Below are 140,417 nucleotides of genomic sequence, written 5' to 3'. Positions count from 1 at the left end.
ATATATAGACAGATGCTTTTATTCACTCATAAATTCTGTGGGTGAGTCCTGTCTTCTTGAAGTGTGACATTGTCTGTAGTGACCTGTTGGCCTCTACTTTACCCAGAGAAAAAGCATTGAGTCAAGGGAGGCACTCCGAGACAGAGACAGAGAGACAGAGAGACACAGAGACCGAGAGCCATAGAGACAGAGAGAAATAATCTGTTCAACTTTAGAAAGCCATATCAGCATGTGATGCTTTTTGAGACCATGTTATTTTGTGCTTGTGTTCTGTGAAAGAGCGGTATTCAAGATCGCCGTGAGGTTTGTTCATAAAATTTAACATGAATTTCTTTAGACCAGCAGGAACATTAAAAAAACTCGAGCATTCCTAGAGGCACAAGATACAAATTGCTCTTAAAAAAATAGGTGTGGAAAGTGTGGATGGAACCTAGAACATTTTCCCTAAACCCTAGCGGTTCCCCCGTTGTGTTAGATTAATTTAAACATAAATATAAGTGTCTGCTACAATACCCTAAAACTTAAACTTTATGGCATTGACCTCTTTAACATTAAATTAACTATTTGAATCCGAAGAATGTTGTCATTTTAAGTCATTCGTATTTGTAATTGGAAATGATCCCGTCATTACAAAAGATCCCTTACAAGGTAATCAATAATGTACAAATATGTGATACATTTCATGTGTAAAGAGCAGCTGGGCACAATATCCCGTCAGCCCCTCATCTCCACGCTGCATTATGCATTCTGTGTCAGGGATCTGAAATCCAGGATCCAGATGTTTATTATGCAGCACGGTGCAGATGGGCCAATGGGCTTTTCTCAATCCCATTAAGAAAAGCCCTGACAGAGACGTGATGCTCCGCAGCGACGAGAATCGAATGCCCAGTCAGTCAGTCAGTCAGTCAGTCAGTCAGGCAATCTCTAAAAAAAAAAAAAAAATTACTTGAATACTTAATCAAGAAAAATAATTAAGTATTTTTACTTAATTTTTACTAGAAATTTCGTTATGAGAGGGATTCAAAAGAGGCACAGCAACCAATTTGGACGAAAGTCAAGAGTCAAAAGCAAAACAATAACAGATTAATCAATGCAACGTCTCAGATCCAGAAATATTGCCAAAATGATACAAAGTTGGCCCACGCCGAAAAAGGAAAGTCAGACAGAAAACAGTCAGGCGCCAGGACAAACATACAAGCCTGGCTGAGCGTCCGACAGCATAGACGAGCCATTGTTTGTCCGTCACAGTGCATTACAACCACACACAACAACACGCAGACACCACAGGAGGGAAGGGTTCGGTTCTGCTCTTAAGGTTCATTTTGGGACAAAAGTGTTCGCATTACAGTGTCCCATTCCTGTGTATTAGCACAAGTAAGCACTGTGTAATAACTGTGTAACATGTAACAGTGTGTACTTTAGAATTTAAAAGAAAGTGCATCTACAGCTCCATGGAACCCTTAAATGATTGGGTGCCTTATGAGTTCCCGTCATTAAGCCAAACCTAGTTCTCCCTCCATGAGAGGAGGCTGATTCTGGTGTTTGTCATGATGATGATGTTAACGCCTCAGAGAACCGCTCTGTTCCCCAGTCATCTGTAAAGTATGGGTCCATCAATCATGCTATTAAGTGGATTTAACCTGCAAACAGATCAGCCCAAGCCAATTAGTTGTGTGTCAATTAGCCACAGTCAGTTAGCGTTGGGTCAAACAGCAGAGTTGGTGGAACGACCGCTGATTGCTAACCAAAGCATATTAAGAAGGGACCCCCCCCCCCACCTCCCATTTCTCTATCAGAGGGGACTTAGGGGGCAGACTATCCCAGTGAATGACGGTGAGCAGCTGTGAACGTATCTGTAATTGAGATGTCCTTGGGGTACAGTTTGTTTGAGGGTTTAATTAAGTGCATCAAAGTGACATGTGGAGACTTTGTCTGGCCTGGACAGCAAACGCAACCGGTTATAGTTTATAGTCGCAGCTTCGCAGACGTACGCAAGAAAAGGAAAAGGTTAACAGTAAAGTAGGGTGGGCGGATGACAGCCTTTCATGTTACACCTTATTACCCGTCAGGTTCTCCAGAGAGTTGACAAAGCCATTATGTCGGGGTGAGGTTAATATACCGTAAAGCCTCGGTGGAGCGAGTTTATAATAAACCGGAAAGGTACTGAGATGTTGTAAACACATGCTTCATAATTCTACCCCCTTAATGACAAGGCTAGAGTTCGGAACAAACCTCTGATGTAATTACAGTACAAAATGAGCAAGGCCCTCACGCACACACCTGGCTATGTCCATGCTGTAGGACTCTGCTACGAGGCATTTCATCTGGTGTTCGGGTCTCCATGCGTACACCGGTGGCTCAGAGGTAGCACCTCCTCAGGCTAGCCCCAAGCTAAATGTCTGCCGGCGTTGCTCCACCAGGAAATGTTAATGACCAGGCAGGTGTGACATATCCCTTCTATATATGGCTGACTTTTCCTATCCAACAACCATTGGCACTGCAAAGACAAAATTGCATTGCCCAACTAACCCTATCGGTAAATAGATTGTTTTCCTTCCGTTCCCTGCTGTGAATGCTGCAAAACACAACATCCCGGCAAAGCCGTCTGCCGCAAGGTAATTCAACTCTTGGACATCTGATAGGCGAAACAGGGCTCAGCTGAAAAGGCTTATCTCATGTGGCCACAGGTTCACGTCATCAGAACACTGGGCAAACCGAAATACAAAGAATCAAAACTAACACCAAGAAATCAATGGCTCAGATAAGAACAAAACTACAACAAATGTAACAGTCACCTTCGGGAACATAACCTTACAGTAGGGTGACCAGATTTGAGTTTGTGAAAAAGAGGACACTTCGTCGCGGGGGGGGGGGGGGGGGGGGGGCGAAAACATGGGTATTTTTTTCTTTAGTTCGTCCGTGAACTTACGTCCGGGGGGGGGGGGGGGGGGGGGGGGGGGGGGGGGGGTTTGTATCGTGAGCCTACGTACTTCAGTGGGGGTTTCATTCCGTCTATACACGGCACCTTCTCAACGAGCACGTGAGATCGGTCGCCCAATGACAGACTCTCTCTACAGTCAGCTCGCGCAAGAAGGTGGAACGTAAGGGAGATACCATTTCCAGTACTTGGAAGGCCGTAATAACCATAGACATATACAATGGTAATAACTAGTAGGTTATGTGAAAGACCCAGAAACACAAATATGCGACGAGGCAAAAAAAAATTAAAAGATAATAATAACAATAATATATATTTTTTTTTTTTTTTGCGACGAGGCAAAATACCGGACGTTTTTGGAATCCCTGCCGGACGCATTTTTTAGGTCTCGAAAAGAGGACATGTCCGGGAAAAAGAGGACGTCTGGTCACCCTACCTTACAGTGACCGTCAGCACGTCTTAGTTCTCACTTTTTCTAAATAGGGTTAGCAAGAACTGTGATTGAGCAGTTTGACTGAGCGAGAAAGCACTGAAAGCAAAAACGCACTGGAAGCCTCCTCTCTTTCCTACTCAAACTCGGTAAGAATGCACTGAAGCCTCCTCTATCTCCTACTCAAACTCTTTGTCACGTTGAATGTAACATGAAGCTCTGTTTGGCCACATCGGAGTGTCCCACCTGCTGCAATGCCATATCCCAAAGACATGTTGCGTAAGCGTACCTCCCTGAGGAGCTTGTGTTTCGTCATGCATTACACAGACTCTTGGATCTCCCCCTGGACCGGACTACAGGGGGGAAGGTAAGACAAAGGCGAAATTAATGAATCAGATATATATATATAGATATAAGGCCCAGGGCCGTTGCTACGATTCCTGGGCCCCTAGACAAGATTTACTGATGGGCCCCCGTGCGCTGAATTGTTGACGGGGGGGGGGGGGGGGTGTAAGGAGCAATTGGTAGTATATGGTAGTACTATGGGCTGGTAGTCAAATTAAAAAATTTTTTTTTTTTTTTTTTTTTGTGGGCCCCCCCTGGGCTGTGGGCCCCTAGAATCGTCATCACCTTTCACCCCTTATCGACGGCCCTGATAAGGCCTTCAAAACGAGCGTCATCAAAGCTTTAATATGGATGTATTTCTCTCCAAACCGTGTGAAGGTTGGACAGCTTCTCATTATGTATGTAAGGGACATCGTGCAGCAAGTAAAGTAGAACAGGTCTAGAATCAGCCAGAAGGGAATCATTTTGTAATGATGATCAGCCCTCCATACATGATCACGTTTATAACACTGCTTCTTACTGAAGAAGTCAATCTTTGGAGGAAAAATATAACACAAGAAAATGAAACACTGATTTAAAATTTATTGTACAGCCGCCACACAAATGTGTCATTAATTTGATTCTGCTGTTGGAAATAGCTGCATAGCACAGTCTGTTACTCAGAGTGCCCGTCTGTTATTCAGAAATAACACACTGTGCAATCCCCGTAATTCCCCAATCAGTTCGGAAGTGATTAGTGTCTGGTCAAAGAAACGGAATACATCCGATCCAGTTTTCAAACAGGAGGGGCAGAGAAATGCTGCATTATGAGTGACTCTAGCGTTTCAATTTATTCCTAAAGAAATATATGGAATTCAGTTTCTATCTAATACCGGAGGAGCAACATGGTCTTCAAGAATATCAACCAACAGAGCGGAAGACTAAAGTATCCCTTCACCAAAGTCATTTCCTGAGCTTCAAAAATAAGTTATACTGCAAGTGCAAATACACTTGAACATCATCAGACATCTGGAAATAACTGAAAATAACTGAAATCCAAGAGCATATCAGCAGGGAGTCCAACGCCCTCAATGTTGCACCATAATCGTGTCTTATTCAGACCAATGCATCCAATACATCGGCTGAGTCAAACTTTTGAAGCCTCTAGACGTAGCTAGAGTAGAAGAACAGGGGTTCTCAATCTTTTCTGACCAGCAACCTGATTTTAAGGTCTTAACCCTTTTTGGCGACTTCAAACCGAATAATTACTATGCAAATGTGTGTTCTTCTGCGAGACCCGTTTCCTTTGTTTCAAAAGTCCCCTCACCCTGGGGCCCATACAGGGGCAGGTGTCTCCATCCCGGGATCCATCCAACCCGGCCCCTGAGGTTGTTTTTGGGCTCGGAGGGACTCAGGGTACCGTCTAGAACCAAATCCTAAACATTACACAAAACCCTGATCCTAAAACCAAACCCTGATTCTACAAGGCTATACTGCAGTCCTGTAAAGCCTTGTCTAACACAGCTATAGCAGAACCTCAACCAACCAACTCCCTATAGGCGTTACGCCCACATGTGTTCATTTCTACGTCAATGGTGGAACGACCTGTTTTGTTCTTTCTCAGCTATCTCTTAAAGATCCGATTTAATCCCGTTGGGATTCTCAACGACAAACAAAGCTTGAAACTATGAAAATGGAACAAAACCATTCACCATTTTCTGACACTCTTTTCTTATATTTTATTATAGTCTCATACAACATATATATAGTCTTATATGTCAATGTGTTATTGGGGTCGTGGTTAGATGCACATACACACAGTAATATTATGGAAAAATCGAAACTCTAACATTATGTTGCAATGCTTTAGCAGCTTTAAGGCTTACATATATCTGTAGATGCCCATGGGTATCGTTACTTCTTATCCACAGCTTATGTCTCCGCAAGACTTTACCAATAATGCAAATCATAGCTGTTCAACTTCATCTGCATTCATCTTATATTGGTTGCTTTGGAACGGGTGGTCTTGAAACCATCGTGCATTAAAGTGAGTCGTATCATTTTATCTCTTGGTTTACTTTCTGGAAATACGTGGTAATGGTTCAAGGGAAACATTTTGGTGGTTAGGTAAGTGTACACTGCTTCCATCTCCTTGATTACTGGGCAAAGAAACTATCTTCTCCTTTGTGATGACCTCAGCAGGTTGAAAGGAGAGGAATCTTTGGGATTCTGAGCAGAGCTGCACGTTTGTGTCAATTCAACAAAAGAGGGCCCAGACATGTCTGGGAAATTCTCAAGGAAAGACAAAAATACTCGGCCTCGAAGCAGACATGAAGGGACTTATCGCACACCGAATTACAAATGATGTGCAAACTTCACCTGAGCTTATTTTTTGATAAAGGCTTTGCTGTATGGTTTTTTTATGCTCCCTTAAAGCTTCCAGAACATGTGATATGGTCGTAAATGCTACCCTACATAACAACATACAGGGCCAATCTCCCTATCACATACTTCAACATACATCGCTGATGACAGTTGTTCTTGACAAAATAAATATCTAAAACCGAATGAAGGAATGGTATGCTCCTCTGGACAGAAGAATAACAGACACCGGACTTAAACTCATCTTAATAGTTAGTGAAATCTAAATCTTCAGGCCAAGTCAGCGTTAGTAAAAATGAACACTCCAAATACATTTATTTTTTTCCAGGCACATGTTTTTTTCAACACCATTCAGATGAAATCAGAGAGAGGCCGAGATAGAGAGAGAAAGCGAGAGCCTAGGTAGCATATCTTCTGGCACACTGTCCTTTCTCTGGTGCCCACAGCAATATCCACCACCACCAACACCACTGGCTGAAGCTTTTTGAGTGAGCGAGTGGAAAATAAAACAAGGTGAAAGAGACACCTCAGTGCACACACACACACACACACACACACACACACACACACACACACACACACACACACACACACACACACACACACACACACACACACACACACACACACACACACACACACACACACACACACACAACTACAAAGGCCCTTCTCTCTCGACGGAGGGAGAGGGAGCAAGGAGCGTGTCCCCCTGTTAAGTGGAAATGTCTTCATTGTCTTCATTGTATGTGACACAGGAAGGTCACATTCCAACTCCATTCAGTCAACAAAAAGGTTCTGGGTTTCATTGCCAATGTCTGCAGACATCCTTGAGTGACGTGGCCAGTCCAGCCCTGCTCCCTCATGAGCTGTTTCTGAACACTGTTTCATACACTCCTAAAGGACATTGATTATGTTTGGATGAATAAAGCAGACTTGGGTTAGCATTAGGGCCCTATTTTAACGGTCTGAAACGCAAGTGAGAAGCGCCATGCGCAAGTAGCTTTGTGGGCGGTTCTATGGCGGAGTCGCTAGTTTACCTGGGCGAGAAATTACTCTTGCGCCCGGCACAAATCTAAAAAGGGTTGGTCTGAAGTAGCCTAATTACCCGTAGGTGTGGTTTGGGCGGAATGTGCAATAAACCAATAAGAGTGCCAGTTCCCATCCCATTTAAGAGCCGTGAGCACATTTTAATCTGACAAGTTGATATTTTGACAGAGCGTCTGCAGTCTCCGATGAGACAGATGCACATGAATTTCAAATTTGAAATGGCTCAGTTTATGGCCAAATAATACGGCCTAATTCCCTTTAGGAACTTCAAACTTCAAATACTGAGTCCTATTTAATGTGGTTCTATTTAATGATATTTAATTATATACGCAATACATTATATACATTGTTTCTTATCAGTATTGTATGCATTATCGTTATCGACTTGTGTTCCTAATATGCATGTGTCCCCCCGTTAATATACATTGCCATGGACTGTATTATGCGTTACCTGTTTGCGTATGTTTAAACAGATGGACGTGTGTGTTACACATACACGCACGCGCACCCGCATTCATTCATTCTTTTTAACACTCACTCGCGGTAAAACAATGTTTTCTCACGATCAAATACTCATCAATCCTAAAAGTTATGGCCATGAACACGATGTCTGTGTCAAGAAAATATGTGTTTGCTGTACGTTGTTTGCAGATGCATTGAATTAAAAGTACAACTTATTACCGCTGTATCAGCTGTTCTTTCCCAAAATAATTTACCAAGAATGTGTGGCTAGGTAGATGAGAAGCAAAGTGTATGCGCGAGGTGCAGAAGCAACATTATGCATGCGCCCTTAAAATAGCATCTGAACAACGCGCCACTGACTTTGTTCAGATGACCAGGTATTTCCTGGTTTGTGGCGCAAGTGGTTTCTGAAACGTCAAAATAGCACCAGGGAACGTTTGCGCCAGAACCCGCCTCCTCCTTTCGCCGAGCCGCCCCTAGGGGCGCAAGATCATGCCCTAATTTACCGACGCGTGGCGCAGGTGGGAAAAGAACACTCTGCGCCAGTTGCAAACTAGCAACAACACATGCGCCAGTGATTGAGTCAATTGCGTCAGATGCAAGATAGGGCCCTTAGTGTTGGCACCCTGAGGAAAGCATTCATACGCTGCTCTGTAGGAGGTCCTCCCCTCAGACAGACCCCTGGGTCTGCTACAGGGTCCCCCCCAGCTGGGGCCACTTCCAAGCTCCAAGCCAACTCCAGGCTCCAGGCAATCTCCAGGCTCCAGGCCACGCTTCCCTCGGCTCTGCCAGTTCTTATGTTGTTTTTTCCCGCTGTGAAATGCTGGGGAGTCATTTGAAACTTTGAAGAAATATGCAGAGAACCCAAACACACACGTACACGCACACACACACCTCCCTCTGCAAGCACACACACACACACACACACACACACACACACACACCTCTCTCTGCAAGCACAGACACACACACACACACAAACACACACACCTCACTCTGCACGCATACCCCCATACACACAAACCTCACCCTGGACACACACACACACACACCTCACACTCACAAACACCTCACTCTGCAGGGCCCTTTGTGATGCGGGATGGTGCGAGTGCTGTGATGTTAAAGAGGCACTCTTTCATTTTGTCTTCATTCCCCCTGATTTACGGTTGTATTTTGTAAGAGTGAGTCTGTGTTTGAAAAGTAGCCCACCACCATCTCCTGTTCCGGGGCCAAGATCAGCAAGGTCGATACTCAAGACGGGGAAGAAAAGCAAATGAAAACACGGAGTGACTGATGGAACCCGACAGCAGAGGCCTGACGTTCCCCGCTCCGTGTCTCCATCCCCCCTCTTACAGCTCTCGGTTGCGGGGACCTCATGGATCATGTGACTGCCTGGTTGAACCTCAACTGTCCGTCTCAATACGTCCCACTCTCCTCTTTTTCCTCTGTCTTTCTTTCGTTTTTAACATTTAATCCCTCTGATTGTGTGTTTGTGCGTCGGAAGGACTCGCGGTCGAGACTGCTGTCAACCCCGACAACCCCATCAGCTCCTGGCCAGGGATGGACTGGGACAAAAATTTGGCCCGGAACTTTGGGATGGAGAGGCCTTTAAAGAGACCGCGGGAAAAGCGCATGAACATTTCGCCACAGTATAATAATAAAAACTAGTCCTTACCCGTTGATATGTGCATTGCGACTACATGTCAATGGTAGGATCTGTGTATGGTTCGAATTTGTGAAGATCACAGGCAAATAATTCATAAGCAATCTTGTCCATGCATAACATATTAGAAATTGCATCTGACTAGAAAGGTAAATCAAGGGTGAAAAGGTTCCAAATAGTGCAAGATAAAAGTATTTTAGTGGAATGAAAAAAGGGAGATAGAAATAGTCATATCTAACAGCAGACAACAAAGATGTCACATTGTTTGCCCCTCAGTGCTGGACACTGCTCCACAGAAATCACAACTCAAGCTTATTTTCAGCGTTTGAAATGACCAATGAAAAAAATGGCTCTGTCAGTCTCCGGCCTGTATTTGTCCGGCCGTTCAGGAAATTGCCCGAACCTCCCGATGGCCAGTCCGCCCCTTCTCATGGCAAGTCCGCCCCAGGCCCTCCCCACGCCACGCTCCACGCCACGCCCCACACACCGGGCGACGATAGATGCTGAATAGGAAATACACTGCATGGACTTCTTTTCCTCATCGCAGTTCAGCCTGTTCAGTCAGAGACCAACAGGTCAAAGAACTCACTGAGCGGTTTTTGGATAAACAAAAAAACAAACCTGGACTGGATATGGAGGAGTGGGTTTGTCAAACTTTATGAATCCTCTCGCTCTGTGCAAATAATAAATGCTGCACGAGACTGAACAGATGTGATGTTGGATTACACATTTTAAGAATGCAGAAATAATGATACACAGAGCAGGAATGTGCAGCTGTCCGGTTTATAATTCTGGCTGTTGATTGTTGGCGTGGGGTTCAATCATTGGTTGAAATGTTGATGTCAATCAGCAGGGAGGACGTGTTATCCCCATGGTTACGACCGGCAACAACGTTGTGATTATTTTTGAGCTAATAGCGTTGTGAGTCTGTGTGTGCAGGGTTGACCATATTTAGTTTCCTTTTTAAAATGACCAAAAACTAGATCCAACGAGGCACCTGCCGTATGTGAGCTATAATGAGCAAGTTGGCATTATGATACAGAGTCCTCGAAGCTTGACCCTGTCTCAGACAGGGCCATCCACCGCTGCCCAAAGATCCACACTTTCATTGAGACATCCATTTTGTAAACATTGCAACGAGACATTTTACGAAAGCTTTTGGTTTCAGTTCAGTATTGTTTCTTTTGTATCCTGAGGGAAAGAACGGGATACAGATTATAGATTTACATCTCCAGCCTCTGTGTCTCTCTGTGTTCAAGTGTGTGTGTTTATTTTTGTAAACCAAGACGCTTAAACATGCAAGTGTGTGTGTTTGCGTGTGTGCGTGTCCTTGCCTCCCTGCTGTGTGTAAGAGCCTTAGGGGTGAATGCCAAAACGACATTGATTACTAAGAAATGAAATCGTTGTGACATCACGGATCACATCCATTTTTATGACAGGTAAACCCTTCCCATTAACTTTGATGGCTGTCCTTGAATTATTTTTCTTAGAACAGATATAAAAATGAAAACAAATAAAAACAAAGTTTCAAAAATCATCTTGGGAATGGCTATTGATCGCAGAGGGGATGTTGTCATCAGCAGACGGTAATCAGTTACGATTTATTAAGTTCGTATTTGTGATTTAATTAGTTTTGTCGATTTACACATAATGGCAAATCTTAAATAGATGCCTCGTTTTCATTGATCACACACATACACACACACACACACACACACTTTTCTTTATGGGGAACCATAGTGAGATGGGAGAGCTTTGCCTCGCTGAAGAGCACTGCAAATGTATTTGAATCGACGATCCCTCAAAACAATCATGTTGTTCATGACTGCACAATGTAGGCGGTAGCGCGCCGGACGTTTGAAACATCGGCTCGTCCTGCATGTCAGGTGAAGGGCCAGCGAATATCAAGCTCAACTTTTCACAACATTATTAAATTCCGGATTCTAGTCCGGATTCTATTTAAAAAAAAAAATTCAACCAGAGGCTTTATACCAAAGTGGTGGGAGTGTGCTGATAACAAACAAAGCAACACAATCCATTTGGGAGGCAATTAAAAAGTGTGTTCTCAGAGTTTCCAAAATAACTCTCACACATCAGTGAAGGATGGCGGTTGGCTGTTTTTTTTATTCTGTATTATTTTATATGAGGTCATGTCAATAAACAACAATCACAACAAAAGTAGCCTGTGAGAGGCAAAGGGTAAGGTTGGAGATATTGAAAGAGTTGAAGGCAGACATATACGCTAGTTTCTTTCAGTGAGAATAATCAGTGAGAAACTATTTAATTCAGAAGAATCATCGATTGTGAAATGCCCTAGACTGGGTAGCCCCGCCCATTCTTCCGGAGATTTGAGTTCGCCCTGCACAAGGTTCTGTGCCGTGTTCCGATATCCATACTTCCATGAGTACACTATCCGCACTCACTAATGGCGCGTTTCCACTGCAGGGTGCGGTACGGTTCGGTTCGCGAAGGTGCGGTACGGACTGCGTTTCCACCGCCAAAAGTGGGCGTGACCCAGACTGAGGCGTACTTGTTTTGCCCTCGTCTTCAGTACTCCTCCGTTGGGGTACTGAGACGCCTGAAGGGGTGCCGGAAAATTCGAGCTACACACCCCGTCCATTGATTGGTCGACAGAATCGTCACTTCTGGGCGACATGGGGATAGAAACAAACAAACAGTAGCCTATTATTCTTTACAATGAACATGTCGCGTAAAACGCTTGCTTGGGCGAACAAGGAGGTGGAGACGTTCCTCTGCATTCTTGGGGAGGAAGACGTTGTTTACGATGTTTACGTAGCTGCCGCGGCGATCGACATCCGGCCTACGATAAAGGGTACTGTCGGTGGTGGAAACGCAACCTCGGAACTGAGCTGGGCTATATCGCCCCCCTCCCTACCGGACTGTGGAAACGCGGCATAAGTGCGCTAATTTTCAGATGTCAATGTTGTTCCAAATCGAATACTCTGTGGTGAACTAACCGGAAATTAGGATCACGACTGCCGCCGCGGCTCCTCCCCCGCAATAAACATCCCGCTTTGAACAGTGAACTCTTTACGCCTAGCAGCTATAAAAACTACAAAATTAATGCAGGCTATGCGGAAAATGCGCCGACTTTGGCTTAGCCTGGCTCCGCCCTCTTCTGCTACGTAGCTAAGATGGCTGCTGTTGATTACGAAAAGTGTACATCGACACACACTTCGCGATTTGACCATTTTGAGTACACCATCCAGGTCCTTTCAGTACACTCAATGCCCCTTTTCCACCAACAGTACCAGCTGAACTCGCCTCGACTTAGCCCGCCTTTCTTTGCGTTTCGATCACCAAAATTAGGTAGTAGGTACCTGGTACTTTTTTAGTCTCACCTCCTTCAAGATTCCAAGATAGCTGATCTGATACTTTTGTGTGACGTAAACAGGCTTCTGGCCACTGATTGGACAGAGAGTGACGCTACTGGACGAGTCATGATGAGCGTGACACCTGACTAGCGGGATCTTTGAATACTAGCATCAGTGTTCAGACAACAATAGTTATTGAACACGGAAGGATCAGCACTCAAGAACACGCCATGGGCCGTGACAGAGGTGGCGACGCTCCTGCGTGTTGCCCTGTCTATTTATGTGTCGCGTGGATAAGTACATCACTGAAGTTTTGCGCATGCGTGCTATGACGACCCGTCCACGTTGAAAAAGTTCTTTATTCTAAATGGAAACACGACATTTTGCAGTTTCTGAGAGTCGTTCGGTCTCCCCCCCCCCCCAAATCTCTATTACTCCCTACAGCGATTCTGTTGAAAGCATTAAATGGAGTACTTCTGTTCTCCTTTGAGGAGAGAAGTCAGCTATTGCAATGAAACAGAGCTTCTTGTCTCCTGCACTAAGGTCTCTCAGCACTTTAACAGCTACTGAAAGCACTCATTAATGAAGAAATCAATAACAACTTAAAAAGCAGGTGAAGAGTTTAGTCAGCATTCATTCATTTACACAAAGGAGCGTTAGAGGGCAGTTTGAAAATGTTGTCTGGACGGAATATTCCAGAAACCTTGCTTGTTTCAAAATTGCAAAAGTACAAAATCCATCACCATTGCGGTAAATTGCGCAGACACTGTTGTCAATGTTAGTAACATGGGGAAGAATAGAGTAGGGTTGGAATCGAAGGACATATATTGGTGGGAAGTCTCCCACCAGGCTTTAGATTGATATCTGAAGTGTAACGGCAGACAATCCCCTTCTGAAGGAGTCAGCCGGCCAGGCGAATTGGTTTTCTTTGGTAGAATACCTCCGTAACCAACGAGGGAGCACTAGAGAAAGAGAGAGAAGGCTTCAAAGGGTCCAATATCAGGCAACGCAGAGGACAAATCAATACAAATATAACAGAGGAGAGAAGGACGGAGAGCGATAGGAAAAGAAAAGGAAACACGACCATTGGAGCAGCCCCTTAAAAAGCGGAAAACACAATAGACCCCCAGATAGAGGGGATACGGTGGGCAGAAACACCAAGGGAGGTGCACGTTCCCACTCACACACCCAGGCTATCTCGATGTCCCTTGGACTTCATCTCCGACCTCCAGCCCTGCAGTCCACATCAAGGCGCTCCGAGTGCGATGTTCCCACGAGGACTACCACGATAGGTCAATTATTTCCCCGGTTCCCTCGGTTCGTTAACATTTATAACGTGGAACTCTTTCCAAATTCTCTCTGCTTCCATACCAGTTCAAGGTGTTCTTCAAGGACTAGTTTGGTGCATTGACAAACACGTCACGTTGCCACTCAGACTTCTTGCAATAGGGCAGTTCCTCATTAATCCCTCTATAACAATGTTTATGGATTAAGGTCCTGGAGAATTTTCATTTCACAATGTACAATCCCACTTTAGCTGACTCTGTCACATCTCAAGTAAGGGTGACAAGTGCTTTGGGTGTGGTACATTTTTAAGGTCAGGAGGTTCACAATAACGTCAAAGCAGAGTGTTGACAGAATGAGCGGAAAACTTCCAGGATCAACACCAAGGCCGAGACAGGATACCGAAAACAACTTCCGATTGAAGGTCGAAAACCACCGGTTCTATTCAAACACAAGCACAACTTTCAAACTGTATTCAAAGCTTGTCTTAATGGATCGGCCCTGCACTGTATTTCAACCGCTTGCCTTCTCTGTGACCCCAGCCAGAGAATCCAAACCCTCTGTCGGAACAGTGAGCGTGAGACGCATGCCTGCGTTTGGAGATGGCCTACTGTTCAGATAAGTGACTTTGAAATGGCCGCCTCCAGATGAAACGGGTCGACTCCTCTAATTAAACGTTCCCTTGCTATCTGCGGTTCACAGCCGGGACCCCGTTACAGGGGCCGTTTATAGGAGCAATCAGGGCTAACGAGGGACAACTTACAGGCGCCTCTTCAAATAACCTCTCCTAGGATCATTATGGCATTAGTCAAATGACGGAAAGACCTCAGTATACCCTCTACTTTCTTTACGGCCAGTTCAACTCAACAAAAACAGGCGGGCAAATATGTTACTTCATACAAAATGGAAAATATGTATTTAAAGTCCTTATGCCACAGCTATAATATGTCGTAGCATGTATTATCGTACTACATGTAGTATTATGGACACAGAGGCTTTCGCAAATAGACACCTCGACAACTTTGGCGGCGTAGACTCCAGATGTCCAAAAATACATTCAACAAGTCACAGAGGGGTCCTATGGGCAACAATCTGTCAATTCATATATCCAATGCTCCAATGTCGCACAACTTGTCGCCGCCTGCTGCTAGTTTGAAAGGCTCTGTTTTGCAGTGGAAACAAGTTTGTCTGGCTGCTGTTACTTTTGGTTCTGATACCATACTATTTGATGGGAAAAATTCTACCTGCCATGTACTGTCGTTGAGTGCTTTTAAATAAAAACAGCTTCTGATTCACAGATCCACTAATCCCTAACATCAACAGCATTTCGTTTGGCGCTCCCACTAAACCGTCGTCCCGGCCTCTCCATTTCATCATCGCTATTTTCACGTTGATCTGGGGTAGTTTCTGTTGTATTGTGGATAGACAGCCACCAAATCAACGCAATATAAGATCCTACAACAAATGTTGCTCTTTCCCCTGGGCCCTTCAGTGGTCTGGGGCCCCTGAGCACTTGCACCGTTGCCCATATGGTTGATCCGGCACTGACCTCAGCAAGGCACCATTAAGCTACAGCCCACATCTCCTGAGCGTTCTTGCGCAGCAGAGTGCTGTGTACGTGCGCTCCTGCAGTCTCCAATCTATTCTGTCCTGCAGCTTTTGGAAGAAACCATTGGGAAAGAGGGTGTCTGACTTTTTGAGGTAGACGAAAAAAATCGAAAGAGAGGATCCAATCACAAAGAAAGTTTTCCAGATTTGCGGTTATGAAACACACACTCACACAGCTCTCGCTCTCCCTCTCTCTTACCTTCCGGTTTGCCTCTTGGCAGGCTGCTGTGGTGGACCCCATCATTACGGCTATAGGACGTCAAGCTTCTGAAACACTGCCCAGACCCCGCCCTCCTGCGCTCCTCAGTGCAGCTGTCAGCTTCAACCAACCCGTTCCTCTCTCTGTAATACCTGCCATTTTTTTCATTACGAGAGCCCGGGTGAGAGTGGGGGCACCGCAGGCGTTGAGTAATGGAGGACGGATGTAGCTGGAACAAAGTGCGCGCAGTCCACTTCTCCCTTCAGTCGGTTTCTCTGTCCTTGGCTAACCGCTTTCTGGGAAGGACAGCAACTGTTTCTTAGAAAGTGGACCGTGTTACGTGGTGTTGTGACTGCATGATGATGGAGGCTGGTAATGATAATAGGTTGGATTGTATAAGAGCACCGTTGTGTAATTTCAGACTTTTCTATTTCTGAGTGTTGGACAATGTGGATGCGCTAATACGCTCTGGACTGCACTCTAGAACGAAAAACTGGGGACAAACTCTGCAATACACACACACACACATACATCTAGTCAATTTGGGTTGGTAACTTATGTTTCAGATAAGCTGGTTGCTTATGCTTGCTTATGCTTATACTACTGGAGTCATATGAATAACACATTATTAATAATGTTAGAACAACAAAGACTGCTCCACAACCTTCTCATTAGACACCAGAAGTCAAGGTTAAGTGAATAACATCAACGACAACTCGTATTGGGATCAATGTGGGAGACGGACTACCAGCGGTGGAACAACAGACAGGATCCATGTTTACTCCAGTGAACAAAGAGCCTGTTGCCGATAAGGGAGGAAGGGCTCAACCTTCCTCCCTTATCGATGATTGGTCGCACTCTAACCCACGGAGGCCACGTGGGGGGGGGGGGGGGGGGGTCACGGGGGAGGGAAGGAGGCCATGGGGGAGGGAAAGAGGCCATTGTGGAGAGAGAGAGGCCATGGAGAGTAAAGGGGCGAATAATATCCAACAAATGATGAGGTATATTCCAGTCCATTACTACATTTATAATAGAAATACGATAACCGATTGCATTTCTTTTTCCGGACAAATGCAGACAAATGGCCCTGGTTTAACGATAAACACAGCTGTACACAGAGAGCTCGAATTGAATTATGCCACTAAGCCGCGGGTAATACCGAGAACAGCCTTCGGAGGGGTGCTGCCAAGACAGAGATTGGTAACAGGGCGATGCCAGGCCAAGGCAGTGATGGGTTGAAGGAAGGTGCCAGGGTGCGGATCGGAGCGTTTGAAAGTAAACCCTGGCTAGGAAACAAAAAGTGCCGGTTCCAAGTCGGGCCGACGTTAAATCGCACAAATGCTAACGACTCTGACAACCAGGGAGAATACACATTGTGCCACTCAGGCCTGCTAGGTCCAGCAAGAGACACCGACACACACACACACACACACACACACACACACACACACACACACACACACACACACACACACACACACACACACACACACACACACACACACACACACACACACACACACACACACACACACACACACAAACACATGGTTGTCAGCTGTTGATAGCAGACAGACCAGCTTCTTTTCAACCTAGTGGCATTCGAACAGCCTTGGAAGGAATATTTTCTTTAAGAAAGTACAAAACTTTTAAGCCAAGAGTTGCCAAATGTGTGGCCTGTACTTTCTCCATGGCTATTGCCAGCGGTGAGTATCAGAGTTAAGTCCAAGGGCCCTATTTTAACGGTCTGAAACGCAAGTGAGAAGCGCCAAGCGCAAGTAGCTTTGTGGGCGGTTCTATGGTGATGTCGCTATTTTACCGGCGCAAAAAATTACTCTTGCGCCTGGCGCAAATCTTAAAAGGGCTGAAATAGCCTAATTTCCCGTAGGTGTGGTTTGGGCGTAACGTGCAATAAACCAATGAGAATGCCAGCTCCCATCCTCTTTAAGAGCCATGAGCGCATTTGAATCTGACGAGTTGATATTTTGACAGCGCGGCTGCAGTCTCCGATGAGACAGATGCAGTTTAATTTCAGGCATCAAATGGCTCAGTTTATGGCCAAATAATATGGCCTAATTCGCACATGGAATAAGGTTTTCTTCAAAAACTTCAGACATACTGAGTCCTCAAATAAATTAGGCAAAGAAAACTTAACACACATATATGATATGCGGTAACTGTGGTTCGATTTAATGATATACGCAATACATTATAAACATTGTTTCTTATCAGTATTGTATGCATTATTGTTATAGACTTGTGTTCCTAATATGCATGCATGATATACATACCTCCTTTCGCCGAACCGTCACTTTGGGCGCAAGATCATTCCCTAATTTACCGACGCGTGGCGCCGGAGGGAAAAGAACGCTCTGCGCCAGTTGAAAACTAGCAACGACACATGCGCCAGTGAGAAAGTCAATTGCGCCGGATGCAAGATAGGGCCCCAAGTCTTTAACTGGCCATTAAATGTCAGGTAGATGATCTCAGGACCAGTGACCTGGCACCTGTCTGATTCACATCAACTCAGCAGGATCAGGGAGGAAGGTTTCGTAATGGCTGTGGTGTTCAGAGGAACTCTGGTCAACTCTGTTTTGTCCTGAATGTGGTGGTCGTCTACCCTTGATTACACCGGCCTCGTGTTCAACCGTTTAGCTCTGAAAGGTCTATGGTTCGCCTCCCTTCCCTCCCCCTTCCACCAGCGCAGAGCTTAAGGTTAACAGTGAGGCTGTGCTACGGCTCCACCAGTTTGGTCCTAGTTAAGTTAGAGCCAGCCTGACATTTTTCATTGTGATTTCGATATGATTGACAAGATGTTATACGTCTCCTTGGCAGCGAGACTCCCTGTAAACACACGATTGTGCAGCCACTGCGGACTCAAATACCATCATAAAGTTTGCTGACGACACCGTAGTGGTAGGCCTAATCCACAACGACAATGAGACGGCCTACCTAGAGGAAGTGAGCTGCCTGACAAAATGGTGTCAGAAAAACAATCTCCACCTCAACGCAAGCAAAACGAAGGAGATGCTGGTGCCTTTGGGAGGACGCAGGTGCGTGACTACACTCCTTTTACCATAAATGGGACCCCTGTGGAGAGGGTGGATACATTTAAGTACCTCGGTGTCCAGATCACCGATGATCTGACGTGGTCTACCCACCTGGACACCGTGGTAAAGAAAGCCAGACAGAGACTGTTCCATCTCAGGAGGCTGAAGAAATTCAGAGCATCCAAACCAGTCCTGCGGAGCTTCTACACCTGCACCATCGAGAGCATGCTGACTGGGAACATCACCGCTTGGTATGGGAACACCATCATGCAGGACCGTAAGGCTCTGCAGAGAGTGGTGCGTTCAGCTGAGCGTACCATAGGGGGGCAACTCCCTAAACTAGGATTTATCAACATACTGAAAGACCCCAGCCATCCAGGCTACGGACTATTCTCTCTGCTCCGCTCAGGGAGCAGATACCGCTCACTGGCGGCAAAGACTGAGAGACTCAGGAAGAGTTTCTACCCCCAAGCTGTCAGGTATCTAAATGATACTGATTAAGCCCTTTATAGCAACTGTACTTATATATTTATTTTAGTAACCCCGTTCTTTTATTCTGACTGAGTGGTGTAATTCAGCGGGCTGGCGCTAGCTGCCAACACAGGTCATTATCTCGGCCACATAATACATAGACGTCTCTGACATAATGACAAAACAGTTATTTCTTCACATTCCGCTGATAATTGTAGTCCATTTTTGAAATTTTGAAATTTTGCAATTTCCTAAAAAGTGTTGGACTTTCTCCAGGAGGAGAATGGATGGATCAGACCAGCAACCCCTTAAGTTTCCTCATCCAACGATGAGTTGAAAAGCTGGGCTGGGACAATTATCCTCACACCTGAGATCAACGGCAGCTTTTTTGATCATTCGCCGGACCTCTGGCATGCAAGCTTGCAGAACAAAACTGTGATATCTGGAGCACAGGAAGCAGAATGCATCCATCTGTTTGGCAGCGAGTCGGACAACAAACTACCCCACACGACGGGCCACACATCACACATCACACATATGTCGCTACTGAGCCCAGGTACATATTCAGCCGTTCAGAAGGCATGCATAATGTACAAAAGGCCGGGAATAACACAAAAGGATTCCAAACGATGTAGTCATAACCATGTGTGCGTGTGCGTGTGCGTCTGTGCGTGCGTGCGTGATTCATTTCAGCAGATCAGTAACCATGCGGGTTCCAGGTGTCCATATTTGAGAGTGGTGAAGCTGACAGGTTTGAGTCGTGCATCAAACCAGAGGCGGACAGCTCTCATCTCCCCGTCTTTCAGCTCTAAACTAGAGGAGACGGGAAGGACAGGGTCAACCGGCGGTCAGAGAGCTGCAGCTTCGAAGGATCCTCCTTGTGTTTCCTCCCCATTCATTACACTTGATTGTAGTGGCCTTCCGAGTTTGTTTTAGCAGAACGCCTCATGGGTTCCCGATGTAAGCCACTTAGTTATCAAGACAAAACAGAGCCAGCATTGTGTTCTGAAAAGGCAATTCACACCATAAGAGGTGTTATGGTGTCTTAAATGAAAGCTGATTGAAACGGTTGTAGAGATTGTAGAGATTGTAGAGATTGAATTGTAAATTGTGTTTAGGATTCTATGATGTCACACACTGAGTGTGTGATTGTGAGTGTGTGTGTGTGTGTGTGTGTGTGTGTGTGTGTGTGTGTGTGTGTGTGTGTGTGTGTGTGTGTGTGTGTGTGTGTGTGTGTGTGTGTCCGCTAAAGACGCAGTATTTAATTGGTCCTGGGTCTACCCATTTCCATTCCCCCTCGGGTTCTCAAGACGACCACATCCTACGCCCCCCCCCCCCCCCCCCACATAAATATGATTGGCCCCATCAAGTCTTCCTGGCATTTGGTCGGATTTGAACGCAAATTTGAATGGTTCAGCGTTAATTAGACAATGCTACACAAATTATTGCATTACATAAAGTGTAATCAAGTTAATTAGTTTATGGACTGATCAACGGAAGCCATATTTGTCGTACTAATTATCCGGTAAATGTTGTGATGTATACGTCCTCTGAGTCAACACGCCACTGAATGTGTGACTTAATGGAGCTAATTGACAATATCTTAGTACGGTAATGAGAACAACAACACAGTCCCAGTCGTCTTCTACGCTCTTCACCTTCCACCATCGAACCGCTTTGTTTAGGAACATTTCCCACAATTCATTTCTGCGTAATCTCCTCGTTTCATTCGAGTCACTCATTACTTTATGATGTAATGCATTCATGAGGTCTCATCTTTCTCCTCCGTGAGTCACTTTGGGCACAATGGGTCCCTGGTCCAGAGGGAGCTGCTTTCCATAATGAATGCTCATCCTATCAGGATGAATGGGCCGTTCAGTGAGACATTACAGCTCCGTCTCATTCTAATTTGAAGGGTCTGAGTTGTCAATCGGTTGTCATCATTATCACAGTGATTTCAGTCACTGACGGTACATCTCCACACACAGAGACAACCAGAGCTTATCTTGTCTCCTCAAATGGTATGTAATGGCTGAATCACATCACAGAGTATAGATTCCCCCTAGCAGACTTGTGAAGGGAATCAACTATTCTGCAAATAATACAGTTCATTATTCAACGATCTTTAGTTAATTCATCTTCTGGGATAACAAAGGCCCTGTTAAGAACTGAAAAGGGTCCAATTTGCAGAAAAATTATGTTCCTAAAATAAGTTATCTTGAATGAATGAGCATGGAATATGCGTCTGTGCTTACAATTCAGCTTACACCCCCAGGGCGCAACTGTTTTGACAATCATAATCAGTACAACAGCCTGTTATGATTTGCCACTGTTTATAATGTCATAGTAGACACGTTTGACCCACTTATTAACCCTAGTCCCGTAGAGTACAAACCTTCCTGAATGCATCCAGCCCAGACGGGAACCCCCTGCACCACATAAGCCCACAACGATTGGGTAGGATTAGACTGAATGATGGACAGTGTGCATTGGGTGGATGAGATCAATACAGCTCTTTATCATCACACAAGTCTCCCGATGGCCTTTACAGATAGCCTCTTCCCAGCATTTTCTTTGGAAATTTCAGCTTATATGGACATCCCCAATGTGTCGAAGTCATTTGACTTCATATTGACCTGCATCTTTGGCATTCCCCTCCCTACCCGCCAAACAGTGGCACTCAACCCTGAACTGGATAAGCTCAGCATTCTGACATTTCTGGGTCTGTGGCTAGAGTTAACTGTGTGACGTTTACTGGATGGAGAGCGATGGAGAAAGTAGACTGATAAATGAAATAAAATTAGCAAACCCTGGAACCTAACCCTACTAGGAAGCTAACACTGGAACTGAGAACCGAACCATGAAATTTGACTGATGGAATCCCCTTACCCTACACTGAGCCACACTCCAAAGCACACTTCTAACAACACTTGACTGCACTCGTAACCCCTATCAGGGCCCTCTCAAATCTCTCACCATGTTGTCGTGTTCATGCCCATGATTTGGGCATGATCTCTCTCTCTCTCTCTCTCTCTCTCTCTCTCTCTCTCTCTCTCTCTCTCTCTCTCTCTCTCTCTCTCTCTCTCTCTCTCTCTCTCTCTCTCTCTCTCTCTCTCTCTCTCTCTCTCTCTCTCTCTCTCTCTCTCTCTCTCTCTCTCTCTCTCTCTCTCTCTCTCTCTCTCTCTCTCTCTCTCTCTCTCTCTCTCTCTCTCTCTCTCTGAATCACTTTGGGAAGGTCATGCGCATACCCTGAAGGCTGGGGTCCAAATGAAGGGCCTTGTCCCCACTTTCCCTCCGTGTTCGCCACTGAGACCATCAATCACAGCGACCGCAGTCAACGTCCATCCATCACATCCACTATGAAGCAAGATAATGAATCTGTCCAAAAAAACGATTATTTTTACAGGGTGATTTTGTCAGTCTATAATTCAGGTTCCCAATATGGAGCTAATATAAAATGCATTTAGCAGTTGCAGCAAGTTGTTCATTATTAAAGTATTCTCTACCGACCAGCCGACGACAAAGTTGTTTCACCCCTTAAAAGTTGCTTCTGTTATAGAAAATTATAATATAGTAGACAATTAATATGGAACAGCTAGCTCTGGGGCTTATTCGCCTAGCGGCCATCTTGGTTCTACCTGCTGAATGCAGTATTTCAGTTCCCCCCCAAAATGGCCACCAGGTGAATCGCTGAAAAAATATAAAATGTCCAGTCAGCATTTCAGCACCCCTTCTCCAGGGCTGAGGAAGACTGGAGCCAGGCTCCTTCTCCTCCAACAAGTTGGACAATAAAACAGTCAGCATTATATTCAATGTAAGCAGCAAAGGAATACAATAAAAACAAATACTGTTGACCATTGTGTTTATAGTTCCCTTTGATAATATCATTTGATGGACAGATTGTGTTGTTATAAGACGATGGACCGATGACTGAGAAAAAGGAAAAGGTCCTTCTTAGATTCATCTTGAAGTCGAGCAGCCTGGTAGACGTCTGTTAATGTGACCTCACCGTCTGACTTTTTCTCTGCTCTTCAAACGGTTCTTTTCTTCATGACCTCGGCTATGAGCTCAGACGGCTGCCTAGAGACCATCCGTAACTTTTCTATTCAAAGTCCGCAGGGACAATGTCAGAAGACGAGATGGAATACTGCGGGAGAATTTGAATACACCCTTCGAAGGAGTTATAATCATTATCCTGCATTATACGATACTATTGAGAAGCATGTACAAAACTGTCTGTATGGGAGTGTCCTGAGAGGACACTCCCTTCTTAAAAACATCCCCCCAACGTTCTGTGCCGACAGCATGTTCTAATATTCCTTGTACGATATTATTCTTCTGTTGAGGTCAAGTGTTGTGAAAGGACTGGACTAGGAAGGCGAGGATTGAGGGGAACTGGGTTCAAGTTGGGCCTAAAGACTGAACAGAACGGAGAGAGACGAAGCGGGGTACAGGCATGCCGTGTACAAGCATGGAGAAGCAGCCAAGCTCGGAGCTCACGGGAGCGAGAGACGATGACAACTTTGCTGAAGCTAGAAAAGCAGATGTTCTGCACACCTGTGCCGTGTTCCAATACCCGTACTTCCATGAGTATACTTAAAGGAAGTATACTATCAGTGAGTACGAGTACGTTAATTGTTCAGATGCGAGTGCTGCTCCAAATCGAGTACTCCGTGCTGCACTAACCGGAAATTACGATCACGACTGCCGCTGCGGCTCCTCCCCCGCAATAAACATCCCGCTTTGAAAGGGGAACTCTTTACGCCTAGCAGCTATAAAAAGCTATAAAAACTAAAAAAAACTACAAAATGACTATTAATGCAGGTAATGTGAAAAATGCACCGACTTTGGCTCAGCCTGGCTCCGCCTCTTCCGCTACGTAGCTAAGATGGCTGCCGTTGAGTACGGAGAGTGTCCTTCGATCCACACTTCACGATTAGCCCGTTTTGAGTACGACATCCGGGTCCTCGAAGAATACTTCTTTTCGCCGGATCTGAATTGGAACGTACTACGTACTCAAAATTTGGCTAGTAAGTACCTACGGATAGTACGGGTATTGGAACACGGCAAAGGCTTCGGTATGACTTTGTTAAAGTTCTAAATAAAAGCCTTACATTTTATTCTGTGGTATCCTCATCTCTTTCCCTGTTAGAGTTTAAGTGTTGTACTTTCATGATACATACATGCATGAATAAATGAACTCATAATTGATTTTAAAGTAAAGTAAGTTTCAACTGTACTGAGCATAATGCAATAAACTGTACACAAAATCAGGGGTTGAGAACTTCTCAGAGATGAGTAAATGCTTAATTCTTAAATCAGAGAGTTTGTACTTTGTGTGACAACCACCCTCCCCCTAAGAAAACGGAACCCCCGCAACTGAAGCCACAACCCCCCGACCTGGACCTCACTATTGTTCAAACCCTGGCTCCAGCCCTGATGGAGAGTCGATGTGGAGTTAGAGAAAGCTTCCTCTGCCATCAGTCTACCATCAGTAGCTCTTTCTCTCAACCGCACTTGTAAATGTTCAGTTTTCGATCAGTGACACACAGCTCAGAGTCATAATGTACGAAACAGCATCTGACGACAAGTCCTTCGCACTATAAGTGTTGATCAATGCACCGTGATGTTTGATGTAGAAGCTGAAGAAGCCTTTTCAAAGGAGATCTCACCGCTCCCCTGAGAGAGGAAGTGAACCCACCTCCTGTTCCTCTTGCTTGTTCTTTCTTCTCATTGATATGGATATTTACTCTGTGTCACTCTTTGCTTTGTTATTACTGGCTTGCTTTGTTCTATATTATGTATAATCGAGTTTGCAGTTTATTTGTTTTGCTGACTGAAGGGTTTTCGCTGTGTGGCTGAGTTTTAAGCTTAAGGATGGAAGTTTGGAAGTTTAAAGCAGCATCCAAGTCCCTATTGCATAATGTGTCAATATTAACCTTTACATAAACGGCATCAAAACATCTTACCCAAATACTTCTAACGAATGCTATCTTTGTAGTCATATCTTTGTTAAATGTATGCGGGTAATTTTGTTGAATCATTCATTTTAATTTCACGTAACTCTGTAAAAGTTCCTCCAATAAAGGGCAACGAATAAGAACTTTTGTGACATTTACAATGCCGTTAATTACGGTTTCCATGCCAAGAAACTATATTACATTGAACTTTAGAAAAAAATAAAATAGCCTCCCGATGAAACATAACAACGGGAAATGAAAGGTTGTGTAAAAAGGACTGAGCTGTCTGCGTGCGTGTGCGTGTGCGTGTGTGTGTGTGTGTGTGTGTGTGTGTGTGTGTGCGTCATACATGCGTGATTGTGTGTTTTTTTGCATGTTTCCCTTAGTGCTTCACACCACTACGGACATCGCCTCACCCCGGGGACTAACCAATGCCCTCCAGTATGAGACCAGCCTCCGGGACTCAATCCGTTTAACCCGGGATCAGATAAGGGGATTTTAGGATGTTTTTCGGCCTTAGCTCTGGCCAGCCAGTCAATCGGAGCAATCTGCTGTCGCTCCATCTCAATCCACATGACAGACGATATAACCTGGGGTTAAATACATATTGGAACGCTCCTCGTTCTCAACAAGCCTTCCCGCCATAGCCTTATCTCTCGCCGCGCCCGTGACGGCCCAATCAAGACCTATTGAGCCGGTCGCTATTGGCGACCATCCACAGCCGTCCGTAAACACAGGTTATCGAGGCTGGGGGGCGGAGGGTTTGTTGCAGAGCGACGTGCTCGTAGCAAGCGACACTGAGGGATCCGACATGCCCTCGGCCATCCGCCGACGGACGCGTGTAGCATGAACAAGGTAGCCCCGTCCTCCACGGACAGAGCTCTGACGGTGCTGACATCTCGCTCATTACTCGGTTTGGGTTTTTCCACCTCCGGGTTTTTGTCGACACGCGGGGACAGAGAGACCCAGTCAACGCTCGCTCATTACCAGGAGGGGGGCGGCGCGGCTGACCGCCTGTCCTGTCGCGGCGGCCTAATTGGCGAGATGTTATCGCGAGCCACCCCGGTCTCAGCCATCGAGCGTTTTGGTAAACACGGGGAGAAGCGGCCGGGGATGAATCATGGAGCTGTCAGGGGGATCGCGTGCGGCGACAAGCGAGGCAGAACGCCGTTTCAACAGAACGACGCGGAGGGGAAAAAGAGTTGAGACGACGAGATGGTTAAGGATGACAAGGGAAAGGAAAATGATATGGAAGGGGCTTTTGTGAATGTTGAAACAAGGCCCTCTGTCGTTCAGGGTTGACATGTGGTTTAGCAGTGGTTCCCAACCGTTGGGTCTCACCTTGGAGTCCCTGGATGTACATATAGGGTCGCAGTAAAGGGGCTTACATAAGCTGATATATGATGTCTCATGGTCGTCCTGTATTCACAAACTGACTAAGGACGAGCAAACAAGTACTGATCACTTAGTGTGCAGTATAGCGATTCAATTATGTTCACTGGAACATTGATATTGCCGTCAGATGTTGATTGGGTACAAATTTGTGTGGAAGCGGAAAGACAATATCTATTCGCAAATGGCGTTCAAATTGGGTCAAGTGGCAGAAAGGCTTGGAACCACAGAGAAAGAGAGAGACAAACGAGAAAGTGAAATGAAAATTTTTCTCCCTCAGTTATTTCAATCTGTCATCTGAATAATGTCACCTCTTGGCAAAGATAATGAGCGGGAGTTATTAGAAACACTCAAGAGAAACTGAATTTGTATGAGACAGAAGACACAAAGCTAGTTGAAGGGTTCGGAACTATAACATCACTGATGGACAAGAAAGATTGTTTCACCACTTGTTCGTTAACTCGAAATGAAAGCGATTTAATTCACTGCAACTTAGAAGACATTTGTTGAGGCTTAGGATGCAGAAAAACCCTTGAGTGTCTCTATTAGTAGCACCAGCTTTTGATCGTGTAGTCGTTAATGAACTGCAGGAACAATGAGGGGACCGGCCAGACTTTGTACTGTACCGATATCTTTTTATCCCCATTCCCGCAGGCCTCGTCCTAAGAATTTCATTGCCTTGTGTTTTACTATGTGTTTAATAATTACACTCTCGGAACACAAGTCTTAAATAAAGCATGCTTCAGTGCCTTGCTGAAGCATTTTATGTGTCCACACATATTCCAATGCAGTACAGTGTCAAAATACACCCACGCCCTCTCCGAGTGTGCAGCAATTCAGTTCTGAGGACATATTAATAGACAGCTATGAAACAAACAACGTCAACGTTTCAAACTAGTTTTGTTTGCTTTGTTTTATCCGGCGGGATAAAACTGTGAGGGTTTCTGTGAGGGTTCGCCTGATGTGATACCTTTGTATGTTGAAAGCAGATATATTCATAAGTAGGGGTGGGAAAAATAATTGATTCTTCGATGCATCGCGATTCTCGCTAGAACAATTCTATCTCGATGCAGATAAATGTATATATATATATATTTTTTTTTTTTTTTTTGCCTGCTGCAACATTCTGTTCGCCAGAGAGCTATAATTTTTGTAATTTTAAAATTATTGAATTTATCTTCAGTGTGTATTGGCTAATCTGATTTGTCTTGACATGATTGCGATTCAGCCTACGCATAGCATGCGCGCAAACTCACAGCCAGACGCAAGAACTCCTTCTAATTCAAGAGCAGCTTTTCCTTTAATGACATAGAAAAGATGGATTAGAAAGAAAATAAAACTAAAAACCTATTTTTTGCATGCTTCCATATTGTGTTATAATGCAAGCTGCATTGATTATTGCATTGTTCATAGAAAGTCGTACTTGTGACAAAAGCTTTCTCTCTTATGAAATATTAGATTAGTTAATTCATCTGTTGATGTCTTTAATGATCATCACAAAAGTAGGAAGTGATTAGCAAACTCTGAGTAGCAAACCCAAATGTATAGATATATTTTTGAAAATCACGCATGGAAATGTACATGCAAAAAAATGTTGCATCGAGATACATCAATCATCGCTTCAGAATCGCATCGTTGACCTCATAATCGGAATCGAATCGAATCGTGAGGTGCCAAGAGATTCCCACCCCTATTTATAAGTGAAGGCGTGAAAAGCTCTCTCTGCCTGAATTCATCAGGTTACTTTCTAACGGGTCATTACCTCTCCCTGCAACGATCAAACCAGGTGTGCAGTTGGAGGGAGAAAGCTGAATTATATAGAGCGTCCTGTTCAGTATTCCTCCCCCACACACACGCGTCCCATTTTTCACAACGAGCAAGGTCGAACTTCCTTCATCCAATCAATAACGGGGGCCGGTGGCACACCATATATGGCAATGTGCAGCTGTCAGGTCTAGTGACAGGAAGTACCCTGTGTACCAACTATATTTAAATTAAACTTTGCTGGGAATTCAACTGCCATTCAATTGCCTAAAAGACAGACTTAAGGAAACCTCCTCGCTTTATATTCTAGTCCAGGACTGTCTTCTCCAGGGGCGAACCCATCTCGTTGTTCCTTCCCCTACCTGCCAAAGATCTACCTCTGTGTGTTCCTGAGGGGCTACGTTCTTCATTTCGGCTGTGGCGCTGCAGACAGCCCGGTTCTTCTCCAGCGCAACCTCCCCCTGACCCTGTCATCTCCTCTCTTCCTGCTTCCTCTTCCTGAGCCGTGGGGCACACCGCCTTGGAGCTACGAAGCCCGCCAGGCTAGTTGAGATAGCAATGATTGCAACACTTAAGTTAACCGTTGCAGAAGTTCTACGCACTTAGTGTGGCCTTCCACAGATAGGTGAAATAAACAAATACATACATGTAGAACTTTATTTGTCGGTGGAAAAAAAAATTCTCCTGGGATGTCTCTTACATAATGTATTATGTTGTGTGACTTTGCCAACAGTTTGTTTTGTATTCAGGAAGGTCTGCAGTGTGAAAGGGTGGCTGCTGAGTGGTTCTCATGGAGATTGTATCCATGGGGATGCACTTACTTTAAGTGTGTGGCATCGATTTAGTCACGCAGAGATCGGTCATTTCGGGTTCTGCGTACCTTTCCATGAAGACATAATTTATCATTCTGTTGTTCCGTGTGCTTTAGCAATCTTTTTTAAACACCTTGATATGCTTTCTTATTTTATCTCTTTCCTGCATGCTCTCCGCCAATAGGCCTCTCACCTTTTCCCGTCAAATTAACTCATCCTGAATAGCTGGATGTATCTTCTAAATCTCCCACAACCTTTCCCTCCGTTAGAGTCAGACATACAGGCTCTTATCCGTAAGTATCTGGGGTCATCCAGGATCAAACCTGGAGCGACACATGCCTGAACAGATCCGTGCTGTACGCAGGCAAAACCATGTATATCTCCGAACTATTCAAACTAGATGTCTGAGGCCAGTTCCCGTCTTTCTTTGTGTAAATCCTCCTGGGAGTCTGATTTGAATATAGACGATTCATCAGCATGTAAAGCTGCTTGACCTTAAGTTGTGTAGGCTGAGCGAAGGCCACACTGTTTCGTGATGAGGAGTGGTGGAAGGTCTACACGGAGGAAACAGCTCCCACCGAACCACCATTTGAATAAGCTCAGCCTAATAAGGTAGCCTATACTACGAGGCAGTGAAAAACACATAATTTAACTCAGTCACAATTGCTGTCTAGAGACAGTAAATTAGATAATAATTTATGAATACATTTTTTCATTCATCAAGAGTACGTTAGCTGTGTTAAAGCCTGTACAAAGAAACAATTCTGTATAAATATGATTATTGTTGATGGTGACTCATAAGGGGAACTGAAATAACTATAAATTCAAGGGCAAAAACTTTTTTTTATCGTCTCACGGAGAACACAAATCCTTGCCCGATAAACCAATGATTCAAATCGTCCAACTTTTCCTTGTTTTCTTCATGGAAACCGAGTTGTTGTTGCAGAACCTAACAACTTTATAAAATAAACGGCAGAAACACGGCCATTTAGACTCGACCCCTCATTAAAGAATGGAAAAACTGACTATGCTGAATGAGTGGGTTTGCGTGGTCGTTAGTGCTGTGAATCCGAGTAGGTTCTCGTGCCCTGCCAGGTGAAAACTCATAATTTCCGACTGCTTTTCAAAGTAGTTATCGAGAACAACATGCACCTTTCCTGTCAGGATTACGACACAGGGCTGACGTTGTGACACACACACACACACACACACACACACACACACACACACACACACACACACACACACACACACACACACACACACACACACACACACACACACACACACACACACACACACACACAAACACACACACACACACACACACTTAAAACAGCACTTGAGCTCGTTATAGGAGAGTACAGGCGTGTGCACTGCTGAACTTTTCAGAAAGACGTTAAACGGTGGGTCGGTGACACATTATGTTACGTGATAAATGATACACTTAACACCAACATTATACAGCCACTCCAGTATCCTGATACAAATTCACACTACGCTAGGGGTTAATGCCGTTCCAATGCAAAAAAACAAACATTGGCCCTTCCCTCAGGCCGGAGACTAAGAGTCCCTTTTCCTAAGTCCAATAGGACAAAGAACAATTTTGTTCCTAAAAAAAAAGTTTGCTCAATTTGAGCAATTCTTTGCCCATACCTGTACTCGTATTGGAATCTGATGAATGTTTTTAAACTTATATTAGCCTGCGTCTATTTCTTCGTGTGTCCTTGTGTATCTTGTGCTATTTATGTGTACCTGACTGCAAGACAAGTTTCCCCTTTAGGACAATAAAGTTAAACTGAACTGAGCTGAACTGATGCACTCGTTTTGGAGCCTAATTAAATGCGTCCCCTCCTGTTGAATTTAACAATCTAACAGCTGGAAATGGCTCCAATTCAGCGGTTCAAGTGAAAATGTATTTACGTAGAGAGGAAGAGTCATTTCACTGCTAAACTGCCCTTGCAACACTTGAAATGTTTTTTCCCTGAGAAAGATGCCTCACCAATACCTTCTCATTAATGGCTCATTAAAATCTCTAAGATGCACTGCTTCATCAGAGTGAGAGTAAATTATGTAAAGTCGATTGTGCAACAAACATTCCTGTTTTCAGACAGTGTAGCATTAGAAATATATAGTGCTTTTTTCTCGCATCATAAAGCTGACAGACAGGATGTGCCTGTTACATTCATGGCAAACTTTTTTTACATCCTTAACTTCCATCCACATGTTTTGACTGCATGGCCTATTTCCTATTTCAGGTGACAAAATGAAGGGTTTTGAAAACACGTCAAAAATCTAAACATGGGATATGACAACGAGACGCCCTGATCCGTCCTGGGGACCAGGGATCCAACGCTCAGGGACCTCTCCCTGTCTGTGAGGTTGTGACCTCTGCCTACTCCACCCCCATGCTGCCCCAGCAGCCTGGCTTCACCAGGCTGTAACCAAACATCGTCAGCTGCCCCAGCAGCCTGGCTTCACCAGGCTGTAACCAAACATCCTCAGCTGCCCCAGCAGCCTGGCTTCACCAGGCTGTAACCAAACATAGGGAGGGGGCTGACCTCTCACTGGGTGCTGCTGCTGCTGCTTCCCATGCCCGGTCTCCATTGGACGTGGAGAGCAGTTTGTGAAGGAAGGAGAGGAACAGCCAGATGTACAGGGGTTATGTGATGAAGCACGATGGGTACATCACTGGAGACTTCGGACGGGCGGGGGCTCTGCGGAGTGCGGAGCCAGGAGATAGGAGTGGGAGTTGCACTTTTGAGAAAGAAGACATTCAATGGCTCTTCATGTTACGGGTAGGAAAGAAGAGATCTGTCTCTGTCTCTGGCTCTCTCCTGAGAGCCAGTACTTTGTATTGAAGGAGACGTCCGTCTTGCTTGGAAATAGCAGTCAGCTTGCACTCAAGAGAGAGCTGGAGAGATGCCACTCCATTCATTGCGTTGCTGTATTTATCACCATTAGAAATGGAATATGGAGGATGCTATGCAATCACTGTTTTATAATGGATCAAATAGAATATATTTACATTATATAATATATTACATTATTATATATTATATTATCATAATGTAAGGATTTGAGAGACCTGAAGTTATTTTTTTCCTTGTGCAATCCCTAAACCCAACTTGGATGAGTGTCCGTCCCCCAAATGAGTCCCCCACTTCCTGAGCACCAACCTCACATCGAACCAATAAGAACGAAACACTGATATCTTTGAGCAGCAAACAACCAACCTTAAACATGCACAGACTAATTAATGATTCACCTACTGTGAGCAGTATACAACAGACCGTAAACAGGAATTAACTAAACATCCTGAGAGAATAATCCTTAAGAACAGCTGCCCCCTGTGGGTCAGACCATGTAATGAGCCGACAAGGGTGGCAAAGCCCAGTTCGGAGCGGCGATGATACGACTCCAGGCCCAAGAAGCTCTACTGCTGCTGTACGATGTTACAAGGGCACCGCCGACCCCTCACCGAGGACCCCTTGGCCAGCTCACGGACCCCCACGCCCTCGCCACTGACCACGTGGCCCTGGCATGCTGTATCTCGTCGGAGCAGGTGCAGCCCTGCCCCGGGTGGAGACGAGGGTCAGCTTGCTGAAGGGCTCCAAACACCTCGCGGGGGCCAGAGCCCCCTCAAAGTCTGCAGCGTGGACATGGAGATTATAACGCTCAGTGATATAGCTGAGAGTAATGGATGTACAAGCAAAAATAACAAACACTGAAACTCTGGTGTAAGGATGAGCAATCTATAGGAATTGAGCCGTGAGCTGAAAGATGGGAAATAGGACTTCTACAGACTTTGACGCGGAGAAAGCTTTGACAAACAAAAAGCTTTGGCAAACACCAGCCTGTCGTTGACAAGCCGGTGATCCCTGGATCATTGCAGACGACACATTAAGCATTTGCTCATTTGCCAGCTCGTCAACGTCAAGTTTTAAACAGCCGTGAGTGGCAACGGAGATGAATGATAATTGGTGAACTCATTATCTCTCAAGCAACGAAGCGGAGGGTGTCGAATACGTCAAAATACGCGAGGGAGCCGACCACGCAAGTCAAATGTGTTAACCTTATGCACTCAATTAAAGGATTGTGGGGACAGATCCGGCTTTATAATCATCAGCTCCATAGGCCTCCTTCGCTATGCATACACACATGTATACATATGCCTCAAGTGGCAGGGTAATTAACGCTGTGCTTGTGTGTCAATGTCACAGCCCACTCTCATGTGATGTGAGGGGGAGGTTCTGGTAGGTCACACTAAGCACTGGAAAAACGCTGTGGAAAAATGCTGTGTAATTGCACATTTTGCTGATCTTTTCAAGCCTATAATTTTAAAGTTTCAGATAAACGGGGTATGTAGCTTGCACTTTTGAGTGGAAAGGAATTCCAACACTGGGTTAAGGTAGTATGAAAACTCCAAACCTCTTTATGGTGAAGGAAACGTCTTATTCGGGTAACCTTTTGTGTTTTATGTTCTGCATAAAAGCTACTGCACAGCAAGGTCGAAACGAAAAAAAGTGGTTGAAAGATATTGCCTTAATCTTTGAAGAAGACAGGTCCTTGCCTTTGTTGCGGAAAACATTTCAGAAATACATCCATTCATCTTGTAGCTTACAATCAGAAAGAAAGCTGGTATTTTACCTCACACACCCTATTGATTTCAAACGTATTTAGGCCAAATCCCAAATCCATTGACCTCCACAAAAATAAGGTACCATTAATTGATGGTAAACGAGCACTTGTGTCTCTTGCATAGTAACTATTCAACAGGAACCATCAGTGCATGTATTCATCGCTGATTTTTTCTTTGTTTTTGTTGACTAGGGAGGTGAAGCGACGTCAGCGAGGAAAAGGCCTTTCCTGTCAATAGCTTTAGTCTATTCTGCACATGATCATTCTTTTTTGGGGTTTGACCCAGACTGTGTTCTTAAAGGTGATTGGATTGTTTTTCCTGTTCAGTATCTCTGCTGATCAGAGTGTGGATAGGCTTAGCTCTTTTATCGCAAACAAGACGTAGAAGGTCTCGGATTAGGGTTTAGACCAACCTTCCGATGGAAAGGGCTCCTCATGCAGTCAGTTTTGATCAGGAACAACAACCGTCATGTGAAAAAAATAATAATAACACATCTCCACTGCGTATGGGTCTAAAGAGTTCATTCTGATGAATTCTTGTTGTTCAGATGAATTCTTGAAACAGTGTGAATTAATTTACGCAACTAATCATTAACGTGACTATAACCCTTTAACTGTTCATTTTTACATTGAAATCCTGCCCAACCTTTGCATTGTCAATCAGTCAAACAGATGTGTTTTTAAATGATTTTGAACTGTTTTTTCAGAGTTGGAAGATATTTCCACACTACATTGTCTCTAAAACTGTAGGAATGGGATATCCTGCAGAGTTCACTTTATGTGGGGGCTATCATAGTGGCATTTATTATGGTGCTTATGTTTAATCACACGCACAACTTAGTGGACCACAATGAGTCATCACAGGAGCGGTTACAGGGAATCAGTCATAAGGAAACAATTGTTTAGCATTGTCCTGTTTTTGCCTGATTCATGTTATAAATCAGGTCTACGATGCGTTGAAGTATAGATGTTTATCGGTCTTCATTCTATAGCCTCCGTTCAGAGGAAAACACAGATGAGGTATAACAAACTTGGAAATGCTGTCTGCGGACAATTACGTTTACGATATATCCCATCTCCCTCGGTGAAGGAGCCAAGCTCTGAAGTGATAAAAAATCGAAGCAAGAGAATATAACTTTTTCCCACCATTGTGATGGGTTTCTTCGGAGTATCACAAAGTCTAACATTTTTATATTTAAACATTGCTCCTCATCACAGGAACCAAATGCAGCTCTGTACACAATAGTGCAATTCCATTTCCTGCTGTCACACCTGAAAGGCGTTGCAGTCTGTTTGCCTTCGCTGCGACGGAGCTGTGTACTCAAGCTCTCATCCGCTCTGCAAATATGACGCATGAAGAAAGGTAGCAGCTTTTTTGGCAGCTAATTTTTTTAGAATATGTTTGCCTAGTTTATCAAATTATCCAAAAAAGATTATGTAAATTACCTCAAAGACATTGCGATCTTTAAAATAATCAAAGAGAGACATTATATTAAACATGATTTATTCAATGGTTAAACCACCAGAGAAACCAGAGAATCAGAGGAACCCAAGGAAAGCCTTCAGTTTTGAACTTTCTGTCTTGGAATCTGGGAAAGAAGCTTGGAATTCAATGATTAAAAAGTTGGCAGGGGAAAAACCAACTTTACCACAGTCTCCCTGTGCAATACTTTCAGCACTGCCATTTAAAAGGGTCTCAACTTTATTGACAGCCTTAATCTCTTCTCTGAAGACGCCTTTTCAGGAGGATCGGAATTGACTCCACACCGGTCTGAGGTGAAAACTACTTTCCTTCCTCAGCTCTTTTCATCATCGATGGTGCATCCGTCAACTCCTCCCCGAGAGAAGGTCATCTACAGTCAGCCCTCCCTCACCCCTCCATCACCCCTCTCACTACTCTTTGATCGCCCGCCCAGATCAACTCTGTTCCCAGACCAGATTCACGCTCCCCCTCCCGGTCGTGTTTCCCCAGAAAGGACAGAGATTGCCACCAAATCCTTCCCCACCCCCGTTGCCTCATCCACAGCGCGCGGCCTCTTGCCCTCTCTCCATCACTCTAGCCACGATGTGCCCTTCCCTCGACCATTGACCCTGCCAGGGCATAAACAATCAACAAGCTCGGGTCCACATCGCACTCGGGTGTATCTCCAACTTGGTCCACCACAACCAAGACATGATGAAGCCATGCTGGGATTTGTTTACCCACTTCTGCGTGAATTTGTAAAGGAACGCAAACTAAGGAAAAAATCTGCTGTAGTGCCAGCCAGCTGTGTTCAGTCGGGCCTCTTATATATCGCTAAAACAAGAGGACTTTATGGTGCATTCATTGGCTTCATCTCATGGTATTCACAACCTGTCAAATATGCCAACCAATTAGTGTACCTCAACAGGGCTGCATGCTGTCATCCAAAGGAGGAGGTTATTTTCCTTACACCCATGCCCTCATTCGAAAACTCTCTTCTCGGCCTTAATAGGCATGATACCACATAACAAAACCCTTTCCTCTGAGAAAGCACATAGTCCTTATTTGAACAGGTCAGGTTTTCCGTCTCTTTTTCGCTCTGTGAATCCATTAGTCTGGGTTGACGCAGTGTAGGGGTATTTCTATAAAAAAAAAGCTTCACAAAGTAAAGCAAAAAGGATCAAACTGCCCTCACTGGCATGTCAAAAGAGAATGCTAGATTCCCCACACGCGGACACACTAGAGATACTGTCACACATTTTCTGTCAGGATAATGCATTCCTCCCCCAAGAATTCCCTGGATAAAAGACTTTCTTCACTTTGAGAGGTTCAAGTGGCTTAATGTGGTTTACATATCAGCACCTGCAGCGCTGTCAATTCACACACACACACACACACACACACACACACACACACACACACACACACACACACACACACACACACACACACACACACACACACACACACACACACACACGCAACTAATTTAATCATTAACGAGGGTCTGATTAGGAAACCGCGTGATTGGCCCTTCTGCAACTGACCATCACATGCATGTCAGACACAAGTTAACAGAAGCAGAAACAGAATGAAATATTGTATTATGGTTAATATGCTATCTATAACGACAATGAGTGTGATATTGATAGATTTTGATACGGCATTCAGGATAAGGTTTACGTGACTCATTACATAATAAGGCCATGGGGATGTATGTTTCAGAATACCATCGGTAAGACGCTCCGCTGTATAAACCGCATCTTGTCATTACGAATGTTTGCCCACAACCCAAATGCAAAGATGTACCGTAAGGTCATTGTTTAAATATTAGTAGTAGGCCTATTCCTTGCGACTGCGCCGCATTTCTGATCAACTGAAGATTGACCGATGAAGATTCAGGCTTTTGTAAAACCCTGAACTTTTTGACCAATATAGAAAGCAAGGTGTCTTTTATAATTAGAGATAATGAAGATTCAAGCTTTTGAAAACCCTGAACTTTTTTCTAATTTAGAAACCAAGGTGTCTTTTATTTTGCAAGCATTTCGATGCAATGGCTTTGAATGATGGTTCCCTGACACTGAGAGCACATTCTGGAAAACGGTCTTCCTTGTTATATAGTCCATTATGAAGTGATGCCAATGTTTACTTCTTTACAAGGCTCTCTTTTACGCAGAAATCGAATTAAAATGACCATATGGAATTTACATCGAGCATTTTGAACTTCATGTATTCACTTGAATGCAAATCCCTGAATAGGGCTCCAAGAAATAAGCAGCAGTTTTGGTTCGTAAAAGCGGGATGCAACGTTTTCTTTTAGAGAATTTACGGTAGTTTGACTTTGGGAGGCAGGAGTAAAGAGCTATTCAAAACATCTACCTTTGAAAAAGCAGGGAGGCATGTTCCCAATTTCTGCATATAGAAATATGTGAATCTATTAACATAAAGTTTCCCAGTTAGTGAGTTCATAATGATAGGTTATCTTATTCTATAATTATGCGTTGAGAATCCATGTCAATTCCTTCTTCGTTTAATTGGAGCTGCAATATTTTTTTCGGAATGTAAATGAGGGGGTTCTGAGAGATTAACATCAGCCAACACCTAGACAACTAGCAATTAAAAACTGGAGACATTTAACGATTTCAAAAACTTTTTCAGAGTGTGTTTATTATGTATAGAGTACAGAGAGGGCTTTTTGAGGAAGCCCAAAATGCCTCTTGATGCAATCGGAGAGACCAAAGACCAATCATAAATGAATTGGTCGACCCAACACTGAGCGACTGAGAGAATGCAACAGACATGCTTTCAGCAGAGAGAGACATTTTTTACCATAAGAATTTGGAAGTACAAAGTGTTTTTGATATACCATCCAGTTTTTTTTTGTTTTTTTTTGTTTATCTTTAGGAATAGCATTGCTGCTGTCGCACCCCACTTTCCCATTCAGACAGATCTCTGGGAGATGTAGGGGTCCCCTCCCATATCTCCTCCCGCCCCCGTTTTGGGGGAGTTCGGGGAGAGATTGTGTCGTCCAATTAGCACAAATCGTTGGGAGCCTGAATTGACACCCCCTGATGGGGCCTGTAAGTGACTTCCTCTGATGTCCCTCATGTTGCTGCTTCTTATGGTGAATGTTTATTTCATCACCGTGACCAATCACAAGCATTACAACCCATGTAATCCCCAGTATAAAAACTCCTTATTTGAGGATTCCTGCAGCAAATTTCTCCCCAACACGTGACCTCACTTTAGAAATGTCTAAATACTTCCATAAATCTCTTATAGTCTCAACTTGTTGAGCTGAATTGTAGTTTGGTGTTGAGCAGCTTGAAACGAAGGACTGAGCAGCGCATCCCGGCAGAATGACATCATTTTAGATTAACCCAATACATAATCAAAGTTCCTGTTTCCACATGAACATTCACAATGACGATTGAGGTTAACAATAAGTATTCTTTTCATAGTATTGCAACAGGAAAGTAAAGACCAGATGTAATCTAAAGCAGTTGAAATGTCAGTTGAAAAAACAGATTTATGTTCTTATCTTTGGTGGTTATAACACTTTATAATTTCATATTCCTCTGAGAATATTGACTTTCAGAGAGGCAGACTCTCTCGTATGATCTCTACAAGGAAAGTGTTCAGCAATTCCCCAATTTCTCTCATACTTGTCTCCTATTAGAAACCTTTATCAATGCATAAGTATCTGCCAACTATGAACATACACACAATCTTAACAAAGCCAAGGAGCTAAACCTATTTAAACACCCTGCTCACACAGCCATGTTTCATGGTGTGCTGCTCACACAGCCGTAGCCCGATAACGCTTCATTAATGGTTCATACATGACAACGTCCCCCTCGCCTTGCGGCCCGGAAGGTTAGACCAGCCGTATCCCCCTGCATGTCTAAGTGGCGGTTAACGCAGAAGACCGCAAGGCCAGCAGCTTTTTGCTTATCAGTGCACTGAACATTAATTGTAAGCAATTCTGTAGCATGCCACGTGTGCTGGTATTAACTCCAATCTTTTCTTACCCTTGATGAAATGGAAGACTGTAATAAGCAACTAAAATGGCTATGGGGGAGAAATGGAATGCATTATTAACGCATAAAGGGAGACTACAGAGAAAGTTTTATTTTCACACAGGCCTGCATAATTGCAATTTTATCTTCATATTTGCATGTATATATGTATGTATTGCACAACTTAATAATGAATAATAGTCGCATCGGTCATAGTTCGGCCAAAACCATTCGAATTGGATTTTTTGTCAGGAAATCGTAAAGCTCTTTATTTGCACATTTGGATTTGTTTTATGTTTCTTTAATGCTCAGGAGACCAGCACAGAGATCCACAGTATCGAATATAGGAGTGATTATGTGGGATTGGGGACCAACTGGGCCAGCTGAGCTTCTTCGGTGCTATTAAGGCAATTTCACCCGTTGATGAGACAACCCAATTCACACTTCAGACTCTGTAATCACTCGGACAATGTGAAGAGAAGGTCTGGAGCGGGCTAGCAAAACACAAACAAGGAAAGAGATCTGAATTTAGTCGTATAAAAGATTTTCAATGTGTTTTACCGATATGATACTGATTATTTGACCCTATTAAGGGTTGTTTGACCACAAATTATCTAAGAATGGTTTTAGAATATGTTTCTATATTTCTTCATTTAAAAATAATTCAATTTTTTTAACGAAACCAATTCTTGTCGTCTAATATTTCAAAGACATTGCCATCTTAAAAGAATTCGAAGAGAGACATTCTGCGATTTTAAAAACAAAATTCCTTCAATGGTTGAGACATCAATGTTAATCATTTGAATCGTAGTTATTGTCAACTAATAATGCAATGGCGTTTGTCATCAGTGGCCGTGCGGGGGTGTGATGAGTAAAGACTGATGTCTACTTGGAACGATTAGATGGCGGAGATTCTGGTCCAGCATTCGGGCAATATAGTCTTTAAAAGGATAAAGGATAGCGTGTAGTATTTAGTAGCAACTAGCGGCTAGGTTGGAGATTTATAACACCTTACAACACCTCCCTCATCCCGCCTCCAACTACAGAGGCCTGGACTGGACTATATTGTGTAAGGCAGTAGGCATTTCCGTTTTGCGAAAAAACAACATTAAATTATTCACAAAAAGGTTGACCTTTGATGGCTCAAGCCTGCAAATAAATCAGTTTGTTCAATCTCAATCCTTTATCCTTTGCCCTAGTCTCTATGGTCACTGTACAAGTTGTACTACATCGTTATGGTACACGGTTAACATCCTGTAATGGCATTTCGTCTTTGTAGCAAATGACTAATGTTCATTATAACTGACACTGTGGAGCATGATGGATCCATGTTAACGCCCGTGGTGGTCCATTTGAAACCCCCCCACTCCGGCAGCCAGAGCAGAGAACGAAGTGTGGATCACCCCGAGCAGGAGATCAGGCTCCATGCTGCGAGGGGTTACCTCGGTGGCGGCCGCCTTCGTAAAGGTCTGTCGATCTAGAGCCACATAGGGGGGGGGGGCGAGCGGTGAGCCGGCAGCACCTCTCCCAGGTGCTTAAACGTGACATGTTATACCCCCGGGTGTGAGTGTGATTAGCCTTTACAAGTGTCAGCCTAGATGTACCCTGGATAGATTAGTCCACCTGCCTACCCAGTGGACTGTAGCAAACGTTGCTCATGTATCCGTCACACATCTAGGTGGACACGCCCACTTGTGATGTCCGAAAGAGGCCGGTTTTTAAAAATGGCTTGTAACGGCTAATCACACTCACACCTGGGGTTATTATGTCACGTTTACGTAAGTAAGACCTTCGCAGACTGAGTCACGGCTCTGGAAAAAATGGCTAGTCGGTTGTAATTATGGCTCAGCAGGCCGTCTCCGCAGGAAACTATGAATCACAATTAGCCCAGAAAAACGTTGTTGTTGTTGTTGTTGTATTTGACCCCTGGTGTCATTAAGTCAGACAAACTGAGACAGTCGCGTCATTAAAGAGGCCGCCTGCTGTTGTCTCAGCAGGAGGTCCTGAAGTATCACAAGAGAAAGAGCAACTGGAGCAAAGAGGAGAGGAGAGCGAGGAGGAGAGTTGAGCGAGGAGGAGACAGGAGGAGAGGGGAGCGAGGAGGAGAGGTGAGCGAGGAGGAGAGGTGAGCGAGGAGGAGACAGCAGGGGAGGGGAGCGAGGAGGAGAGGTGAGCGAGGAGGAGAGGTGAGCGAGGAGGAGACAGCAGGGGAGGGGAGCGAGGAGGAGAGGTGAGCGAGGAGTAGACAGGAGGAGAGGGGAGCGAGGAGGAGAGGTGAGCGAGGAGGAGAGGTGAGCGAGGAGGAGAGGTGAGCGAGGAGGAGACAGCAGGGGAGGGGAGCGAGGAGGAGAGGTGAGCGAGGAGTAGACAGGAGGAGAGGGGAGCGAGGAGGAGAGGTGAGCGAGGAGGAGAGGTGAGCGAGGAGGAGACAGCAGGGGAGGGGAGCGAGGAGGAGAGGTGAGCGAGGAGTAGACAGGAGGAGAGGGGAGCGAGGAGGAGAGGTGAGCGAGGAGGAGACAGGAGGAGAGGGGATCGAGGTGGAGAGGAGAGCGAGGAGGAGGTCAGAGTTCCGACTAATGTTAAACAACACAGCGTTTAGGAAGTGAGGGAGGAGGAGGAGGATGTGGTGTCTACTAGTGAGCAGACGAGTGTAAGAGATGGGAATGTGAGGCAGGGTGAATAGGATAGGATGACGATAGGTAGACTGTGGACATCTAACCACAAAGTAACCTAAGCACTATCCTGGGTAGTTATTTATTAAAAAGACACACACACACACACACACACACACACACACACACACACACACACACACACACACACACACACACACACACACACACACACACACACACACACACACACACACACACACACATTCTCTAAACCAGAAGGTCAAATCAAGCTGAACAAAAGACCCTGATTCTATTGATCATATCTATATTTTGTAATGTTCTGCTCTGTTCTCCCTTCCCTGTCTTGCAGCTATTCCATGGACATGCGGGATCACACAGAGCATAATTAGCCAACGTCCATTGATGAAGGATCACAGAGGCCGGGTCCTCAGGCACAAATTCAATCCCCCAGTGACCCCCAGGTCGGCAGCACTCAGGATCACAGCTCATTGTTTTAAGGTCAGTCCAACGATCACTCTGAGAGCCAGCAGACTGTATTCCGTGAGGCTTCACTACGGCATATCCTCGCCTGCTCCCCTCAGCAGACCCTCCTCAGCTTGTTGTGGTGTTTGTTGTTGTGTTTGGCGTCGTGTTGTTTGTTGTGTTGTTTGTTGAGGTGTTTGTCATTGTTGGGGTGTTTGGCGTTGTGGTGTTTGTTGTGGTGTTTTGTGTTGTGGCGTTTGGCGTTGTGGTGTTTGTTGTGGTGTTTTGCGTTGTGGTGTTTGTCGTGGTGTTTGTTGTGGTGTTTGTCGTGGTATTTGTCGTGGTGTTTGACGTGTGTTTCGACGTTCTCGCCGGTTCTGAGCGTTAGATTGTCGTGTCAGACCCAAACCCTTAAAACCACACGACCGCAATATAACAGTATCAACATCTCCTTTGAAGCCAACGAGAAGAGACCATGTTATTCCTCTGCCACATGTATCGTCCTTCAACTGAATGCCAGGGATGCCCCATGGGGCCACACTTTGTTGTTGAATTTTCCAGAATATTTGGGAGGAAGAGATCGAAGAATTTAACGAATCGACAGACCTTGAAGAATAAAGTACATGAAGGCTGAGGGCATCCGAAAACCTCAGACGATGGTCGTGGTGTGAAAAACCAACCTCTTACTTTCCTTATAGAAAAACCATCACAGACAACCCGGGCAAAGCCAGACAAATTGAAAAACCGCAATTAGTCTGGATCCTCCTTTTCGATTTCCAAGGGGTTGTCAATGACAGGAGCAGAGCAAAATAACCCTTGACTCGATCGGAGAGCCCTACGAGCAAACCTGCACGAAGCAGGCGACCCGGCACTGAGCCACGGAAGGAATGCAGCAGACAATAGCCTTAAGCAGAGAGAGCTGTGATTGTGTACCATCGACACGTCTGTGAAACAGTGTTGCCATAAATATTTGGAAAAAAAAAAAAAAACAATCTCGTTTTTTTTTTATTCTGTCTCGATAGCAGAATAAACAGACCATTCTACATAAGTTGCAGTCATCTTTGTTATTGTTGTTCCTCTGCAGTCATCGTACTTATTCCCGACGCATATTAGAAAAATGGTTGTGATTGGTCGGTCTATCTCGTACTGGGCAGAAATATTTTTGTCAGGGAGGGGAGCCAGACCTTATATGCAGAGCAAATGAAACATGATCTAGCGAGATTTGACTGGTTCCTCGGCTAATCGCAGACGCTCATGGCGGGACAACTGGGATAAAATGGTTTTCTTAGGAAAAGCTGTTGTACAAGTGCATCATCCATTCCCCTCTATTTTCATTCTGTCAACCCCCCCCCCCCCCCCCCCCTTTTTGTTTGGAAGTTTCAAGACCCATTTTTTCTAAGAAGCCCTCCATACAAAGCCCTCCATACAATAGAAATGTCTCCAATGGCATTTAGAAAAAGGGCATGTCCTATCCGAGGAACAGCGCATGCATTAATCAACTGAAATGGGAACCCCAATCCTCATTCAAGGCTATTCAGAGAATTCCCAAGAAGAAAAGTATCCAGTAGGGAGATGGTGATTCATTTGGAGAGACAACTGACTAAACATCCTTAATGCCAAGACAAGATTCCCAATAGATCCCAGCAGAAGGGTCCAGAACAGCCAGAGCTAATCCCTTCTAGATTGATCCCTGTGGACTTTAAGAGGCTCAATACCAATAAATCAGCAGGCATCATGGCAATCAGCACACATAACAAATATATACAAAGATATTAAATCCACCCTTATTAGGATTAATGTTGTTATGTTTTGTTATTTATTTGGGAGGTTTATCTTAATCATACGTTTTGTGATTTAATTAGTTTTACAGTTTATTAAATGTTGTTAATTCTTTCAATTGTTTCACTGTGAAAAACATGCTGCCTCCTATCCATTAGTAATGAAATGAAGGTATGTGTGACAATACGCCCTGTCACTAACTTCAATAACTGGCAGTTGTTGCCCTCACACCATCATATTACACAACTTACTATTAATTACAATTCCCCTTATTCAATAACCTAAATAGCTTCAACAAAAGACTTAATCTCACCTTTTCCAAATGCCTTTCTGGCCAAATCCTGGTATTGTTTGTTGTGTTAAGAAGAACATATTTGTGTGCATGTGTGTGGATGGTGGTTGGTTGAAGCAGCCTCACCTGGCCTGAGTCAGACTGATTGGAGTGTATGGGGCTGAGAGAGGCTTTACACCTGTTTGTGCATTGAGAAATGAATGTGCACAATCACCACACACGCACACACACGCACACACACGCACGCACACGCACGCACACACACTCCAAATGTATTATTATCACATTGTTCTGTTTTGTTGATATCCTCTGTGTTTCACAGCAATCCTCTGGCCAAATCAATTAGTGTCACCCTTTTGTTTGCGTAAATCATTCGGTTCCCCTGCGTCATTAAGCCGCTGTACGCTGGCGACAGTGGTCTCGTGTTGAACCGAGTGAGTCACACGTGTGACAGACAGCATCCAAACTTAGAAGCTCAGAGGTACTGCAGCCAGCGTACCTGCCCTCCTTGAGTTGGAAGAATCTCTGTTCCCTCTGAGACGCACTTCCTCAGTACTTAGGGCCCTTTTCCCTCTGCTGTTACTCATGCAGCCGTTGTGAGTTTGTGCGGTTGTGCAATGGGAACTTAGTAAATGGAAGGGATGGGTCATGTTTTTCATTATAATTAAGACTCATCATTATTTCTAACAGTCTATTTGTTTATCTATTGGTGCATTAATTCGTCCATTAATTCATCTAAGCATCCATCCATCCATCCACCCATAAATGAATGAATCCATCCAGCTATTCATTCATTCATTTATCGATCCATCCATCAATTAGTCCATTCACCAACCCCACCTGGCAATGAGATAAACAAAGATCTATCCGGACACCCCCCTCTGGACCGCAACATTCCTCAGATCGAAGCGAATGAATGGCTGGATGGAGTCATTAATCGATGGAAGGATGCTAAGATGTTTGCTGCATGGGTGAATTAATGGACAGGCACCGCGGTCAGGGCAAAGAGAGAGAGAGAGAGAGAGAGAGAGAGAGAGAGAGAGAGAGAGAGAGAGAGAGAGAGAGAGAGAGAGAGAGAGAGAGAGAGAGAGAGAGAGAGAGAGCCTCTGAGGTTAACCAATAAGCAGTCATGTGGCAGTGGGTTCAGAAAGAATAAGAATACACTTTTTGATCCGTGAAACAGTATTACTGACTTGTTTCATTTAAAATATAAACCTAAACTGCTATAGCCTACATCTAACTAGAAGTATACATATTTAACAAATTGTGGTCTAATAACCAGCCATATTATTTAAGGAACCATATTAAGGAATGCTAACATTGTTATTTGCGGACATAGCTGACCTAAAGCGATGAAAGTTCTCCCATTCAGATGTAACATCTCACACGATGAAAGAGGATCGTAACAGAGATGCTGCTTCATTTGATTTATTTGTTTCTGAATTAAACATGTCTTGCTTTGATCTTGTAACGTGTTGATGAAATATAATCAAGTTCATATTGAACACATTATTTCTACAGTTAGCCTATAATAATAATAATAATAATAATAATAATAATAATAAATTGTATTTATAATGCACTTTATATTCAAGAATCTCAAAGTGCTTAGCCTATGTTAGCCTTGAAGTCTGTTTTAACCCGTCACGTGATATTCTGTTAATTATTACAAAAAACATGAAAGCAATTGATCCTATCCAAATTGAGCTGGAATCCCAACTCCTTATCAAGGCCCTTGAAAAAATCGCTTAAGGCTATATTGGGTAACCTATTTCTAAATATTATTGTACTCTTCAAAACTGAAATCAGAGATCTGGTGTGGGGGATGGCTGATCTAATTTGTGACTATAAACCTGTACGTATGTATTTAACATGAAAGGAAAAATCAACCCAAACAAAATAGATTCTATAAAGTAAACTATGTGCAGTCACATCTTAAATATTACGTTAAAGACCTGGCTCCTCAGTCTTCCATATCAGAAATATCCGTGCGTAAAAGTACGATATAGTTCAACCTATCATAAACGTATACAAACCAGACTGGCTTAAAGGACGTTGTTAGTCAAATTAAGCTTCGGCTCTATTAATAGCCTATTCAATATTCAAGATTTCCATCAACAGGGCGCCTGCAATTGTTGACATTTTTCAATAACAAAAAAAAAAGAAATCACTTTATTTTTTGGGGGGGAAGAAGGAGTCATGCGTTTAATCTCGCTCCTTGCTGCTAAAGCATCTACACCCTTGAATATGCAAACACCCATGAACAGTAAAATCATAATTCATTCGCAATAAAGTATAGTGATCGGCTCCTGTGACGTCACAGACAGCCCAGAGCGCACGGGCGGCGCGCGCACGGAGAGAACAGAGAACCAACCCGCGCGTCAAGGAGACACGACCTGTGCGCCGCCCTGGTGCTGTTGTCCGACCGCCGGTCGCTCCCCCAAACTGACCCATGAACACAAACATAACAACCGGCGTTCATTCCGCGACGCGATGAACAACAGATCGATCAACCTGATCGGCCGTCCTGCGACGCGGGAAAGCAGCGGCGGTGGCGGTGGCGGTGGCGGTGGCGGTGGCGGTGGGAGCGCGGGAAGTGTGACGGATCACGAACTTGCGATCACCTCCACGTTCGGGACGCTCCTCTCTATGGTGTACCTCATCGGGGTGTCGGGGAATGTGTACACCCTGGTGGTCATGTGCCACTCCATCCGCTTCGCCACCTCCATGTACATCTCCATCATCAACCTCGCGCTCGCGGACCTGCTGTACCTCTCCACCATCCCCTTCGTGGTGTCCACCTACTTCCTCAAGGACTGGTACTTCGGGGACGTGGGCTGTCGCATCCTGCTCAGCCTGGACCTGCTCACCATGCACGCCAGCATCTTCACACTCACGGTGATGTGCACGGAGCGCTACCTGGCCGTCACCAAGCCGCTGGACACGGTGCGTCGCTCCAAGAGCTACCGCAAGGCGCTGGCGTGGGGCGTGTGGCTCCTCTCGCTGTTCCTCACCGTGCCCATGATGGTGATGGTCACGCAGACCACCAAGGACACGCCGGACGGGGGCGTGAAGAGGATGTGCGCGCCCACCTGGGCTCCGCTGGCCTACAAGGTGTACGTGACGGTGCTGTTCGGCACAAGCATCATGGCCCCCGGGCTGGTCATCGGCTATCTGTACATCAAGCTGGCGCGCACCTACCTGGAGTCCCAGCGCAACTCCGTCATCAGCAACGGCGGGAAGCGCTCGCCCAAGCAGAAGGTTCTGATCATGATCTTCACCATCGTCCTGGTGTTCTGGGCCTGCTTCCTGCCCTTCTGGATCTGGCAGCTGCTGCCCCTCTACCACACCAAGCCCCTGCGGCTGGCGTCCCAGACGCACACCTGCATCAACTACCTGGTGGCCAGCCTCACCTACTCAAACAGCTGCATCAACCCCTTCCTCTACACGCTGCTCACCAAGAACTACCGGGAGTACCTGAAGAACCGCCACAAGAGCTTCTACCGCTACACGTCGTCCTTCAAGCAGCGGCCGCCCAGCCTTTACTCGTGGGGCAAGTCGGCGTCTTCTAGCAACCAGTTCGAGCTGAACTCGGAGACCCTGGTGATGGGGACCTTTAGGTGACAGTGAGCCGGGGACAAGGTGAATGAACAGCGAGCTAGAGGAACGGCAGCAGGTAAATAGATAGTACATGGTGCCGTTGATTTGCTGGATAGTTACTTTGAAACGACTTATTTTTGTGTTTTATTTTCTATATCAAACTTGTGGACCTGCTGACCTGATGCATAATGGTTGACTTACGTGGTTCAGAGTGCAGCTCGTTTTAAGTAAGTTCCATTTAAGCTTTTTAACAACTGCTTCGGCGACTCCTCCTCACCATAACCCGACCTCTATCACTTTCTATTAACCCCGAGAACCCTGACGTCCTGCACAACTGCGTGATGTTCCTGTAATGCGTCCAAAAGGAGCGCATATTAAGCAGATAGCAGTTAACCGGTCTGAGAAGTGATAACTTACTTACTGATTATTACAATAGAAGCCACTTTCATCCAAATTAACTTTGATAGAATAAAATTAAAAAATGCTATAAAAAATGTTTGAATTAAAAAACAAGGACGCCTGTCAGGCAGAGGATGACATTGGGGATCAAACCCAGTACCTTTCCTTCCCTAGTAGCCACAGCACCATCCTACCCCCCCCCCCCCCCCCCTCGCCCCGCCCTCTAACCTCAGGACAAAATGGACTAAACGATTAGCCACCCCATCATTCTGCTTTCCAGTTTATTATTTACGACGTCTGATTACCTCCGAGGGGCACAATGTCCTGCCCACTGAAACGTGTGACATTACTGCCGCAGTGAATCAGCACAATAGAGTGTGAGCGTTAATTAAGTGACATTTCATTTCTTTTTAGCGCGCTGCCAGGGGACCTTTATTTGCGGGTCGGCCCCAGTGGAGAGCCGCACACCTAGTGTTGTTTTGGCCGACCTTCCGACAGGCGGAACATCACAACGCCTCACGGTTCAGGTAGACGGGCCCCGGGGCCCCTCTAACAGCAGCATCTGCTGGGCTGACGCTGAAGCTAATTGTTGCTAACTCGCTGACCTGTTGAGAAACCTGGACCTTCCCTAGCGTCTGCTCACACACACATCACAAGGCAGCTTCACATTTCCCCTAAAGTGTTAGCGACAGGGGCCCTAAAGACTAAAGATGACTCAGTACACAGCATATATGACTGAGACAGGGGCCCGAAAGATTAAAGGTACATATAGCATGCATGCACTGAGAAAAGGGCCCCTAAGGCTAAAGCTGACACAGTATACAGCATATATGACTGAGATAGGGGCCCGAAAGACTAAAGAGAAAACCTTAATATTTATGACTGAGACAGGGGCCCCAAACAGCAAAGATGACACAGTAGGCCTATATAGCATATCCTCTTGGGACAAAAGTGCTCAACACTTTTAAGTTCTAACCTTCGGGATGTTTTATGTTTTGTAACCCGAAGAAAATTAGATGTTAGATAAACTCTCAGGATGAACACATAGCCATTCACTCACCTCCTTCCCACTGATAAATCTCTTGACTGTCATATCTTTTTAACTTCTAGGAGATGTGCATTTCCCCAGACAAAGGGAAAGATGCGACTTAGGCGATCGTTGGATAGTGGGGCTGGTTCACCAGACAGGACCGGGGAAATTTCACGCTTTGAACGCTGCCTCACATGGGGGTCTTCAAAGTGTCCCCGATCCCTTCTTGCGACATAGAGGCCGTACCTCCAGGGATAGTCTCATGCGGGGCAGAATGGGACTGTGTGTCGATGGAAATGGGCCGGTGACCGTGGTCAGCGCTCTGATGGTCCATAACGGGTGGTTTCGTGGCATTCAGACCCTGCAGGAGTGTACATGGTCTCGGAGCCAGGGGGATTCGCCTGTTGTTACCATTTCTCCTGCCTTCACTAGAACCTCTGTCCCCAGTCTCAGTTGTACCGATTCCCCCAGCGAGCAGGTATCGTGAGCGAGCCAGCACCACGTCGAACAGTATATATATAACAGCATAAGCACCTTTAAGCGTCTTTTGGAATCAATTCTCAACGTGCTGCGGTTGTTCCTGACCTGAATGGGGAGCAGCGCTCGAGTTGAACGCTCTTCAGCGGAGACAGCAGCATTTCCCTCTGACGGTGTCGGTAACGGGTGTTTTAGTGACGCCGGGAAAGTTACGGAGGCTTAATCACCCAGACGGTGTGATCCGTAAGCACAGGTTGTGTTGAGGGGAGATTCCGTCAGTGAGTCGGATAGCATCTGGGACGGGAGGCTAGTGGGCTCTGCAGACGGCTCTGGCTAATAGCCCCGCTGAATGTCAGAGCCGAGCATAATGGAACTGTTCAATTAGTCAGGTGGTTGAGATTAATTACCCAGAAGCACCGTATCAGGGGAGGGTTTCTGCTGAGCGCCTCGGCCGAGACGTCCTAGTTTTTTCCCAATTAGCTCTAGAATGAGCGATCGTTAAACTTGTCTGTGTTTATTATGGCTAACTAGGTCAGAACCGGCACCAGTTTGCAGATTTATAGGAGGATGACCGAAACTATTACTGCCCCTCATCCACAGCATAAAATATTATTTATCACAGTGGGCTTTTAGAGTTTTGCCTTATATATTTTAAGTTCCATGTATTAGGCCTGGAAATCGCGGCCTTATCACAACCTCCTCCATTTTGGAAGAATAGGAGCGTTGGAATGTTTGTGTTGGAAGTAGTCTTTCTTTGGTCGTTCCTTAGTCATTAATCGCGATATGACTTGTCATTTTGGGAGGACATTGTTGTGTTTGAAACTACCATAGCTTTTCCCATGTGAAACGTGGCAAAAAGTAATTATTCATATGCCTGGGTAACAGTTTATTTATATAGTATATTGATGTATTTTCTCTTGAGTCCTCTCAATATGGTGGACTATTGACCACAGAATATCCCAGGATTCATTCTGATTTACAAGCCCATGTACAAGTATATACACCGGCTTTTACGTGTACAAACGTTTTTACTACTATATCCTTTGTGTATGTGCAATACTGCTATGGATAAAAGAATCAGCTAAAATGTAAATATAGCAGTCACTGGACGGGCATTTTGTAGGTTCTTGTTTTGAACACTACTGTATCAGTGTGTGAGACGTTTGTATTCTTAATCATGGTGTTCGTGTCAGGCCCTCCATGGAAGTTATTCCAGGGAGAAATTCCTCACAGATAAAGCCATGATGTTGGCCTGCAGGGTAGAATCACAAGTTGTTCCGTTGTTCCTGTGTTGAGATCCTTGCTTCATGTTTCTGTAGTTCAACACCGGTCAACCGGTCACCATCTGGTGAATTCTGCAAACGGAATCCACAAATCCCATCTGTTAATCTTGCCCACTACTTCTATAGGTATAATATTTTCTTACAAACAAGCATGTACTTAAAAAAAAGTCTGTGAAGAACTGTCCTCAAATTCATGCTATCGAGTTAGGAACTCGATAGCATGAATTTGAGGATCGTCCCTCAGACTTCAGGATCTTCTCAAGACTTTTGGACCTTCGCAGGCAGTAAACCAAACACTCGGCTCGAGCAGAATGTTTTTTGACAACTTTAGACAAAAAGCGAACCGAGAGTGGAGAGCCTACGTGGAGCTGTGAACAGGAGCAGCGGGACAGTGCTGTGCCAACATGTGAGCGCATCCTGCTGAAACCGGCTTTGTTGATCTCACCTCCTCCCCGCGAGCTGTGCTGACAGAAACCGGCCAGCCCCACGCTCGGTGCTCAGCCTCGATTAACAGAACTTATACAGATTATTGTCTCTGTGTTTACTGGCTGCCAACACACAGTCTTCCTTGGCGCTCCTGAATGAAACCCATCCGAAGGACGAGTTGCCTTTGAGCCGCCCCTCTGTGTATTGGCTGGATGTGGAGTTAATTATACCTTGCTGTCAGCACATTAATTTAGCAACATTTTCCAGGACACTGTGGGAAGCGCCGAATGCGTTCCCGCTCCGTTTGATCAGGGGATGGGTCAAGTTTCACTGCTGGTTCTGCATTGTCATTTTTTCATTTTATTTTATTTGATTGAACTGTTATTAAGCCAGGTTGGGTAAACATCTATTTCACAAGGGAGACCTGGCCCGCCCCAACCATCACGACACCCGAAGGTAGAATGCTGGCCGACGCAGGTCCGACATGGTCGTAAAAAACGTACTCCGACGACTTGGCCCGGGGTCGGCTGGCTGTGGTTGGGGCGATGTGCAAGCAGACTGAGAGCCTTGGGCACCTGGGACAGAGACGTAGGAGGAGAGAAACACTGGACCATCAGCACCAACGCTGCAGAATTAGTCGCTGAGCTTCCAGATAAAAACCCTGATGAAAACAAGTCACCAGTACGGCTCTTTCAGACTCCTCGTTTGTGATTAGCTCTAGAGGCAGGCAGCTCATAATTGCAATTAGCGTTTCATGTTTTAATCAGCTTCCAAAATGTTCACCAGCTCTGACTCAGATTCAGCTCTGAGAGACTGAGCTGAATCTGACTCTCTCGGTCAGAGTCGGAGCTGAATCTGACTCTCTCGGTCAGAATCAGAGCTGGTGACCGAGAGCTGGTGACTATCATATGACGAGAGAGTCAGAGCTGAATCTGACTCTTTCGGACGGAGCTGGTGGTTTCCAAGCAGTGGTCCAGGTTTGTTTGTTCTGTCATGAAAGAGCTCCTCAGAGAACTGAGTCATCTCTTCCTAAAACGCTGTGAATTCTCCCAGGTGCAGCATCATCAGGTCATTATTTGAAAAGAGCTGCTTCATCTCAATGAGATCTCCTGAAAAAATAAAGGTGGAATTAAAAATAATGCTTATTTATCACATTCAGGATGTTATCCCTGACGAATCTGCCTTCCTCTCATCATCAATAATTGGTGTGATTCTATTACAGTCACTCAGGGACATGTCATGTAACAATCCTCGCTTAATATAATATAATAAGGACACCCTGTTGTTTTGTACCACAGCAAAAGACTTGGTTTGACACAACTCCAGTGACAACACAATTGTGTTCAGTGTGTCAAGTTTTTTTCGGATTTCAAGTGTTTATCTTGCACCACTCCGACCGGTAAAACTTGGTAGAAGTGTGCAAGATGCGTGCCACTGGGTGAGTATTAATAATTAAAGATGATTGACGCCCATGTGGATTTTTTGTCTACGGAAGTATGGGGAAAATAAAACCAAGTGTGGGAAGGACATGCCTCACTCTTGGAATAAGTTGGGCCTTGACAGCGTATTGAATTAGAAATCCAACTGAAGTTTTTAAAAGGGCACCGGGCACAGCCAGCGTAGTTCAATCGGCCATTTCGATTTTGCAGAACCCAATGGCCTTTTGAAACACGAACCTGTTAGGTGTGTGAGATTGGCCAAGTCATCAAAGTTTAAAACGAGACCTCCCTGCGTGTGGGACTGATTGCGTTTGCTCGCCCAAACTGTGCCAGACTCAGCACCATGTTTAGTCATCGAGAACAAAAAAAATATGCAGGCAGCTGGTATCTGCAGCCTGCAGGTGCCAGGAACAGACACCTCTTTAACGTATTTCGCTCATTTCCTAGTGAGACTGCTTGTCATCAGACTAACAATACAGGTGGTAACATAGCTGTTTATTCAATAAATAGGAGGACTCACACACGAGAGTAGCTGATGTGCCTGTATGCCTTAATTTGCACAGCTAATAGGTTACGTAAAGCAAAAATATTCATAAACCAATAACCCGCCACTGGCTAGTAAAAAAACTGTTTTCAGAGAGACTTTTCCCTACCTGGCCTGCTATAATTTCCTCAATCTTATGTTAATGAGACATATTTTTAACAGCAGTTCAAAGTATGTTTTTTTAATGCTTTTTTTTAGGGCATTTAAGAACACAATTTCTTACCTTTGTGTACACGCACCATGAAAGAAAATCGTGTTTTAATCATAAACAAAACGATTGATTTAAATTTTCTAGACTTCCATAACAAATTAGGGAATGCATTAGATCCAGCGTTATAAACAGATCTGTAAAAATATAAGAGAAAGAAGTACGAAGAGACGAGCCACTTTAACTTTCACCTCCATTTATTTCACACTCCCCCGGATGACCCCTTTGGCGGCAACAAGTGCTCTTGTACAAATCCCAGAGCGCTTGTGGGTAATGGAGTCCCTCAGAAAAGACCTGGATGCCGGTTCAAGTGGCGCGATCGCGCTGATGGCTGCATCTTCAGGAGGGAAGAGCTCTGGTTTCAGGAAACAGTGGCCCTCGAATCCAAACGACACATCGCATCGCTGCCCCCGTCATAAAAACGATTTCCGCAGGAAGCGATTTCTATTAAGCCCTCCCTTCCCGACAAATGAAGTAATTCAAGATATAAGAAATCGGTTAGGGAAAAGCTGAAAAAAACAACCTTCCTAGGACTAGTGGTTCTATGGTGTACAAAGACGGTACGAAAGAAGGTTTGGTGTACAAAAAGGAAGCGAAAAAGAACATCCCTTGAATCCTAGTAAAAAACAAAAAAGGCCGCCCCTGTACAAAAGACGCCTCAGCAGCCTAAAACCTGCTCCCCACGGCCTCCATCAGAAACCACAAAGCTCCCCAACTAAACAGCATCACATAATCCGCTTGGCATCCATACAATCAACCCCTCAACCAATCATGACCGAAGAAACCATATAGGAAACGCGATGGGTATCCGTTGGCTATGAAGAGGAACATTCAAGGCAGAGAACTCACACTGTGTCCTGTCTGGTCTCCTTTTCCTTTCCTCCTCGCCACTTCCTTCCTCCCTACCCTAATTAACCACTGCTCGCTTCTCTGTCATCTTTTATTCGCTCACTCATTTATTTCCCAATTTGCCTTCTCTTTGTACCCCTCCTCCCCCTTCCTCCCTCTCTCCTCCTCTTCTTTGTGCTTTAGGGCTGGACGGACTGGAGGAGGAGGAGGAAGAGGAGCAGCAGGCGGAGGAAGAGGAGGAAAGGCTAGCCATGACACGAGGAGGAAGAGGAGGACCAGTTGCAGACGATGGAGGAGGAGGAGGAGGAGAAGGAGGAGGAAGAGTGGGGCGGGGGCGGGTGTGCAAGGCGAGACCGGTGGTCGGGTCGTGGTCGTCATGGTGATGATGCTGCCGGCCGTCAGGGCAGTGCAGGGTCGGTGATGGCGTGGGCCGGGTCGCAGGTGAAGGAGACGGTGATGGCGAAGCGGGTCCCCCAGGTGACCTGCTCCACGCGATGCAGGTTCTCCGAGCCCGACGAGAAGAAGGAGACACGGCCTGAGGGGAGGAGGGGAGGAGGGGTGGAGGGGGGAGACGGGGGAGACAGGAGGGGAAGAGAAAAAACACTGCTGTTGAGTTCTCGAATCCACCAGAAAGGAGAAACTGTGAAGAGTCAAAATCGACTTTACAAAATACAGATTTATGTTTTTATATTTAAGAGAGACAGAGAGTCACAGATAAACATATTTCTACATAATATTTAAAACCACCGGCTAGGGGGAGTGGTGGACTGGACAAACTAGATAAGCTGCAGGCTGTTTCGGTAGAGGACAGTTTGGTCCAAAGCAGAACCAACCAGACCCATTGAGATCCTGGGAAACAACACCGTTTTTATTCCACCTTTAAAGAGGAACTTTCGGTTCTGTTTGCGTGTTTGCAACCAAAAACTCACAGCACAGAGGAAGCCAAGTTTAAAAGCTTGGATCTTTTGTGTAGAGAATAAATCACGTTTTTGTACCGTGGAGTAGATATCCCGTTATAAGAATGTGTATATAAAGCCTGGATTGTGCCCGAATTTGCTGCGTGTCGTTCCTCTCCGGATAACAACGCAATCATTATCCCCCCCGCACAACGTCAGGGGAAATCAGCAAAGCAGGAGATTAATGGAATCCGTGAAACACAAAGAGCGGGCTGGAGAGTCACGGAGAGGATCCGTCTGACGAACTGAAAACAACACGAGAAAGTCAACAGGCACGGGGAACAATGGCCAGCACGCAGCCCGGTTCCTCACAGATAATCCCTAACAAACGGGATTAAGGTTCGAAAATAACTGAATCAACTTCATTCACTTTTGATGGCTTCAGTGTTCAGTGTGAACATTCACGTTCAGTAGATTGGACAGAAGGCTCTCGCTCAGGCGTCGCATGTTGCACTAACCGTGAAGGTTTTTTTTCCTACTTTAAAATATTGTGCGACCCGCATTCTGAAATGATGACGAACGTATTTCTCATTGCGACATTGAAACCTGGCTAAAAAATGGTCAATCAACTGATAACTCAATACAAAATGTATGTGTGCAATATAGACCGAATTGATAACGTACCGCTCTCATATTAATGGGAACTGGGACCGATTTTGTATTTTGTAATTCAAAGTACTTGTTACCGACAGGTGAAAGTTGCCATGATCATAGTGCAGCAAATTTATTTATTTTCTAAATTAACTTCCTGGTAATGGTTAGAAACATGTCGAAAATGCCTCAATGAATAGAAGTGTCGGAAAAAGCATTGGGACTAATTTGGTACTATTCATAGCACTGAATTGAACTCATTTCAGTTGATGTCAGTTCCTACCGGAGCAATAGCGTTGTTATTTTCATGTGCAGACATTGTAACGCCTCAGTTCTGGCTTGTGATTCGAGGAATGGGAAGAACTCATCGTAGGCATGCGGGTCTGATCCACTTGGTTTAGCTGCAACTCAGTGTAGTCAGTCCTTTGTGTCGTTTGTCATTTCCTAACAATGTATATTTATTTTTTCTACTTTTCTGAATACCTGAAACAGCTGGAGGTTGTTCCAGTGAAATTAATAGATGAAAAAGTATGTGAATAAATACAGGAAGTTGTGACACAAAAAGACCCAGGATGTGCTTTCTCTCGCCCACGGCAGCACACAGATCAGCAATACATCGTCCATCGTCCAGACCATAAACCATAGAAATGAGAAGGTCCCTGTGGGGCAGAGACCACAAGAAGGACGGTTAACTCAGTCACCCTAATGGCGGGAGACACTCGAGCAGGTCAAAGACGTCAAGACAGTCCGTCCAGAAACCCTGGCCTTTACTAGGCCTCGATGACACACACACACACACACACACCTGCCCACACACACACACACCTGCCCTAACACAACACACACACACATACACCTGCGAGCGCACACACACACACACACACACAACTATTCAGATTATGATCACAACACGTCGTTGTGAGTAGAAACCTGTCAATCACCTGCCGTATGCTGTGCCCCCATTTTTAGGGAGTGTGTGTCTGTCTGTCTGTCTCTCTGTGCCTGAGTGTCTCTTTGTGTCTGTGCCTGTGCCTGTATGTTTATTTGTGTGCGTCTGTGTATCTCTGTCTCTCTGTTTGTGCGTGTGCGTGTCAAGATAGGAGCTGGTAACTGAGGCTGTTAAACGGAGGCGGCGGGGGCTGTGATGCCAGCTGCTTGATGTCACGCCTCAGCTCTCTGAACCAACGGAGTGCAGTTCCCCGTGACTCCATCCCTCGCAGAGCTATCTAACGCTAATGATCCCTGGAACATGCTGGCCCTCAGAGAGAGAGCGAGAGCGAGACGGAGACAGAGAGAGAGAGACAGCCATCAGAGAGGAACCCAAATGATGGGCTCACTCACTCAACTCAAATATTGAAATCCTGTTCAAACACGGCTGAGGAGGGCTGCCAGACGCACTTTGGAGATAAACGTGATCATTACAATGTGGCCGGCCGGGGCTGTCAGAGAGGACGGGACAGTGCCGCCGCCTCCCACGCCATCAGAACCATCTCTGGAATCAAAGGCTCCGTCCGGCCATTACCGACAAGGTAATGTAGTATGTGGAACAACCTGCATTGTGCCTTCCTCAGCCTGATGCTTCAAAGACTCGTGTGAGCGAGTCTTTCTTTGGTTCCACTTTGATGCTCGTATCTCTCTACTTCTTCTGCTTAGGTACGCGCGTGTGTTCCATGGATATTTTCTTCTCAAGACAGAAAAAACAGAAGAAGGCCGTCTCCTCGCATCCCAGAGGGAGCCCTGGCTCGGGCCGTTGTGGAGGATTGATGGGAGCGTTCGCCTTTGGCTGGAGGAATAGCGTTCCCCCTCTAGATGATCATCAAGTGAAAACTTAAGATTGATGTTGTGCTTTACGAGCCGACAAAAAGGGTAATCAGTAGGCGACATTCCTCAGTCTTGCGGACCGGGCTTTGTGGTGGGAGTAGGTCTCCGTTCGGAGGACCCTATCAGACGGGGTTCAGCTACAGTCACACTGCCTCTAGGTCGATCGTAATCAGATGGTAAACGGGGAGAAACTAATGCACGGCCACAAGGCGGTCAATGGAACTGCTCACCAGCTTCTGCAAAAGACTCGAGACTCACGTGTTCAGAGTTCACCTACACTCTGGATAGCCTCCCCACTTACCCTCCCCCCCCCCCCCCCCCCCCCCCCCCACACACACACACACACACACACACACACACACACACACACACACACACACACACACACACACACACACACACACACACACACACACACACACACACACACACACACACACACACACACGCACTTATTCTATATTGTACGCCCTGGCACTTAAAAATAGAACCGAGCATTGTGCAGCGTCTTATCCTAGCTGTCTTTGTTGTATACGGGGAATGGGATAACCTAGCCATCGTTAGTGCTTGCCACTTGGTTCTTTGAACATCCTTACTGTAACGCCAGCTATATATTGTTGTTTCTTTCTTCTGACAAATATTTGGATAAAAGCGTCGGCTAAATGCCCAGAATGTAAGTGTAAATGTGATGACATTTTGGCTTTAAATAAATCAGCGCTAAACATGGTTCCCTCCCTGCATCGCCCTCCTCTGCGTGGTTAAACAAACCGTTTCTAAACGGCTTCGCCCGAATATTACAAACGGCGTCCCGCGACGAGCCTTTTCAATTAAGGTCTTCTAATCCGTCTGCTCCGCGGGGTCCAGGATCAGCGCTTTACACGGGATTACGCCCTCTTTGTTTTCTGTAAGTGCACCAAAATAAGAGTGTATTTGATGAGCAAACTAATTAGGAGCCAAGTCTGTGCTTTGTCAAAGCAGCCCCCCATAGAGAGAGACACCAAGATGTCCTGATATTGCACTCTCGCCAGTAGATTCTGTTTAACGAAGCTCAAACGAAGAGCGAGTCAAAGGTTTATCTAAAATCATATCCATCGTCAGTCCTCAATAGAAAAGTTTTCTTGGCCGTACTCCTTCAGCGACGCACGAAAGGTTCAATCATTCACTCATCACAGAAAAACTGAGTCAACCCCTGTAGCTACAACTGTCTTGATCTGAACTGGCTTCACTTCAGGATGCCCCCAGAATATCAATCAATGCTGATTGAGTATTTCAGAGAACACGCGGGTACCCTGTCCTTGGTGCCATCCTTCAGAGAGGGTTGAATAGCCTGGGTCTCCAGTCACACTTCACAGGTCTTTGTCCTACTCAGCCTGCCTGCGGTCGTCTCTTCACCACCCAGATGCCCACTTGTGTTGAGCCGTGAAAATCGGACGGGCCTCGGCCACGAAGCAACAGATTTCCCAATATGGGTGCAGCATTAAGATGCGTTCACATCAAAAGCAAAGCGAATATTCCACTCGCGCGATTCAGCATCAAGCGGAATATGTGTTAAAGTTCAAATATTTTATCTTGAGCGAAAATGCTAATGAACCGAATTCGTATTCATTTTAATAATAAATAATGTAATTCCTAACATTATATAGCCTATCACTCAAATGTAATACATTAGTCTGCATTTGTCCCTCCCGCCCGCGAAAGTAATGGATAAAGAGTGCATATCGAGAAACCAATCGATCACTGACCAGAACTTGACAGCCCAACCGAATCATATTCTCCTCTGAGTAAAGACTTCTGTTCATCTTTTAACGTTGTCATTCAGTCCGTTTCATTGTGTATTTTAGGTAAATTGCTACTCCTTCCTCGTCTCCATCATCGTTTCTTATTTATTTACTCTCCGCTTGCTTCGTCTTGAATGTAAACTCCCGGCCCCCCGCTCTGATTGGTCCAAACATTTGTTGAAAAAGACCTACGAGAAGGTGAACTCAAATCAGGCGGTCTCCCCTTGGTCTAGAGTCCAACTAGGACAGCCAAGTGTTGTTAAGACTTAATCCACAACAAAAACAAGCTACTAAGGGAAGATGCATATTGTATCGCCAAAGCGTTTATAATTTTATTTCACAGTCGTTGTATTACTGTGTGATGATTGGACGTTGGTAATTGGTAAATGGATGAAGGTGATGAAGATGATGGCCAAAAATATTTCTGTCCCCAAATGACTAACAAAATAAATTGGCCTTCCCTATATATCAGAAATAATAAACGACTGAAACACAAATGAATGGAAACGATACAAACCAGTAGAAAAAGAGCTATAATTGATATGAAAGTAAATTAACCGATTGATCGATGACCCCGACGCTGATCCATCTACATGCGTCCAATTATAAAGATCTAACTGGACGTCGGTGACCAGGTTTCCACCGGGGGGCAAAATTCATTATCCTCGTCCTAAATAATGCATTCCTCCACCAGCTCTAAGGAGCGTCCAGGGAACACGGGCTGACCTGTGCGTGGTTCCACCGTCCGGTTCCCACTGGCGTCCATGAAGATGAACCGCCCGCCGCCGAAGTCAGAGCCGTAGTCCGACAGGTAGAGGAGGGAGGTGTAGTCGAAGGATCCATAGGTCACCTGGGGGGAAGGGACGGAGACAGAACTGGTTTAAAAGAGAAAGAGAAAGAGAAAGAAAGACGGACAGACGGACGGACAGACAGACAGACAGATTTCAGCACCAATGAGGAAATGTCATTAGGCTTCCTAATGGTTTCAATGGGGAAACGTCTCTAATAAATAAAGGTGTGCATAGGAGAGGAGAGCTGAACGAGCCAGGGGAACAGACGACACTAAGCGCCTCAGCCGGACACATGATCCAGACAGCCGAGGTGCATCGATTAGCCCAATCAGGAGCTTGATGAGCACCCAGGAGGAACACAACGTCTGAGGGTGGGGGAGCGCACACACAGACACACACACACAGAGAGAGCGAGACACACACACAGAAACAGAGAGACAGACACACACACACACACACACACACACACACACACACACACACACACACACACACACACACACACACACACACACACACACACACACACACACACACACACACACACACACACACACAAACACAAACAGAGAGAGAGACACACACACACACACACACACACAGAAATAGAGGCACACACAGAGAGAGAGAGAGAGACACACACACACACACAGAAACAGAGAGACACACAAACAGAGAGGGAGACACACAGAAATAGAGAGGGAGAGAGACACACACACAGACACACACAAATCGAGAGAGACACACACAGAAATAGAGAGAGACTAGCACACACACAAAAACAGAGACACGCACACAGAAACACAAAGAAATAGAGACTCGAACACACACACACACACACACACACACACACACACACACACACACACACACACACACACACACACACACACACACACACACACACACACACACACACACACACACACACACACACACACACACAAAGAGACTCGCAGGCAAACACACAAAAACAGAGAGAGACACATACAGAAACAGAGAGACAAACACAGACAGATACAGAGACACACACTGGTTAGTCGTTGTGTGATGAGGAGCCAGGGGGTGAATTGGAAAGTGGACCGGAGCGCCTTGGCAGGAACAAGGACTCCCCGATATGAAGAAAGGTTGGAAGGTCTGAACGCCGGCCTCAGAGTGAGAGAGCGAACCCACAGTCCTTCAGAACTGCAGTTCGGGTGTCGATTGGTTTGGCCCAGGGTTCATGCAATGGTCTGCGGTTCTGTTGTAACAAAACGTCTCCTTGATTTTGGTGGAGACACAGAGAAAGTTGGATCTGGTTTTCCTGCCTGTACTTTGGGTTCAACATCACACACACAGCAGTACTGAGGTCTGATCGGAGCCGTGAGCTCATTGTTTCACCAACTGTTCACGTGAGGTCCAACAGCAACGAAAAAAGAATAATAAAACGCATTTAGCAGACGCTTTCATCCTAAAGGCCGATTTAGGGTCGTTTTAGACGCAGAGAGGTAAGCACGTAATTTACACAAGGGACTTGTTTTAGACAAGTTTTGATTTACGGTTCCTTTAAGGTTCCTTAAGGATTGCGCGTGTTGCAAGGGGATTCTCCGCCAGAACAGTAGGGGGAGCAACGAACGAATCTGTGGGCGTGGAAGTGGAAATCGCTGGCTTGTTTATATTTATAATTATCATAATTTGTTCTTGTGTTTTCTTCTTCTCCTTCTTCAAAATTCTTCATTCGCTTCCGTCACAGCCTTTTAAAAATGGCGCTATTATGCTGTAAAACCGGAAATGTGAGACTCCTGAAAGGATGTGGTTAGCTGGCCAATCACAGTCTTTGCGAGCTGCGTAGGGCCGTAGTGTTTTAGTGGCATAGTCAGGAATTTTGGCCGACGCACTAAAGCACGTAAGGGGGGATATTTTACCGCGCAATGTATCTTACGTGCTTACGCGTTACGTCTAAAACAGAGCATATATCGGCCTTTAGTACATTTGTCAGAAGAAAGAGAAACAACAACATGTCGGCACAGTAAGGATGTTCATAGAACCAAGTGCCAAGCACTAACAATCACTAGGTTAACCCATTCCCCGTAGACAACACAGCTAGGAGAAGATGTTTCCCTTTTTAGGACAATAAAGTTAAACTGAACTGAACTGAACTACACGATGCTCCGTACTATTTTTAAGTGCAAGGACACACAGCAAACATAAGTGAGTAAGAGTCTAGAGTCTGAGTCACCATCCATGAGGTAACTCAGAGTCTGACCTCTGAGTCACCATCCATGAGGTCAATAACTGCCCCCCCCCCCCAAAACCCCTCCCTCCTCCACCCTCGGTCCAGCGGGCCGGCGATAAGCTCCGTCGCGGAGACAATGACGTCGTGATGGATGAGCGGGGGAATATGCCGCTAAAGACGTCTGAAGGAATTTGCATTTAAATTACGAGGAGAGCAATTAGACCGGCCAAACTGAGGTGCGTGTTTGGGGGGGCTTTTTGAATTCCAATCTCAGCAGCTGTCAGGACGACGGGGAGCAGAGGGTAAGGGGGGGAGGGGGGGGGGGGGAGAGACGCCTCTGCCTGCGGACAGCACCTAGCTCTCGCCCTCCCTCTCTCGTCTAACTTTCTCCATCTCTCCATCCTCATTAACGCTCTCATCCCTCCATCTCTAACCATCCCGCTCAAAGTGTATGTCAGCATCTCTCTCCATGGCTCTATAGCCCTCTTTATTGTCGAAACCCCTCTCTCTCTCTCTCTCTCACCATCCCTCCATCCTCCTCAACACTCTGATCCCTCCATCTCTCTCCATTCCCTCTCAAGCTGTAGATCTGCCTCTCTCTCTCTCCATGGCTCTATAGCCCTCTTTCTTCATCTCACCTTCTCAGCCTCTCTCAGTCTCTCCTCCCCCTCTCCAAGTCAATTAAAAAATGCTTATTGTAACTTTATTGACGTGGGAGATCTGCCAACTTTCACACTGCCATAGGATAATAACTGAAAAGGACAAATAATAATGTTACCATAGTAAAATATAAATGTAAAATGTATAAAAATATGAATTATAAAACTCCCTACCCTATTGGTAAACGTCTACATACCAAAATATGTCATTAGGTAATGATGTACATCCAATGTCTCAGAACAACGTACATCGTCTCAGTTTAGCCTGCAGTTTGTGTTGCGTTTGCTGCCCTTTCCCCGTCCCCAAAGGTCAGCGATGATTGCACATCAGACAGGCCGTTTGTTTCTATCTGGAGCGCCCGCCCACTCTCTGATGGTCCGTGTAATCCGGGGGCAGCGCGTGTCCATGTCTCCGTTTAGCAGCGGGAGGTTAAACATAGTGCCACTGTTTCTGCTGGTTCGGCGATCGTTGGCTCGTTGGGGCAGTGCCAAACCGGCCTCTGACGGATCGCTTCTATTCAACCTTCTGCTGGCAAACGTGGACGGCGGTTTTAATTGCGGGGGGGGGGGGGGGGAGGTCAGGAAGAGGAAAAGCTCCACTCTCTGCTGGCTGTGGCTGGTACCTTGTGGGAAGATGCGTATTGTATCATATTTGTTATGAATGACACGATAAGATTAGATACTTGAACGTCCCCGTAGGGAACCGTGTCCTTGAACCCATACTGAAGTCTCACAGAAAATAAAATTATTCAAACAGCACAGGTCAGATTCATCAAGACCTCAACAACACGAATCTTGACATGTACCTGTTTCCGTGTTCGAATGACGTTCGAAATTCGAATGACGTTTGATTCCTTGAAGATATTTAACTGATGGCCATTTCAACTTTTAAGTTCAAGTATTTTTGCACTCATGGTCATGCGTGTAGCTTTGTTGTTTGTTGTAGGGGTTTGTTGTAGTGTTCCACTGCAAGGCTAACCGCTGAAATATGCGCGTGGGCTTTAAAGGCTCACTGACTTCACAACACCCACGGCCTCTGCATCGCCCTCAATCCAATTCCATTCAGAAGCTCAACGACAACGCAGACAATGCAGGAGGAATGGCCTTGCGGCGTATCTGCTGTAAACAACACCTGAACAGTTGGAGATACAACCGATAACTCAATACATAGAAAGACGTGCAGGCGCGTTCCTACTGCAGTGCATTATGCATGGGATTGCTCTGAACTGTGAGGCTGGTGTTGGTTTAGTGTCCGCATTGCAGTGTTCAGAGGCTGTCTTCAGAATGAGATGTTGGGTTGGATAGGTTACTTGAGGAGGGCTCCTTCCATCTGGGGGGGTTTGACAGTCTGAGGGGTTGTTTTGCTATCTCAGCCTCGCGGTTGAGCGCTGATCTGTGTCGGGGGGGGGGGGAATGCGATGACGAGGCAAGGGCTGAATCTGATAGGGAGTGGAGACGCCGGCTGGGAGCGCACTGACAACCACGGGGCTTCGGCCTGTGAGGGACTAATCTGCAGCGCTACGGCCGAGAGACAGAGTGAGCCCGGTGCCTCTTCCACGGAGTCCCCCGTGGGAATCCACCGGGCGGCGTGGGCGGAGCCTGGGAGCGGCTCGCCCAGCTGAGGGAGCGGTAATCAGGGCTTAATTGTTGACTAGTCATGAGTGTGTTTGTGGGGGGGGTTCGGTAAGTGGGGGTGTGGTCACTGGGGGCTGATTGGACGAGTGAGGGGGGGGAGGGGGGGGGGGGCAGAGCAGGTGTTGTCTGTGTGCTAATCACCCGACTGCTCTTCAAAGCACGACGGCCGCTTGAGCCGCTGGGACAGGAGGGGAACCGAGAGAACCGAGGGGGAACCGAGAGAACCGAGAGAACTGAGGGGGAACAGAGGGAGAATGGAGGCGGAAGAGAGGGGGAACAGAGAGGGAACCGAGAGGGACAGAGAGAGAACCAAGGGAGAACCGAGGGAGAGTTGAGAGAGACAGAGGGGAACCGAGGGAGAACTGAGAGAACATAGGGGGAACCGAGAGAACAGTGGGGGAACCGAGAGAACAGAGGGGGAACCGAGAGAACCGAGAGAGGACGGGAGAGGACCGAGAGAGGACCGAGGGAGAACCGAGAGAACAGAGGGGGAACCGAGAGAACAGAGGGGGAACCGAGAGAACCGAGAGAGGACGGGAGAGGACCGAGAGAGGACCGAAGGGGAACCGAGAGAGAAGTAGAAGAAAGGAAGGAAAGGAGGGAAAGTAAGCTGTAAGAGCTGATACCAAGATTTTTACTTTCGGCACCCACAGGATGTTCAGCGAGGGAAATAGACATTCTATTCAAGTTCAAGACATTTTTATCAATAAAAAAAACTTTGACTGTGACCGACTGTGACTCAGATACTGGGCGGGCAGAAGGGGGGCCCTCAAGGACGTTCACCTGCCGTAACTATTTCTTTATTTCAAGGCTAGCCCCTTGAGAAGCACCATCTCATTTTCGAGGGGGTCCTTACATATAATGACAAACATAAAAAAAGTAAATACTAAACATAATACCACACATATAAGCACAAGGACACAGACACAGACACACCCATGCATACTCAACAATACTCCAACAACACTCCCCAAAGCTTTTTAAAGGCTCTCTGGCGTCACAACAGCCACCGTCTCTGCATCGCCCTCAATCCAAATACCTTCCATTCCAAATACTGAACGACAACACAGACAATGCAGGTGGAATTGCCTTGCGGCACAAAACAAAACCAGCTCAAAACAAAACAGTGGGAGATACAACCGACAACTCAATCCATAGAAAGTGTGTAAGCAAGTGGACATTTCCATAAAATCTTTCGAATCATTTCCACCACATCGATTCCCAGACCTATGAATCCAGCGCTGCCTCCCACAGCTCCCTGCCACCTGTCGCCGGCACCCTGGTGGGAGAGCCTCAGACGCCCACCATCACACCGCCGCTACATTCCTCCAGCGGACACCAGCTCCTCACACTCTACTGCAGGGGAGCACGACCGACCCAATCCAAGTTAATGATCGGGCTATAATTAGATCACGTTGGCTATGTAATCGCTGACTACAGGGGACATTTCATAGCGGTTGGTGGAAACCGTGACATTTTAGCGTCCTTTGTTATTTTTTTGTCGCCACTGGTTTTTGGCCGCACCAACACTAAACTTTGAGGTCAAGTAGGGGGCCACAAAATATCAGCCCACGGGCCTTAATTGGCCCCCGGACCGCGAGTTTGAGACCCCTGCTCTAGTGGGCGGCAGTAGCTCAGGAGGTAGAGCGGGTTGGCTGGTAACCTGAAGGTTGCTGGTTCAATCCCCGGCTCCTCCTAGCTGAGTGTCGAGGTGTCCTTGAGCAAGGCACCTAACCCTGACTGTTAGCTCCCGACGAGCTGGCTGTCACCTTGCATGGTTGACTCCGCCGTCGGTGTGTGAATGTGTGTGTGAATGGTGAATGTGAGGCAACATTGTAAAGCGCTTTGGGTGGCCGATGGTCAGAAAAGCGCTATATAAATGCAGTACATTTACATTTACATTTGTAATTTTAACCCAAATTTTCCGTCTGGGGTCGATAAGTTTCTTAATTTGTAGACTGTAACTAACTTATTGTAAAGAAATTCATTGTGATCATGTTTTATTGCTAAAAGGCCGTCATATGGCAACGGATTATCTGCAAACACACATAAATGATCGTCCATTACCAACTTTAAAAAATCAATTAGGAGAATCTGATATTCATCAAGTTTCAGAAAGTTGTACTGCATTACTATTCTATGGATGTCTGGTTCGTTCAATATCTTGCATTTCCAAAAAAAATGTAATCACGTCCGTCTCCAGCTTTCTTGTACGAATACATTAAGATTAAGATTAAATCTTCGAAGTTAAAAGTGAAATTAAGTATTGATGAAGGAGCAGCAACGAGAAGCTGGTGCCCAGATGACCCTAAAGTCGTCCGAACTGACAGCTAAGTTGATGAGACACACTGCCAACTAGACCACTGGGCTGATCACACGCTGCACTGGCTACTGGCTACTTACTACTGGTGATGGCTCGAATCCCAGTCGAGCCACTGAACGGTACTCTCCTATTGTGCTGGGAATGGCCACGTTCAAACTGCCCGTCCGGCCTGACCACTACGCTCTATGAACGCCAAACAGCCTGCTACACACTGAACCCCCCCCCCCCCCCCCCCCCCCCAAACTCCTCTGTCTGGACTGCATCCTGGCAGGTGAAAATTTAATAAGGAAGAGAATAGTCTTGTTTCTATAAATGAGGGTTTAAAGTGGTCTCCTTATTTAATGACTTTCATCTCGTCGAGTCATTCTTATTGGCTTGCATCTTCCTGGTTGAATGAGCAAAGTGTTGGTTTAACAAATGCAAATAACCGTCAGGTCCGTGGTTCAGTCCCTGACGTCGGCAGCCAAGCCGTGTTTTTCACTGATCCATTTCACAGCCCAGACAGAGTAATGAGAAATGTATCGCATCGTTATTTCAAGAGGAATGGGTTCCTAGTGAATTCGATTTGTTTTCTTTAAAGTAGAAATAAAGTAGAAATGTCTCAATACATGCCTGCTGTAAGGATTAGTGTGGTGTGTCTGCAGAATTTCTTGTTTTGACAGGCAGATTATTTTTCGCAGTGTACCACAGACTTGCGACATTAGCCTTTGTAGTGGATGCAGACATCGGTGACGTGACTATGTGCTGCTGACAGTCCAAGGACAGTTTGTTTTTTCTCTGCTGTGGATGTCAGCTTTAAAGCGAGGGTAAGCGATGTGGAGAAACCAGCCAAAGTAAGATCGACTCTGAGAGTAACCAACATTGAAAAACCAAAACCAACACACATCTCGCCTTGTGGAAGAGTCACAGGTAGAGTGCGCAGGAAGCCGGCAAGGTAGGTAGACAGACAGGCAGACCATCCAATCAGCTCATTCTGGCCGAATTAAGCGATAGGACCGGCTTGTAACAAGGCTTCAACGGTCACAGACACCGGATCTGTTCCATTATATTGTCAGAGCTTCTGATTTATGGATTTCTGTCGGGATGTAAAGGGAACATCAAGAAACAGGACAAAAAATGCCTCAAAAATAAATGGCCTCCTCTAGCTTTAACCGCCCTGGGAGGAACCTCCCACTCGGTTATTCTGATGATGATCAGCGTTCGGTTCTCATTTCCACCCGCCCTCGAGCCCATCTGGTCTTAAGGTTAAACACAGGGCTGTGTGTGTGTGTGTGTGTGTGAGAGGGAGAGTCGGATTGTGTATGAGGCGGATGCACAATGTGTGCATGCAGTGGAGTGAGTGTCCGTGCGTGTGCGTGCGCGCGTCTGCGTCTGTGTGTGCGCGCGCGTCACCTTGTCGATGTGCGGGTGCCAGTACTCGTCGTGCTGCGTCTGGGCGACCGTGCTGTTGATCCGGGAGAAGAAGGTGGGCTTGGTGAGGAACATGAGCGCCGGGTCCAGACCGAACGTCTCCGCCACCACTGCCTGGATGCGGGCGCGCACGTCGCTGCGCAAAACACGCGACAAACCCAGACATTATCATTTACATTAAGGCCCTCAACAGCTAGCAGACGCTTAATCCAAAGTGACTTACAATAAGTACATTAATCAGATGAAAGAGAAACAATTTATCTCTGTCGGTACAGTAAGGATGTTTATAGAACCAAGTGCCAAGCTCTAAAAGTCCCTAGGTTAACCCATTCCCCGTATACAACAAAGACAGCTAGGGTAAGACGCTACACAATCCCTTTTTTTAAGTGCCCGGTCATACAACATACAGTTAGTTCGTAAGAGGGCTCTGGGAGGGGGGGGGTACATCATCTACTAGGTGAACTCTGGACAAAGTGACTCTTGAGTATTTTTGGCAGAAGCTGGTAGGTGCACGTATACGTATACACACACACACTAGAACTTCAAAAAGCACTTAAGCTAGTTATATAGCAGAGTACAGTCGTGTGCACTTCTTGGCACACACACACACACACACACACACACACACACACACACACACACACACACACACACACACACACACACACACACACACACACACACACACACACACTCTAAAATAGAGCTATAATGTAAAAAATAGGAATATTCCGACCAGCTGTTAGAAAGCTATGCAATTAGTGTGGTAACCTTTCCTTTGAATTTCAGATGGCATATAGTCTGGCTGAACGGAAGTGGACAGCGTCTATTGCCTAGCGTCGGATTTGGCCGCGACTCCTCCCCTTCCGATTGCTCCCCCTCAAACTCGGAAACTAGGCAGTATGGCGAGTTTTGAAGAGGACTTTGACGGCGCTGTAAAGTTGGCATGTTTGGCTCTTTCCGTCGAAAATTGCAAAGAACTGCAAAAGATTTGCCTACAGCATTTTGCTGAGGAAGAAAGATGTTCTATTTTGCATGGACACCGCTGCTGCTTCCCGGGCTTAGCCCCGCCCTAGACGATTGTGATTGGTTTAAAGAAATAAAAACAGGCCCGCCCAGTTTCCCCACGGATAGACGGCTCGAGGTAGCGTGGCTCCAGACCATTCTACTTGATGTAGTTTGGTCTGGCTTTGCAAGACTAGATGGCATATAAAGGCGCCCCTTGTTTAAGTAATGTTGGAACTTCAGAAAAGGCGTGAATGGTTCTGAGAAGGAAGCTGGAGGTTCACCTGTAGAGCTGGAAGTCCTCCTGGGTGAACACCTCGCCGATCTGCTCGCCAAAGTACCTGAGAACCCCAACAAGGACACACACACACACACACACACCAGAGAAAACTTAAGTTCCGTCAGCCGCCCGCCTCAGTATTCTGAACACGATGCATAATTACCCAACAGGCCACCAGTTGGTGAGCAGGCAAGCACAATATGGCGGACGAAGTGTCATAGTTCGATGAGTGACATATACAGTGTGGTAGTGTCCCCAGCAGGGGGCACTGAGGGAACCGGCACGCTCAGCTGGTCTCTGGAGAGTCAGTTTTGGTTTTGACCCAGAAGTGACTCAAGGGTAAGGAAAGGAGTTGATGAGAAGCGGAGCGGAGTGGAAAGGAGTTGAAGAGGAGAGGACAGAAGAGGAGAGGAGAGGAGAGGAGAGGAGAGGAGAGAGGAGAGAGAAGAGAGAAGGGAGAAGGGAGGAGAGGAGAGGAGAGGAGAGGAGAGGAGAGGAGAGGAGAGGAGAGGAGAGTAGGAGAAAAAAGAGAAGAGGTGAAGGGAGGAGAGGAAAAGAGGAGGGGAATTGATAAGAGAGGACAGGACTGGAGGGAAAGAGGAGAGAGGAGAGGAGAGGAGAGGAGAGAGGGGAGAGGAGAGGAGAGAGGGGAGAGGAGAGGAGAAAAGAGGACGGGGGGCATATGATCCGGTCACTGGCGAGAGACCGTAGCTCCCAAGGCCGGACAAATATGATGCATAACTTCTATATGAAAAATGTGCCTATTTGTGTGGGTATGCATCAGTGCAGAGTGTACAATCTATACAATTGTGCCTGTGAGTGGGAAGAGCGATAAATCCATTTAGTGCAGAGTGGAAGCTAAACAAAGATGATGTAACAACGAGGAAGAAGAGAAGCATATCGATGACTATATGCTCTGTAAGGTGACCTTGGGTGTCTTGAAAGGCGCCTCTAAATTAAATGTATTATTATTATTATTAAGTTTGCAACATGCCCACCTACAGTGTATACAATAAGGGGAAGAGTGTCTATGTGTGCGTGCGTGCGCGAGTGCGTGCGTGCATGCGTGCGTGGCTCACCTATAGATATTAACAAACTGCTTGCCCATTGACAAGGCCCCAGAGTGCAAGTCGAGGATGGAGGCCTGAGTGGACCAAAAAATAGGTCATAAACAACAAACATTCAACAAATAAACACCCTCAATTAAATAGCAAATAGCAATACAAATGTTGAATACGCTGACTGCCACAAAACACCACGTACAGGATGACCTTTCCAACACCCTTTGCTTGTTATTGCATGTTGAGTGCTAGGCCAGACACCTCTAAATGTAATCCTTAGTTCGAGTTGGGCCCTCTCTCTCAAGCCTAGCAACCTCACGGACCATAAACAACACTTTAATTGGCTGTGGTCCGAACATACCGGGAGCCACAGCGCGAGAAGGCAGAGCGCAACACGGCTCATCTATGGGGTAAACTAAGCGGAGCCGGATGCTCGTTGAACAAGCCTGCCACCTAGGGGCAGGACAATGCTACTACAGGTAGAAGTGTAGTATACACTCACACTCACTGATGCATATACAAATTAAATCTATTCCTCCAATTTCTAGCTGAGAAAAACACAGAATGACTATCTTTTCAGGGATTCATTTCCTATAGCCTATTGTGATGTATTGACCTTACTCAGGCATCCATTCAACCAAGTCTTAGGATAAGTTTTCTTAGTGTATTATCATTAATACTTTTATGATGATTTTATACTTACTCCTCCCTCTGAGCCGGCCAGAGACAGCCCTCTCTCTGCCAGCCTGGGGTGCAGAAACAAGAGGGAAACAAACATAAATACAGCTGCAAGAAACGATAACTGGGTCCACCTTTGGGTGACCATGGCATAATGCCAAATATCATAGATTGATGATACCATTTTTAAACATCTACAACCTGTCTTCGGTATTTCATGAAATTTCTGACTCAATGTTTGGTTGTGGTCAGAATTTAACCACCAACACACATGACCTTTGTCTACAGCTTGACTACAGGAAGTTATCATGACCAGTGAAGATCTGGCCATGTTTTGAGGAGGAGGAGTCATTCAAACTTGTTGTAAATAATGAGCTTGGCAAATATCGTAAAATGGCATAGGTGTGTCATAAAATCAGGTTTGCCAAATCATCATCAGACATGTCTCTACGAGAAAGAGTTTCAACGTTTCATCACATTTCTGCAATAATCCTCGGTCTAACCGGACTGGAACCGCGACCCCAGGGTCATGTTCCTCACTCTCCTACTGCATCACATGGACATGGAAATCTCGGAGGGCAGATGAGAGAACATTTTGAGAAGGAGCAGTATTAGATATATGGCGGGACATGTTAAGCTTGGAAGGGAGGCTAGAATGGCATTGGTCGGCCTTAAAACTGGTTTAACAGAAGTAAACGTAACAAAATAATCAACCACCATGTTCCTAAAGTAAACAATGGCAAAACCACCGGTCCAAAACAGACTTGAGAGAATTAATGCGTGTACCCCTTTAAGGCCGGGCCAGCATTGGAGAGAGGCCACGGTTCAGACGGGCAAACTGCATCCACTTTGTTATTTGAGATATAGGCTTGTAATTTTGCACTATGCTACCAAACGGCGCCCGCTACGGGAGCACAGCGTTTACCTCCTGAGCATCTGCGCCTCCTCTCTCGTTACCACGGCGTCCGTGACGGCCCGCCCACACTTCAACGGGGTGCAACCTGGGAAAAACAGGGACAAGAGCTTAGCAGAAATCACAAGACTGGAGGCACTGCAGGGAGTCAACGGTGTCTGGCTGATATCAGCCAAAGGAAGGGGGGGGCTATGCAGACACTAGATGAACTCTGAACAAGTCCGTCTTTTAATCCTACTAGCGTCCTCTCTGCATGCAACTGTTGATTATATGACATCAACCACTGGGCGGTCATCATGAAGTAAAAATAAATGCATTCAATATCCTCGATTTTTTTGTCCAGGGTTGATGAAGTACCTTCTTACATCTGATGCTTTGCTGTAATCGTGTCATCCAAAGAGCCGAGACATTAGGATAACCATTCATAGCAACAACAGCAGGGGACCTTGGAGCAGATATGACCAGGATTAAAGTGTATTAGCGGGCTTCACAGAGGGCCCCGAGCACAGAGTGAAGGGAGCGATAGAGAAGGGGAGGAAAAGGCTAAAGAAAGTCAATGGAGTCCAGTGGAGGTCAGCCAAGAGGGGCAAAGCATTCTGGGCCGCCTGCCAGTCCCAGAAAGTGATCGTTGCTCGGACTAATGCAGGAGGACCCAACGTTCTAACCTTCAGAACAGACTCACCGTCACACAAGGAAGATTAAATATTTATCAGATGTGGAATACTCAAATGGATAATTTTTTTTAAGGCTTTCAGTCTTTGAAATCGATTACTGTTTATGTCTATTTTTTTCTTATTGCAGATGACGTGCAGTTCTGTGTTCTGAATATCAATTAATTACACTGAACCTTAATTCCCACCTGCACCATGAAATCCTCCTCAGTGCAGCCATCACTTTAGTTCAACACTTGAGTTTCTCATTTATTCCCCAAAGAACAATCACTTTAGAGAGAAAAACGGACGGTTTTGGTGAATGGATTTTCTTCTTTAGAGGGGCTCACCGTTTTAATTAATTTTTAACCTAAAAAGTGATAGCTGGCTGCAATGGAAAGTGAAGCACTTTGAATAACTTTTTTCCTTGGTTAGTAATTCACCAGGCAACTGGCAAACCATTCTCTTCTATCGCTTCTATGGTCCGAAGCTAAACTACACAGACGTGTTTCAATCTGAAAGGGAATATAGAGGAGGAGGAGGAGGAAGAGGGGAATGCATTTTATATTTGATGTTGGTGGCAGTGTTAGGGGAAATCCAGCAGAATCGTGGCCAATATGGCCTCGTCTCAAATGAGCAGCTGCTGCATTCGGAATGCATATTGAAATTGCTTCATCTAACATCTGAAGAGCTGTGTGTGTGTGTGTGTGTGTGTGTGTGTGTGTGTGTGTGTGTGTGTGTGTGTGTGTGTGTGTGTGTGTGTGTGTGTGTGTGTGTGTGTGTGTGTGTGTGTGTGTGTGTGTGTGTGTGTGTGTGTGCGTGCGTGCAGAATGACATGGACCAGGATACGGCTTATCAAATCTGAGTGCCTCACCCCCCCCCCAGGACCATGCGTACAGCAGCCCTGCAACAAAGTACTGCAGTGCACTGCCACACATTCAGCCACCTGCTTAACCTTGACAGCGACCTCCCTGCTCACATGTCACCTGCTTGCAACTTTGTATTTATTATACTACTATTCCACACACACACACACACACACACACACACACACACACACACACACACACACACACACACACACACACACACACACACACACACACACACACACACACTAAATTAATGTTGTCTAAACTACAGTAACTAAATCTCCATTATGTAGTGGTCAAAACCCTGTCATGACAACCAGCTCAGAGGATGAACCCCACTCCACTCTGACCAGCGTTTTATTTGCCCACTTGTGCGGCCACATCACCTCCAGCCACACAGACAGATGGAACCAAACCAAATAACACACAGCATCCCGCTGAACCGAACACAGACAGGTTGAACCAAACCAAAGAACAACCAGCAGCTGAACTGAACACAGACAGGTTGAACCAAACCAAAGAACAAACAGCGGCTGAACTGAACACAGACAGGTTGAACCAAACCAAAGAACAAACAGCGGCTGAACTGAACACACAGTAAAGCTCTTATACATACTGTAAATCAGCCTTCCTAATCAGCAGCGTTTACACAGCAGCGGCGGGACTGAGTGAGTGAGTGAGTAAAGGAGTGAAGGAGTGAGTGAAGGAGTGAAGGAGCGAGTGAAGGAGTGAGTGAGTGAGTGAGTGACTGAAGGGGTGAGTAAAGGAGTGAGTGAAGGGGTGGGTGAAAGAGTGAGTGAGTGAAGAAGTGAGTGCGTGAAGGAGTGAGTGAAAAATTAGTGAGTGAGTGATTGAATGAAAAAGTAAACAAGTGAAGGAGTGAGTGAGTAAAGGAGTGAGTGAGTGAGTGAGTGTGCAAGCGTTTCTCTCCATGTGTGACCCCCACCTGGGTAGCGCTGGTGGTTGTCGTAGTCTTCAGAGCACGGGACACTGAACACACGGGGCTCTGGGGCCACCAGCTCGCCCTTCCCGGCCAGGGTCTCTGTGATCTCGGCGTCCCTGCTGGCCAGGACCAGCCAGGCTGCGGCCGCGCACACCACCAGACCCGCCAGCAGAACCAGCAGGGGCACACGGGACCCCCTCCATGCAGACGCCTGCCTCAGAGCATTGCCCCTGGGGGGGGGGGGGAGAGAGAGGAGAAAGTTGGAGAGGTGGGAGTCTGCTAGGAATGGAGAGGGATAACTGATGGATGGATGTTACTTTGGTGTTAGGATACGTCAGCAGTTGCTTTGACCATACATCCAGTCAGGCAGGCAGGCAGGCAGACACACGCACGCCCCTAGTTTCCCAGCATGGATTTCATTCATTCATTCATTCATTTCGTTCGTTCGTTAATTTAAAGAATTTTTATGGTTTGGCACGGACTCAATTCATTAGTGTTCCGTCACCGTGTAGGCAATACATCAATAACACAGAACAGCTTGAACTCCTTGGAACCATGAGCGCGTCCAGGGCGTCTGCAGCTGGCCAGGCGACACATCCGTATGCTGCCCTCATAAAATCACTTGCCTCTTGATCTTCTTCTCAATCCCGTTGGCGTCTGGGGCTTTGGGGTTGCTTCGCCGCTGTATGGTCATCGTACCTTAGAGACGTGTGAAGCATATGCACCCCATGGATGTGTTCAAAGAGCATGCACAGAGAAACACCTACTCCTAGTCCTACCCTACTTCCTGAGTGCCGCGTAGAAGCAGCTCTGATTGGCTCCTCGGAACAGGAACCAAGGCGTTCATTGGGCCGCATAGCCGATGAACAAAGCAACGACATGCCTGCCAGGAATACTGCGAGAATAACAATAATGACAACTCTGGTATATAGATAGGATCAACACAGCTTGGTCGGCCGGGGACACCGGATCCATCTGGGCAGGTGGAGCTACGAAGACGCACGGTGCAAAAAAAAAAGGATTCAAATCGACGGATCCGACAAGTGACATTCAGGTAATCGATAAGCATCCTGAGGACGTTTTGTATCGTGACAACATCTTATGTTGTAAGATATGTTATCTCTGATTCGACCCACGTTGGAAGTGCGTCGGTGTAGCGGATCATCTGGGTCCGCTGGACCCCACTCTGTAGACGGCCGTTCTGGAGGTCTGCAGGCGTGTAGGTTTGGTTTTCATCTATTAGGCTGAAACCTGATGATCCCTCTCTAGATATTTTTTTTTTGCGTTTGCACAAACTGGTAGGACAGAACTTTACTATTTTATGTAGTGTTGTTTCGTATGAAGAGCATCTCGTCCACCACTGATCCAGGATGCAGACGGCACCTTGGCCCAAGGGGAAGAAGTTAGTCCACCTGGATCTGAAAGGCGCCCCTCCGAGGATCGACTACATCTACAGGGTAAGGAGTGGTATTATTACTTTCATTAAGTTCTATTATCATTCCCGTCGTGCTGTTAGCCTGTAGATCGGGTCAACGAGGTGTGTTATCAAGAGGCTTGACTTTGTCGTTCCACACAGTTGATTGAACTGTTCGCTCAACTGGGAGCGGATGGCTTACTGGTGGAATACGAGGACATGTTCCCTTACTCGGGGGAGCTGTCACTGCTGCAGGCCACAGCACACCCCGCCTATAGGTGAGACACCACACTCACTCACATACACAATCACTCACTCGGTCACTCGTTCACTCACGCACTCACTCATGCACACACACACACCTGTACACAGACTCATTTGTTTCCTCTGAATGTCTCTGCAGTCGTGAGGAGGTCTTATCTATCCAGGATGTTGCCAGGTCCAAGGGTCTGGAGGTCATCCCCCTGGTCCAGACCTTTGGTCACATGGAGGTGAGTCAGGCCCGGTAACTCGTCCGCGGCCCGCCCACCATCTGGCTGATGGTGGGCGTATCTTCTGCAAGGGAATAAGACAACAGACGTGTGGCGATGTGTCTGCCGTCCCCCCACGTGAACGTGTGAAGTTAAAGTTGGCTGCACGTCAACTAACTGTAGTTAGTCTCAATGTCCACCTCAAACAAGAGTCAAACATAGTTTCATTTACAGCTGATGTTGTATCTCGATTTCATTTGATTGTGCTGAAGGATTTAATTAATTTATATCCTCATGTAACAGCAGTGAAAGACGTTGAACTGACACAAACACAATGCTAGAAAGAACCGGTATTCTTTCTAGGTATTTTCCGCGAGCCCATGAAATCCTGGAGGTTCATTCGAAGGGCAGCATAAGAGATGATGATGTTATTTAAAAAAATAAAATAATGAACTAGATCGACTTCTTAAAATCCGGAAGTAGAGCAGGTTGCCTTGTAGTGCTTGTTGTCTTGTTTCTAGTTCGATCCCTGCCTCCTCCTAGCTTAGTGTCGAGGTGTCCCTGAGCGAGACGCCTCACCCTGCACGTTCCCCCGCGCGCCACACGTTCACACACCGACGGCGGAGACAACCCACGCAGGGCGACAGCCAGCTCCCGACGAGCTGGCTGTCGCCATGCGTGGGTTGACTCCGCCGTCGGTGTGTGAACGTGTGTGTATGAGGCGTTGTGAGTCGCGTTTTCTTTTACTTATCTATTCTTTTATCTTATTGTATGACAATGTTTACATGTGAAGCACTTTGGGTCTGCCTCGTGTATGAAAAGTGCTACATAAACAAAGTTGCCTTGCCTTGCCGTGCCTTAATGTAATTGTAAATGTGCACGTGTGTGTCTGTGGTAGTTTGTGCTGAAGCACCGGTCCCTTTGGGGCCTCAGAGAGCTCAGCCAGTGCCTGGGGACCCTGAGCCCCCACGGGGAGGGGGGGCCACGGCTGGTCCTGGAGATGCTGAGGCAGGTGGTGGAGCTGCACCCGGGCCTCAGCACCCTGCACATCGGGGCGGACGAGGTGAGGACCCCCTAGGACCGGGGTGGGGGTGGATGTTGTGGTCCTGGTCTAGCTGGTGATGTGAGGACCCAACCCCCCCCCCACTAGGACCACCATTGGGGTGTATGTTGTGGTCCTTTTGTTTTGTTGAGTCTAGCTGACTCAACAAAAAGTTTTGTTGAGTCAGCTAGACTCAACAAAACAATAATACCTTTTGCAGTTACTTTTAAACCTGTATTACACATTTAATATATTATATGTTTAATATATTGCATGATAGTTGCCACCTTAGTTATTTGTTTATACACTATTTATAATGATGTATTGTAACATTATATATTGTTCATAGATAAAATATAATGCTAATATTTAACATATAATGTCAATATATAACATATCGTCAATGTATGTCATACATTGTAATAATATGAATGTTGTATTGAATATCGTTTATACATTACTTATACGATTGTTGTTACTGCTTCTATCCAAGCAGCTTGTTTTTAAAATGGTGGATATCAAAGTGCAGCTCGGCCTCTCTGAGCGCGTCTGACTGAGCTCCGCCTCCCCCGCCAGGTCTACATGCTGGGCGAGGGGGAGGAGTCTAAGCGCTGGCTGAGCACCCCTGGACGCACGGTGGAGCAGCTCTTCCTGAGTCACGTGACCAGGGTGGCCGGGGCGGTGAAGGAGGCGTGGCCTCACCTGAACATCGTCATGTGGGACGACATGCTCAGAGGGATGAGCCACGACACGCTCAAAGGTCAGAGGTCAATCCACGCACGAAGGAGGACGTAGGGAGGTTCCTCAGGAGGTTCAGTGTGTCGAACCCTCCTGGGTGATGCACGTGTATGATGCCAGTAGATAAAATATGTTCTGTGTGCAGGAACATACAAAACGTGTACGCTAAACACGCCTACAACAAAGTGGTCTTGATTGTGTTGTTCTACTGTTTGGAGGAGGGGTCTCTGGTCTGTTTAGACCAATGAGACCACTCAGGAGTGGTTTTCTGCTGAGCCAGTCGTTTTGTTTTAATTATGAAGTACTATAGGTTGCAGGAGAGGGTGCTTTCCAGTCAGCCTAATCTCCCCTTAGACCAGGACACTCATTTTACATTCATGGCATTTAGCAGAAGCTTTTATCGAAACGGTTCATGCAAATATTCCCACACCGACGGCGGAGTCAACCATGCAAGGCGAGAAGTTGGGGTGAGGTGTCTTGCTCAGGGCCTGGGGATCGAACTAGCAACCTTTCGGTTACACCTCAACACACTCTCTACTGACATCCTTCAAGAATTGTATAACTCAATGTGTTCTACCTGAATAGGGTTAGGGTAAACTAAAATATAATAAAACAAATTACTTTCATTGTTATTTTGTCTTCCTTACCTGTCCCAGCCAGTGGTCTTGTGGGCCTGATTCAGCCCATGCTGTGGGACTACAACCCGGGTCTGAACGTGGAGGAAACGGGTAGGACTTACACCCCTGATCTCTCTGAAGCCCTTACAGCCGCAAAAACAATTGTTTTTATATAAACGTATTTATGCACATATATGATGTACTCCTGCGTTTAAAGTAGGGCTGCACCAATATGAAATATCTCAGTCAATATGGGTATCTATTAGCTACTAAAGGTGTTCCTTTTGACAGCAATCCCTACTAGTATAGCTAAGGGAAGGGTATGCAGAAAGGGTTCAGGGTTTGAACCCCACCTGCCACAGTCTAGCTGTACAGGCGTCCTTGAGCAAGAAGCTTTCCTTATTATCTACTTCAACTGTATCAGTATTGTTTATCAAATTGAATTATCAGTCGCAACGACACAGCATCATTTATCGTTAAGCATTTGGTAAAAGACAAGCTTAAACAACTAAAATGGCTTCTAGTCGACTCATCCTAGCTATCGAAGTTCTGTACGGGGAATGGGTTAACCTAGCGATTGTTAATGCTTGGCAATTGGTTGTATGAACATCCTAACTGTACCCGCAGAGATGTATTGTTGTTCCTCTTTCTTCTGACAAACATACTTCTTGTGAGTCGCTTTGGATAAAAGCGTCTGCTAAACGTAAACGTCCATTTCTGTGTGTTGGTTGTGTTCTACCACACCACCCCCTGCTGGCCCGTCACGGTCCCCCTCAGTGTCCCTGCTGGAGAAGTACTGCGCTGCGGGGCTCACGGACCTGTGGGCGGCCAGCGCCTTCAAGGGCGCCAGCGGCGTGCACGCCAGCGTGCCCGGCACCCAGCGCCACGTCGACAACCACCTGCAGTGGCTCCGGGTGGCGGGGGCCGTCTCCCCGGGGGTCCGCCTGCTGGGCATCGCCCTCACGGGCTGGCAGAGGTGAGGGGGGAGGGGGGCAGGGGTCGGGGGTCACGGGCAGGCGGGGGTTAGCGCAGCGTGAAGCCCTGAGCGGACGACCTTAAAGGTCCCATTTTATACCACCAGGGGTGAGTGTGATTTGCCATTATAAGCTGTTTTTGAAGATCTGCCTCTTCTGACATCACAAGTGGGCGTGTCCACGTGGATGCGTTTATCCATCTTTGAGAGCTAGCGTAAAAACGTGTAGAAAATGGTATTTGATTATTGCTAATAACAAATGTTGGTGTCTAAAAGGATAAAAAAAAATGTTTCAAATACATTCAGTTGGCTTTTTTGAAAGTAAATTTGTCCATAGTATCCAGCCTTACATATCGCTTACTACAATTCACCAGACTTTAATGAAACTCCATTAATGTTTCAGTAACCAAACTCACGTCCAAGTTAAGCAAGCAGGATATGGCTTGGGATTGGGAGTGGTGGTACGACCAGAGATGTTTGTGAGTGGAACGTCGTGAACGTTAGTTCTCGTTAGTCCTCCTGATAATGTCTGACTTAACGGAAAACAACGTTACACATCCTCTCCTGTCACCTGTAACAAACACAGGACAGCACTTCTCTCCATCTGAAACACTGTGAGCCGGCTGCCTCAGCTGCCCCTGACCTCCCCCATGCCCAGGTACGACCACATGTCCGTCCTGTGTGAGCTGATGCCGCTGGCGTTGCCCTCGCTGGCCTCCTGCCTCCAGACCCTCATCCAGGGACACTTCGGGCCCCAGGTCCAGGCAGCCGTGACCGGGGCCCTGGACATCTCCTCCGTTGAGATGGATACCTTAGACAGGTGAGCCTGAAAAAGGTAGTACTTAGCATTGTTTAGTTTGGTTTAGTTTAGTTTTATTTCTTTGCGCAAGATAAACAAGATTAAAATAGCAATCAAAGATGCACAAAGACATACATAAACGCACGGGTGGGACAAAAGAATCCCCAGAGGGCTTATGAAGGATGCCCCACTAACATTAAAATACAATAAGGTAAGGTAAAGAAAGAAATTGTGTAGAGCTTATCCTACCTATCTCTGTTGCATACGGGGAACGGGTTAACCTAGTGCTTGTTAGTGCTTGGCACTTGGTTCTGTGAAAACCCTTACTGTGCCGACAGAGATATATTGTTGTTTCTCCTTGTTGTTTCTCCTCCTTATTTTGTTTTACCTAACTGTATCCTTTTATACTGAATGCACCGCGAGTCAGAGACAAACAACATTTTGATTCCTCTATTTGTCTTTCACATTTGTTGGTTTTGACAAGCGAGCTGACTTTGACTTTGAATCATGGCAGGTTTTCTTCTTAGAGTTGCGTAGACAAGGTCGTTGACTTGAACCTTCTGACCGTGTCCCTGCTCTCTGCTAGGACCCCCGCGGAGGACTCTCTCTTCGCCGGGCGGAGGCTCGCGGTCTCCGTCGTGGAGCTGTCCCAGCTGCTGAACTCGGAGGACGTGCGCCACTTTGAGAGCAGCATGTGAGGAACGCCACGGCACGCCGGCTCCAATGCCCTCCTCACAGCTCCCCATAGTACACCAGGCCTCGCTTGGCTCTGCATGGTATCATAAATACAGTATTATGATTGCATTTTATGAATAGGGAGAGTTGGGAATGACTTATGATAGAATACATTCATAACACTTTCGCAGTTCGGTGAAAATACAATAATGATTTTGGAGGAAAGATTTCTTTGGTGGGGATCCATTGGGCCACCATAACCCCAGAAATAACCCATCCTGGTGCTGTGCCTTGTTAAAGGGGAAAGGAAACTATTGTCTTTTAAAAGAGACGAGTCCTACTGCCTCATACTTGGGTTGTCAAAAGAACTGCAACATCCGTTCAATTTTCAGAAAACGATCACCCCCTGATATGTTATCGTCAATGGTCCACTTTGCCCTGACTATCCCAGAAACAGAGATCGTTTTAAAGAAAATGGCATATCAAACAGTATATAAAATAGCATATAGCATAGTGCGACGGTTCCCTTTTGAATAAAACAAAAGCTTAAACCATGTGAATGTGTTCTTCTGGCAGGTATGTGAGAGGATGGTTCAGCCCCTACCACCGCCAGAGACGGGCCATCAACCCCCTCATCTGCATGCAGATCCAGAGCCAAGCCACCACGTAAACAAAATCTTTTCCCCGTCAGCGCTGATGGAACCTTGAACCTCACACCCTCCTCCCTGCAGCCTTCACTCGGCTTCAGAGCTGATGCTCCTGCTTCTCCGTGGATCGAATCGATGTAGAGAAGCTCGATCTAAAAAAGTGTAAATCCTTGGATTGATTGGGACAAGAGGGGATGGGCTTTACTCTTTAGATTGAGTTGATTAAGTACATTTTGGACAAAGGTGATGACTACACAGAAAAAAGTACTTGTTGAATTTGTAATGAGCCAGTGGATCGTTGCTTGTGGATAAGTTGGTTCTATGTATTCTCTGTTGTGCTGGAACTAAGTCGTTTCAGACAGGTCACTGAGGCTACTATACCCCCCTAACTGCTAATGCCGCTCAAACATCTCCCTCCCTACGATCCCAGTGCTGTCGTGGCAAATGCAAATGTCCACGGGGGAGCGAGGCATTTACAAACCATTCAATTCAGCACAATATCGCCCATTTTCCCATCTTGGCTTCCATTCCATTCCCTCCCTCTCTCCCCCTCCCTCCCTCCCTCTCCCTCCCTCTCTCTCTCTGTAGGCTGCTGACCATGCTGGAGGAGCGGGCGGGTGTGGCCAGGGTGGAGATGGAGCGCCTGTACCCGGACTCCACCGCCCAGGAGTGGATGGAGCAGCACCTCAGCCCCGTGGCCGAGCCGCTGCGCCGCATCACAGAGGAGATCAGCGTCTGTCTGCCGGAGATGGTGCCGCAGCAGTGAGCGAGGCCACAAAGGCCCCCTCATGGCCCCAGGCTGGCCCTCCTCTGGCCCCCATGCTGGCCCTCCACTGGGCCCCATGCTGGCCCTCCACTGGCCCCCCTGCTGGCCCCATGCTGGCCCCCATGCTGGCCCCCCTGGCTGCAGCATAGACGTTCTGGAGGCTGAGTTCTGCTGTGTGCCCGGGACACTCATGTTTTTAAGCTGCACTGGGGAAATAGAGCAGCATGATTAAACATGTTGCTCCCATGCCCACACACGTTGAACTAAATCGTCATCATTATTATTATCTGCATCATAGTCACTATCATCTGCAACATTATCGTCATCTGCATTGTCGTCATCGGTGAAGTGAAAGGAGATCTTTTATTTAAAAAAACGTTTTATTGACAGTAAAAAATGTAAAATCAAGTTGCAAAACTAAACTTCCAGAGTTATTTGAAGCACTCTCGCTCACGTACGGCTGGGATGCAGTGATAGGCTGAATTCCTGTTAATTCCCTTTTTGTTTGGGAGCATTTTCCTGAGGTTGACTTGATTCTTTGGTTTGGAACAAAAATAGAGTCAATAAATAAATATGTGCACACAAATGCACACACACACGCAACCAAAAACGAAACAAAACAAAAGCATTTAATCGTCTCCCGTACCAAAAAAAACACATTGCTGGCAGACCAAAGCCATGGCAATCCTTCATGCTCAATTATAGTTTACAGGCACTTGAGTAATGGGTTGGTGTATAAACATGCGAAAGGGTGATTATCTACGGGGTGGCCCGTTTTACTGTGGGAAGCCCGTTTTTTGAACGGCTTACCCAGACAAACATACATTACAGTTTAACAGAGAGGCACAAAAACCGACGACGTCATCTCGACAATAGATCTCTGAAAACAGCACTTAGAGGAATGCCAGAGCTGTGGCCTGTGTATGCAACTTCGGCTAGAATGTATCTTCTTTTTCTTATCGAGCCACGTCCCTACAACAGCTTATTGAGCGGTCAAGGGTTCGTCCTGAGAGTCGCTGCTGTGGTCCAGATCCTCCTCCTCTTCCTCCACCAGGGCATCGTCTTCCTCCTGCTTCATGCGTCTCTGGAGCTCCTCCAGTCCCAGGAAGCGCTTGAGCAGGGCCCCAACGGCCTCCACGTCGCTGGGGGTCACACAGAGAGAGACCGCCGTCACGGACAGTCGACCAGTCACGAACAGTCGACAGTCGACCGCAGTTTAACACACAACATCCCTCACTCAAGTTGATCCAACACATGAACATGCAAATAGGGTGTGCGAATGTGTGTGCGGTGTTGCAGTACATGTGTATGCTTTTGAATACAAATGATAGAATACATACAAATATAAATCAGGCCAACCACATTTGGATCAGCAACAAATGTTATTTTAATCCTTTGATGTATAAGCCTGATGTTTGATCTGAAGGGATCAGGCAGGTGTAAAGCTGGGTTTCTGGAAACCGCACCCACGCATCACCATTGATGAAACATCACTGGCAGACCAAGCCATGAAAATCCCTCAATCACAGTTAATAGGCTCTGGAGGTATGGGTTTGTGTATCAATATAGATACACAAACCATTGAAATCTTGCAATTTGTTGTGTACAATAAGTATATGTAATACTAAAGTACACTTCCAATTGGTTACTACTTTGTACCTGTGTATAATTTTAATTGCATGACTTTTTGCTTTGCCTTGAACACTATTAAGGTACAATGCATCGGTATTATGCATAAACACAATTCATGCATAAAATTGCAGGAAACCTTTGAAACCACCATGAACAAACCATTGAAACCACCATGAACAAAAACATCTTGATTTTGTACATGTTCAACCCAAATGTTTTACACTACAGTACATTATGTACATTTAAACCACTGTAAGAGGCGGGGTTGGAAGGTTAGATCCCCTGCTCCTCCTTGCTCTTACAGAGTGTCGAGGTGTCCTTGAGCAAGACTTCTCACCCTGACCGCTCCTGACGAGCTGGCTGTCGCCCTGCGTGGTCGACTCCGCCGTCGGTGTGTGAACGTGTGTATGAAAGGTTGTAAGTTGCTTCTGCTCAATGCCCTCAACGTAAACGTTAGACCCCAGAACCATTATCATCATTCAAATGTAACGTTCAATAAGCCAACACTTTGGTCCGCCTAATGGCGGCACCCGCAGGCATCCAGGTACTCACCTGCGCCCCCCCATGGTGGCGCTCTGCGTCAGCGGGTAGGAGAAGCCGGTGGCCAGCCGCAGCACCAGGACGTAGCCGCGCCCGAGGTAGCGCACCTTCTCCTCCTGGACGCACACGTCCCGCAGGTGCTCCAGGTCCAGCACCACTGAGCGCACAAACCCAACAAACACCCCAGAAATGAAGGATGTAATGTACATTTGTCATTTTCACACCACCTACTACTAATACTACATACTACTTCTACTATTAGTATTCTACTACTACATACTACTTCTACTATTAGTATTCTACTACTACTCCTACCATTAGTAGTCTACTATTACTACTGTTGCTTTCTCTTACACAAGCCCTTTGATGCATGTCTAGCGTCTGGGAACACACACACACGCACGCACACACACACGCATGCGCAGACGCACACGCGCGCGGCGTTACCTATCTCGTGGCCCCGCCGCCACAGGGTGAGGATGAGGGCGTACAGGCTGAAGGTCTTCAGCTCGATGCGCCGGCTGCCCTTGTCGAACACGGCCTCCTCCCACTCCTCCATGTTCTGTACGGCCACAAACAGGCAGCCGGCCACGTAGAACAGCTTCCACAGCAGGCTGTCTGCAGGGCACACAGGGGCAAGGGGGGTGAGTAGGCCCCAGGTGGGAGGTGCTGGGTGGAAGGTTATGATGGGGCGGCATGGGAAATGGCAAATGGACTGCATTTATACAGCAGTTTTCTTTTATTAAGGTTTAAAGGCCCACAGGGAGCTGGGATCGAACCCGGGTCGCTGCGATCAGCACGGTGCCTTTATGGCACGCCCTCTACCCGGTGAGCCACAGGGTGCCCCAATACAGAGCTTTTCTAACCTGTGCCCTCAACTCAAAGTGCGTCACAATTATTGCCTGACATTCACCCATTCATGCATACGTTCATTCAAACACTGTCGGTTAAGACAGCCAGCTCGTCGGGAGCAGTTGGGAGGCAGAGCGAGGTAGAGCGGGTTGACTGGTAACCGGAAGGTTGCCAGTTTGATCCCCGGCTCCTCCTAGCTGAGCGTCGAGGTGTCCCTGAGCAAGACGCCTCGACCTCACTGCTCCTGGCTGTCGCCCTGCGTGGTTGATCCCGCAGTCGGTGTGTGAATGTGTGAATGAATGGGTGAATGTGAGGCAATATTGTAAAGCACTTTGAGTGGACACTGGTTAGGAGATCGCTGTACAAATGCAGTCCATTAATTGATGCCGATGATGGACTAAGAGTAGTCGGGCAGTAGTCCCTTTGAGACTGTAACTGTGATAAAGGTTCTGAGGATGGAGTTGTGTTTACCTGAGCTGTAGTAGGCTGCTGCCAGACCGATCGATGTTATACCTGGTCGTAGAACAATAAAATGAACACGATTATATATTTAGATACAGCAGGGGAAAGAGACAGACATACACAAGGGTAGAAAATAGGAGCTGGGAAAGCAGCAAAACACAGATTGACGATCCATAGGCGTCTCTATCATATTTCACGTGGATTAAATATTCATGTGGAGGAAGCAAAGAGTGTTTACCAACGAGGAGCGACCAGGAGCGGATCCCAGGGCTCCTCCTCAGGTGAAGCACGGTGGAGCTGTGCTCCTCCACGGTCATGTACCCCATCTGGAGGGGGAGGGGGGGGGGGGGGGGAGGAGGAGGAGGGGGGAGGGGGAGGGGGAGGAGGAGGAGGGCAATGTGATCCGTTACTGCTTTACGTAAACACAGTAGGTATGCTCAGACATACATACATGCATACATATATGCGTAAACACACACACACACACACACACACACACACACACACACACACACACACACACACACACACACACACACACACACACACACACACAGCATGCTCAGACATACATACATTACATATAATCATACATATATATATATATATATATATATATTGCTCAGACATACATACATTACATATCTTCATACTTATATCTCTATATAGATATATAATAAACATATACACACACACACACACACACACACACACATATATGTTGCTGCTCTGAAATGTTGCTGAACAAACTACGGGAAAATACTGAAGTCAATTTACGACCAGGGTTAGCCTTGAATAGAAGGCTATTGCAGCAGACCCAACATCCCCATCTCCCTGGATCAACAATGTGCATATGTGTGTTTAATGCTCCAGGTTAGTAGGCTCATGATCACACACATGCACACATATACTCTACAGGTACATACCTTATACTTTTAATTGATATAAGAACACTGCTTAGTCACGAAGCTTGAGCCCAAGAGAAGAAGGAAACAAGTAATAGTGAAATGATAAGGAAGTCATTCATCTGATGGCTCTACTTCCTGCCTGGGCGCCTCTCTTCTGATTGGACGACAGCGCGTCGTCACTTTTTAGGTTTTAATCCGGCAATTACAACTAAACACTGAAAAATAAATCCACCTGCCCGAAAGCTGTAAGAAAATACCCAGCTTTATTATTTAAAAAATAAATATTTTTTTGTGCAGTTCAGTGCAATACTTAATGTTATGTAGTACGCGCAGGCGCACTGGATACGCCGGGACACACAATGGCTACGTGCTGCTGAGCGCCGAACCATGCACGTAACGAGTGTCTGCCAAATTACCCAAAAGACCTGGAAGGACAGGCCGACGGACTGCACACCGGTAACAGGGACTGCCAGGGACTCCGTCCACCGTGTGTGAGTCAGCGGTGTGGTTTTACTGAGCGGTGGGGGTGTGAGTGCCTCTGGTCACCTGCTCTCAGGGATGGCACTGACCTCCTGATCATTGACTCATGCATCTCCTTCACCACCTGGTGCCCTGGGCCGAGGAAGAATATTCAAAGTCAACCGGTGAGTTGTCCCTGACTGTTCATCATTTGTTGGCTCGTTTCTGCAGCCGAAATCTCCTGGCTGATATGATGATGACGATGACAATGAGTTTGTTTCACAACTGCAGCTTTTCATATTGCTGCAGTCATTACTAAATCTATTATCTCCCTATGCGGGATTTGGTCATGAATATGTCTTGTGGGGACACTGTTCCTTGATGGCTATAATGACATATTGTCTGCATTGTAGCTGGGCCTAGGTATTTCTCACACACACCAGCCACTGACGTCAGTCCCCGTCGTGTTGACTCGCTCCTCAATGTGATGTAAATAATCTACTGTGTATCTCTCACCACACTGTAATTGCACTGAGTCACGGAGTTGTGATGATGATAAAAACCGCTCTGCCTTCAGTGCCTTCCTGCAGTCCACTGCCTTTCCGCTATAAAGGCAGCTGCTGCTGCCCTGGTTCAGATAAGCAGGCTGGCTGAGATGGGTGGTTGTCCCCAGTCACAGTCACAGCAGGGTGTCTCTATTCCGAGCAGCAAAGTACAATCGTCCTGTCGCTACTCGGAGAGAAGAATGGTGGTGGGAAGCTGTATAACGAGGTTGTCATGAATGCCTGTGTGTGTGTTTCTCACTTCACAGAGAACTGTGGGTGGAAAAATGTCTGAGGCCGCCTCAGCCAAGAGGAAGGAGAAGTGTGAAAACTGTACCAAGCAGGTGAAAGGCCAAGCAGGCTCCAATTTTGCCTTCAGTTTCCTGTTTGATTCTCTTGTCATATTTTCAAAAACGTGTTTTGCTATCGGTGGCTAACGGTTTAAATGACTGCAGTGTAACAAGAAGAACGACGGAGTTACGGCCGAGGAGCACCATGAGGCCAACGGCGAGGTAAGAACCGTTCATTATTCTACTTTATTGATTGATTAGTAAAAAAAAATGTTTTTACGTATTTTGGTTTGCGATTTTTTTTTTACTGAGTAGAGTGTGTCTTAGAATTAATACACAACCAGCAAATAGTTTGCCTGCATGTGAAATGACAAAGTATTAATTCAAAGTCCACATAACCTTGTCATAACTGTCTCCCCCGGTCTCCCCTTGTCTCCCCTTGTCTCCCCCCTGCTGCAGGCGAGCAGGGACTCCCAGCCGCTGCTGAGCGCGTGTCTCTCGTGCGACGGCTGTGTGTCTGAGGAGGAGAGCCTGAAGATCGGCCAGCAGAACCTGGAGGAGCTCAACCGCATTCTGGCGCTGAACAAGGTGACTCCCCCTCAAGACTCAAGACTCGCGTGTTCAGAGTATACCTAGACTCTGCACACACACACACACACACACACACACACACACACCTCACACCTCACACCTCACACCTCACACCTCACACCTCACCCACACACCACACACACACACACCTCACACACACACACCTCACACACACACACCTCACACACACACACACCACCCACACACACACACACACCTCACACTCCTCTTACGCACTTATTGTATGTTGTACGTCATGGCACTTAAAGTACGCACTTATTGTATCTTTTTACCTTAATAGTGTAATCTATACTTTGCGCCGGCATGACTTATTGGAATGGCACATAATTCATTTTATAAGCTCTATTGTTTACCAACGCTATGCTGTTTGCATTACATGGTTGATTGACTTTCAACAGTTATTCAGGGCTTTTTATGTCAAACATTTTCTACAGATTTGTTAGGGTTGGTACTGATTAATAATGAATTAACCATTTTTTTATGTTCTTGTCGTGTTATATCGGTAGCCATTTCAGCATGGGAACAACTTGTACCATCTTGAACGGAAACATGAGGTTTGTTGTTACTTTCACAATGTGCTTTAAGTAAACAATGCTTTCTCTTCCCCTGTCGTGGTTCCAGAAGTGCGATGCGGCTGAACACAAGGTGCTGGTGGTGTCGCTGTGTCCTCAGTCCTTGCCTTTCTTTGCCGTGAAGTTTGACCTGGACATCGCAGAGGCCACCCGCAAGCTCTGTGGCTTCCTCAAGAGCCTGGGTGAGTTCCATGATGGGGACGAGGATCGGAGGGCGATCGGAAGGTTGACGTTGTTTTTATCTGTGAAAGTGGGAGCAATTTAGAGCGAGTGGACTCGCCTCTTTCATACTTGAGTTCCATGATGTCACAACATCCCTAGGGCTGCACGTTATGTACGTAGTTGAGCCTGCATTCATGCATCAACAATAGACTTGCATCCGCAGTCTCCAGACTTGGGAAGTTCACGTGCACAAGCTTGGAGATAAACACGGATATAAAACAAAACCTTGATGATAACACTTGGAATGCTTCTTTCGCCTGCGACTTGAGGAAAAACAATCATGGGTGACTTTCTGTCGAAACTCTAGAAACCATAACCTTTATGTCAACAATTGCGGGGGAAATCCGGCACTACAACTCTCCTGAATGAGCTTGACTCCTTGCTTGGTGATGCTAATAACCTCTGCAGGTGTGCAGTATGTGTTGTTGTAACCTGTGTGTGTCTACAGGTGTGCAGTATGTGTTGTAACCTGTGTGTGTGTCTCTGCAGGTGTGCAGTATGTGTTCGACACCACGGTGGCCGCGGGCTTCAGCATCCTGGAGAGCCAACGGGAATTTGTCCAGAGGTACCGACGGAGACACCACGACTCGCAGGCCCTGCCCATGTTCACCTCCTCCTGCCCAGGTACGCCTTCACAACGTACACCTGTCCCGTGGTCACCTCCTCCTGCCCAGGTAAACCCTCACAACGTACACCTGTCCCGTGGTTCCACTCGGTCAGACGGCTGTGTTTTATTGGGATGCAGGGGCGGAATCCCCAGATGGAGATGGTCAAATTAATTTGGCCTTTGGGTTAAAAAAAAGTTGGATTGTGATTTAGATCTTGACAATCACTTGTTGATCCTAATAAAGACATTCAAAATGGCTTGTGTGTGTATGGATGGAAGGATGGATGGATGTAGAGAAATGTATGGGCGGCATGTAGCTCAGGAGCTAGAGCGGGTTGGCTGGCTACCGGAAGATGCTAGTTCGAGGTGTCCCTGAGAAAGACGCCTCACCCTGACTGCTCCCGACGAGCTGGCTGTCGCTTTGCATGGTTGACTCTGCCGTTGGTGTATGAATGGGTGTATGAATAGGTGAATGTTAGGCAGTATTGTAAAGAGCTGTGAGTGGCCACTGGTTAGAAATGCGCTATAAAACTGCAGTCCATTTACCATTAACCATCTATCTATCTTTTAAGATAAACATACACATATGCAGTTTGCCAGTCCCGGTTGGGACTGCCTTTTAGTATCAGTTAGAGCTTGGGATCAAACCTTTGGGGGGCCACCTTCGCTTTACATTGTGGATAATTGGCCCACAACAGAGGGATTACACTGGGCTCCTGGTAAACAGTGCTCAGAGCTCGGTGCCCGGGGGCAGTCGGGACGGGGGCCTGTGCGCTCTGAACGTGGGAACCTCCCCCCTTCTGGTTCGTTCTGAACCCTGCGTGCCTCCTCAAGGCTCTGCCCAAAGTGGCTCTTTGTGTGTTCAAGGTCGGGCCCGTTATCAAATGGATTTGCTAAATACAGGTCTTCCTTTCTTTAGAGCTCAGAGCAGAGATATGAGGGGGAGAGAAAGCTGTTGGCTAGAGATACTGTTCTGGCCCCACCACACCCTCCACCGGAGATATGGACACGGACATACACATCCATACATACAAACATACATACGCATACACAAACACACACACACTAAACACATACACTGTGTAGTTTATTTATCTACTTTATTTGATCTAACCTTTATTCTATGAAGAACCGTCATTGAGAGCTTCATGTACAATAGATAAAATATAAGGTTCAAGGGTAGAGGCAGCTATATAATCATAGTAAAGGTTTCTAGTTCATTCGACATTGTTCTCTACGCCTTTCTATACTTAAGGAAAATATGCTGCTTAATTTGAACAGGTAGCTACATTTGGGTTACAAAAGTATTACAATACTTCTGGTTTGAAAAGGCCAGTGTAATTTCACAATAATGTAACTAATTAAAAGTGTGTGTGTCTGTAGGTTGGATCCGGTATGCAGAGCGCGTGCTGGGCAATCTGGTCACCCCACACATCTGCACAGCCAGGTCTCCCCAGCAGATCATGGGCTGCCTGGTCAAAGACTACATCTCCCAGCAGCAGGTAGGAGCTCTGAACTACAATGAGTCACAACAACAAGCAGAGAGACAACACACTGCATCACTGCCGTGGTTCTCTTAATGTTTAAACCTTGAGGAATGTCGTTATCAACGTTATATAAAGGGGTTGATGATTGATTAGTAATTTCTCTTGTGTATCTGATTTATTAGTTACTAATATTAACAAATAACTCAGTCATTTGATCAAATAAGTATGTGTGTTGTAGTCCAACTTTTGCATATCCAGAAGCTACCTTACTGAGGTCATAGATAGATCAATAGATAGATACAACTTTATCAATCCCGAAGGGGAAATTCCTGTGTTACAGCAGTGGAAGACACAGGATATAATACAATACATACAAATACAAACTAGTGATCAGGAAAACAGGAATAGATGCTTACATAAATGCTAAAGTATGGACAAACCGTCTAAATTCTAAAGTTGCTTATTATTCCTCCTTGTGATAATAACTATATGATTCTTCTCCTGAAGTTTTCAGTTATTTGTGTGTCAGAAGGGGCCTGATGTCTTCGTCTCCTCTCTGTCCTCCAGAAGCTGAGCGCGGAGAAGGTGTTCCACGTGGTGCTGGCGCCCTGCTTCGACAAGAAGCTGGAGGCCGTCCGAGAGGAGTTCTACAGCAGCCTGCTGGACAGCCGCTATGTGGACTGTGTGCTCACCTCAGGTCTGCCTCGCACGCACGCACGCTCGTTCGCTCAAACACTCAATCGCGCACTCGCTCACTCACTCACTCACTCACCGACAGCAGTCAGCCATGTTTGCTCGACCCACTTCTTTTTCATCTAAATAGTGTTTTGTCCGAGCCTCATGTTGTTGTGCATTTGTTTGACTGCTGGACATTACTATACAGCCGAACGAATGAGAACTGTGAGACTCAATCAAAACAGGATTTAATCTAAACAAAGTGGGCAAAGGGCAGCTTTGGGTATTCTATTATACCAGTGTATTTCTTCAAACCATGACTAGAAGTAATGCATACAAAAATACAATTAAAACGGGATACTTTCAATATAATCACTGGCATGTTTTTTTGGTTTTCACAACCTCAGTCTCAGAATTCTTCAACCCCAAAACCCTGCCTGTTCCCTATTCTGCAAACATCACAAGGGTGTTGTCACGCTGACATGGACCCCTGTATACTTTATCTCTTTCTCTTTCACTCTGACTCCTGCCTCGCTATGACAGTACACGCTCAACTGCTCTGCCTACATGAAACACTTTCATCTCATTTCAACATCTCTCCCACTAAACTCCTTTGAAACAAACCGCAAACTGCTCGCTGGATGTTTCATCAATCATTGAAAGAACAAACTCTGCTGTCAAATGATTAATTTAACGTAAACACGTTTGCAGTAAACTCGTTCGGTTCATTTGAGGATCACCTGAGATGATGGTTCAAAGGAAAGACCTCATCAACGGCTCTGAGGGTTCTGGAGGTTTTGAACGTGCTTCTTGTGTTTCAGCGGAGGTCTATGACATGATGGAGCGCCGGATGAAGGTGTCCGTGGCGGAGCTGGACTCCGTTCCACTCGACCACGTGTGAGTGGTCCTTCTCTTCCACACTGGGTTCCTCTCTATTGGGCGGCATGTGGCTCAGGAGGTAGAGCGGGGTTGGCTGGTAACCGGAAGGTTGCTAGTTCGATCCCCGGCTCCTCCTAGCTGAGTGTCGAGGTGTCCCTGAGCGAGACACCTCACCCTAAATGCTCCTGACGAGCTGGCTGTCACCGTGCACGGCTGACACTGCCGTCAGTGTGTGAATCTGTGTATGATTGGGACAATGTTTCGGCGATATTGTAATAAAGCGCTTTGAGTGGCCACTGGTTAGAAGAGCGCTGCATAAATGCAGTCCGTTCAACATTCACACCAGCTAGTCACTGTGGCCGTGTCCCCATGTGTGCCCACTGTGAACCTGTCTGTCTCTCTCTGGCCGTCTGTCTGTCAGGCTGGGGGAGGTGGGCGACACGGCGCCCGTGAGGTACGAGGGCCGCACCTCGGAGGGCTTCCTGGAGCACGTCTTCAAGCACGCCGCCAAGGAGCTGTTTGGCCTGGACGTCACCGAGGTCACCTACAAGACCCTCAGGTGGGTACTAGGGCTGAACCATTTGGGGAAATAATCGAATTGCGATTATTTTGCCAAATATTTCTATTGCGATTTAATATGCGTTTTTTTATTTTTTTAATAAAGTTCCTTATGTTTAGTATTATTAACTAAAAAAGCAATAAATTATTCTAAGACCAACGCAACACTGGAAGCAGTCAACATATAAACTGCTCTTTCCTTTAGGACAGGACGACGTGTTGAGATTCATTGATATTATATCATCTTTATTCAACTATTGAATTGTAAAAGAAGAATAAATATAAATCTTACTGATCTACAGTCAGTAACGGTAAGAAATCCCCCCAAAAAAATAATAATTGAATCGCAGCCTTTTGGGAGCCCAGCTATCCCACCCGGTGGGAGAAGTGGGTGAAGTTCCCGAAGGAGATCTATTAGGTGTAGTTCTACAGCGGCCAGCCCAGACAGTGTTGATTTGAAACCTTTACAGACACTTTCTCCAAGTACGTTGTGAACCTCGGAAAGATCACGACTGACGGCCCGAGTTTAAGCGCTTGCCGGACCCCGCCTCCAGCAACGTGATCGGTTGAAACAAACATGGCGCGAAAGGAATTGAAACTACCCAGTTCACCCAGTTATGAGCTCGTCTGCTATCAGACTTTCGATGACAAATCTAAAGCCTGATTTGGTACGCGCAGGTGCAGGATAAAGCGTGTGCAGGTTCAGTTCCCGTCCATTGAGTCTGCGAACTTTCCCCCCTCGGTTGCCATAGGAACCGGGACTTCCAGGAGGTGACCCTGGAGCGGGACGGCGAGACGCTGCTGCAGTTCGCCGCCGTCTACGGCTTCCGGAACATCCAGACGCTGGTGCAGCGCATCAGGAAGGGCCGTGTGCCGTACCAGCTGGTGGAGGTGCTGTCCTGCCCTGGAGGTCAGGACCGATTGGAAACTTTATTGAACCACAATCAACAAGAGGCGTTCAAAAGGATGAAAAACACAATGAAGCCCAAAGGCTTGTTTCCATCGCGGTCCTTAAGATGGACCACGATGGAGCTGGTTCAAACCAGCTCTGAACCGTATGTGTACAGACGTATGTACGGCCAGGGGCGACGTGTTTCAAATCAAATCAAACTTTATTTATACAGCGACTTCCGTGAAAACTTGCAATGCAGGGTGCTTAACGGTACAATTCAATTAAAAAATATATTGTTTTTTTTTATGGATTGAGAGAATGTTAAACAGGTATGTTTTAAGGATAATTTTAAAAGGTGTTCACAGTTAAGTTCCTTAGAAGTCGCCCAAGTGACTCAGAGATTTAGGCTTTTAAATGAATGGCATTAATCAGCAGGCATGGTGAGGCATCGGGATGGGCCTGTGCTGATTAGGGTTGGAAGATGACCTCCTTCTTCAGGGATTCAAACATCCTCACAGCCACCAGCGTCCGCTTCATCTCTACATGATTAATACCTCTCCAGTTTCGATGTGGCCAACACTGTAGAAGCTGAACATTTCCGTTCAGCTTTCCTTTCCACCTTCTGACTCGACTTGCACTACCTCTTTTTATTTCCCCCTATCTTACTTGTTTTCATCTCTACATCTTTAAATGTGACCAGCCTGTGTCCATGTTCGTCCTGTACACTTTTTCTCTTTCTTATCCCTCTCTGTGTGTACTATGTCCATATTGCCAATGTTATCTGATCATGTGTGTGACTGCTATTGACTATGCATGTACTTTTATTGAGTATATGCACTTTACTTGTGCACTGTCCTTGGGTACCTTGAAAGGCGCTTTTAAAATGAAATGTATTAGTATTATTCTTCTAAGGGTTATGGAGGTCAATCTCTCGTCACTCAGCCCCTCCATGTAACCTCCGTGTCGTCTGGCCCCCAGGTTGCCTGAGCGGGCGTGGCCAGGCGGGGGGTGACGCCGCCGGGAGGCCGGACAAGGCGCTGGTGCAGCAGATGGAGGACGCCTACATCAGCCTGCCCGTGGCCCTGCCCGAGGTCAACCCCGCCCTGCACACCCTCTACCAGGAATGGCTGGAGGGCCAGGACTCGGTGCAGGCCGGCGCCACGCTACGGACCCAGTACCGGGACCTGAGCCACGCCCCCACGCCGCACATGCAGTGGTGACATCACACGCACGGCGGTGAGCGGGGCTAAGGCGACATCGTTGGAAGGAGGGAGACACGAGACACTTCGAGAAGATTCCTCTCAACTCTTTCTCGGGAGCAATGCCGCTCTGAAGTGGACATTTTCAAGCGTGCCGTTTGTTCCTTTGTCCACCGGGAGGCGATGTCTCCCAACCGAATAACTTGTAATCCCCCTGGAGAGAGAAAGTAAAGTCTACAATCTACATACCACCCCTTCCACAACATTCAGATGCAGCTGTAACACATGGTTTCAGTGAATGGACGGACCCTTCATCTTTTAAGCAATAGACAGGTGTACCTTGATTCTAACTCTGTGTATGCACTGATGTCAAAATGGATATGCTATTTTGGTTTTCCTAAGTGACTTTAACCAGCCTATGTAAGGTTTTTTTTGTTAATCCATCCAGTACAATTAAATAAGAGGAAAGATTGCCATAGGTAAATGTCTTCATCTTTTGTCATGTCATTTATTTATTTTTGTACAAACTAGTAAAACATGTTTGTTATCTGTTTACATGATCCTTACAGTTGAATGAACAAAATCAATATTAAACTTCCAAATCATTATAAATTCTTGCCATATATTAATTTATAAGCCAAATTTACGTGTGTGTGTTTGAGAGGCAGAGTGAGAGAGAGCGGAGTGACAAAATACATTTTGTCACATTTTAATGATCATAGGATTGCATAAACTCTATTTGAGGTGGATGAGTTGATGTGGGGGTCTCAGTTTTAGGATGATTTTATTCTACTGAGGAGGAGTGGAGTGGAGGAGGAGTCGATCTGAGGTGGAGGGGTGGATTTGGGGGAGGAGTCTTGGGTGGAAGGAGGTTGAGATTTACGACTGGAGACGGAACGTCATGAACGCGGAACTAGGACTTCGTTGATACACGGACGATCCTCGCCGTAACACCGCCTGTCACATTTCAATCGTTGTGTAAACAAATTAACCAATTAAACTATATACGAAAATAGAGTGTGAAATAGTGCCTTTATATTTTACGTTTCCTCTGCGGGATCAGAGCTGAGAAGAGCCGGGATCAGAGCTCCCCTCCCAGTGACCCCGGCTGACAGTTGGACAGCAGGGAGCTGAAGCGATCCCACAGAGAGAGAGAGTGAGGGAGGAGACAACAGCAACGGGAAAAAGTCCATGCTGTTTCCCTGAAGAAGATGAGTAGCCCTCAGGTCCTGTTGAGCAAGGCAGCAGCTCTGAATCTACTTTGGACTTCTGGAAGAAGGATCAACCGGTTTAATGGCCGTAAGACACAGTTATCTTGATAGAGGTACCTTCACCTCACCAATCTTCCCATTCATATCTTCCCTAACCAGACCTTCTTGTTGGTCCTTCTCAGATGTCAGAGTGATCACCAGATCTGCATCTTCAGCCGCCCACCAGAAGGTTTGTGTTGTTGGAGGTGGTCCTGCAGGCTTCTATACAGCTCAGCATCTGCTGAAGGCAAGTACTATCCACTAAATGGATTTAACTAATAACTTACTATTTTATTAGTGCTGTGTATTACTATATTTTCTTTGTTTGCGTTTCTGGGAAGCAAAGTAAACTTGCGCCCCTTACAAACTATGAGAGTGTGTCTTGTTGTACACTCTTTATAATGTAAGGACAACCCAAGACTGCTTTCTCTCTCAAACTATACGTTGCGGCATCAGGTGCTGTATAAAGTGTCAGTGGCATACAGGGTTACATATGTGCTGACATAGGACAGATGTATAAAAGCAAGCATGCCCAGGCAGATTTTACATCGCTAGTTGGCATCCTGTAGCCTTGAGACAGTGATCACATGCTCAGCCCTTAGTATGCTTCACCTCTCAGGACAGGCAGGATACCTGATGGAGGTTATGAGGGACTGCATGTTATGCGTACACTACCATTCAAAAGTTTGGGGTCACTTGGAAATGTCCTTATTTTTTAAAGAAAGGCAACGTTTTGGAAACGGCAGATTTTTTATGGAATATCTACACAGGAGTACAGAGGCCCATTTCCAACAACCACCATGACATTGTTTAGCTAACTGTGTTAAAAGGCTAATTGACGATTAAAAAGTCCTTGTGCGATTATGTTAGCACAGCTGAAAACTGTAGAATGAAAGTGAGTTTTCATGGAAAACATGAAATTGTCTGGATGACCCCAAACTTTTGTGGTCATGTTCTTATCTTGAATAAAGGACACTATGTTCGAGTTGATGGACACAGGTGGTGCTGAGTAGGAGATGCAGCAAAATAAGTTAAGGAAAGTGGACTGATTTAAACGTTAGCTTACTGAATACGTTTGCCCTTTGACCTCTCCCAGGCCTGCCAGGATGTGCAGGTGGACATTTACGAGCGACTTCCTGTCCCCTTCGGCCTGGTGAGGTTTGGCGTAGCGCCAGACCACCCAGAAGTCAAGGTCTGTGTCCTTGTGTACACACACACACACACACACACACACACACACACACACACACACACACACACACACACACACACACACACACACACACACACACACACACACACACACACACACACACATCCAGTGGATACTTGGACAAAAATCCCTCCTGCATGGACTGATATAAGATTTGGTTCATTTTGTATTAAAGGTGATTGTAGTGTGTAGAAATATGTTGGACTTGGCCGAAATGTTTTATGTTTTTTCAGCTTAGAGTGGAGGTGCTCGCAATGTTGCACCGTCATGTTTCTAGAGGAAACCAGGGCGGTTCTAGAAAGGAGACTTTTTTCATAAAAAAGAATCATAAACGCTGTCTTATTTGTAAGCACTGACTCTTACAGACTAAATAAGTAGGAACCTCATCACATGACACTACTCGAAGCTGTCGCAGACAATGACATCCTTTTGGAAGTACAGGCCATCGTAACTCCTAAGTCGTTGGAACTAGAGGGGAGAGGGAGTTCAGTCGGTTGCATTCTGCGACCTCACCCCTAGATGGCACTAAATCCTACACACTGTAACTTTAAGTATTCGTATTAAAGCATCCACATTCCGTTATTTTGCCACTGCAAGGCCAGAACTTTGACGTGGTTTTGTCGTCGCTCCCCCGCCAGAACGTCATCAGCACGTTCACGCAGACGGCCCGTCATGCGCGATGCTGTTACTACGGCAACGTGAACGTGGGGACGGACGTGAGCGTGGAGGAGCTGAGGGAGGCCTACCATGCCGTCGTGCTGGTGAGGACCACTTTAATAATGATGATGACACACTGTTCTTCAATAGAAAGCCATAAGAAAACCATCACTCTACTGTGTGTGTGTGTGTGTGTGTGTGTGTGTGTGTGTGTGTGTGTGTGTGTGTGTGTGTGTGTGTGTGTGTGTGTGTGTGTGTGTGTGTGTGTGTGTGTGTGCGCAGAGCTATGGCGCTGAGGGGAACCGGAGCATGGGGGTGCCAGGCGAGGACCTGGAGGGTGTCTATCCTGCCAAGGACTTTGTGGGCTGGTACAACGGGTTGCCTAGCAACAGAGAGGTAACCAGCCCCCCCCCCCCTCCCCGCAGATCCTGGTTCAACCCCGAGAGTCTGTCGGTGTCGGCTTAGCTCAGGTAGAGCTGTTTGACTTGTAGCCAGTAAGGTTGCTAGTTAGATGGTTGTCACCTTGCATGGTTGACTCCGCAGTCGTTAGTCGTTGTGTGAATGTGTTCATGAACTGTTGTAAGACGCTTTGGATAAAGGCGTCTGCTCAACGCCCTATATGTAAATCTAGATGTAAATGTAGGTATCCCTTAGCAAGACATGTAACACTTACTACTAGCAGTCTGTTCCCTTTGACGGCATTGTTGCTTTATGAATGCATGTATGAATATGTGCATATGAATGGGTGAATGTAAGGCACTTGTAGTCAAGCGCTTTGAGAGACTGCAGGTTAGAACAGTGCTATTTAAATACAGCCTGTATACAATCTGTGATCTTCTCTCCCTGGTCCAGTTGAACCCCGGTCTGGACTGCGAGACGGCGGTGATCCTGGGCCAGGGTAACGTGGCGTTGGACGTGGCCAGAATACTGCTGTCCCCCATCGACGAGCTGAAGGTAGGAGCCCCTATCTCCTCTAAAGCCGGGCAAGATACAGAATCTATTCTTGAGTCAGTTAAAACTCAATGAAAGCAGGAGACGTAGTCATTTATATAAAAATTGTTAGCTGTGGATGTGTGTGTGGACGATGGCTGGTTCTTGGCACTTGCCTAACCTGCTCTTACTTTTCCTTAGTGAGTGGGTGGGTATTGGTGCTGTTGTTAAGATTCTAGAGTCTCAAAGATCCATCAACCCACCCTGCACCTCTGATTGACGGGTTAGATGGATTCCCAGAACCAATAAGGGAAGAGATGCTCCGATTGGTCCAAACGGATCCAGGACTATTAGCCATCTTATCTCCAGCCCCTTTACCGTTGTCGTGCCGTGTGCCCTGCAGAAGACGGACATCACCCAGAGGTCCCTGGACGCCCTGGCCCAGAGCCAGGTCCGCAGGGTGCTAATTGTGGGCCGGAGGGGACCCCTGCAGATAGCCGGCACTATCAAGGTGCCCCCACACATCTCCCTAAACCTGCACTAGGTCACTCGTCACTGCAAGGACAAGTATAAACAACCTGTGTCAAACGTAATTAAGTGAAATTCTAATCATTTACATTCAGGGAGTTTAGCAGAAGCTGTTATCCAAAGCAACTTACAATAAGCACATTTGTCAGAAGAAAGAGAAACAACAATATATCGCTGTCATTACACTAAGGATATTCATAGAACCAAGTGCCAAGCACTAACAATCGCTAGGTTAACCCATTCCCTGTATACAACAGAGATAGCTAGGATAAGATGCTGCACAATGCTAAGTAAAACACAAATCGAACACAAACACTTGATAGTGTTCATGTCTGATCTTGGTGCTCAATCCTTGTACTGTTACTTGATTGTGTTCTTTTAAAATTCTTAGGAGCTGAGGGAGATGGTGAACCTGCCAGACACCAAACCTGAGATGGTCGCCTCAGAGTTTGAGGGCGTGGCCGAGGCTCTTAAAGGTACAGGCCGTCCCTCTAACCCCTCCACTAACTTCTCTCATAGCAGGACATCATTCTCCTATTCTGCTACCCCATTGGCCTGCTTTCTTATTAAACCAACACTATTCGTTAAACTACACCCCAAGTGTTTAATAAATACTGCCCATCCCATTTTTGAAGAAAAGCTCTGGACATTACAACGGTATTCATACTGTTGCTGATTTAGTCTCAGTGGGTGGACTTGGTAGTTTGGTTTGTCTAACATTCGCTGATCCTAGGAGTGCAGCATGGAGTTTCCAGCCGAGGTGGGCGGCTAGGGATGTCTGAATGGGAGTATGTAGGTCCTGTTTAAATGCAGGGCTCTTCAAGCACATTTTACAGATGAATGTCCACATGCGAGATTCCCCGGGACAAGGCCGTTGGTGCGACCTTCTGATGTGCGTTTCTGATCTTGACCCGGTGGATGAAGGACTGGAAACGGGCCAGAGTGTTTGTGTACCAGAGGCCTTGGAGCCTTGAGCCTGTCAAAGTTCTTAATTAACCGGGAGAAGCTAGAGATCCTCCTCCCCTAATCCTCATCTCCTCTTGGACCATTTGTAAGGGACCAGTCATTGGGATTAGAACATACCACTATAGTATGATTTCAATTTAACAAGCTTTTTTAACCGTAGGGCTGGGCTGTGGGGGACTTTATTTTTATTTTTTTATTTAACCTTTATTTTTCCAGATAAAACATTAAGAACAGTTTAAGGACTAAAGTTGGATTTATGGTAAAAAGAATAATCTCCTTTCTAAGAATAGCTGAGCTCTATTACACACCAAAGTATCCATTGGTGATCGACCAGCGGCTCTTGAAGTGATGCGACGCATTCGTACTTTGGCTGCCTTCATTGAAATTAAGGGAGCAAAGTAAAAGCTAACAAATGATTGGCAAATCATTTTCCGCAGAAGAAACAACAAGTCGGCAGCCGCTGCCTCAAATTAAATAGATTATTAAATGGACGTCAGGTGGTTGTAAGGGAACGAGTGGAGGAACGAGTGTAGGATCGGATTGGCGTCACGTCGCGTCACCGTAACTCAAATTGAACACTCCTGGTATGTACATCATCTGCACATCACTGAGTACGGATACGTCTGCAGAGCTCTCAAGGCTCACGCATTGGGCGTGAGGTTACTAACCCTAACCCTAACCCGTACAGTTCAGACCCCCGTCCCCACCCAAACCAAACCCCCACCCCTGCCGCCGCCGTCGCCGTCGCCCTGTTCAAAACTTGAGAGCCCTGCACGGTCTGAGCTCTGCGTCGCCCCCCCCCCCCGGCAGTGATCCCGCGGCCGCGGAAGCGTCTGACGGAGCTGATGCTGAAGACGGCCGTGGACCCCCCCGCGGAGAAGGAGCGACAGAGGCGGCAGGCGGCGTCGCGCTCCTGGGGGCTCCGCTTCCTCCGCAGCCCCCTGGAGGTCCTGGCCGGCCCTGACGGCGCCCGCGTGGCCGGGATCCGGTTGGCCGTGAACCGCCTGGAGGTGAGCACACACTCGCTCCCCTTGGGCTCCTTAACTAGTGGTGGGGGAAAAATGTATTCTGTTCAGTATCGCGATATTTTGCGCACGCAATTCTATCGATAAAGTATTGCAGTCTTTTTTTTTTTTTTCTTTTTTTTTAGTACTGTGGGACTAAGACAAACTTGAGAACCCATCTCACAAGGTACCATATAGAGTTAGCGGCCCCTGAGGAGGTGTAACGACCCAAAGTTGTTGTCATACCCCCAAATGAACACTCCCTGGATCAAACAAAAATAATAGTTCCCTACAAACTCAGAAAGAGCTAAGAATGTCACTGAGGCGATAGCCTACTGAATCGCAATATATCGCAGAAGCGAATTGTAATACATGCTGTATCGCAATATGTTAAGAATAAATAATATTGATTTGTGGCTCAAATATCACTATCGAATTGTCACATTTTTGCAGATTCCCACCCCTATGCTTAACCTCTGACACAGAAGCCTTTAGTTACAGCGAACCATTTCACCGAACTCATCAGGATGTGTTTCTGAATCCAGTGTCTCCACACACAGCTTTTGGAATCTCAATGAAAGGGACATTATTATTATTAACATTATTATATAAGTGTGAATATTCATATTCTTCTCCACCCCCATGTCAGGTAACGACTGCTCAATCTCATGAGCTCTATTTGGTCCTTGAATAGTGACATTAAGTGAAGACACGGAGGATTAAAGGGTTTGTTTGAGACAGTGGCCATGGATGGGGTGTTTATACTTATGTGTGTGATCAGGGTACGGGGGACAGCTCCGTGGCCGTGCCCACGGGCGAGGTGGAGACCGTGGACTGCGGTCTGGTCATCACCAGCATCGGCTACAAGAGCCTCCCCATCGACCCCGCCGTGCCCTTTGACCCCCGCAAGGCCATCGTCCCAAATAGCCTGGGCCGGGTCCAACAGGCTGCAGGTACTCATGGGGGGGGGACCTGCAGATACCTGCTTATATCTACGTGTTACAGCAATCACATGGGGAGGTGTCCTGCAGAGACATGCATGTATCTACAGGTCTGTTGTAGTTCAGAAATGTTGGTCCATGCCTCGTACAAACTAGTTTGTTTAAGGAGGCCGCTCCTTACATTCACACCCTTAAGCTTTGGGTAGCCCTCCCCATAGCTTAAGGAGGAAACACACAGTGGAGAGTTCTGAAAAGGCTCCTAGGACACGCCTTTTTAGCATAGCTTTGGGTAACATTAGATCTTTAACCTCTCTTGCAGATGTTGTCAGGCTGCTGTCTTGTTATTATGTTAAAGGCATAGATTTAAAAAGCAAATGTTTTATGTATTTACATACATTTGTGTATTGTATTTTATCCTTTATGTATTTTTTCTTTTTTCTCTTCTTTGTTGTGGAGCACATGGCTTTCCCCCCATGTCTGACATCTCCTATATAATTGAGATTTTGGATTGATATGTTTAGTTACTGTCCCCCCAGGTCTTTATTGCAGTGGCTGGCTGAAGACTGGCCCCATCGGGGTCATCGCCACCACCATGAACGACAGCTTCGACACAGCACACAGCGTCGTGGAGGACCTCACCTCTGGCTGCCTGGACGCGACCTCTGCCAAGCCTGGATCCACGGGGATCGGCCCCCTGCTGGACAAGAGAGGTAGGGTACTGCTCTCCGTCTAGTATCTGGTGTAATGCAGGGGTGAGAGAATCCTCACTTGCTAAATAAATAATCCTATTTCACTCTTTAATCATTGAAGTTAGCAATGGGGTTTGTCGTTTTAACATAGAAACAAAAGCCACTGTCAAGGGTTCCTCATGCAGTTAATGAGCCCAGTCATTTGCAGATCCCTAATTAACTTGATGAGCTGCACCTGTTTTTGCCCTTACTATTGCACCGCTAACATAAAGCTCTCCTTTGTCATTAGGAATCGTTTGGCTCATTTCTTTGATAGTTGGGTTCGGGAACCTTTGATCAAAAAGGTTTAATGGAATATCTAATTAAGTTGAATTGAGGAGTACATGTATTATGGCAGTGTCTCACACACTTGAACATCTCGTGCCTTTTCACAGTTCACACCAATAATGTGTCGCTTGGTTATTCTGGAAGTGTTGGTCAACACGCATCAAGATGGCGGGCTTGAACCTCCAGGTCACATGATCTAATCTCTCCTGTGTGATTGGTTGCAGGCGTGAAGCCGGTGTCCTTCTCGGACTGGGAGAAGATCAACCAGGAGGAGAGGAGGAGGGGCGCGGCCCAGGGGAAACCCCGGGAGAAGCTTCTGGACGTAGAGGACATGCTGAAGACCGCCCGGACCTAAACCCCAAAGTTACCTTCTATTTCTGAAGACTCTTTCAAAACATGAATAAAGGCTGCTACCTACATGAATACATGTGACTGTGGAGAACCATCCCAATGGAGATTCAACGCAGTTTACCACAAGAATAAGATGGCATGAAACCATGGACTGTGTTGTAATGCAGACCAAAATAAGACAATACAATACAAATACAACAATTTATTATATTAACATGTCGTCCAGCGGTAGCTCCAGATGTGTTTGTCTGTGGGGCTCAGTAGATGCCGTAGGTGTGCTCCTTGCCCTCACGGTAGCGGTCCAGGTAGCGGAGCGGCTGCCTGTGGGGGAACTTGACCTGCGCTGGGTGGTACACGGGGGGCCGCACGAACTCAAACACCGGCTCCTTCATGTCTGCAGGAAGAAGAACACCAGTGGACAGTTTAATGTTAATGGATATATGCTCCCCACCTCACAATTGTACTTGTCGATTCTTTGTTTAAATAATAAAATCCAATTTTAATTTAATGTTTTTCATGTTTAACAGGATTTATTCACATGAAGGTACTCTGACCAAACCATACAGCTATACACTCAAATGGAAGATTATGCTAAACAAAAAATGACCAAACTAGGATCCTTCAAAAAAAAATGGCCAGTAGAGGATATGCAAAAGAATATGGTTTGAAATGTGCTCTAAAACCCATTCCTCCATGTAAACGCCAACTTAAAAGGTGACATTATACCACCAGGTGTGAGTTTGTCATTTTTTCCTTTGCAAAATCCTCCGTTCCCCATGTACACAAACAAGGAGAAAGAAAAGCCAACATGCCAGGCGCTCCAACGTCCCGTTTCCAGAGGTGCTTACCAAGCGTGTTGTGGAAGGTGTTGGTGACCGACCCGTTGCACTGGCTCTGGAAGATGCCCAGACCGGCTGGGGTCATGGAGTCCTGGTGCTTCCTGTAGAAGTCCACCGTCTTGAAGGTAGGCCTGTTCAAACATTATGGAAATTATCACTAAAGAAACATGCCTTTACCGTCGCTTGGTCGCGGATTTGTCATGGAGAGAAAATGAGATTAAAATTTGGTTCTACTCCCAAGTGCAGGCTTCAAACCAAGGGAAGTTTAGCCTTGGCAGGAGCTAGAATGATTCCATTTCATTACAGGGAAATCTTAAATTTAAGCATACACTAGTACCACATTTGTCAAGTAGTTCCCCCCCACACAAATGCCATTCCTAAAGATCACAGCGCTGCCTTAATCCAATCCACTTTACGTATCACAATTTACGTTAAGTGGATTATCTTGTTGCTGTACCAAACACCAAGAAACACCACGGAAGCACAATAAAAGATGAGGCTCAATAGCATAAAAGATACCTAAATAGAAGCCAATAAATAAAATCCACTGCCCACATAACACATCAACACGCTACCTGGAGTTAAAAGCCAGAGTAAAGGTGAGTTTTAAGATGGGACTTAAGAGACAGCGAAGGGGCTTGTCCCAAGTCACAACTCCCAGGTTCTGCTTACACAACCAGTCAAATGGGAAATAAGTGCATCAAGTACAGATTGCTTGGTCCAGATTTACAAACCACCCCTCAAATAAAGACATTGTACAGTATAAATTAAGTTTTTATTATCAAGGCATACATTCATTATAGTCAGTTTGTTGTCCATTATGCTGTAGTCCAGTTAAAACATTATTCAGAGCGGCTAAATCATTGGCACCCAAAGCAGCCCCGACTGCTCTGGGGTCAGTTCCTGATGATGCCTCGGCGTTCACCTGATCCGACTCTCGGCTTACTGTTGGGTTTAAAGAAGTGAAAACATCCGTCCATGAAACAGAATTTGCATATTAATAATAGTCAAAGCAACTTGAACCATCTCACCTTCTTTAACATCCTTATAATTTGAGATCGCCTTAAGCAATTGTAGTCCAACGGCCTTATAGCGTTTCCTGCAACCTTTGCTTAGCGATGTTTGTGAAACATCTGAAATAAAAGATTATTAGCAACTAAAATAGTGCACAAAATATTGTGGAAATCTTTATTATGAATGGCTTCCATTTCCCTCACTTTGATTGTCATGAATGGGCATCATGGAGTTGTTGCTTTGACTCGAAGCAAGCTTCCAGAGATGTCGGAGGCCAGTTTGTGGTCGTCAGAGGCTTGAGTCACGTTGTTAGAGGCAAAGGGATCAGATGCTTGAGTCCCGTTGTTAGAGGCCAGGGGGTCAGAGGCATGAGTCCTGTTGTTAGAGGCCAGGGGGGCTGTAGTACCGTGGGCATAGGCTTGGGTCACGTTGTTGGAGGCCAGGGGGTCAGAGGCTTGAGTCCCGTTGTTGGAGGCCAGGGGGTCAGAGGCTTGAGTCCCGTTGTTGGAGGCCAGGGGGTCAGAGGCTTGAGTCACGTTAGAGGCCAAAGGGTCAGAGGCTTGAGTCACATTAGAGGCCAAAGGGTCAGAGGCTTGAGTCACGTTAGAGGCCAAAGGGTCAGAGGCTTGAGTCACGTTAGAGGCCAAAGGGTCAGAGGCTTGAGTCACGTTAGAGGCCAAAGGGTCAGAGGCTTGAGTCACGTTAGAGGCCAAAGGGTCAGAGGCTTGAGTCACGTTAGAGGCCAAAGGGTCAGAGGCTTGAGTCACGTTAGAGGCCAGGGGGTAAGAGGCTTGAGTCACGTTAGCGGCCAGGGGGTAAGAGGCTTGGGTCACGTTGTTAGAGGCCAGGGGGTAAGAGGCTTGGGTCACGTTGTTAGAGGCCAGGGGGTCAGAGGCTTGGGTCACGTTGTTAGAGGCCAGGGGGTCAGAGGCTTGAGTCCCGTTGTTAGAGGCCAGTGGATCAGAGGCTTGAGTCCCGTTAGAGGCCAAAGGGTCAGAGGCTTGAGTCACGTTAGAGGCCAAAGGGTCAGAGGCTTGAGTCACGTTAGAGGCCAAAGGGTCAGAGGCTTGAGTCACGTTAGAGGCCAGGGTGTAAGAGGCTTGAGTCACGTTAGCGGCAAGGGTGTAAGAGGCTTGGGTCCCGTTGTTAGAGGCCAGGGGGTAAGAGGCATGGGTCACGTTGTTAGAGGCCAGGGGGTCAGAGCCTTGAGTCCCGTTGTTAGAGGCCAGGGGGTCAGAGCCTTGAGTCCCGTTGTTAGAGGCCAGGGGGTCAGAGGCTTGAGTCCCGTTGTTAGAGGCCAGGGGGTCAGAGGCTTGAGTCCCGTTGTTAGAGGCCAGGGGGTCAGAGGCTTGAGTCCCGTTGTTAGAGGCCAGGGGGTCAGAGGCTTGAGTCCCGTTGTTGGAGGCCAGGGGGTCAGAGGCTTGAGTCCCGTTGTTGGAGGCCAGGGGGTCAGAGGCTTGAGTGACGTTGGAGGCCAGGGGGTAAGAGGCTTGGGTCCCGTTAGAGGCCAGGGGGTCAGAGCCTTGAGTCCCGTTGTTAGAGGCCAGGGGGTCAGAGGCTTGAGTCCCGTTGTTAGAGGCCAGGGGTCAGAGGCTTGAGTGACGTTGGAGGCCAGGGGGTAAGAGGCTTGAGTGACGTTGGAGGCCAGGGGGTAAGAGGCTTGGGTCACGTTGTTAGAGGCCAGGGGGTAAGAGGCTTGGGTCCCGTTGTTAGAGGCCAGGGGGTCAGAGCCTTGAGTCCCGTTGTTAGAGGCCAGGGGGTCAGAGGCTTGAGTCCCGTTGTTAGAGGCCAGGGGGTCAGAGCCTTGAGTCCCGTTGTTAGAGGCCAGGGGGTCAGAGCCTTGAGTCCCGTTGTTAGAGGCCAGGGGGTCAGAGCCTTGAGTCCCGTTGTTAGAGGCCAGGGGGTCAGAGCCTTGAGTCCCGTTGTTAGAGGCCAGGGGGTCAGAGGCTTGAGTCCCGTTGTTGGAGGCAAGGGGGTCAGAGGCTTGAGTCCCGTTGTTGGAGGCCAGGGGGTCAGAGGCTTGAGTGACGTTGGAGGCCAGGGGGTAAGAGGCTTGGGTCCCGTTAGAGGCCAGGGGGCCAGAGGCTTGGGTCACGTTAGAGGCCAGGGGGTAAGAGGCATGGGTCACGTTGTTAGAGGCCAGGGGGTCAGAGCCTTGAGTCCCGTTGTTAGAGGCCAGGGGGTCAGAGCCTTGAGTCCCGTTGTTGGAGGGCAGGGGGTCAGAGGCTTGAGTCCCGTTGTTAGAGGCCAGGGGGTCAGAGGCTTGAGTCCCGTTGTTAGAGGCCAGGGGGTCAGAGGCTTGAGTCCCGTTGTTAGAGGCCAGGGGGTCAGAGGCTTGAGTGACGTTGTTAGAGGCCAGGGGGTCAGAGGCTTGAGTGACGTTGGAGGCCAGGGGGTAAGAGGCTTGGGTGACGTTGGAGGCCAGGGGGTAAGAGGCTTGGGTGACGTTGTTAGAGGCCAGGGGGTAAGAGGCTTGGGTCCCGTTGTTAGAGGCCAGGGGGTCAGAGCCTTGAGTCCCGTTGTTAGAGGCCAGGGGGTCAGAGCCTTGAGTCCCGTTGTTAGAGGCCAGGGGGTCAGAGCCTTGAGTCCCGTTGTTAGAGGCCAGGGGGTCAGAGCCTTGAGTCCCGTTGTTAGAGGCCAGGGGGTCAGAGCCTTGAGTCCCGTTGTTAGAGGCCAGGGGGTCAGAGCCTTGAGTCCCGTTGTTGGAGGCCAGGGGGTCAGAGCCTTGAGTCCCGTTGTTGGAGGCAAGGGGGTCAGAGGCTTGAGTCCCGTTGTTGGAGGCAAGGGGGTCAGAGGCTTGAGTGACGTTGGAGGACAGGGGGTCAGAGGCTTGAGTCATGTTAGAGGACAGGGGGTCAGAGGCTTGAGTCATGTTGTTAGAGGCCAGGGGGTCAGAGGCTTGAGTCCCGTTAGAGGCCAGGGGGTCAGAGGCTTGAGTCCCGTTAGAGCCCAGGGGGTCAGAGGCTTGAGTCCCGTTGTTAGAGCCCAGGGGGTCAGAGGCTTGGGTCACGTTGTTGGAGGCCAAGGGGTCAGAGGATTGAGTCCCGTTGTTGGAGGCCAAGGGGTCAGAGGATTGAGTCCCGTTGTTGGAGGCCAGGGGGTCAGAGCCTAGAGTCCCGTTAGAGGCCAGGGGGTCAGAGGCTTGAGTCCCGTTAGAGGCCAGGGGGTCAGAGGCTTGAGTCATGTTAGAGGCCAGGGGGTCAGAGGCTTGAGTCCCGTTAGAGGCCAGGGGGTCAGAGGCTTGAGTCATGTTAGAGGACAGGGGGTCAGAGGCTTGAGTCATGTTGTTAGAGGCCAAGGGGTCAGAGGCTTGAGTCACGTTAGAGGCCAGGGGGCAAGAGGCTTGAGTCCCGTTAGAGGCCAGGGGGTCAGAGGCTTGAGTCACGTTGTTAGAGGCCAGGGGGTCAGATGCTTGAGTCCCGTTGTTAGAGGCCAGGGGGTCAGAGGCTTGAGTCTCGTTGTTAGAGGCCAGGGGGTCAGAGGCTTGAGTCCCGTTGTTAGAGGCCAGGGGGTCAGAGGCTTGAGTCCCGTTGTTAGAGGCCAGGGGGTCAGAGGCTTGAGTCCCGTTGTTAGAGGCCAGGGGGTCAGAGGCTTGAGTCCCGTTGTTGGAGGCCAGGGGGTCAGAGGATTGAGTCCCGTTGTTGGAGGCCAGGGGGTCAGAGCCTTGAGTCATGTTGTTGGAGGCCAGAGGGTCAGAGGCTTGAGTCATGTTGTTAGAGGCCAAGGGGTCAGAGGATTGAGTCCCGTTGTTGGAGGCCAAGGGGTCAGAAGATTGAGTCCCGTTGTTAGAGGCCAGGGGGTAAGAGGCTTGAGTCACGTTGTTAGAGGCCAGGTGGTAAGAGGCTTGGGTCACGTTGTTAGAGGCCAGGGGGTAAGAGGCTTGGGTCACGTTGTTAGAGGCCAGGGGGTCAGAGGCTTGGGTCACGTTAGAGGCGAAAGGGTCAGAGGCTTGAGTCCCGTTGTTAGAGGCCAGGGGGTCAGAGGCTTGAGTCCCGTTGTTACAGGCCAGGGGGTCAGAGGCTTGAGTCCCGTTAGAGGACAGGGGGTCATCGGCTTGAGTCACGTTGTTAGAGGCCAAGGGGTCAGAGGCTTGAGTCACATTGTTAGAGGACAGGGGGTCAGAGGCTTGGGTAACGTTAGAAGCCAGGGGGTCAGAGGCTTGTGTCACGTTGTTAGAGGCCAAAGGGTCAGAGGCCTGAGTCACGTTGTTAGAGGCCAAAGGGTCAGAGGCTTGAGTCACGTTAGAGGCCAAAGGGTCAGAGGCTTGAGTCACGTTGTTAGAGGCCAAAGGGTCAGAGGCTTGAGTCACGTTAGAGGCCAAAGGGTCAGAGGCTTGAGTCCCGTTGGAGGCCAAAGGGTCAGAGGCTTGAGTCCCGTTGGAGGCCAAAGGGTCAGAGGCTTGAGTCCCGTTGGAGGCCAAAGGGTCAGAGGCTTGAGTCACGTTAGAGGCCAGGGGGTCAGAGGCTTGAGTCCCGTTGTTAGGGGCCAGGGGGTCAGAGGCTTGTGTCCCGTTGTTAGAGGCCAGGGGGTCAGAGGCTTGAGTCACGTTAGAGGCCAGGGGGTCAGAGGCTTGAGTCCCGTTAGAGGCCAGGGGGTCAGATGATTGAGTCACGTTGTTCGAGGCCAGGGGGTCAGAGGCTTGAGTCACGTTGTTAGAGGCCGGGGGGGCTGTGGTCACGTGGTCATAGGCCCTAGCTTTTGCGGCAGACTTGAGGTATTCTGTTCAGTTGAAACAGAAAATAGAGTTACAACATTTCATTGAATGCTAGTGTTACAGCTTCAGACAACCTGGAGCGAGCATACCTTCGATAATATAGTGGTCTTGATACAGGGCCTCAATTAGTTGTTGCACTTTAATGATGTCAGCTTGGTCATTTTGTGGAACATCTGAAAATCAAACCATCAAGTCAACTACTCAGACTGAAGGAGACAGTCAAATATATACATTGCCTTTTCATCCCTTACTTCCCAGGCCGATCTCATCTTTGGATCTCCCGTTGGTCCCTCCAAGTGAGGCGCAAGAGACTAAAAACAATTACAGGGCAACATTTAGCACATAGCGGCGTTTAGCATGTGGTGACATTTTGCGTATAGAATATAGAATCATTTTGCATGGATGAAGATTTGGCATACAGCATCATTTAACATATGGCACCATTAAGGATAATGTACCATTTAACACTAGCATTATAGCATAAAGCATCACTTAGCATATAGCACCATAGACTATAGCAATGTCAGCATTCAGCAACATTTAGCATACACCACTTTAACATATTGCAACCTTTAGCATATAGCACCATTTAGTGTATAGCCACCTCAAGCATGCTCCACTTCAACACGTAGCCCCATTTAGCATATAGCCCCATTTAGCATGTAGCCCCATTTAGCATGTAGCCCCATTTAGCATGTAGCCCCATTTAGCATGTGGCACCATTTAGCATGTAGCACTATTTAGCATGTAGCACCATTTAGCATCTAGCAATATTTAGCATATAGCATCATTTAGCATACAGCACTATTTAGCTTACAGCGACCATTGAGATTTCACTAATGGACCATGCATTTAGCACAACTGCTCACCGCCAATGAAAGTAAAAAAATGCTACTAAATATAAGCTCAATCACAGACCTAAAGACAAATGGATACTAAGCTTATAGTTTCCTCAAGTAAATTAATCAGTCCGCTACAATGTACTTTACCTTCGGTCATCCAAATTGCTATGACGAAAGCAGCTCCTACACAAAACCTGCCCATGGCCATTGCATTTGCTGTACCTTCAGACATGCAGCACTGATTTCTTGCAGGCTCTTTATTGCTTGTCTATCTGGTACAAGACAGGTTGCCAATTTACAATCAGCTGTAATTACCTGCTTTGGTCACCTGACTTGTACTGTCTTTGATTCAATATGTTGGATATTTCTGCCTCATCCTTTGTTGTTAATTTCAGTGTATTTTGTTAATGAGTACTCCTGTATATCAAGGGTTACATATATTCTAGTTAAATTGGCACATGAGACTACTTAAAAAGATAACCCAGTGTTTCTGTGAAGAAAATATACCATGAACAAGAATATCCTTCAGTTGACAATTGAATCCACTGCAGCCTGGTTCCTTAGGCCTGCTGCTGAGTGGGAATATCATTTAGAATATTTAGACATGGCTATTATCTAGGCTCATGAAGAGAGTGTATGGCATGCGTCTGTGTAGTTATCCCAAAATATTAAAAGCCTTCTTAGAAAGGTATGCTTCTCTGTTTGGCCTGTTGCTTCCTACAAATCAATCACATCACCCTATTTCGTAGTAGAATCACTATTTTGTGATTAAGATACGATTTTCAAAGAAAGGGGTTTTAGCCTGACGTTATTGGTAGGCTGAGAAAACTTTGATGCAGGAAGCTTGAGTTCTTAAGTCCTAGCCAATCCATGTTCCTCTGTTATTTTGCCTTGCTTTTATTCATCCGGCATTCTTATTCCGTGCATGACTCAAGAAGCCGTACACATGGTCCAATATAATGACACGCAATGTGCAATCAGCCTATCAGGCTGACACAATCATTAAGCAGTGTTTTGCAATGCTTTGATGAGGTTAGCCCTCTTCCTAACTTCTGACCATTCCATCTTCCCTGGGCAGGAGTCAACGCTGGTGAGGGTTCCCAGCTTCAAGGAGATTCCAGTGGACATGACGCCCAATCTGCAGGCGTATCAACGGGATCACAGAGGTCCTTTCCCGCGTATCCAAGCTGGTGACGGAAGACCTGGAGAAGGATGTGAGCGCTGTGGTCGGCCTGGACAAACAAGCTAGGTGGAGTTCTCCTGACAACCAGAGTAGTGATCGACCGATATATCGGCCGGCCGACATTTTACTTCTTCTGAGATTTTTTATGTTTATTTTATTTTTTTGCCTTGATTTACAGATGGACAGTTCAATAAATGCTATTTTTTTAAATTGAGCATTTTGTCATTTTTATGATGTATATTGAGGAAGCAAAAGCAGTATCGGCTCTAAATATCGGCTCAAGAAAATAGGCAGCCCGTATCGGCTAAGGTTGATGAAAAAAAATCGGTATCGGCATCGGCCCTAAAAAATCCTAATCGGTCGATCCCTGCACCAGACGCCCCATTATTCCGAAGGAGCGCTCCAGGTTAAAGGGTTGAACCACCCAATCATATGTGTTGCTGCATCAAGTGTAATCGTTTAGAGAAGCTTTTCTCAAATGGGGGGTACGCGTACCCCTAGGGGTATTTTGTAGTACTGCAGGAGGTACTCAAAAGATTAAGGAAAAACTAATTATTTTTGTTTTCACCCTTTGCAAGTTTCAATTCTGAAAGCTAGACTGTAGAAATTCAAGAAAAATGGACACGTGGTTGAAAGTTAAATTCTTGAAAAATAAAGGGCATCCAGAACAGGAGTATTTGCACACTTTTAGTGTTCATGTAAACACTGCGAATAGAATGCACATACATTATCAATACATTATAAAAATTCTCCCAAAAATGTTTTGTGCCGGTAAAAAATATCTTAGAGGATGTAGACTAGTAGAAAAGGTTAGAGAACCATTCAATGCCCCGTGCTCTCTCTCTCTCAGGTTCCCCCCAGGACAAGCGCCCTGTCCTGGCTGTGGTTCCCAGCCCGGCCGCTCGATGCCACCCTGGAGGGAAGGAGGGCCTCAACGCCTGTAAGACCAGTGTGGACCCCACATGCTCCCTCACCCATCACATCCAAACACAGGACCATGCAGATCCAGCATACGTTTGGTACACACATGTATAGACCCATATCTATATATAGATGTCTGTGTGTATAGAGATGGATAGGTACATAGATAGATAGATAAATCTATGCCTTTATGTATTTTTATACATTTGTGTATATAAATACCCAAATGTATTTTTTTTTTCCTCTTCTTTGTTGTGGAGCACCTGGGGGAGCACAGTACACACACACCCAGGTCTTTATTGCAGTGGCTGGCTTAAGACTGGCCCCATCGGGGTCATTGCCATCACCATGAACAACAGTTTCGACACAGCGTCGTGGAGGACGTCACCTCACCTCTGGCTGCCTGGACGTGACCTCTGCCAAGCCTGGATCTACGGGGATCCCCCTGCTGGACAAGAGAGGTACTTCTCTCCGTCTAGTATCTGGTGTAATGCAGGGGTGAGAGATTCCTCACTTGCTAAATAAATAATCCTATTTCACATGATCTAATCTCTCCTGTGTGATTGGTTGCAGGCGTGAAGCCGGTGTCCTTCTCGGACTGGGAGAAGATCAACCAGGAGGAGAGGAGGAGAGGAGGAGGGGCGAGGCCCAGGGGAAACCCCGGGAGAAGCTTCTGGACGTAGAGGAGATGCTGAAGACCGCCCGGACCTAAACCCCAAAGTTACCTTCTATTTCTGAAGACTCTTTCAAAACATGAATAAAGGCTGCTACCTACATGAATACATGTGACTGTGGAGAACCATCCCAATGGAGATTCAACACAGTTTGCCAAAAGAATAAGATGGCATGAAACCATGGACTGTGTTGCAATGCAGACCAAAATAAGACGGTCAATACAAAAAAAACTATTTATTATATTAACATGTCGTCCAGCGGTAGCTCCAGATGTGTGTGTCTGTGGGGCTCAGTAGATGCCGTAGGTGTGCTCCTTGCCCTCACGGTAGCGGTCCAGGTAGCGGAGCGGCTGCCTGTGGAGGAACTTGACCTGCGGTGGGTGGTACACGGGGGGCCGCACGAACTCAAACACTGGCTCCTTCATGTCTGCAGGAAGAAGAACACCAGTGGACAGTTTAATGTTAATGGATATATGCTCCCCACCTCACAATTGTACTTGTCGATTCTTTGTTTAAATAATAAAGTCCAATTTTAATTTAATGTTTTTTCATGTTTAACAGGATTTATTCACATGAAGGTACTCTGACCAAACCATACAGCTATACACTCAAATGGAAGATTATGTTAAACAAAAAATGACCAAACTAGGGTCCTTCAAAAGAAACATGGCCCGTAGAGGATATGCAAAAGAATATGGTTTGAAATGTGCTCTAAAACCCATTCCTTCATGTAAACGCCAACTTAAAAGGTGACATATTATACCTCCAGGTGTGAGTTTGAGTCATTTTTTCCTTTGCAAAATCCTCCGTTCCCCATGTACACAAACAAGGAGAAAGAAAAGCCAACATGCCAGGCGCTCCAACGTCCCGTTTCCAGAGGTGCTTACCAAGCGTGTTGTGGAAGGTGTTGGTGACCTACCCGTTGCACTGGCTCTGGAAGATGCCCAGACCGGCTGGGGTCATGGAGTCCTGGTGCTTCCTGTAGAAGTCCACCGTCTTGAAGGTAGGCCTATTCAAACATTATGGAAATTATCACTAGAGAAAGAAACATGCCTTTACCGTCGCTTGGTCGCGGATTTGTCATGGAGAGAAAATTTGAGATTAAAATTTGGTTTTACTCCCAAGTGCAGGCTTCAAACCAAGGGAAGTTTAGCCTTGGCAGGAGCTAGAATGATTCCATTTCATTACAGGGAAGTCTTAAATTTAAGCACACACACACTAGTACCACATTTGTCAAGTAGTTCGCCCCCACACAAATGCCATTACTGAAGATCACAGCGCTGCCTTTATCCAATCCACTTTACGTATCACAATTTACGTTAAGTGGATTATCTTGTTGCTGTACAAGATAACACCAAGAAACACCACAGAAGCACACTAAAAGATGAGGCTCAATAGCATAAAAGATACCTAAATAGAATCCAATAAATAAAATCCACTGCCCACATAACACATCAACACACTACCTGGAGTTAAAAGCCAGAGTAAAGGTGAGTTTTAAGATGGGACCTAAGAGACAGCGAAGGGGCTTGTCCCAAGTCACAACTCCCAGGTTCTGCTTACACAACCAGTCAAATGGGAAATAAATGCATCAAGTACAGATTGCTTGGTCCAGATTTACAAACCACCCCTCAAATAAAGACATTGTACAGTATAAATTAAAAGTTTTTATTATCAAGGCATACATTCATTATAGTCAGTTTGTTGTCCATTATGCTGTAGTCCAGTTAAAACATTATTCAGAGCGGCTAAATCGTTGGCACCCAAAGCAGCCCCGACTGCTCTGGGGTCAGTTCCTGATGATGCCTCGGCGTTCACCTGATCCGACTCTCGGCTTACTGTTGGGTTTAAAGAAGTGAAAACATCCGTCCATGAAACAGAATTTGCATATTAATAATAGTCAAAGCAACTTGAACCACCTCACCTTCTTTAACATCCTTATAATTTGAGATCGCCTTAAGCAATTGTAGTCCAACGGCCTTATAGCGTTTCCTGCAACCTTTGCTTAGCGATGTTTGTGAAACATCTGAAATAAAAGATTATTAGCAACTAAAATAGTGCACAAAATATTGTGGAAATCTTTATTATGAATGGCTTCCATTTCCCTCACTTTGATTGTCATGAATGGGCATCATGGAGTTGTTGCTTTGACTCGAAGCAAGCTTCCCAGAGATGTCGGAGGCCAGTTTGTGGTCGTCAGAGGCTTGAGTCACGTTGTTAGAGGCAAAGGGATCAGATGCTTGAGTCCCGTTGTTAGAGCCCAGGGGGTCAGAGGCATGAGTCCTGTTGTTAGAGGCCAGGGGGTCAGAGGCTTGAGTCACGTTGTTAGAGGCAAAGGGATCAGATGCTTGAGTCCCGTTGTTAGAGGCCAGGGGGTCAGAGGCATGAGTCCCGTTGTTAGAGGCCAGGGGGTCAGAGGCTTGAGTCCCGTTGTTAGAGGCCAGGGGGTCAGAGGCTTGAGTCCCGTTGTTAGAGGCCAGGGGGTCAGAGGCTTGAGTCACGTTGTTAGAGGCCAGGGGGGCTGTAGTACCGTGGGCATAGGCTTGGGTCACGTTGTTGGAGGCCAGGGGGTAAGAGGCTTGAGTCCCGTTAGAGGCCAGGGGGTCAGAGGCTTGAGTCCCGTTGTTGGAGGCCAGGGGGTCAGAGGCATGAGTCCTGTTGTTAGAGGCCAGGGGGTCAGAGGCATGAGTCCTGTTGTTAGAGGCCAGGGGGTCAGAGGCTTGAGTCACGTTGTTAGAGGCCAGGGGGTCAGAGCCTTGAGTCCCGTTGTTAGAGGCCAGGGGGTCAGAGCCTTGAGTCCCGTTGTTAGAGGCCAGGGGGTCAGAGGCTTGAGTCCCGTTGTTGGAGGCAAGGGGGTCAGAGGCTTGAGTCCCGTTGTTGGAGGCAAGGGGGTCAGAGGCTTGAGTCCCGTTGTTGGAGGCCAGGGGGTCAGAGGCTTGAGTGACGTTAGAGGCCAGGGGGTAAGAGGCTTGGGTCCCGTTAGAGGCCAGGGGGTCAGAGGCTTGGGTCACGTTAGAGGCCAGGGGGTCAGAGGCTTGAGTCCCGTTGTTAGAGGCCAGGGGGTCAGAGGCTTGAGTCCCGTTGTTAGTGGCCAGGGGGTCAGAGGCTTGAGTCCCGTTGTTAGAGGCCAGGGGGTCAGAGGCTTGAGTCCCGTTGTTGGAGGCCAGGGAGTCAGAGGATTGAGTCCCGTTGTTGGAGGCCAGGGGGTCAGAGGATTGAGTCCCGTTGTTGGAGGCCAGGGGGTCAGAGCCTTGAGTCATGTTGTTGGAGGCCAGGGGGTCAGAGGCTTGAGTCCCGTTAGAGGACAGGGGGTCAGAGGCTTGAGTCCCGTTAGAGGACAGGGGGTCAGAGGCTTGAGTCATGTTGTTAGAGCCCAGGGGGTCAGAGGCTTTAGTCCCGTTGTTAGAGGCCAGGGGGTCAGAGGCTTGAGTCCCGTTAGAGGCCAGGGGGTCAGAGGATTGAGTCCCGTTGTTGGAGGCCAAGGGGTCAGAGGATTGAGTCCCGTTGTTGGAGGCCAGGGGGTCAGAGGATTGAGTCCCGTTGTTGGAGGCCAGGGGGTCAGAGCCTTGAGTCCCGTTGTTGGAGGCCAGGGGGTCAGAGCCTTGAGTCCCGTTAGAGGCCAGGGGGCAAAAGGCTTGAGTCCCGTTAGAGGCCAGGGGGTCAGAGGCTTGAGTCACGTTAGAGGCCAGGGGGTCAGAGGCTTGAGTCTCGTTGTTAGAGGCCAGGGGGTCAGATGCTTGAGTCCCGTTGTTAGAGGCCAGGGGGTCAGAGGCTTGAGTCCCGTTGTTAGAGGCCAGGGGGTCAGAGGCTTGAGTCCCGTTGTTAGAGGCCAGGGGGTCAGAGGCTTGAGTCCCGTTGTTACAGGCCAGGGGGTCAGAGGCTTGAGTCCCGTTGTTACAGGCCAGGGGGTCAGAGGCTTGAGTCCCGTTGTTACAGGCCAGGGGGTCAGAGGCTTGGGTAACGTTAGAAGCCAGGGGGTCAGAGGCCTGTGTCACGTTGTTAGAGGCCAAAGGGTCAGAGGCCTGAGTCACGTTGTTAGAGGCCAATGGGTCAGAGGCTTGGGTCACGTTAGAGGCCAAAGGGTCAGAGGCTTGAGTCCCGTTGGAGGCCAAAGGGTCAGAGGCTTGAGTCCCGTTGGAGGCCAAAGGGTCAGAGGCTTGAGTCCCGTTGGAGGCCAAAGGGTCAGAGGCTTGAGTCACGTTAGAGGCCAAAGGGTCAGAGGCTTGAGTCACGTTAGAGGCCAAAGGGTCAGAGGCTTGAGTCACGTTAGAGGCCAGGGTGTAAGAGGCTTGAGTCATGTTAGCGGCCAGGGGGTAAGAGGCTTGCGTTACATTGTTAGAGGCCAGGGGGTCAGAGCCTTGAGTCCCGTTGTTAGAGGCCAGGGGGTCAGAGCCTTGAGTCCCGTTGTTAGAGGCCAGGGGGTCAGAGCCTTGAGTCCCGTTGTTAGAGGCCAGGGGGTCAGAGGCTTGAGTCACGTTAGAGGCCAGGGGGTCAGAGGCTTGAGTCCCGTTGTTAGAGGCCAGGGGGTCAGAGGCTTGAGTCATGTTGTTAGAGGCCAGGGGGTCAGAGGCTTGGGTCACGTTGTTAGAGGCCAGGGGGTCAGAGGCTTGGGTCACGTTGTTAGAGGCCAGGGGGTCAGAGGCTTGAGTCACGTTGTTAGAGGCCAAGGGGTCAGAGGCTTGAGTCCCGTTAGAGGACAGGGGGTCAGAGGCTTGGGTCACGTTAGAAGCCAGGGGGTCAGAGGCTTGTGTCACGTTGTTAGAGGCCAAAGGGTCAGAGGCTTGAGTCACGTTGTTAGAGGCCAAAGGGTCAGAGGCTTGAGTCACGTTAGAGGCCAAAGGGTCAGAGGCTTGAGTCACGTTAGAGGCAAAAGGGTCAGAGGCTTGAGTCCCGTTAGAGGCCAGGGGGTCAGAGGCTTGAGTCACGTTAGAGGCCAGGGGGTCAGAGGCTTGAGTCACGTTAGAGGCCAGGGGGTCAGAGGCTTGAGTCACGTTAAAGGCCAGGGGGACAGAGGCTTGAGTCACGTTAGAGGCCTGGGGGTCAGAGGCTTGAGTCCCGTTGTTAGAGGCCAGGGGGTCAGAGGCTTGAGTCACGTTAGAGGCCAGGGGGTCAGAGGCTTGAGTCCCGTTGTTAGAGGCCAGGGGGTCAGAGGCTTGAGTCCCGTTGTTAGAGGCCAGGGGGTCAGAGGCTTGAGTCCCGTTGTTAGCGGCCAGGGGGTCAGAGGCTTGAGTCCCATTGTTAGCGGCCAGGGGGTCAGAGGCTTGAGTCATGTTGTTAGCGGCCAGGGGGTCAGAGGCTTGAGTCATGTTGTTCGAGGCCAGGGGGTCAGAGGCTTGAGTCACGTTGTTCGAGGCCAGGGGGTCAGAGGCCAGGGGGGCTGTGGTCACGTGGTCATAGGCCCTAGCTTTTGCGGCAGACTTGAGGTATTCTGTTCAGTTGAAACAGAAAATAGAGTTACAACATTTCATTGAATGCTAGTTACAGCTACAGACAACCTTGAGCGAGCATACCTTCTATAATATAGTGGTCTTGATACAGGGCCTCAATTAGTTGTTGCATTTCAATGACTTCAGCTAGGTCATTTTGTGGAACATCTGAAAATCAAACCATCAAGTCAACTACTCAGACTGAAGGACAGTCAAATATATACATTGCCTTTTCATCCCTTACTTCCCAGGCCGATCTCATCTTTGGATCTCCCGTTGGTCCCTCCAAGGGAGGCGCAAGAGACTAAAAACAATTACAGGGCAACATTTAGCACATAGCGGCGTTTAGCATGTAGTGCCATTTTGCGTATAGAATATAGAATAATTTTGCATGGATGAAGATTTGGCATACAGCATCATTTAACATATGGCACCATTAAGAATAATGTACCATTTAACACTAGCATTATAGCATAAAGCATCACTTAGCATATAGCACCATAGACTAGAGCAGTGGTTCCCAAACTGTGTGCCGCGGCACACTGGTGTGCCGTGAGGCAAGTCCAAGTGTGCCGTGGGATTTTGTGACAAGCCTACTGCAATATAGTATACAACTATACAAAAATAATTATTTTAATTTACTATATACTACTTTGAATGCACTCAATCCATAATACAGAGGCAAACTCTTTCTCTAAAAACTATTTAAAAAATCCTCAAAGAGGATCCCACATTTCGCTGTTCGCGCAGTTGCGCAGGTGGGAATTTAATTTAGACTGTGACACATCAAAGCCAATGAGCGCGCTATATATGCCGAACACCTTCAGACCTTAAAAGAGAGGTTTGAGCGCTATTTTCCACGTGTGGCGGACATAGAGGACAATGACTGGATCCGAGACCCATTCAACCAGGAGTCCGAGTCCTCAAACGAGAAGCTCACTATGAAGGAGAGAGACGAGAGCGCAGAGCTCCGTGCGGACCGCACGCTGAAACTGAAATTTAGTGAGCTCACACTCGATCAGTTTTGGTTGGTTTGTGCATCAGAATATCCAACCATCTCCCACCACGCTATCGACCAACTTCTTCATTTCCCCACCACCTACCGGTGTGAGTTGGCGTTCTCCACTCTTGTTTACATGAAGAACAAGACCAGGTCACGGCTCTCTGTTGAGCAGGACTTGCGAGTGGCCCTCTCCTCCGTGCCACCAAGGATTAAAAAAATCTGTGAGCCCCGACAGGCACATGTGTCCCACTGATTTGTTAGTAGGCAGAATATTTACAAAAAAAGCCTGATTCTAAATGTTAGTTATAATTTGTGGGTCAGATTCAGGACCATGCAGCTTTCTCATGGACAGTTCTCTGCTGAATTTCTGTTTCCTTTGCCTCACCTGTCTGGTTGAAATGGGTGTTTGATTAAGCCCAATTTGATAAAGTTTGATAAAGTTTTATAATGATAAGTATTTTGTTGATAAATATTTCATGAGTAGAATAGTTGTCTTTGTCACATCTTATTTGGCATTAGTAAATAATTATAAACTTAACAGATAAACAGATGATATTAGTGATAACACGTGTTATAAGGCTATTTTGCACAATAGGTGTGCCTTGAAATTTTTATTTGTCCTTTGGTGTGCCTTGGGCACAAAAAGTTTGGGAACCACTGGACTAGAGCAATGTTGCATTCAGCACCATTTAGCATACACCACTTTAACATATTGCAACCTTTAGCATACAGCACCATTAGCATGCTCCACTTTAACACGTAGCCCCATTTAGCATATAGCCCCATTTAGCATGTAGCCCCATTTAGCATGTGTCACCATTTAGCATGTGGCACCATTTAGCATACAGCACTATTTAGCTTACAGCGACCATTGAGATTTCACTAATGGACCATGCATTTAGCACAACTGCTCACCGCCAATGAAAGTAAAAAAATGCTACTAAATATAAGCTCAATCACAGACCTAAAGACAAATGGATACTAAGCTTAAAGTTTCCTCAAGTAAATTAATCAGTCCGCTACAATGTACTTTACCTTCGGTCATCCAAATTGCTATGACGAAAGCAGCTCCCACACAAAACCTGCCCATGGCCATTGCATTTGCTGTACCTACAGACATGCAGCACTGATTTCTTGCAGGCTCTTTATTGCTTGTCTATCTGGTACAAGACAGGTTGCCAATTTACAATCAGCTGTAATTACCTGCTGTGGTCACTGGTCACCTGACTTGTAGTGTCTTTGATTCAATATGTTGGATATTTCTGCCTCTTCCTTTGTTGTAAAATTCAGTGTATTTTGTTAATGAGTACTCCTGTATATCAAGGGTTACATATATTCTAGTTAAATTGGCACATGAGACTACTTAAAAAAGATAACCCAGTGTTTCTGTGAAGAAAATATACCATGAACAAGAATATCCTTCAGTTGACAATTGAATCCACTGCAGCCTGGTTCCTTAGGCCTGCTGCTGAGTGGGAATATCATTTAGAATATTTAGACATGGCTATTATCTAGGCTCATGAAGAGAGTGTATGGCATGCGTCTGTGTAGTTATCCCAAAATATTAAAAGCCTTCTTAGAAAGGTATGCTTCTCTGTTTGGCCTGTTGTTTCCTACAAATCAATCACACCACCCTATTTCGACACCCTCAACACCCTCTTCCTAACTTCTGACCATTCCATCTTCCCTGGGCAGGAGTCAACGCTGGTGAGGGTTCCCAGCTTCAAGGAGATTCCAGTGGACATGACGCCCAATCTGCAGGAGCGTCTCAACGGGATCACAGAGGTCCTTTCCCGCATATCAAAGCTGGTGACGGAAGACCTGGAGAAGGCTGTGAGCACTGTGGTCGGCCTGGACAAACAAGGTAGGTGGAGTTCTCCTGACAACCAGAGTAGTGATCAACCGATATATCGGCCGGCCGACATTTGACTTCTTCTCCGATTTTTTATCTTTCTTTTATTTTTTTGCCTTGATTTACAGATGGACAGTTCAATAAATGGTAATTTTTTTAATTTTGACTAGTAACATTTGTCATTTTTATGATGTAAATTGCCCTAAAAAATCCTAATCGGTCGATCCCTGCACCAGACGCCCCATTATTCAGAAGGAGCGCTCCAGGTTAAAGGGTTGAACCACCCAATCATATGTGTTGCTGCATCAAGTGTAAACGTTTAGAGAAGCTTTTCTCAAATGCTTTTCTCAAATGCTAGGGGTACTGCAAGTACTGCAGGGGGTACACAAAAGATTAAGGAAAAACTAATTATTTTTGTTTTCCCCCTTGGAAGTTTCAATTCTGAAAGCTAGACTGTAGAAATTCAAGAAAAATGGACACGTGGTTGAAATTTAAATTCTTGAAAAATAAAGGGCATCCAGAACAGGAGTATTGCACACTTTTAGTGTTCATGTAAACACTGCGAATAGAATGCACATACATTATCAATACATCATAAAAATTCCCCCAAAAATGTTTTGTGCCGGTAAAGGGGGTACTGAAAAAATATCTTAGAGGAGGTAGACTAGTAGAAAAGGTTAGAGAACCATTCAATCCCCGTGCTCTCTCTCTCTCAGGTTCCCCCCAGGACAAGCTCCCTGTCCTGGCCGTGGTTCCCAGCCCGGCCGCTCGATGCCACCCTGGAGGGAAGGAGGGCCTCAACGTAAGTCCGGTGTGGACCCCACATGCTCCCTCACGCATCACATCCAAACACAGGACCATGCAGTTTCAGCATACGTTTGGTACACACATATATAGATCCATATCTATATATAGATGTCTGTGTGTATATAGATGGATAGATAAATCTATGCCTTTATGTATTTATATACATTTGTGTATTGTATTTTATCCTTTTTTTTTTTTCTTCTCTTCTTTGTTGTGGAGCACCTGGGGGAGCACACACACCCCCAGGTCTTTATTGCAGTGGCTGGCTGAAGACTGGCCCCATCGGGGTCATTGCCATCACCATAAACAACAGCTTCGACAGAGCACACAGCGTCGTGGAGGACGTCACCTCACCTCTGGCTGCCTGGACGTGACCTCTGCCAAGCCTGGATCCACGGGGATCCCCCTGCTGGACAAGAGAGGTACTGCTCTCCGTCTAGTATCTGGTGTAATGCAGGGATGAGAGATTTCTCACTTGCTAAATAAATAATCCTATTTCACTCTATAATCATTTAAGTTAGCAATGGGGTTTGTCGTTTTAACATAGAAACATAATAAGCAGCTATCAGGTGTTTCTAATGCCGTTGATGAGACCAGTCATTTGCAGATCCCTAATTAACTTGATGAGCTGCACCTGTTTTCGCCCTTATTATTGCAGCTCTGTCTTGTCGTTAGGAATCGTTTGGCTCATTTCTTCGATTGTTGGGTTCGGGAACATTTGATCAGAGAGGTTTTATGGAATATCTAAGTTGAATTGATTACATGTATTATGGCAGTGTCTCACACACTCGAACATCTCGGTGCCTCTTCACACCGTCACCAATAATGTGTCGCTTGGTTATTCTGGAAGTGTTGGTCAACACGCACCAAGATGGCGGGCTTGAACCTCCAGGGCCCCGTTTCCCGATATCGATGGATCTTCGCTCGTAAGATGGTTCGAAAGATGGATCTTTCGAACCATCGATACTTTCTTTGGAGCGTTTCCCGAAACTCCTCTTAACGTGAACGCTCATTCGCTGCACTCACGACGATCGTAGGATTGTACCTGTCCACTGACATGGGCTATGACGCAGGGGGAGACGCAGGAATGTCGGAGAAAATGGGGTTAAAAAGGGTTAAAATATCTCCCCACCAAGGCCAACCGCAGAGTAGCCTACGAAAGAATAGATTGCAATAATATGAATGCTAAAGATATTAAAACACAATTGATTAAGCCTAGGCCGACATATATATCAGTCCTAATCCTGAGCGCCAATCGGGAGGTGGAAGTTGCGCTAGATGCCTTCACAAGTCCAGCGGAGGGCTCCAGTTTTCGCCGGGCAAGTCATGCGCTGTGCTATGTGTGACAGCTATGTTGCACAAAATTGCAGCTAAGGCTGGGGTAGCTTTGGTTGAACCGGAGGACATTGAAGACGATGACGACGAGGAAGATCGGTGTGAGGACCATAGGGTGAGGACGGCCTCCCTCATAACTACGCGGCTGGTTTTCATGCACGTCGAAGAGTGATTGAGACTTTTTTTTAACCCCCTCCACCCTCCCACATGTCACTAAACATTCCCGTCAACGTGACCAATCCCCACCATATCCCAGCCTTTTGCCTGCTCCTTTGCATTTTTTTTAATATATTTTTATAATTAATATTTTTATTATTTTATTTATTTATTTTTACATTATTTTATGCTACGTTTTATGAGTAGCCTATGTCAGTCTGCACAAATCCCCCCCACTTTCTCTCACACATTTTAAGTGCCCTGCCTGCTCAAACATTTCCTGGACTGTCTCCCTCAAACTAAGAACATAATGGCCCACATTAGGCTCAGACGCACGTGATACACCATTACCAATGTGTTATAATAAAACGCATCCAATACTAGGAATGTCCGCTGGTTAGGCTATAGTAGGCTAACGAGGCTCTTAGCGTCCTACGAGTACCCTGGAGCACTCGTTAGCTACTCGTGACACGTGAGTGTTTAAGACGTTCGTCACCAAAGATGCTTTCGGGAAACGGTGTGAAAACTGTACGATGCTCGTACGACCCACTCTGCGATCCACTTAGGCTAAAGATGTTTTCGTGAAACGGGGCCCAGGTCAAATGATCTAATCTCTCCTGTGTGATTGGTTGCAGGCGTGAAGCCGGTGTCCTTCTCGGACTGGGAGAAGATCAACCAGGAGGAGAGGAGGAGGGGCGCGGCCCAGGGGAAACCCCGGGAGAAGCTTCTGGACGTAGAGGAGACCGCCCGGACCTGAACCCCAAAGTTACCTTCTATTTCTGAAGACTCTTTCATAACGTGGAGAACCATCGCAATGGAGATTCAACACAGTTTACCACAAGAATAAGATGGCATGAAACCATGGACTGTGTTGTAATGCAGACCAAAATAAGACAGTCAATACAAAAAAAACTATTTATTATATTAACATGTCGTCCAGCGGTAGCTCCAGATGTGTTTGTCTGTGGGGCTCAGTAGATGCCGTAGGTGTGCTCCTTGCCCTCACGGTAGCGGTCCAGGTAGCGGAGCGGCTGCCTGTGGGGGAACTTGACCTGCGCCGGGTGGTACACGGGGGGCCGCACAAACTCAAACACCGGCTCCTTCATGTCTGCAGGAAGAAGAACACCAGTGGACAGTTTAATGTTAATGGATATATCCTCCAAACATCACAATTGTACTCTTTTTAAATAATAAAATTCAATTTTAATTTAATGTTTTTTCATGTTTAACAGGATTTATTCACATGAAGGTATTCTGAACAAACCTTACAGCTATACACTCAAATGGAAGATTATGGTAAACATAAAATGACGAAACTAGGATCCTTGAAAAAAAAATGGCCCGTAGCGGATATGCAAAAGAATATGGTTTGAAATGTGCTCTAAAACCCATTCCTTCATGTAAATGCTAACTTAAAAGGTGACCTATTATACCACCAGGTGTGAGTTTGATTAGCCATTACAAGCAGCACTCACCCCTGGTGGTGATATATGTCCCCTTTAAGGGTTACAGGGATCTTTAAGTTCTCCGTCACTGCAGGAGTGCAGAGAAATCTGGTGAATCTCAGGCTACGTTTACATGATGACGGTCTGAACAGAAGACGGAAAAGTAGCGTTGCGTCTTCACTTTTTATTCCGCGTTTAGACAAGCGTTTTCGGAAGGAAATCTGCGTGCATACTGTGACGCTAAAGTGTGTGGATTTCGATTGGGTATGCATGTCAGGCAGCTAGGTGGCGCTGTGATACACCATCACCATGTCTGAGCGCATGCGTAGAATCTTCCTTCTCTTATCTGCGCCACGAAAACCAAAACATAATTACAGATTCTCTGTTCATTAATACCATCTGTACATATCCTGTACATTTCGTGCAAAGACTCCTGTAAGTTTATTAGAGCTGCCAGAGCAGCTTGACGGTCCGACGCATGGAAATAATCCAACATGTTTGTTATTTCCCTGTACTGGCGCTGTATGTGACGTAAACGCATACGCGACGTGAGCAGATCTGAGCAGAGTTCTGCGTCTTGGCAGTGTAGACGGAAACGCTACGGCGGAGCGTGTTCAAGTTTTCCCACTCTGGAGAGGGTGGTTTCAGATTTTGCGTTTTTAAGCCCCACAGACACAGTCACCGTCTAAACGAAAGGCACTTCCAATAAAATATTTGGTAGTTTTTACCCGCAAGCGTCCTCATGTAAACGGGGCCTCAAAGGGAGCCCTGCTTTTTGAGGGTGGGCGGGGTTTGGTACGCAAACAAGGAGAAAGAAAAGAGCCAACATGCCAGGCGCTGCAACGTCCCGTTTCCAGAGGTGCTTACCAAGCGTGTTGTGGAAGGTGTTGGTGACCGACTCGTCCCACTGGCTCTGGAAGAAGCCCAGACCGGCTGGGGTCATGGAGTCCTGGTGCTTCCTGTAGAAGTCCACCGTCTTGAAGGTGCGATCGGTTAGAGAGTGGCTGTGCATGGGGGAGGGGGGGGAATACTTAAAAATAGTACTTGGCATTGTGTAGCGTCTTATCCTAGCTATCTTTGTTGTATACGGGGAATGGGTAACCTAGTAATTGTTAGTGCTTGACTCTATGAACATCCTTACTGTACCGACAGCTATAAATTGTTCTTTCTATTTCTTCTGACAAATGTACTTATTGCAAGTCACTTTGGATAAAAGCGTCTGATAAATGCCCTAAATGTAATACGTTGACACATTAAAGAGCTCTGCAGTCCTTTCATCTGCACCAAGTCCTTATCCAAGGCTTGAAATACTATATTTTCAAGCCCTATTTGGACTCCTCATGAATACATGGCCTTTTGATTCATATTTTGACAGCGGCTTAACCATCGAAAATATAGTATACTGACGAACCCCCCATATTATTCCAAAATAGCGTTGGTTCTAAAAATGAACCAGGGCCTTCGGTACGGCTCGGCCCCCGTCTCCCTGCTCACCACGGAGAGGTCCTGGCGTCCTCGCTGAAGTCCACGAGGCCCTGCTGCTGGAAGAGGACGAAGACGTAGCGGTGGAAGCCCGTGCCCTTGGCGGGGAAGGGGGGCAGGTAACCACAGAGCTCCTGCCCCAACTGCACCTGGCCCCCCGGGATGTTACCCCTGCAAAGACGGGGAACCATAGACTGTCAGACATAAGAGTCCTGCAAAGACCGGGAACCACAGACTGTCAGACATACGGGTCCTTCAAAGACGGGAACAACAGACTGTCAGACATACGGGTCCTGCAAAGACCGGGAACCATAGACGGTCAGACATACGGGTCCTTCAAAGACGGGAACCACAGACTGTCAGACATGTAGTGCAGGATCCGGGACGTCACCCGTTGGTTTACACACAGCCGCTATAATGCCAGAGCTTTCCCGTTATGGGCGCCAGTGTGGTGGAGATAATGGGATATAGATATGATCCTTATTGGGCCCGTAGAGGGCAGAGATTGATCGGCCCGCCAGGCAGTGGTCTATGGCCAAAAGCTCATCAATATTAAATCCTTAATTATTTTAGATAAAATAAAACAGTCAAACGGAACCTCTCAAAATCAAGAATATGGAGCTTAACTTCCAACTGAACACAGAAAGACATTAATTTCTATATATCACGAGAATTAAATCTAGTGAGTGGTCTATGCGATAAATAGCTAAATAAACTCAAAAGGATCAAATACTTAGTTTCATATCATGTTGATGTGCTGAAACACTCACACGAGCCAGTGTACGTATTCTGCCTCGTTGTCAAGGAGATGCTCATCTGGAATAAACGGGGGGGGGGGGGGGGGGGGGGGAACAAGAACTTGGTTATAGAATACACAGGGGACCCATATATTTAACACAGCTGGTCAAATAGGCCAATGGCTTGCTCAAGGGGGGGGGGGGTTAAAGTCTCGTGTCACATGGAGAATTTGCAAAATTACTCTTATGCATTGGAATATGTATTTCTTCTGATTTTGTGTCCGACTTTCTGAATAAATAATCTTCCTTAGCTCCACCCCTGTTAGATAACCTCCATCCCCAGTTCAGACATGTTGCTTCCATCAGTGGATTAAACACTGGGGCAGGGTTGTCATCTAAAGAAACAGTCATACGGAGCCCTTCACTGGCTGCTCCGCCCGCCGTGCGAGTGTGAAGGGGGCGGGGCCCCAGCTCACCTGGGCAGGTAAGCAGCAGCGTCCACAGGGAGCCCTCCTCCGCCTCGAAGCCGACCTGAGGAGCCAGCGAGGCCTGCAGCACACAGCCGGCCCCCGCCAGGGGCCAGACAGGGTTAACTTCTGGACAGATGCCCTCCCAGACATTGATTACCAATTTTGAAAAGAAGCCCCATTACATTTTGAATTACTGTGTCCAAAGCATGTTAATTATGTCAGGAAATGTGCTTAATCTGTTACTTCCCTGCCGACCGTAACGCCGATATCCAAATTGGTTTATCAAGTCCATAGATACACAAACAAATTCGGACATGTCAGATCATCATCCTTGAAATGCCTGGAGTGGTTGTTAATCCCATTCCTGTTCCCATATCCTCCCGGTCTACACCCTAAATCATTCCCAATAAAGTAAACCACAATCCAGAGAAGAGGCGCGTAGAGAGACGAATGGGTCATCTCTTAAAAACAACATGGGGAACGATCTACTTTCACAAGAACATGACAATCTTTAAACTTACGTCAGTCGGTGTGAGGCAGTTCCCATAATGCACTCTGTGGCTGTTCTCCTGGCTATAGCTGATGCCCAGGGAGACGTGAGGCAGGAAGAAGGCCTTGGGGAAGAGGTCTCTGAAGACGCCGTAGTGGTCCGCCAGCCGCTGGATCTGAAACGGGCCCGAGCTCCTCTCCCAGCCCTCCTGCACGCGGTCCAAGGGGATCTTGACTGTCGGCAAGACAAGGATCAGGAGTAAAGAAGTGCTCACGAGCATTAAGGCTTAGGATCCCCCTCTTAGATGTTTTTAAACCCCTTTTTATTTATTTTTAACAACAATGCTTTTAACCTGTAACCCATTGAGATCTACGGATGAAAAGGGCTCCATAAATAAAATGTATTATCATGCGGAAGAATTAATGCATACGCGTACAAACTGCAACGGTTATCTCCAAATGTGCTCTCAGGTCAAAAGCCAGAGCATCACATTGGACTCGACATTAATTTATACTGCAATATAAGAATAATACATTATGGATATATATAATCATAATCATTTACTTCTTGTTTGGCTGTGTTTACATGCAAAAACAGCCACTGTTGCTGACATCATGCAGGGTAAAGGGGGTCAATATCAGTATAGGTGTATGAACAATGCGTGTCGACCGGGAGACCATATCACTGAGGGTGTGCTCACAGGTGCGCAGACGGGTGGCCTGCTCCAGCGCGATGTTCTTCTTGTTGTCCTTCACGATCTGCCGTCGCTCTCTCACTTCTGCGATCCTGGAGGTCCGATAGCGTGGCAGTCCGATGTTCACCCGCTCAGCCCCTGAGGAACAACACAACACTCCCGTCAAAGTCGGGACTCTGATGATACGGTGACACAGGACTTCATTGTGGTATATACATCATGAGGGCATGCATTGAAAATATCTGCTACAATAAATATTAGTCTTTCTAGCTTCATGAATTGTGAGTTGTTTTTTTAAATACCAATCGACCACGGTAGAATGGTTTTCAGACTAATTTATACGTTTCCAATGGAGGAGTAGATTAACTTATCAAGACCAGGCCACGTTAAAGTGAATAGTATGAATTTACTCTTTAAGAACTTGAACTAGTGACATTGAGCAGATGCGTCATCAATATCCACTACGGGTCGGGTCTCCTACCATGTTCAGGATCCCGATCCTCGACATGTTTTCTGTAGGTTTTCCACCAAACGGACGTGTTCTTTTCTTCCTCGGCTTTCTTCAAGTAGCGCGTGTAGCTGCGGTATTTCTCAAGAGACTCCAGGTTTTCACTCTCGACCTCGTCATTGGGCATCGGACCGAGCGGGGGGGTCCAGCGACAAACACGGGCTGTGTTGGACCAGCAGATGAATTAGGTCAGGGGTCAGAAAAACACAAAGTGAACACTCAAAACACAACATCACTACAGAGCAGGGTTGACAGGACCCTTCAGCAGGGCCAAAGCACTTAGTTTTCCCACATGGGAGATGAACTAAAGAAGGCCGATGAAATCACTCAGGGTTTTACTGACTGTGTGTCTTCATCTGTCAGGCTACTAAAAAATGTTAGTGAAAGAACGCCTCATCACATTACAAAACATACGGTAACCTTCACAGGCTACGAAGCACCAAGCGGGGTCACAACAGACCACCAGCTGTTTACATTTAGCAGACGCTATTATCCACAGCGACTATCAACCATTCATACACACATTAACACACCGACGGCGGTGTCACCCCTGCAAGGCGACTGCAAGTTCGTCGCGAGCAGTTAGGGTGAGCTGTCTGGCTCAGGGACACCTCGACACTCCGCAAGGAGGAGCCGGGGATCGAGCTAGCAACCCGCTATACCTCCTGAGCCTAGCCAACGCTGCCTGAGCTTATTCAAATTGCCGTCACACGTGTCACATGAAACACATTTATTCAAACCGTTAACTCGAAACAAAACATCCGGTAGCCGCAATCCTAACCTGAATTCCGAAACGTCCTGACATTGTTGCCTGCTAAGTCCGTCCCTGCTCGCAGCACCGAGGAGCACACCATGCGCAGCGCCATCTTCGATCCCCTTCTCCTGCAGTCAGCGGTGGCAGTGACGTCAGTCGTTCGCGCCATACGTAACGCGTGCCTATGACGTCACCAACGAACCCGCCTCCCCGGACACTCCTCCGTTGTGCCCAGATGATGGACGTGTTGACCTGGTAGGAACCTCTCGGTATCGATGTTGTTGAATGTGTAACCAGTCACACGTTTATGAACGCGTGATAACACGTGAATGTGTGTTTATGTTTTGAGTTGTGCGCCAGGGAAGCCATGCCGTTAATATAGGCTAGCTATGCTATCGTTAGCCAGCCTTCCAGCTGGCTGAAGTTAGTATTGTGTGTTAGCTAGCGGTGCCCTCACCAGTCCTAACCAGCTGGTCCACAGTCTGGGACTAAACTATGACTTATTATCCATAAGCATGTCCAGTCATGTCAGTGTGGGGAAAAGCCCCCCTTTAATCAATCCACGTCTCTGTAATAAACTGAGTATGCAGGCAGTAGTAATAACTACATGAAAAACTGGAATGTGTCAACATTTTAAAAAATAACGTTTATTTCAGATACAACTCGGGATCAAGATGGAGAGTCAGAATCCAAATTTAACCTGCATTATTTGCTTCGACACGTTCCGGGTTCCTGTGACCATCTCCTGTGGTCACACCTTCTGTGAGAAATGCATCACTCGTCACTGGGACACCCAGAGCAAGTCCGACGTCCCCGCTCAGTGTCCCATCTGCAGCAAGAAGTTCCCCATCAGGCCCATCCTGAACCGCAACGTGAACCTCGCCGTCATGACGGAGGCAGCGAACAGCCCTAGCAGCACTGGCGGAGAGCCGGTTAGCAGGGATGGAGGGGGCGCGACAGCTATACTGTGTCATCTGCACAACATGCCCCTGGTGTATTACTGCAAGGAGGACAAAATGGGAGTTTGCATCAAGTGTGGAGTATCAAACTGTAATTCCCACCAGAAGGTGTTGTTGGAGACGGAGCGGGAGACCCAAGGGGTACTGACATCCTTACAAACATGCATTATAAACACATCTTTGATGGATCTTGGAACTGCATTTTAAAGCTTTCTTCCTGGTAATTAAGACACCGCAATGCATTTCACGTTATTCCCATGTGCTCTCTAACAGTTGTTGCTGAAGAGCAAGAGTGCAGAGGTGGAAAAACTCATCAAAGAAAATGACAGGAGTATTGGCGTACTGACGGAAAACATTGAAAAAGCCAAGGTATTGTGGCATACATATTATCACCGCTACATACATTGGGTTTGGAATTGTTTTTATCGTTGAGGTATTACATTCACATTTACATTTAGGGCATTTAGCAGATCCTCGTCTTATCCAAAGTGACTTACAATTAAGTACATTTGTCAGAAGAAAGAGAAACAACAATATATAGAAACAACATATCGCTGTCGGTACAGTAAGGATGTTCATAGAACCAAGTGGGAAGCACTAACAATTGCTAGATTAACCAATTCCCTGTATACAACAGAAATAGCTAGGATAAGATGCTACACAATGCTAACTACTTTTTGTAAAGTGCCAGGAGTTACATTATACAATAAGTGCGTAAGGGGGGTTTGACTCCTAGCCAAAAGGGTTCTGAAATCAAATCCCAATATCTGCTTGCTGCCTGCTGTCATCCGTGAACAGCTGCCTGCTCCTTGATGACATGTACCCCCCGCCCCCCCCAATCTGTAGGTATCTCTCAAGCAGACTTCCATCTGGTTGGACTCCAAATTCTGCAGCCTCAAGGAAGCGCTAGACGAGAAGCAGGAAACCACGAACCGCTTCATCGAGCGGAAGAACCTGGGCGACCTTGCCCAGGCTGAGGCGCGGCTCACCCAGCTGCGCGAGAGGGCCCAGGAGCTACGACAGAGCCAGCACCGCATCGAGGAGCTGCATCATCTCCCCGATTCAGAGCTCATCAAGGTTTGGGTTTCTACTCCAGTACCATAAAATTAAAGGCGGGACTTGGATTATTTTAAAGGTAATTTTCCTTTCCCAACTGTTAGTAGGAAATGCAGGTTTAAACTAAACCGTATTTTATCATTTTGGGACCAGGGGAAAAATGCAGGGAACATTTGAAATATGGTCTAGTATTGTGCAGAACCCTCCATCCCTGATCTGCAATGTAATCCTTGGTTGATGCGGCACAATTAGGCTGCATCAATGTTGGACCCATAAAAGTGCTGTTTTTTTTTACACTGATCGGCTCAGAATATATTCAAACATTATGGAAATGATCACTGGAGAAAGAAACATGCCTTTACCGTCGCATGGTCACGGATTTGTCATGGTGATACAATTCGAGATTAGGCAGCATATACCAGTAGTTAAAATTTTGTTTTCCTCCCAAGTGCAGGCTTCAAACCAAGGCAAGTTTAGCCTTAGCAGGAGCTAGAATGATTCCATTGCATTATATTTAAGGGAAATCTTCCATTTAAGCATACACTAGTAATATTACATTTAATTTAGAGGCGCCTTTCAAGACACCCAAGGTCACCTTACAGAGCATATAGTCATCATTCAAAACCATGTAAAACAGACTAGGAATAAAAGGAAAACAGTATCACATTTGTCTAGTTTCCCCCCACACAAATGCCATTAATGAAGATCACAGCGCTGGCTTCATCCAATCCACTTTATATATAGCACAATTTAAAAGTGCTGTGATATGATTAGAAACACTAAAAACCACAGAAGCACAACAGATGAGGCTTTATAGGATAAAAGTAAAATAACTAGAATCCAATAAATAAAATCCACTGCCCACATAACACATAACACATCAACACGCTACCTGGAGTTATAAGCCAGAGTAAAGGTGAGTTTTAAGATGGGACCTAAGAGACAGTGAAGGGGCTTGTCCCAAGTCACAACACCCAGGTTCTGCTTACACAACCAAATGGGAAATAAGTGCATCAAGTACAGATTGCTTGGTCCAGATTTACAAACCACCCCTCAAATAAAAACATTGTACAGTATCAATTAAAAGTTTTTATTATCAAGGCATACATTCGTTATAGTCAGTTTCTTGTCCATTATGCTGTTGTCCAGTTAAAACATTATTCAGAGCGGCTAAATCGATGGCATCCAAAGCAGCCCCGACTGCTTTGGGGTCAGTTCCTGATGATGCCTCGGCGTTCACCTGATCCGACTCTCGGCTTACTGTTGGGTTTAAAGAAGTGAAAACATCCGTCCATGAAACAGAATTTACATTTTAATAATAGTCAAAGCAACTTGAACCATCTCACCTTCTTTAACATCCTTGTAATTTGAGATCGCCTTAAGCAATTGTAGTCCAACGGCCTTATAGTGTTTCCTGCAACCTTTGCTTAGCGATGTTTGTGAAACATCTGAAACAAAAGATTGTTAGCAACTAAAATAGTGCACAAAATATTGTGCACATCTCTTCATTATAAATGGCTTCAATTTCCCTCACTTTGATTGTGATGAATGGGCATCATGGAGTTGTTGCTTTGACTGGAAGCAAGCTTCTCAGAGATGTCGGAGGCCAGTTTGTGGTTGTCAGAGGCTTGAGTCACGTTGATAGAGGCCAAGGGGTCAGAGGCTTGAGTCACGTTGTTAGAGGCCAGGGGGTCAGAGGCTTGAGTTACGTTGTTAGCGGCCAGGGGGTCAGAGGCTTGAGTCCCGTTGTTAGCGGCCAGGGGGTCAGAGGCTTGAGTCCCGTTAGAGGCCAGGGGGTCAGAGGCTTGAGTCCCGTTAAAAGCCAGGGGGTCAGAGGCTTGCGTTACATTGTTAGAGGCCAGGGGGTCAGAGGCTTGAGTCACGTTGTTAGAGGCCAGGGGGTCAGAGGCTTGAGTCACGTTGTTAGAGGCCGAAGGGTCAGAGGCTTGAGTCACGTTGTTAGAGGCCAAAGGGTCAGAGGCTTGAGTCCCGTTGTTAGCGGCCAGGGGGTCGGAGGCTTGAGTCACGTTGTTAGAAGCCGGGGGGTCAGAGGCTTGAGTCACATGGGCAGAGGCTTGAGTCACATTGTTAGAGGCCGGGGGGTCAGAGGCTTGAGTCACATGGGCAGAGGCTTGAGTCACATTGTTAGAGGCCAGGGGGTCAGAGGCTTGAGTCCCGTTGTTAGCGGCCAGGGGGTCAGAGGCTTGAGTCCCGTTGGAGGCCAGGGGGTCAGAGGCTTGAGTCCCGTTAAAAGCCAGGGGGTCAGAGGCTTGAGTCCCGTTAAAAGCCAGGGGGTCAGAGGCTTGAGTCCCGTTAAAAGCCAGGGGGTCAGAGGCTTGAGTCCCGTTAAAAGCCAGGGGGTCAGAGGCTTGAGTCCCGTTAAAAGCCAGGGGGTCAGAGGCTTGAGTCACGTTGTTAGAGGCCAGGGGGTCAGAGGCTTGAGTCACATGGGCAGAGGCTTGAGTCACGTTGTTAGAGGCCAAAGGGTCAGAGGCTTGAGTCCCGTTGTTAGAGTCCAAAGGGTCAGAGGCTTGAGTCCCGTTGTTAGCGGCCAAAGGGTCAGAGGCTTGAGTCCCGTTGTTAGCGGCCAGGTGGTCGGAGGCTTGAGTCCCGTTAAAAGCCAGGGGGTCAGAGGCTTGAGTCCCGTTGTTAGAGGCCAGGGGGTCAGAGGCTTGAGTCACGTTGTTAGAGGCCAGGGGGTCAGAGGCTTGCGTCACGTTGTTAGAGGCCAGGGGGTCAGAGGCTTGCGTCACGTTGTTAGAGGCCAGGGGGTCAGAGGCTTGCGTTAAGTTGTTAGAGGCCAGGGGGTCAGAGGCTTGAGTCACGTTGTTAGAGGCCAGGGGGTCAGCGGCTTGAGTCACGTTGTTAGAGGCCAGGGGGTCAGAGGCTTGAGTCACGTTGTTAGAGGCCAGGGGGTCAGAGGCTTGAGTCACGTTGTTAGAGGCCAGGGGGTCAGAGGCTTGAGTCACGTTGTTAGCGGCCAGGGGGTCGGAGGCTTTTGTCCCGTTAAAAGCCAGGGGGTCAGAGGCTTGAGTCCCGTTAAAAGCCAGGGGGTCAGAGGCTTCCGTTACATTGTTAGAGGCCAGGGGGTCAGAGGCTTGAGTCACGTTGTTAGAGGCCAGGGGGTCCGAGGCTTGAGTCTCGTTGTTAGAGGCCAGGGGGTCCGAGGCTTGAGTCCCATTGTTAGCGGCCAGGGGGTCAGAGGCTTGAGTCCCGTTGTTAGCGGCCAGGGGGTCAGAGGCTTGAGTCCCGTTGTTAGCGGCCAGGGGGTCAGAGGCTTGAGTCCCGTTGTTAGCGGCCAGGGGGTCAGAGGCTTGAGTCCCGTTGTTAGAGGCCAGGGGGTCAGAGGCTTGAGTCCCGTTAGAGGCCAGGGGGTCAGAGGCTTGAGTCCCGTTAGAGGCCAGGGGGTCAGAGGCTTGAGTCCCGTTAAAAGCCAGGGGGTCAGAGGCTTGCGTTACATTGTTAGAGGCCAGGGGATCAGAGGCTTGAGTCACATGGGCAGAGGCTCGAGTCCCGTTGTTAGCGGCCAGGGGGTCAGAGGCTTGAGTCACGTTGTCAGAGGCTTGAGTCACGTTAGAGGCCAGGGGGTCAGAGGCTTGAGTCACGTTAGAGGCCAGGGGGTCAGAGGCTTGAGTCCCGTTGTTAGCGGCCAGGGGGTCGGAGGCTTGAGTCCCGTTGTTAGCGGCCAGGGGGTCGGAGGCTTGAGTCCCGTTAAAAGCCAGGGGGTCAGAGGCTTGAGTCACGTTGTTAGAGGCCAGGGGGTCAGAGGCTTGAGTCCCGTTGTTAGCGGCCAGGGGGTCAGAGGCTTGAGTCCCGTTGTTAGCGGCCAGGGGGTCAGAGGCTTGAGTCCCGTTGTTAGCGGCCAGGGGGTCAGAGGCTTGAGTCCCGTTGTTAGCGGCCAGGGGGTCAGAGGCTTGAGTCCCGTTGTTAGCGGCCAGGGGGTCAGAGGCTTGAGTCCCGTTGTTAGCGGCCAGGGGGTCAGAGGCTTGAGTCCCGTTGTTAGCGGCCAGGGGGTCAGAGGCTTGAGTCCCGTTGTTAGAGGCCAGGGGGTCAGAGGCTTGAGTCCCGTTGTTAGAGGCCAGGGGGTCAGAGGCTTGAGTCCCGTTGTTAGCGGCCAGGGGGTCAGAGGCTTGAGTCCCGTTGTTAGCGGCCAGGGGGTCAGAGGCTTGAGTCCCGTTGTTAGAGGCCAGGGGGTCAGAGGCTTGAGTCACGTTGTTAGAGGCCAGGGGGTCAGAGGCTTGAGTCACGTTGTTAGAGGCCAGGGGGTCAGAGGCTTGAGTCCCGTTGTTAGCGGCCAGGGGGTCAGAGGCTTGAGTCCCGTTGTTAGCGGCCAGGGGGTCAGAGGCTTGAGTCCCGTTGTTAGCGGCCAGGGGGTCAGAGGCTTGAGTCCCGTTGTTAGCGGCCAGGGGGTCAGAGGCTTGAGTCCCGTTGTTAGCGGCCAGGGGGTCAGAGGCTTGAGTCCCGTTGTTAGCGGCCAGGGGGTCAGAGGCTTGAGTCCCGTTGTTAGCGGCCAGGGGGTCAGAGGCTTGAGTCCCGTTGTTAGCGGCCAGGGGGTCAGAGGCTTGAGTCCCGTTGTTAGCGGCCAGGGGGTCAGAGGCTTGAGTCCCGTTGTTAGCGGCCAGGGGGTCAGAGGCTTGAGTCACGTTGTTAGCGGCCAGGGGGTCAGAGGCTTGAGTCCCGTTGTTAGAGGCCAGGGGGTCAGAGGCTTGAGTCCCGTTGTTAGAGGCCAGGGGGTCAGAGGCTTGAGTCCCGTTGTTAGAGGCCAGGGGGTCAGAGGCTTGAGTCCCGTTGTTAGAGGCCAGGGGGTCAGAGGCTTGAGTCCCGTTGTTAGAGGCCAGGGGGTCAGAGGCTTGAGTCCCGTTGTTAGAGGCCGGGGGGGCTGTGGTGACGTGGTCATAGGCCCTAGCTTTTGCGGCAGACTTGAGGTATTCTGTTCAGTTGAAACAGAAAATAGAGTTACAACATTTCATTGAATGCTAGAGTTACAGCTACAGACATCCTGGAGTGAGGCGTGAGCATACCTTCTATAATATAGTGGTCTTGATACAGGGCCTCAATTAGTTGTTGCATTTTAATGACATCAGCTAGGTCATTTTGTGGAACATCTGAAAATCAAACCATCAAGTCAACTACTCAGACTGAAGGAGACAGTCAAATATATACATTGCCTTTTCATCCCTTACTTCCCAGGCCGATCTCATCTCCGGATCTCCCGTTGGTCCCTCCAAATGGGGCGCAAGAGACTAAAAACAATTACAGGGCAACATTTAGCACATAGCGGCGTTTAGCATGTGGTTTCATTTTGCGTATAGAATATAGCATCATTTAGCATGGAGGAAGATTTGGCATGCAGCATCATTTAACGCTTAGCACCATTAAGGATAATGTACCATTTAACACTAGCATCATAGCATAAAACA

The 140,417-nt window shown here is 46.9% G+C and overlaps 11 protein-coding genes and 1 long non-coding RNA gene across 15 annotated transcripts in view; 7 read left to right on the top strand and 5 right to left on the bottom strand.

Annotated features, from left to right (window-relative positions):
• Nucleotides 1-46,908: 46,908 nt before the first annotated feature.
• On the top strand, nt 46,909-48,039 carry LOC130371764 (urotensin-2 receptor). Its single transcript, XM_056577625.1, has one exon. It carries the CDS (start codon nt 46,909-46,911, stop codon nt 48,037-48,039), a length of 1,131 nt encoding a protein of 376 aa, XP_056433600.1.
• A 5,867-nt stretch (nt 48,040-53,906) lies between these two features.
• On the bottom strand, nt 53,907-76,034 carry uts2r2 (urotensin-2 receptor 2). Its single transcript, XM_056577449.1, has 9 exons — nt 75,878-76,034; nt 75,255-75,481; nt 72,799-72,874; nt 71,899-71,941; nt 71,214-71,278; nt 70,139-70,195; nt 68,832-68,985; nt 60,543-60,666; nt 53,907-55,205 (listed from the first exon to the last, which is right to left on the bottom strand). Exons 1-9 carry the CDS (start codon nt 75,943-75,945, stop codon nt 55,069-55,071), a joined length of 951 nt encoding a protein of 316 aa, XP_056433424.1. The 5' UTR covers nt 75,946-76,034; the 3' UTR covers nt 53,907-55,068.
• Nucleotides 76,035-76,082: 48 nt separating this feature from the next.
• On the top strand, nt 76,083-85,600 carry hexdc (hexosaminidase (glycosyl hydrolase family 20, catalytic domain) containing). The gene is made up of 12 exons (XM_056577444.1): nt 76,083-76,305; nt 76,621-76,708; nt 76,828-76,943; nt 77,069-77,156; nt 78,034-78,198; nt 78,754-78,937; nt 79,572-79,643; nt 80,310-80,508; nt 81,164-81,325; nt 81,891-81,998; nt 82,556-82,645; nt 83,215-85,600. Exons 2-12 carry the CDS (start codon nt 76,622-76,624, stop codon nt 83,390-83,392), a joined length of 1,449 nt encoding a protein of 482 aa, XP_056433419.1. The 5' UTR covers nt 76,083-76,305; nt 76,621; the 3' UTR covers nt 83,393-85,600.
• Nucleotides 83,677-87,942, bottom strand: LOC130371621 (cytochrome b-245 chaperone 1 homolog). The gene is made up of 6 exons (XM_056577455.1): nt 87,805-87,942; nt 87,117-87,204; nt 86,888-86,929; nt 86,012-86,182; nt 85,577-85,721; nt 83,677-84,534 (listed from the first exon to the last, which is right to left on the bottom strand). Exons 2-6 carry the CDS (start codon nt 87,202-87,204, stop codon nt 84,375-84,377), a joined length of 606 nt encoding a protein of 201 aa, XP_056433430.1. The 5' UTR covers nt 87,805-87,942; the 3' UTR covers nt 83,677-84,374.
• Nucleotides 87,943-88,124: 182 nt separating this feature from the next.
• Nucleotides 88,125-97,494, top strand: narf (nuclear prelamin A recognition factor). 2 transcript variants are annotated; one of them, XM_056577446.1, is made up of 12 exons: nt 88,125-88,430; nt 89,057-89,131; nt 89,243-89,299; nt 89,537-89,665; nt 90,311-90,443; nt 90,973-91,107; nt 92,474-92,592; nt 93,145-93,274; nt 94,074-94,149; nt 94,553-94,690; nt 95,442-95,599; nt 96,560-97,494. In XM_056577446.1, the coding sequence occupies exons 2-12, from the start codon at nt 89,075-89,077 to the stop codon at nt 96,799-96,801; spliced, it is 1,374 nt and encodes a 457-aa protein (XP_056433421.1). In that variant the 5' UTR covers nt 88,125-88,430; nt 89,057-89,074; the 3' UTR covers nt 96,802-97,494. The 2 variants fall into 2 exon arrangements, with proteins under 2 accessions (XP_056433421.1, XP_056433420.1); XM_056577445.1 differs by having other exon boundaries at nt 89,534-89,665.
• Nucleotides 97,495-97,581: 87 nt separating this feature from the next.
• Nucleotides 97,582-106,146, top strand: fdxr (ferredoxin reductase). The gene is made up of 12 exons (XM_056577443.1): nt 97,582-98,079; nt 98,174-98,277; nt 99,127-99,222; nt 99,882-100,004; nt 100,183-100,296; nt 100,753-100,854; nt 101,234-101,341; nt 101,750-101,834; nt 103,135-103,334; nt 104,110-104,281; nt 104,806-104,979; nt 105,510-106,146. The coding sequence occupies exons 1-12, from the start codon at nt 97,992-97,994 to the stop codon at nt 105,638-105,640; spliced, it is 1,497 nt and encodes a 498-aa protein (XP_056433418.1). The 5' UTR covers nt 97,582-97,991; the 3' UTR covers nt 105,641-106,146.
• Nucleotides 106,147-107,234: 1,088 nt separating this feature from the next.
• LOC130371612 (uncharacterized) lies at nt 107,235-113,431 on the bottom strand. Its single transcript, XM_056577441.1, has 6 exons — nt 113,193-113,431; nt 112,455-112,514; nt 112,293-112,376; nt 107,693-112,208; nt 107,507-107,608; nt 107,235-107,420 (listed from the first exon to the last, which is right to left on the bottom strand). Exons 1-4 carry the CDS (start codon nt 113,275-113,277, stop codon nt 108,664-108,666), a joined length of 3,774 nt encoding a protein of 1,257 aa, XP_056433416.1. The 5' UTR covers nt 113,278-113,431; the 3' UTR covers nt 107,235-107,420; nt 107,507-107,608; nt 107,693-108,663.
• A 1,651-nt stretch (nt 113,432-115,082) lies between these two features.
• Nucleotides 115,083-115,783, top strand: LOC130371622 (uncharacterized). Its single transcript, XR_008893212.1, has 3 exons — nt 115,083-115,168; nt 115,410-115,610; nt 115,723-115,783. It is a non-coding gene; the product is annotated as an uncharacterized LOC130371622 (long non-coding RNA).
• Nucleotides 115,784-117,481: 1,698 nt separating this feature from the next.
• Nucleotides 117,482-140,417, bottom strand: part of LOC130371110 (uncharacterized) — a 23,418-nt gene continuing 482 nt past the window's right edge. The window contains exons 1-6 of one of the 2 annotated variants that reach the window (XM_056576758.1): nt 123,288-123,380; nt 121,494-121,553; nt 121,334-121,417; nt 117,934-121,251; nt 117,748-117,849; nt 117,482-117,661 (exon numbers count right to left, since the gene is read on the bottom strand). In XM_056576758.1, coding sequence (XP_056432733.1) covers nt 117,498-117,661; nt 117,748-117,849; nt 117,934-121,251; nt 121,334-121,417; nt 121,494-121,553; nt 123,288-123,372 — 3,813 coding nt within the window. In that variant the 5' untranslated portion in view covers nt 123,373-123,380 and the 3' untranslated portion in view covers nt 117,482-117,497. Of the gene's footprint in view, nt 117,662-117,747; nt 117,850-117,933; nt 121,252-121,333; nt 121,418-121,493; nt 121,554-123,287; nt 123,381-140,417 lie in introns of those variants that run through there. The other variant, XM_056576759.1, reaches the window with a different exon arrangement.
• On the top strand, nt 123,496-127,613 carry LOC130371115 (NADPH:adrenodoxin oxidoreductase, mitochondrial-like). Of its 2 annotated transcripts, XM_056576763.1 has the most exons (6): nt 123,496-123,836; nt 123,948-124,116; nt 124,233-124,251; nt 124,821-124,906; nt 125,131-125,333; nt 127,038-127,574. In XM_056576763.1, the coding sequence occupies exons 3-6, from the start codon at nt 124,249-124,251 to the stop codon at nt 127,157-127,159; spliced, it is 414 nt and encodes a 137-aa protein (XP_056432738.1). In that variant the 5' UTR covers nt 123,496-123,836; nt 123,948-124,116; nt 124,233-124,248; the 3' UTR covers nt 127,160-127,574. The 2 variants fall into 2 exon arrangements, 1 of the variants encoding a protein (XP_056432738.1); XR_008893127.1 differs by lacking the exon at nt 124,233-124,251 and having other exon boundaries at nt 127,038-127,613.
• On the bottom strand, nt 127,304-133,142 carry mrpl38 (mitochondrial ribosomal protein L38). The gene is made up of 9 exons (XM_056576761.1): nt 133,010-133,142; nt 132,202-132,390; nt 131,727-131,858; nt 131,058-131,260; nt 130,543-130,615; nt 130,100-130,145; nt 129,342-129,500; nt 128,715-128,851; nt 127,304-127,510 (listed from the first exon to the last, which is right to left on the bottom strand). The coding sequence occupies exons 1-9, from the start codon at nt 133,092-133,094 to the stop codon at nt 127,374-127,376; spliced, it is 1,161 nt and encodes a 386-aa protein (XP_056432736.1). The 5' UTR covers nt 133,095-133,142; the 3' UTR covers nt 127,304-127,373.
• Nucleotides 133,184-140,417, top strand: part of trim65 (tripartite motif containing 65) — a 15,835-nt gene continuing 8,601 nt past the window's right edge. Inside the window, exons 1-4 of the mRNA XM_056576760.1 lie at nt 133,184-133,237; nt 133,639-134,082; nt 134,215-134,310; nt 134,788-135,018. Of these exons, the coding sequence (XP_056432735.1) occupies nt 133,657-134,082; nt 134,215-134,310; nt 134,788-135,018 (753 nt within the window). The 5' untranslated portion in view covers nt 133,184-133,237; nt 133,639-133,656. The remainder of the gene's footprint in view (nt 133,238-133,638; nt 134,083-134,214; nt 134,311-134,787; nt 135,019-140,417) is intronic.

This window comes from Gadus chalcogrammus, chromosome 18, assembly GCF_026213295.1.
Source record: "Gadus chalcogrammus isolate NIFS_2021 chromosome 18, NIFS_Gcha_1.0, whole genome shotgun sequence".
NCBI lineage: Eukaryota > Metazoa > Chordata > Actinopteri > Gadiformes > Gadidae > Gadus > Gadus chalcogrammus.
The sequence above is the reverse complement of the archived record's forward strand: the minus strand, read 5'-3'. Positions and strand labels throughout refer to the sequence as shown.

Coding starts and splice junctions, on each gene's coding strand:
- LOC130371764 (XM_056577625.1), top strand. CDS start 46,909: ATGAACAACAGATCGATCAACCTGATCGGCCGTCCTGCGACGCGGGAA.
- uts2r2 (XM_056577449.1), bottom strand. CDS start 75,945: ATGACCATACAGCGGCGAAGCAACCCCAAAGCCCCAGACGCCAACGGG. Junction 71,279..71,898: donor TGGCCGGCTCAGAGGGAGGA/GTAAGTATAAAA, acceptor TGGTCCACTCAG/GCCTCCATCCTCGACTTGCA. Junction 68,986..70,138: donor GAGGACTTCCAGCTCTACAG/GTGAACCTCCAG, acceptor TGTTTTGCGCAG/CGACGTGCGCGCCCGCATCC.
- hexdc (XM_056577444.1), top strand. CDS start 76,622: ATGCAGACGGCACCTTGGCCCAAGGGGAAGAAGTTAGTCCACCTGGAT. Junction 77,157..78,033: donor AGACCTTTGGTCACATGGAG/GTGAGTCAGGCC, acceptor TGTCTGTGGTAG/TTTGTGCTGAAGCACCGGTC. Junction 80,509..81,163: donor GCCCTCACGGGCTGGCAGAG/GTGAGGGGGGAG, acceptor CCCCATGCCCAG/GTACGACCACATGTCCGTCC.
- LOC130371621 (XM_056577455.1), bottom strand. CDS start 87,204: ATGGGGTACATGACCGTGGAGGAGCACAGCTCCACCGTGCTTCACCTG. Junction 86,930..87,116: donor CTCCTGGTCGCTCCTCGTTG/GTAAACACTCTT, acceptor TTCTACGACCAG/GTATAACATCGATCGGTCTG. Junction 86,183..86,887: donor AGCAGCCTACTACAGCTCAG/GTAAACACAACT, acceptor TGTGCCCTGCAG/ACAGCCTGCTGTGGAAGCTG.
- narf (XM_056577445.1), top strand. CDS start 89,075: ATGTCTGAGGCCGCCTCAGCCAAGAGGAAGGAGAAGTGTGAAAACTGT. Junction 92,593..93,144: donor ACTACATCTCCCAGCAGCAG/GTAGGAGCTCTG, acceptor TCTGTCCTCCAG/AAGCTGAGCGCGGAGAAGGT. Junction 93,275..94,073: donor GGACTGTGTGCTCACCTCAG/GTCTGCCTCGCA, acceptor CTTGTGTTTCAG/CGGAGGTCTATGACATGATG.
- fdxr (XM_056577443.1), top strand. CDS start 97,992: ATGAGTAGCCCTCAGGTCCTGTTGAGCAAGGCAGCAGCTCTGAATCTA. Junction 100,297..100,752: donor GGTTGCCTAGCAACAGAGAG/GTAACCAGCCCC, acceptor TCCCTGGTCCAG/TTGAACCCCGGTCTGGACTG. Junction 101,342..101,749: donor AGATAGCCGGCACTATCAAG/GTGCCCCCACAC, acceptor TAAAATTCTTAG/GAGCTGAGGGAGATGGTGAA.
- LOC130371612 (XM_056577441.1), bottom strand. CDS start 113,277: ATGTCTGAAGGTACAGCAAATGCAATGGCCATGGGCAGGTTTTGTGTA. Junction 112,377..112,454: donor AGATGAGATCGGCCTGGGAA/GTAAGGGATGAA, acceptor TTTGATTTTCAG/ATGTTCCACAAAATGACCAA. Junction 112,209..112,292: donor AGACCACTATATTATCGAAG/GTATGCTCGCTC, acceptor TCAACTGAACAG/AATACCTCAAGTCTGCCGCA.
- LOC130371115 (XM_056576763.1), top strand. Junction 124,907..125,130: donor GAGGGAAGGAGGGCCTCAAC/GTAAGTCCGGTG, acceptor TTTGTTGTGGAG/CACCTGGGGGAGCACACACA. Junction 125,334..127,037: donor CCCCCTGCTGGACAAGAGAG/GTACTGCTCTCC, acceptor GATTGGTTGCAG/GCGTGAAGCCGGTGTCCTTC.
- mrpl38 (XM_056576761.1), bottom strand. CDS start 133,094: ATGGCGCTGCGCATGGTGTGCTCCTCGGTGCTGCGAGCAGGGACGGAC. Junction 131,261..131,726: donor GGCCACCCGTCTGCGCACCT/GTGAGCACACCC, acceptor TCTTGCCGACAG/TCAAGATCCCCTTGGACCGC. Junction 128,852..129,341: donor GACGCCAGGACCTCTCCGTG/GTGAGCAGGGAG, acceptor CCCCATGCACAG/CCACTCTCTAACCGATCGCA.